This window comes from Panicum virgatum, chromosome 7K, assembly GCF_016808335.1.
Source record: "Panicum virgatum strain AP13 chromosome 7K, P.virgatum_v5, whole genome shotgun sequence".
Lineage (NCBI taxonomy): Eukaryota > Viridiplantae > Streptophyta > Magnoliopsida > Poales > Poaceae > Panicum > Panicum virgatum.
Genome location: NC_053142.1, coordinates 39,853,668 through 39,991,982, shown reverse-complemented (window position 1 = coordinate 39,991,982; position 138,315 = coordinate 39,853,668). Strand labels below are relative to the sequence as shown.

Genomic DNA, 138,315 nt, shown 5'->3' with positions numbered 1-138,315 from the left:
ATGCATGCATGCATATTCTCTCCTTAGCTCAAAATATTTCAGTGATATTTATTTCTCTACATGTAAGATTTATTTTCTAGTTCGTTGACATCCATTTGAAAGTTCCATTCCATAATTGAAAAAATTTACGAGCTGATGGGGAAGTTATAAAATACTAATTGCGCAAATCCTTAAGCTACCAAACTGGAGGAGCATGTATAAGTCTAGTTGAATTTGCCCCTCGAAAGAGAAAAATCTATTCACACAAGAAATTAACTACACAGTAAGAGAACATGATTTTTGATGGAATAAACGTCCTCTTGCAAATTGTCTTCGACAAAATCCTGGAGTTACAGAGCTGGAGGGGGCTTGTTTAATTATAGTTGAAATTTCTCTAAAAGAGGAATTTAGATTCACACAAGCTACCAACTCGGAGGAGTACTAATACGGATAGCATGATCATCAATTAAATAAGTACTTCCTCGCAACTTTTCCTTTTTTAAGAAAAGCAGTACAAATGTGCTGACCAACAACCACATTACATCGAAAGGATTTGGCAGCCCAGTGAGAACAAAAGTTTTTTTAGGAGAAGAAAAGATTTTTATCAGGAGAAGAAAATGGAAGTCTAATTAGCAAAAAAGTGTATATTGCCCTTGTGTTATCAGTAATTTAATTTACTTTTAGTTCGTGCATTCCTTGCTCTAGTCCAAGGTTTGGAGCGCCTCTTTGCAATTGGACTACTCTTTCTCTCTTAATACAAAGATACACAGTTCTTTTGCGTATTCGAGAAAAAATGTATATTATTGCTTCTTAGTTTACTTTTGCCTTCACCTAATATGTTTTTTTTAAAGAATTCACCTTTTATGCTCTTGGTTGGACGTAACAAGGATTATGAAAACGAACACACAAAAACCGCAATGTCAGGCTGAGCCGGAAAGTCCAAAACTGAGAAAAAAAAAGTTTGGATTTTTTAAATAGCATGGGCGTGTTGCTTTCCTGGCATGAGAGCTGCTGGAAGGGAACTAACCGAGAGAGGAAAGGGGAAGACGAGGGGCAGCCTAGGCTGGAGACCAATAGTGGCAATTATTGTTCGGCGGCCACTGCCGCTGCCGCCGGTGGCTTCCCCTCCCCCCGCCCGTATCAGCAGCAGAGCACCAGGCAGCTGCTCCAGGCTCTGGTGAATTCCATTCCAACAGAGACGGCCTCCTTCCCTCGATCTCAGATTCTTTTTGCGTGTGCAAGTTGTTAAATCGGCACACGACCTCTGCTTTTGGAGAGGCCAGAGTGAGGGAAGGGCATATACGGCTCACTGCTGCGGCGGGGCCGCCGCTTTTTCGGCTGGCCTCTCCCCGGCCCTCCCATTGGAGCGCGCAAAGCTGCGCGGCACCATTTAAAGAAGCAAACTGCACTCCACCACCACCACCACCACCACCGTCGCCACCAAGCACACCGCCGCACCACACGATCCAACGCGCACCCCGGGGGAGGAGGAGGCAGGCGAGGATCGAACCGGCTGGGGCTTTGGCTTCTCCGGTGAGGGTTCCTGCGTGCTGCCGCGCGAGAGCAGAAAGTAGATCGGATTTGGGCCGGGTAAGTTTGCTGAGCAGGATTCTTGTTTCGCCCGTGCTTCTTGTTTGATCTGGTTCCCGTAGGATCGGGGCCGCCCGCCGTCCCTTTCAAAGTGTTTTTCTTGGATTGGTACTCTCTCGCGGTTAAAAGTTTTGGGTTTGGCATGAACTCCCAGCGTGAAAATTCAGTTCCTTGACAGGGTTTTGCATGGCTATCGTACGGCCGCGTTTGATTGGAGGGTGTCCGACTTTTATGTACAACTAATGATTATCGCTTCTAGATTTGGATTTTCTAGGTCATTTTCTAGTACTTACGAACTGCAGGGGTAGGTTGGCCAGGTCCCTGTCCACAATTACCTTTTCATTATCAGTTTTTTTGATGGGCTTACCTTTGTTGTTTCGAGGATTTTGCATGCAGACTACTCAGTTATGCCGGATTTTGCATACCGATTTGATCATGTAATGTTCTCCAGTGTTGTGTTCCTCGTGCGTCTATGGAAATTCCGTTAGTCACAGAATTGACAGAACTTTGAAGTCCAATCTATTTGTTTCGAAGGCTAACTTTCTGTCAACATATTTAATATCATCTGCAGGTTCTTGGAGCACTGGGCACCAAACTCGTCCAGGTTGTGCGAAAATGCAGTGGAACCTGTAGCTAGTTTTTGAAAGACCATCCTGTAGCTAGTTGATCGGACCTCCTCACCTGATACTGGCATTTCTTTAATTGTTTGGAGCTTGGGGAGCTTCCTTTAGGCTGGAAATTTCTGAAGCTGTTCTGGAAAATCTGTTGTGCCTGCAAATGGCAGACGATCCTAATATGAATTTTGGGGCATTTTCCCAGTCACTCTGCAACCAGCATGTAGTTTCATTTCAGACAAGTGCAACCACTAGTGGGTCTGGAGGCATGCCAACGTACCTGGGTTGTTCCACTGGGATGGATGCCAGTGTGGGGATGTTGAGCACCACACCTTCAGTGGTTGTTTCCACTGGTTCATCTAATATGCCAGCTGATCCAGGGCAGAACCTCAAATACGGAGGGCCGCTGGCTGCAGATTGGACACATCTTGAGCTTCAAATTCTGAGAGATGGCCTGGATAAGTAAGCTTTCTCACCTATCATATGCATACCTACTGTTTTATAATTCTGTTCCTTTCGGAACGTGTGGCCTCTGTTGTTGCTTTGTTGAATTTTGTCTCAATTCTGTGTCCAATGGATTCTGATTACGCGAACAACGTGCCACATAATTTTCTATCACTCATTGAAGTTTGAAACCATTGATTAATTCATTGCTAACGTGTTTCCCTTTGTTTTCTTTGGTGTACAATCATGAAAAACTATAAGATATGTTCATGAACAAGGCATCATGAAGTATATAAAGATAGCAGCATCATTACCGAACAAGACGGTAAGAGACGTCGCCATGAGGTGCCAGTGGGTAGGGGTAAGCAGCCTGCTGTAATCTCTACAGATATTTGTACAGTGATATTCCTTATTTTTCTTTCTGATTATAAGGATGCTATCCGCTAAGGTACGCAATGCCCGGGTCAGCAGGCAGCTGCTTTGCATGAACACTTTTTTTTTGAGGGCCTTTGCATGAACACTTAATATATGCAACCTGTGCAAAATGTTCGTTAATAATCAATCACTTCCGTGGGTATAAGCATACGTGGTTCCTTCCTTCCTTGATCTGTTTTTTTGACTTATCATTCCAAAACTTAGACTACATCTGAAGATTGATCTAAGTAGAATTCCAATTACCATGTGTGTGTGTCTACTAGTATGAATGATAGACAAACTTATTCTCAATCTATATAAACAATAGAATTTTGCATTTTGGACCATGATCATAGTGAGACATGAGTTGGCAATCAGTATCATTTTAGTCTATTATTCTATTGCAGTTGATTTTTTATTTTTGAAGAAAAAAAAGGATGGGTTATCAAGAGACAGGATGACAAAGCATGCATCTCTTAGTTGGCAGTATTCCACCTTTTTGGTTCCATATGTTTGTTAGTTGCAATAGTTCTATTCCTAACATAAACAGACCCCTACTTACATATTCATTTTGATTGATAATGGGTATTGTACTATTCAGATCTCAAAACTAAGGTAGGATAACTTGTTCTTTCGATATATATTTTATCAAGAAGTAAGTTTATATTTTTTTTAAGTTTCATCAGGAACATAGGTAGTTAAATAACAAAGACAGATGCATTTATGCACCAATATTTATTTTCTTAAATGTGCACTTTATATCTGACTTAACTGTTTTCCTCATTTTATTTAATATCAGTAATACCAATAATTTGTAAATCTTGTAGAAGAAAGTAAATACAAGACGAAGGAAGCCCCAAGAACACCATACTGGCAGAAATATAAAAGAAAGAAAGGTATCACTACCCTTTTCTGTTTGATGGACTTGGTTCCTTATTGTTCTCCTTTTATTTTCTTCCAATGATTAGACAAAAAAACATACAATGATTCACTTTGAAAAGCTAGGGTGCTTTTCAAAAACCAATTTTGAAGGGGATGAAAAGTATAGCAAATGTCAATATATGCCATTTCAGTTATTTATCTGCTCTATTCATATGCCACTTATGTTCACACATTTTTTACTGGTGCCGGTTATGGTTGTTTCTCAGGATAAATTTGTAGAGCCTGCACTATGGGGAGCAAATCATCCTCTTCAAACTGGCATGAGAACCAATTCATTTGTGCCACATAATGTTCAAAACAATCTATTTCTATCTGGAGGTTGGTAGGTCACTTGTGTATCAGGTCTAATTGATTGCTTCCATTTATCTACTCTGTTTCTTGTTATCTGCTGTTAACTGCTGTCACGTGCCATTATCAATATTATACTCTGGCATTTAAAATTTTCACTTTCAGAGGGTAAATACTGCTAAATACTTGAGTGACTGAACTATTTGACTTATTATTGACTCCATTGCTAAGTTTATCGCAGGTAGGAACTCCATTGGAGCTTGATATTTAATATATTGTTGAATGCATATATTTTTAACTGTAAGTCTTGGATGCATATTGCCGTATATATTTGTCACAGTTTCTTGTGTCAAGTAACAGAAAGAGATAAAAAGGACGTTAGACACTTTGGATGTTTACTGTTCAAGAACATGCATGGGAGTTGCTTTGGGTAACGTGGAACTTGTTAGAGCAAATTTGGGATTACACTGCCTTGTAGTATTTTCTAGTATTACCTGGAAAAGAGGCCAAAGACTTAGAAGCAAAATTCTATTAAACTGCAAAGATAACTGTATATATTGATCCTGTCAAAATGTTCAGTAGACTTCCCAGGATTCACTTGAAACTACATTCCAACATGTAGCCTGCCATTTCGCCCTTGGTTAACTACATACTGTAAATCAATTGATTTTGTGACCTGCGGAGTTTTGTCAAATAAATTGCGCTTGAGATCCTCATAGATTTCAGTAGTACAGTATAGCAGATTCATGTCCTAAATTTCGGCAAGATTTAGCCAATGCTTCTGTAATATAACATGACCATGCTTTCCCATCATGTAGCCTCTGAGATAGATCGTCCAGTACATCATCTACTGGAGGAAAATAATCAGCTTCTTATTCAAATAGAAACAAATATTCGGACATTTCAGGTTTGTATAGCACTCCTTCGCTACTTTACTCTGTTTACAGTTCGTTTATTCATCATTTATATTCTTCTATATTGGGAGGAAATGCATGACTGATTAGAAAAGCTTAATTTTTTTAGTATAGCATAATCCCCATTCCCCACAATTTTAGTTAAACTGCATCTGAAGCATTACCTTTTCCTCCATAATATGCCCCCTAGCATTATTTTGTAGTTATCTTTATTCTCCCTTGCAGGCTCAGAACAACATTGATCTCTTCTGTCAGGCAAGAAGGAACATTAATGATATTCTACATATGTAAGCATTATCTTATCTCAAATGCCTTTGCAGTTCACGTGTAAGAAGATTAGAGTTGTGCTTGAAAAGTTTTGCTTTTGTGGATACTGCCACGTCTCCTGCTGCTAATGATGCTTTTTTCTATAAACAGCACGACTCAACTGCCTGGAATGAGTACCAAAATGCCTCCGCTTCGCGTCTCAGTGAATGAAGGTCTTGCTAGCTTCGTGCTTCCTGGCATTTCAATGGTAAGAATTTGAAGCGCCTTTCGCCAATTGACACTATACCAGAAACCATTCAGAAGACAGTGTTTTAGCTTGTATGTCAGGTTCTTTCATTAATTTTCTTGAACTTCATAATACACTTGTGTGGTTCTTGACACCCAATTTATGGTTCCCTCTTAGGATCAAATTCTTGGAAGCAGCAATTTGAAGGAGGAACCAAGAGGATGGTAGGCCACTGCCAGCAGGTTTCAGTATAAGCAGACTTTCAGACTTTTATCCGTAGATCCATGGAACGTATGGAGAACTACTACTTCATTTTGCTCACATCCATGGAACGGTGCCTTGAACATTGGTGGCTGAACAGCGAGGGTTTCAGGACCTGCAGTTTTTCTGGACTTGCTGCACCTGTAAATAACTATGATTCTTCTGTGTTCCTCCTTAAGATGCTAGGGTAAATAGATGTAGCAGAGGAAGTTCACAAGAACTAGTAGCTAAATAGTACCTTAAAAACAAAACTAGCTACATTGCAAGAATGAAAGCCTTTTTGCCGGTCGCCATTTGTTGCTCCCTGCATGCGAATGTGAGTTCCTAATTTTTCTTCTTCTTTTTGAAGAGGGTAAAAAATCCATTCTCCGTCTATCCTAGATAAACGCATGAGCAACTACATGATCTTGGCGAAAATTTCCTCGAGGGCAGAGGCCATCTTGCTGTAGTATTCCTGCACGTGGACCTCGTCCTTGTCTCTGGCCGCGTAGTCCATCTGCACGCAACAACATCTGAACTGGATGAGCAATCAAACTCTCGGTGGCGAGGCGAGGCGAGGCGAGCACTGACGCTGGTGACGCTGTTGAAGAGGTCGGAGTAGAGCCTGCGGAGGTCGGGGCGCTGCCCCGCGGGCCTCGCCTGGATGATGGCGTAGAGGTCCTGCTTGAGGTTGGACGCGCTGGCGCGCAGCGCCGCCTGCAGCTCCCGCCACGCCCCGGCGTCGGCGAGCGGCTTCACCCGCAGCAGGTTCCGCGCGTGGACCCGCACCACCGCCTCGGCCTCCTCGCTGGACTGCTCCGGCAGCGTGATGCGCAGGTCGAACGCGCCGGCGCCGGCGGCGGCGCTGCTCGCCGCGGGCGCCAGCAGCCGGGACGCCACGAGCGCAGCCGCCGACGCCGCCGCTAGCCTGCGGCTGGTGGCGGCTGGCTTCTGCTGCACGCTGTTGCTCGGCGGCGGCTTGGGGCCAGGGGACGTGTTCCCGGCCCGTGGCAGGCTCGCGGACGGAGCCTGGACGGCGAGGCGCGCTGCCATTGGTGCGGTGTAGTTCTGCTTCGGGTTCTCGACGGAGTGAGGTGTGTGCTTCGCCAGGTATTTCGGATAACGCGGGAGGCAAGGCAAAGGGGGCAAATGGATTTTTTTTTTGAGGGATGGGGGGAAATGGAATGGAATGGTCGATATGGTGAAATTCCAATTGGAGAATTTTTTAATTTTTATATTATTTTTTTTCGAATTTTCAAAAATATATGCTGAATTTTTTTTTACAAATTTGTCATCCTGACGCCGGTTGATCTGGCGGAATGAAGTTACCGTCGGATGAACCGGCGGTAGGTGCTTGGGCCCACTGCCTAAAGCCGTATCGCCGGCGGTAAATGGGCCGACGTGGGCCTGCGACTTACCGCCGAATGAAACGGTGGTAGGTGAGGCCTACCGTCAAATGGTCCGGCGGTAAGCGCCCCGCCGGTTCAAACGGCGATAGCGGGTATCCGGCGGTAAGTGCCCCCCCTTAAAATCTGACCGCGGTCCGGCCTGAGCCCCCTCCCCCGTGCGCTGAGCCGCCCCGACGGCGCTCGCCCTTCCCCCGCGCGCCGCCGCTCGTCCCCACCGCCCGCGCGCCGCCGCTCGTCCCCGCACTCGACCGATGCGCGGTAGGTGTGGGCCGCTGCCCGCACGCCGCCGCTCGCCCCCCGGTACGATTATTAGTTTAAATATTAGTGAGTTGAATTATTAGTTTAGATAATACTCCGTAATAGTTTAAATATGATTATTAGTTGAAATAGGATTATTAGTTTAAATATTAGTGAGTTGAATTATTAATTTAGATATTATTAATTTAAATATGATTATTAGTTTAAATATTAATGAGTTGAACTTAGAATATTAGTTTGCTAGAACTATTAGTAAGTTATATTATTTTAGATACAAATAGTAGGACTATTAGTCCGTTACAAAAATTCAAAGGAAAAACTTAAGGTACATATTAAAAATTAATTACACACATTACTTATTTGAATGGTACATGTTTTAAAAATTAAGATACTTGTTTTAAAATTATATTGGTTTTAGATTTGAATGGTTAGCACAGTAATATCAGCTGCTCACATACATTACTTATTTAATTGAAATGTGGGTAGAAAATATTGTTAATATTTAGACAGTAGTCTGAATTTGACTTCACAAAATAATAGAAAAATTCACTGGCGCAAATTTTGGCAGGCATGTCAGATGATTTGTATTTTCAAGTATTCTACGGGTCAGGAGAAGTTAGATATGGTCCTGAAGGGGTAGATTTGACAGAGTTTAGCTCGATCACAAAAAAAATTACCCAGAGCAAGAGAAAGAACTTGGATTTCAATATCCAATTGGCTATTTAAAGCTTTCGGGCTTAATCGAGATGAACATGAGATCACGGTCATGGCAGTGGTCAGTCGAAGAGAATCAGTGTTTTGGGAGCTATTACCGCTTGAAGGGACGCAAAACTGGAGGAACTATGTTAATATAAGTACTAGCCGAGGGTTACCGCTTGCATTGTTTGTTCAAGCTTTCGAGAAGGTTAGGTTTAGTACTGAAGTGGGTGGAGAACATGGAGGCCAGGGAAATATAGTATCGGAAGATCCGGAGACGATGCATGAACCTCATGAAGAAGGTGCTGAACTTGAGATTGTTGAAGATGGTACAAATGCTTCACACGAACCTCGTCAAGCAACTGGTGAGGCTGATGTGGGGGAACATATTCCCGAGATAGTTGAAGAGTTTCAGAGAGAGGGTGAACAGCATAACCATGCAATGGATGACGACTCCTCGGATGATGATGATGATGATGATTATCATGTCCCACAGAAGTGGTCCGGGTATGATTTTTCAAAATTAAATGTAAATAAAGGTGAAGCGGTCCTTTGGGAGTAAAAAAAAATGAGGTATGCATCGGTTCAGTGTATGCCAATAGTGACAATATGAAGGAAGCTGTAAAACGGTGGTTCACCCTATCTTTGCAAAGACAGTTCAAAGTAGTAAAGAGCAGTCCGAGAGCGTATGACGTGCGTTGTGTGCGAAGCGAATGCTCATTCAGAATATATGCTTCTAAGGGAAAGTGACAGGATTTCTGAGAGGTTAGAAAAATTGTGGAGCACATATGCCTGCTTGAGCAATTAGAACCACAGCACCGCAACCTCAATGCCGGTTTCATAGCTAACTACATGTACCATTTGATCGTGGACAATCCTAGTTATGAACCGAAGTCAATTATTTATGCTGTTGAGGAGTTTAAATATAAAATTAGCTACAACAAAGCTTACAGAGCGAAGCAGAAAGCGCTGGAGATGAGGTGGGGGACGTATGAAGCTTCGTATCATAATATGCCGGCACTGCTACAGACCATATGTCTTAGAAATCCTGGAAGCTACTACGACTTGAAAACGTATCTATGTGCCCAGAAGCCCGGGAAGCAGGTACTGCAACGGTCGTTCTTGGCTTTGGGGCTTGCATTGAGACGTTTCCGCACTGCCGGCCTGTCATTTGTATAGATGTGACATTTTTGACAGGAAGGTATAAAGACACAATCCTCACATCTGTTGCAGCTGATGGTAACAGGCAATTATTGCCTTTGGCAATTGCTTTCGTGGAGAAAGAATCAAGGGATAGTAGGTATTGGTTTCTACAGAGGGTGAAGCAGATGATTGTGAAAGATGTAGAGAACGTGTGTTTGATTCATGACCGGCACAAGAGTATCTTACAAGCAATTGATGACATACAGAATGGTAGTACTGAGCGTCGTAGGCCTGCACTATGGCCGTACCTAAAGAGTAGGTGGTGCATGAGACATATGGGGGCAAACTTTCATAACCAATTCAAGAACAAAGCCCTTATGAAGCTGTTCAAGCGGTTATGCAGCCAGAATCAGGAAAGAAAATTCAACTTGCTGTGGAAAAAATTGGATGAGCTGACAAAGAAGCAGACAACAGAGCTTTCGAAGAGACCTGTCAATACAGAGGAGGACGGCCAGGTATCACTTGAAGACGTCGGCTTGGACGGTCCGAATGTCAGGCGCAAAAGGAGAAGGACAATTAAGACATTCTCGAAGTGGATTGAGCATGAGCCCAAAGAGAAATGAGCTTTACTATTTGATGAAGGAGGCGCTAGGTACGGTATAATGACTACGAACCTAGCTGAGGTGTACAATTGGGTGCTGCGTGGTGTCAGATCGCTGCCACTTGTTGGGATCGTGGAGTTCTTGTATCGCACTTGCGAGTACTTTAGGGACCGGTACGCTGTGGTAGAGAAAGATATGGCTGATAATCGGAAAGTTTACGGATACAAGATTACCGAGTACATGGAGGCGGCATTTAAAAATGCCTATTTACACAAGCTTGCAATTCAGGTTCCACATATTTTTAGTTAGCCCAAACAAATGGCTATGAGATCCTCATTCTCTCGGGCAGCTTTCCGTCGGGAAATGGAGGCTAATTTAGAACCCTCTCCTAACGATCCCAATAGATGTATTACAGATTGCAAGGTATGGCCAAAAGGTGTAGAGCCACCCGATTGCTATTGCCAGATGCGTTGTGTTCCGAACATATCTCGTGATTACGAGACTTTTGGCCAGAGGTATTGGTGTTGCAAGAATATCGAGGAAGTCCAAAAAAGAGGTGCAACATCATAGGTATAGATTAACTTTTAAATATGTTTGTCTAGTGGTTTTGTTATTTTTAATAATTTTGAATCATTTGTTGTTTGCGAAAGTACGCTGGTGATGACACGCATACTTATTGGTGTCATTTCCATGAGTGGATTGATACGTGGATCACTCATCGTGATCAGTAATATATGGAGTGTTTGAAGAAGGTGGATGAAGATGTACGCAACTGCAAGCGTGCGAAAGCAGACAGGGCGTGACGTGATAAGGGTACTGACTGTGAATGATTGATGTTGTACTACTCCATATGAATAAGTAATGTAGCTGTCCGGCCAATATGTATGAAGGGTAATTGTATTGTTTGTTCTTATTGTGTGTAGTGGCCGACATATGGCTCATGGAGTTGTCATATTTCGCTGAAAAGCTGAGTACGCTACAGTATCCAGGATTATCACGTCGGTCTGAAAAGTTTACTTGTAGACTAATACTTATGAAAAGTCTAGTTGTAGCTCATGTTTTATGAAACAGGTACTTGTAGTAGAAAGTACACAATGCAGATTAATTAGACATTGAAATTACAAAAACAATTGTACCGCCATGTGCATGGAACACGCTAACGTCGTGTTCAAACTAGACATAACATGCCTTAGGAAATATGAAATTCGGACATTAAATGATAGTGATCTACTGAGTGCACCGAGGATACTTCCCCTTTCTAATAGCCTCGGGCCCCGCCTCCTTCGCACGGCGGGCCCTCTCTCGCTTCCTCTCCCTATCAGCTTCACGCTCCTCCGCCTGCCGACGTTCCACATCTGAGAAACTCTTCTGGATCTCTTCTTTATCTTTCTTGCGCTTCTCCTCTGTTTTTTCCTCTTGTAGCATTCGTTGCCACCTTTACACAGTCCACCTTGCTTCGTGCTTAACGTGTTCCTTAGCTTCGGTCGATTGCTCCGTTTAGCTTCGGTCGATTGCTCCGTGTCCAGCCACTGTATGAAATCACAAAGAGGTGGTGGACTCTATTTGCAAGCCGAGTTAGATTTAACTTACTGTACTCCGAAGGCGCAAATTAGATAGTGCGAGGTGGTATCTTCGATTTGTCCTTGCCGTAACGCTTTGGCGGGTCGTACTCGTAGTTGTCACACATGAAGAACCTCATGCCGAAGTCATCGCCCAAAACTTTAGACTCTATCAACTTGCACAACGAACCGCAGAAGTACATTGGAACCTGCACTCCTTGAGGCACAGGTTCTCTAACCTTGTTCCACGGAATGTAGGTAGAACCAGATGAAGACATGGTGGTAGTGCAGGGATGTCTAGTGATTTCGTATGAGATGGGGTGATGTCCCTATTTATAGATGGTGGTATTTGGTCTATAGGCATGGTTCACGCAACCTGAAAAGCGTACAGCTGTCAATTGACGTACCATCACATCCACACACAGTGAATGAGTGGGGGTGCAGAAAAATTCGATGCAAGCTGACAGTACATCGAAATCGTAATTGGAACTCATGAAAATATCTCATGAAAATATATTTTCACATTCTATTAGAGTTAAATCTAATTTGTAGTAGTTTACAAAAAGTATTTTCATAATCTCTGCTTGCTTTACTATCTTTTTGAAATATATCTAAGCGTACATCATCCGGCAATGAGAACTTATCATACTAGTACTTTGAAAAATGCATTAAATTCGGTCAACTACCTGCACAATCGGTCACAATAACCAATAAAATTTTTGGACAATTTTTAGTTACACCGACGAACCGTCCGTCCCATAGGATCCGACAATCCGCGTGTTAAGATGTTCGGACATCGAAATCGTAATTGGAGCTCATGACAATATCTTATGAAAACATATTTTCACATTCTCCTAGAGTTAAATCTAATTTGTATTAGTTTTCAAAAAAGTATTTTCATAACCTCTGCTATCTCTATTTTTTTGTAATATCTCTAAGCGTAAAGAAAATAATTACAGCACGGAGAGCCTATAAAATAATTAAATAAATATTTACAGCACGGAGAGCCTACAAAATAATTAAAAAAATGTGGGAGGACCAAACGGCGATAGCGCACTGTATACTACAGTTCGGCTATATAGTGCGGCTACAGCGCGGCTATAGCCGGCTGTAGCTCGGCGGTAGCGCCTTCCCCCAGTTCATCCGGCGGTACCTACCTTCCGCCGGATGAACTGGTGGGAGGATGACATTTTTGCAAAAAAAAATTCAGCATATATTTTTGACAAATCGGGAAAAAAATATAAAAATTAAAAAAAATCCCAATTGGAATGCGTTGCCACGGCCCGGATCGGAGTTACTGGGCCCATTACTGGGCCAGGTGCCCCTGAAATCCTAGGCCCAGGGCCCTCGGCCCGTGCTTTTTGGCGGCCCAGCGATGCAGAGCGGTTCGCTTTCGGCGTGGGCTGGACGCGTGAGATCCACTCAGAAGTCAGAACAGGGGCACACGCACATGACACCGAACAGTGGCGATCACATCATCGTCGCTACAGGGTTTTCGTGGCTTGCACGCAGAACAAGCGCGCATCCGGATGCAGGGGCGGATCCAAGGGGGGGGGGCTAGGGGGGATCAAGCCCCCCTACCTCCCCAACATCAATGGATACCCCTTAAGCCCCCCTTTCATTTTTAGGAAGAAATTATGAAGAAGGGGAGAAGAAGAAGAAAAGAATGGGAGGAAGAAGATGAGAAGGGAGATGAGCCCGCTCTAGATGTGTTTGCTAGATTCGCCACTCCGGATGAGGCTGCTGCTCAGTTCTCAACTCTGAACTGATCACGGAACCGGGTTCGTCTCCTCCCTACACGCGGCCACGCTCGTGGGTCCGAGCTTAAACATCAGCCCAGGTTTGAGGCTACCACACACACCGCCTCCTGCTGCGCGTCCGGTGACGAGACGGCTCACTCGACCTCTGCGAGAGCTGGACGACGGCGCGTCGGGTGCCGACCGCCGATAGCTAGCTCCCGGTTCGGCAAAGCTAAGCCTAAAGCCATGGCCTACGACCAACCACTTCAAAGGAACACCAGAGCTGCTGGCGATGGGTGCCGAACGAAAGGGTGGCATGGCCTCGTTAAGCCCTGTCAAATCCATGTGGCGCTTCCGACGGAGACGCCGCCGAACAACTAGATCCTAGACCAGCCTTCTGATGATCTGCACTAGAGCCTGAACACACATCAGCTAACGGCACGGCTGCCTTGTCGAGCTCGGACAGACAGGAACAGAGTTTTTTTTTTGATAGGGGGCAGGATCAGAGTTGAGAGAGCATCTCAGCGGCGAGCGAAACCGGAGGCGAAAGAAAGACGCTAACGGCCCCAATTCGAAGACAATATGTACACATCCACACCACACAGGCGATCCTCCTGGCTGCATCTTTCTCCACCTCCCTCTCACTCTCTTTCGTTCTAGAGATGCCAAGCTTATCCTGTCAGATCCACCGGTCCAATGATCCAGCACCTGGCCCACCCCCACCCGGTGCTTTCTTTCCTATTCCTCCGGGTCGCAGGGCGGGCCGAGGTGCAGGGACGGGGCGAGGACGGCGACCACCTCGCGGAGCGCGCCGGCCGTGTCGCTGTAGCGCACCTGCGTCAGGGGGAGGCTCCGGCTCTCCACCGCGTCGCCCAGCTGCCAGTTCGCGCAAAGGGCACCTCGTTAATTAATCAGAGAGGCATACACAGATCAAACAGTAGTATCAACAAGCCAAGTAGGAGACTCCGTAGGCCCGCCGTAGCTGTCACAAAGCTTATTGTACACGTACAAAGAGCGCCAGGCACCGATTTGATAAGGTTGACTGACCGAAAGCTAACTTAGCATGGAGTAGCTGCATTCCAAAAGAGAACCTGATGCGCCGGAATTCTACTGGCCAAGTCCTAGTCACCACTAAAACTTCCGCCGGAACAAAAGAAATGGAAAGGAAAAGGGAAAGACACTGACAACTTGTTTAAGTGGGGGCAAAGGTGTTAAAATATCCGTCCGGATAACCTCTGCAAAAAAACTTTGCCTTGCAGTATCATGACACTTGAAATTCAAGAAATCGAGGCACCCATGAACTCAAGTACCAAAACGTACTGTATTTGTAAAGCCAGTAAATATGAATTTGCAATGTATCAAGACATGCTTTATGCCAAAAGGGGGGAGATGGAGAAGGATCCTCACCTCATCCATGGAGTAGAAGAACCGGTTGGTGAGGACGGTAAGCGCCTTCTTGTGCTCTTCACCCTCGCAGGAGGCGATCAAGCGGCTGAGGTCAATGTACAGGAAGGTGGCCTTCAGCCGGATGTCCCTCCCAACAAGGTCCCACGAGTCCTCGTCGTCCATTTCCAGGTCCTCCTCCATTGTCGAGAAGAGTTCGACCGCGCAGTTCTTGATCCGGCGGAAACACCCCTTCAGCTCCATCTCATGATCCATGGCGGTATCTGACTCTGTCTATGGGGAAGATCGAGACCTGTCACACGTAATTATAGGATGAGGGCACAGGGGAAAAAGCAAAGTGAAATAAACAAAACACGATGCTTGGACCATGTTTGGAAGCAACAGATATCACCAAGTGCATGAGGAAAAAGAAGCCACGTAACAAGGGGTAAAGTGGTCAGTGAGAAGGCAACGATGGGTCAGCCATGACGCTCTTCAAACACAGAAAAATGAAAAAGGGGGACACGTTTGGTCTTTGGGGATCAAGAAAGAAATCGATGGATTAAACCATAAGAAACTGCTCTTTCAAAAAAAAACAAGGAAGAAAAAAAGAAACTGGCAAACTGCGCAGAGGATAATTTTTTGAGGTGGTCCTATACTATAAACTGGCAACCATAAGAATTCAGAGGTCACGATCTCAGGAGTGGAGGGATTATCTCATCTCAGAACCCCACAAACAATACATAAGAATTTACCAATACCCAAACCAGTTCATTATATACAGACAGTTTTTATTCTCAAAAGCTTCAGTTATCGACAATTTCAAAATTAAAATAAATATGCTACTTAGACTTGCTTTCCTAACTATAAACGAAATGCAGTACTTCTTCCATATCCCTTAAAAAAAATTCTCTACTTTAGATTTGACATAGATTTAGAGGACTAAAGTTTAAAATTAGCATGAGATAAACCCTCCTAATCGCCATGCTATGTAAAGGCTTCTGAAATAAACTAAAGCCCTCTCTCTCTCTCTCGAAATGCTTCTAACAAGCTCCAAATATGAAACTTCTACAAGAAATTATCTAAAAGGCCTAACAGTAGCTCGTATGCAGCTACTCCAAGGCAGCACACACGATGCACATGAGACAGGCTCTGGCACTAGGGCCCTGTTTGGTTTTAGTAGTACTACTAGTACTACAAAAAGAATCTTTCATGCATGGAGGCCTAAACGAAATCTATTTGCAAAACCTTTTCACAGATAGGTGTAACTTTGCGCGATGAATCTAATGACGGTAATTAACCCGTGACTGGCTACAGTAATGCCACAGTAACCATTCTCTAATCGTGCGGTCAAAGGCCTCATTAGATTCGTCTCGCGGAGTAGCGCAGGGCTGTGGAATTAGTTTTGCAAACTGCCTTCATTTAATACCAGTAATTAATGATCAAAGTTTCCTAGTACAACTAGTACTGGAGAACCAAACAGGGCCTAGGATATCCAGCATAGGCAAGGACATTCTGGATAGGCTCTCTATCGCTATTCCTACAAGGTGACATGTCCAAGTTTTCAGTTTCCTCAGTTGAAAACCGTGTTTGGATTTAATTTTTTTTAAAACCGTGCTTGGATTTTATTTTTAAAAAACCGTGTTTGGATTTCTCAAAGCCACGAAATCATGCCAATCAAAACCCTAGTGATGTCTGCCTCTATCTGATTTTTCAAAAGAAAAATGTATGCCTCTACTTTGACCTCAAAATTGGCTCACGCCATCGATGATCAACTCAAGGCTGATTTGCTCTCCGATCCACTTCCTCGTGCCTTTCAAGAAAATTCTAAGACATGCAAGTTCATTGAGCAGCTGAAATGTGGGGCCTACTTTCCATTTTAATTCCATTTTCCTGGGTCGCTGTTCCAGTTTGGAGAATAGTGGAGGATGGGGACAGACAAGGATAGCAGCTGATTGCAACAACTTCCGGAACCAAGGACTAAACAAGAGGAGGCCGAGGGCCCAATCCCAAATGTGGTCTTCTTCTCTCTTTCCCCTTTGCCTACAGCCTTACACACACATGGACTTCGCACATCACACCTACAAAGATTTCACCGGCGAATCTCTAAACCGAAAGAGAGGAAGCTTTGTGAGGCAGTTGTGTACAGACTACAGAACTAAGATCACTGAATGCCCTCAAAAAAAAAAACTAAGATCACTGAATCTACAGGAAGTTGAGTGTATCATGTTCAGTAGAGGTTGCAGAAAAGTGGCGGCATTAGGGCATGTACAGCGCGTCTGTATACCCCGTTGATTTGTCGCCAATTTTGCAAAAAAAAACCCCGCGTGCCCAGCGACGACCCGTGCGTCGTCTCACCAGACGACGGGGAGGTCCCGTTCTCCCAGGCCCAATCGACGCGAGTCGCTGCCGCTGTACAGTTCGTCGTCCCGAATCGCCGCCGCCGCCGGATCCCGCGCGGAGAGCGCGCGCGGGAGATTTGCCCGCCAAATCCAGGTTCCTCCACCATATAGCCTCTGCTCTCTTCCCCAATCTCCCACTCCTCCAGTCTCCAACTTCCCTCGCCGGATTTTCGCCGGAGGTTGGAGCTCAGATATGTCGACGGCGGCCGCAGGTAGGAAGAAGAATGGAGGCACACCGTCGGGCTCGGATGCAGCGGCGGCAGCCCCAGGCCGTACCCTAGGTCGCGGTGGCGGGTCAGCGGCGATGGCTGTCCCCTTCGATCGTGGTGGCGGGTTGCCACGCTCTCTCGGTCGTGCTGTCGGTTTACCACCGCCGCCTCGCTCTCTCGACCGCGGTGGCGGGCCAGCATCGCCAGCAACCCGTCCACCCACCATGGATGGTTTCAACGGAGGTGGCTTCCCCATTTTTTCAGGTGGATTCCCGTTCCCTTCACCTCTGGATGGATCTTGCGGAGGTGGCTTCTCCATATCTTCATCTTTGTTGGATGCGGCCGGCGGTGAAGCCTCTTCTCCTGGATCATGGTTAGTAGACACAGTATGTTTGTGACTACCCTGGATATCTCTGTAGTTGTTCATGGTTCTGGCATATTGGTAACTGAAAGAATGAAGTATTCTGCCCAGCTAAATATTTGTGCTGCAACTCTTAGGAGTGCAGTAAATACTTGTGATATTGCTTAATATTTTATAATCAAAAGAAAACTGTAAATTTCCAGTACAATATTTTCATATGCTGGACAAATGAACATTCCCAAGGTTAGTGTTACTTTCCATGGGATTTAGAGCACTACAACATTAGTATAAGTTTCCATACTAGAGTGCTACCACTGCTCAACTTGGTTCAACTCTTCACCCCCTCCGATTTATGCAATTTTTTTCCCAGTTCTAGTTGAAACAATATCTAGGACAATTTCCCACTGATAATCATAACAATGTCTTGATGAGTTAAAAATAGGAGTTCAATGCATAACAGCACATAAGTACACGTTTCCTCGCAAAAAAAGCATATAAGTACACGTGATCTAGGAACAATTCACTAGCATAACAGCACATAAGTACACGTTTCGTCGCAAAAAAAAGCATATAAGTACACGTGATCTAGGAACAATTCACTAAAAATGTTCCTGCATTATATTATCATCTTAGAATATTGCAGTTCGAAATGTATAGGCAAGTAGTATTTATCTCTGTACTTATCTTATTTATCATCAGTGGAACATATGGATCAGAATGCTAAGCTGTCTATTAACTAGCACCTTTGTTCTCTAATTTAGGGTGTATGTTATAATATTGTCACTTGTGTAACAGATTGTGGTTTTCTACAGGAACAATGGTGGTTTCATGAGCTACTTCAGTAATCAGCCACATAATTCTCATTTGGTTGGGGCAATAAATCAGGCACACAACAATGATGGTAGTTCACCACCCGAAGTGGAAGTCTTATTGGGGAATGAGAATGAGAATCGGAATGTAATAGCCGAGAAGAGGACTGAGAAGAGGATCATGTGGAATGTGGATGAGGATGTTAGACTGATGAGCGCTTGGATAGAACATTCAACCGACTCAACCTGTGGAGCGGATAAGGGTGGTGGCCAATATTGGGGTGAGGTTGTCGAAACGTACAACAAGACTACCCCTCCACTTCGAAGAAGTGCAAAGCAATGCAAGGATAGATAGCACAAGATTAACAAGTTGACAGACCTCTTTGAATGTGCTTACGTAAAGGCTCGTAGAGTACTTACAACTGGATATTCAAATGAACAGTGGATTGATGCAGCACACAAGTTCTATTTGAATGACAACAAAGATAACAAAGATGTTGTTGGGCCCTTTATGCTGACGGAGGTTTGGAAAATTTGTCGAGATGTGCCAAAGTGGAAAACATACAATGAAAACCTGAAGAATGCACGCAAAAGGAAATCATTTCACCTGGATGGAGACTCTGAGGAAAATGAGGACACTTGTGATGAGACGCCAAAGCGACCAATGGGTCAGAAGGCAGCTAAAATGGCAGCTCTAGTAGCTAAAAATGGCAAGGGCTCCAGCAGTAGACAAAAAGCAGTGTAACTATATATAATATAATTATTATTTTTATGATTCCTAAAAATTATTGTAATCATGTTTCTATTATTTATGCTTAATAATATTCAATCAAATAGCCACACAATGGTATACACAATTGCATTTGTAGTTGATCTTAAGCTCCATGCAAAGCATTAAACGGCTTACATACGGACTCTCTGTCTGTGGGTTGTATAATCTGTTTGTATATCTGTCTCTGTCTGTATGCTGAGTTCAAGATTCTGCAGAAGGCTAGGCTAGCCGTCTGTGGGCTGTACATGCCCTTATGGACTGAGGGCTTTTAAGCTAGGAACGGAACAAGAGAAACCAGCGACAGGTGGAAGGGGAGGACAGGTGCCCCCCCCACCACCACTTGCAGAGACGAAAAGAAACCCGCTGATCCGAATTTAAGAGCAGTATAAGGAGCCTGTTCGGCCACGGCCAACCAAATCTCGGTTTGTGTCGATTTATTTCCTCTCACATAATACTATTCATTCTACCAGCCGAATACTATTTATTTGATCAGCCGAACAGCCAAACAACCTCAAGATCGGATATTTATTTCTAGTCTAGAGAAAAGAACATGTTCGTCCCCAAAAAAAAAAGAACCCATCTGGGGCCCTCCTTTCTTCCTCGTGAAGAACATTTCAATCCAGAACAGTTCGGGTCTCAGAATAAAGAGACAGGTCTTTTTTCAGCGATGGGGTTTCTCTCCTTCTTCAGGACAGAAAAGAACAGAGGAAGATGCAGCAGCAGAGCAGCAGTCTAGCCTCAACCGCAGCGCAGCGCATTGTGCTTTCCACGGAATCAAAAAATCGGAGCAAGATTTTGCGAGCCAAACTGGAGAGAAATGAGGGCGAGCAACATTTTCGACGATGTAACGTCGATCAACTCCAAAGGCGCGCGATCTGAACCGGAACCACCGCTCCCACATCAAGAATCAAGAAGAGATAGAAATGGGGTTGGGGGCAAGAAAACAGAGCAATCTCAGATTCCCCTCTGGCATTACCAGTCCCAGCTGGCTCCGCCTCGACTCCTCAAATCCGATGCTCCCTCTTGTCTCCCCCCTCCCCTGAACAGAACGAGGGGAAAGGAATTCGACCGCCGACGACGGCGATGAGATGAGATGAGCTAACCCCACTCTTGTTCTTCTCCCCAGAGACGACGACACGCTCCAGGCCTCCGCAAGCCCCCACAAGAAAGAAAGAAAAAAAAAATCTTTTTTTTGTTGATTCGAAGCTGAAAACCCGATCGATGCATCCGAAGCAGCTCACTAGTTTACGAACCCGAGGAAACGAACAGTGCCTCGTTCTGTTCCTGCCCACGCTTCTCGGCGGCCTTTTTTTTACCCTATTCACCCTAACGATCTCCCAGCCCAGCTCGGCTGCAGTCGCGATTGCGGCCGCTGTTTATTACCGAGAAAGATCCAAACCGACGCAAAACTACTACCACTCCTAGTAATAAGCTACTACTCCAGTAGTAAACCGCGGAGGACAAAAGAGAAGTAGACCTAGAGGGAGGGAGGGAGGAACAGAGCAGTGCTGGTGTCCGTACCTCTCGCCAAGTCGCCACCACTTCGCCTCCTGTGCCGTGGTGTGCGTGACAGCGCCGCGGATTCTTTTTTTTTTCACTCGCTCTACTCTACACGGAACAGAGAAAGAGAGGGGATACGATTCGCAGAAAAGAACCCCCAGGCGTCCATGTCCGTGGTTACTTATATAGACGGGAGGGAGAGGGGATCGGACGATCACCGCGCCCGACGCTGATCGTGCGTGTGCCGCTGCAGGTGGGGCCCACCTCGCCGGTGATGCGGGCAGAGTCGGAGTCGGGGTCGGCGTAGGAGTCGTCGCGGGCGAGGATTTCGCTGAGCCGCGGGTTTGGTTTTAATTTTAAACGGGCTGCTCTTGGTTGACCGCTTGACTCCCAGTGTTAACTGGGCTCGATCCGCATACTAATAAAGGCGTCTCTGCGTCCGCGCGGGATCGGGCCACGTCGGATGGAACGAACTAGGGCTGTTTAGGCCTTGTTTGGTTGGTGCTAGATTTCTCGCACCAATGAATAGTAAATAATTTTGACTGTTAATTATGGTATTAAATAAAGTCAGTTTACAAAATCAACTTCAGAATCCCGCGTTAGTGATCCTGAATAACCTAATGAGTCCTTTGACCGTGCGATTAGAGGATGGTTACTGTAGCATCACTATAGCAAATCATCGATTAATTACCGTCATTAGATTCGTCGCGAAAAATTACACTCATCCCTAAAAAGATTAATTTGACTTCATTTAGTGCTTCATGCATGCGAGATTTTTTTTCGGGATGTGTGCGTGCTAGAAAACTAGCATTGGCAAACAAGATCTTAGTTGCCATGAAGAAAACACTGTAGCACTGGAAAAACATTGTAGCACTTTTTATTTGTTTGTGGTAAATATTGTCCTACCATGACCTAACTAGGCTCAAAAGATTCGTCTCGCAACGTACATCAAAACTATACAATTAATTTTTTTTATTTACCTACATTTAGTACTTCATGCATGAATCACTTGCTATATTTAATGTTTCGATGTGATGGAAAGTTTGAAAAATTTGGAGAAATTTGAGATCTAAACACACCCTATGAAACATGCGTGGCGAGTGGGCATGACAGTTTCTTCTTCCCTCTCCGGATGCTTTGTGGCTGGAGCTTCTGTGTCCCCTCTATGTGTCCCCATCCGTGTCTCCGCCCACGTGGAGATCACCGGTTCGCTCATCTCTAAGATCTGGACCCATTAATATTTCCGTCCATAGCCTAACAATAAGGTCAACTAATCCAATTTGGTTTTCGATGAATTATATATTCTAACACATTAGAAGTACGAAAGTGCATATTCTAGAGAGAAAAAAGAGCACAGAACCGGAATACATTTGATGGGGAAGAAAATCCCTTGTTGATGCCATGCGCTGTGACGAAGAGGTTCGATCATGAAGGCCCCGCGCTCGATTTGCCGTGGCCGTGTGGATGGAAAAAAAAAAAAGAGGGCCCAGATTCTGCAGGGGAGCAACCGCGTGTTCGGGGACACGGATAGAGACACAATAGCGGAGACAAAGCCATGGTTTGTTTATCGAATCTGTCTCCTTGTCAATTGATTGATATTTAGCTATCTATCAACCACCTATTTGCACCGTCCAGCTTAGCTAGCATTAATATACCTGCTGCATTCGGACCCACAGCCCCTTATTGCCTCCCCGAAAACCTAAATGGACGTAGCTGTTCAAGCTGGGCCGGCTGTTTGTGTCCGTGGGCCTTGTTTCTGTCCATGGACCTTGTTTCTATCTGTTGGACTTGTCTTTTGTTGGCAAGATAAGTTACAACTTTTTTCTGTTAGTGTCATTTAAAATTGTTTCAAGGCTCATTAGCACAAAAAATAGACGAGGCCCAGAAATTTGTGTATAAAATAAAAAAGAACAAAAACAAGTCTGGCGGGGATTTTTCCTAAGCAGCCCGCCAAGAAAGACTTGAAGCCCCCAATCCCGTCTATATAAAGTCACAAGCCTGATCATTTTTCTGTAAAAAAATACACAAGGAAAAAAAGAAAAGACAAGATCTGTTCATGGCCACCCCCCTCCTCTCCTCACCCAAACCTTTTTTTTCTTCTTCTCACATGTGGGCACGGAGGATCCCCTCCCAAAAAGCAAAATAAGGCAACGGATGGAGAGAATTTGGGCACAAAAGAACAGCAGCATTGCCCAGGCTGCAATGGTACGGTGGCGGTAAACCCTTGTTCTCCCCCTAAAAGATCCATTGATTTTCTGTTGTCTTTGACTTTCAGATCCAATCCTGTTACACACAGATGAAAAAGATCCATTAAGATTGGTGGGGAAAAAAGCTTGCAGATCTTAAATACCTAGAGAAAAATGCTTCATAAAAATTCACAGTGTAATTTGTTGTAAGAAACATCTAATTGTAGAAAATAGACAGTGTAGTTTCGAACAAAAAGATTTGAATGCTTGATAAAAACTCAATGTTGGCTTTCAGATCCATTCCTTCATATAAAATTCACAGTGTACTTTATTGTAAGAAACATCTGATTGTAGAAAAATAGACAGTGTAATTTCAGATAAAACAAAAACTCAGTGTTTTGCCTTTCAGATCTGTTCCTAGGGCACACACATAAGGCACGATGTGAATTTAGAACTCTGAATAAACTATTGTGTTTTCATGGTAATGAATAAATACATTTGTTAAATATGTCCTGAGTGCATGTTGGCTGTATGAGGAACATGCATGTTTGCTGTTGAATGAACATAAAAACATTTCATAGATCGGTGGCGACCAGTTGAAAAGAAGCAAGTTAGAAATGCAACAACATTTATACCAGCTGAGCTGACAGGGAGCAACTGAACTCTCAGATATAACTTACTTTCAAAATGTTTTGTTGATGTTGCCTCGGAAGTATGTCTGGCTCTTGAAAGGACAAATTACATACTAGCTGAACTTCGGAGGATCCAATCTGAATTGAGAAAGATACTAGTCAGAGAAGAAAATGATCACATCAGAAATTGGGTGCATCATGAAATGACTACAAATCAATATGCAAGTGAGATGGACGGTTGCACAAACAATGAAGATTTGCAGCAAAGAAATAACAGACACGAATCAACATCAATGATCCATGATGGTCAACAAATAATTAATGGTACTAGAGCAATTGCAGATCATGAAGTGCCAGGGTCTACAGTACAACAAAAGGATCTCCCAGACTCTAGCAACAAAAGGATCTCCCAGACTCTAGCAAAGACAAAAATTTATTGAAGAATCCAGATATTGTAACTAGAAAAGGCAGACCAAAAAATATGCAAAAAAGTAGAAGGATGGTTTCGTATGGAGAGATGGTACGGACTAAGAAACAAATAACATGTAGCACTTGTGGATCTCATGAACATAACAAAGCAACATGCAGTAAGCAACCAGGAGAAGGAGAGGCTGTAAAGAAGAAAACAACAGCAAAAAAAACAGCCAACAAACACAACAACTGCAATAATACAGGTGCAAAAAAATTACTATATAATGCATCATTTTTATAGTGTAGAAAATGTGCCTTGAAACAGGGATGCGTATAAATTTTTAAAATTATGTTGCTTGTTCTATGTGTAGGTGACAGGCAGCAAGGGCGATCGAGATTACTCATGCTGAAAAAGACAATCTAGAAACAAAAAGTGATGTTTGAATAATATGACTAGCATTATCAGATGTATAATGTATTTGAGTTAAAATATTTACTAAAGACATTTGAGAAATGTAATTTTGAGAAAAAGCAGCAAGAAGACATTACTTGCAAGCTGTTATCTTTTCTAGATTGTGTGTACTGAAAAAGACAATTACAACTATAATATTTGTGCTACATGGGCCAGTTGACATTATTATTGTGTTTTGATACATATAATTATCTGTAAATGATAAAACTTGTTGCAAAAATCTAGGAGCTATGGATTACTACTATTGCAAAGTTGAATCACAAACAAGTGTTGTAGTAAAAAAGTGGTAAGGAAAGTGGCTCGGAAAAAAATGACAGCAAGCAAACTTTAAATACCACAAAGTTCCAGTGTTAAAATTTGAGCATTGGCTTGAGTAGGACATACCTCTGTTAGCATATGCGCCGACTCCCTAGCAGTACGTTGTAGGCTGAAGCAGAAATTCCCTTTCACAACTAACAGCAGAAAATATTTTATTATATATAAATAACATCAAATAACAAATTTACATGTAAATTTTTTTGGACTAACAGCAAAGTTACATCGAAGTAAACTATGCAATTTGGGGATCAAATAAATAACATCAGAATTAATTTTTCTGAGTGGGGATTCTATGTAATCAAAGCAAAATAAAAGGAAATCCTGGAAGAACACACAATCCCATTAACCCTAGAACAACTCAAATTGAGAGACACGACACAACTATCAACCCACATCCATCGTGGGGACATTCATGAAAAAAAGAATGTGAAAAGCTGATAAATAGTTTAAATAACTCGCCAGGTACCATAATTACCTAGTCAGTAGTTTCTGGTTCCTTAAATCCCAAACAACTGCAGGGCAAAAAGAAAAATAAAGTCAGCTATAACAATTACACAGTTCATGTGACAGTAACTTAAGGTAAACTTAAAGCAGAAAGTTCTAGGCCCAGGCGAGCGGTTGATATGAAAAAATAAAGTCAGCTATAACAATTACAAAGTTCAAGTGACAGTAACTTAATTGAAAAAATGGAAGAAAAGTGCACTGGGAAACAAAAACCACATATCCAGGCGAGCAGCTGATATGAAAAAAAGGAACTATTGCTAATGTCTTGCTTAGTGAAGAAATGGATCATAGTTTTAACAGAACATTTTAGGCATGAGACTAGATGATATGCAGAAATGACAGCCTTGTAAAACTGGAATCCCCTATCTGAATCTAAACCAAACAACAAATCGAATACATCCATGTCATGGATCCACGAGCATAAGCCAAATACATCAATGAAGATGCTAGTCTGCATTGCAAGCCACTAACACTAAAACTACAATTAAAGTTGCAAAAATATTACACTGGATGAAATTGTACTAAAAGAAAAGAAACAAACTAAAATCACAAATCAACTGGTCAGAAATATCCATCTCTACCTTGCTCTAACTTTATTACAAGAATTGCATGTGTCCAAATACTAGATACACCATGAAAGTTGATATACAGATGCAGTAACACTATAAAAATTTGCAGTAAAAAGTACCATAACTGAAGTTATGGAGTAACTGATTTTATTTTTGAAACTAAATCAAATTGAATACTGCTACTCATGCCTTCAACCTAGCAAAATTATCTTTTATCCAATCATTTGAATGTAAATTTATCTTGTCAAAATCTTATGGAAAAGGTAGAAAAAATGAGTCAAAACTCTCAAAAAAAGTGTTTGACAGAGTTCAAACAAACCCACATTGCACAATAAATTTCTCTAGTTACAAATCTTGTGGAAAGGTAGATAAATTATAGTCAAAGCTCTCAAAAAGTGCTTGACGAGCTCTGCTCGGGTAAACCAAAAAAGCAAATAGCACAACCACATCTACATGTAATGAGTTATGATAAGGTACTAAAAAGCTCCAACAGATGAGTTGCAGAAATTTATTCAGGTGCGAACATATTCTTGCTAGACATAAGAGGATAACGCCACCCATGAGGTAACAAAACACAAAAATTAAATGTCCATCTTATGATAAGGTACTAAAGCTAGAACATAACAGAAATCATAAAATTATTTAGAATCCCCCAACACCCTCCCCCCACAGACACACCACACCATCAATTCGTATGAAAATGATGTTGTATTTCATACCATATACCAACAAGACACACCCAAGATAAAAAAAATAAATTGGAGAGAAAAGACAAAATAAGTGCTAATTCAAGTTACATAACAAATTCAGAGCAGCTGCCCAAAAGTCATAAAAAGAAAAATCAGAAAAGGAATACATGCTACCACTAGGTGGCAAGCGGGAAGCAAAACTAGAAGCAGTTCAAAGGGGTCAGGCTGGTGGGGACAAGTCGAACAAAGCTGCTGGCTTCAGAAATCCTTCTTCAACATGAACATAAGCGGAAACATGTACATACAACAAAAATGAATAATAACGGGTAAGAGAGCATCAAACTATACTAGAAGCAAGAATAAACCATAAGAAAAAAAGTAAGCAAAATGAAGTTTAAAAATATAATTACATACAGATTACGTTTGAGCTATATCAAATTTTATAATGTAAACTTATATAATTATAAACTGTAACTAAAAGAAAATCATTAATTGAAAAAGGAAACCCAAGTTATAATTGACAAATGGTTTAAAGAGGTAAGGCAAAAAAAAAGTCTACTAAAACACTAGAGCATGGTAACCCATAAACCCATGGGCTGAAATCAAAATGACCCAACTTTAGTAATACCTATTGGATATCATTCATAACCTACCTAGAACCAAATCGCATTTATTAGTAACAATAAAGATGTCTACACAAACAGAAACATATAATACACAACAATATCATGTGTGATTAGAAAAAGTCCTAAACACCAAGAAAAATAGTGAGTATAGACAGATCGAACCTGTCAACAACAATAATGAGCCAGAATATTTTTCTTCTTTTAGTACCTATAAGCACCTAGATTGCCATTTGTCCTTGACTTAAATATGCTGAGTTCATGATCTGTGGCCTGTATTCCATTCGAACAACCAAAACATGGGAAAAGTAGTTTTTTCATGCTAGAAATGCATCTGATTTCTGCAAAAATGGAGCAAGAAAAATGAACTAAAAACCTAGCACCTGGAGAGTAGATTCGCGCGCGCACACCAGCAAACCTAAACTGTGTGCCAAAACATGGGATCGACCCTACCTGGTCTCACCATAAAAAAAGCAAAAAACTACCAACCCCCTCCCTCACGCATGCATAATCCCATTCCAGAAACATGCACACCTGATTGACTCATCTCCAGCGTCGGATCGGCACTTGCCTAGTGCACACAGGCATAATCCCCTTCTAGATAGAGACCTTCCCCCAATCCCGAAACAGAAACATGAAAATCCATCCCGAAAATGTCTGAAACCTACACAAAGCACCATGCTGACCCCTGCTAACATTCGTCCCTCACACAGACACTGTCGTGTGCTCCTCCAAATCCCTCACCTCCATCCATGAAATGGAGTACAAATAAAAAACCAACAGAAATCTCAGTGGGATCAAGGGGAAACCCTAACGAAGTCGCAGAGGGCACGCAAATTTGCCTGCTCTCTTCCCCACGACGCAGAATGGGTCTCCCCTTTGCCTATTCTGTTGGAGAGCATTTTTTGACTGTAGAGCACCCATTTTGGGTATGGGTAGCCTGATGCCTCTCCTGTTGGAGATAGCCTGACCAAGAAGAAGTCGAAGGGTGGGGTGGGTGAGGGAAATGATGACAGCACCAACCACAGAGTAACCAGCACGAGGTAACCTGTGTTGTGGACTGAAAACAAAAGAATCACAAAAATGGGATGGACATCCATTAGAGATCGAATGAACCACATGGTCGATTGACGAGTAACAAAATTTCAATCGGCTGACGCCGAGTAAATCTGTTGTTTATCCACGCTTTCGTTCGTCGATTCCTGCCGTCGGTGTAAAACCGTAAACACCGTGCAATTTAATGAGATTTTGTTGGGAGGAGATGCCGGCTCGAGGCTCGACAAACAATCGTTGCTATCCAACGAGTATTGCTAAACAACATCTCAAACTTCTCAAAAAAAAAAGACAAAAGTTGATTTTTACCTCTCGAAACTTGTAATTGAATATGGGTAACTCCTAAACTAAAAAAACTAAACAATTACGTTATCCAACTTTAAAACACCGGACAAATGCGCGAACTCGGTCCGGTCCATGGCGTGCCAACCCGAGAGCGGCAGCGAGATAGACAGCGCCAGGACGTAGAGGGGAAGAGCGCTGACGAGGTGGCCGTGGAGAAGGGAGAGGGAGAGAGAAGACAAGAGTAGGTGATGACAGGTGGAGACCACATGTAAGTGAGGGAGGGAAGAGTTCGGATGATACTGGATCCTGCATGCCAGTAAAAAAAACCACCTCATAAACCACTTTTAATTATTCGAGGGCAGATTTATCCGGTTTGTTAAAATTAGAGGGTGTAGTTGCATGTCTTTTGAGTTCAGAGGAGGGTTATTCTAACTTGGCGATAGGTTCAGAGAGGCAAAACGTACTTTTTTCTTTAAAAAAAGCAATCTTACGAGCAAGTGGAAGGGTAGAAAAAAATTGTACTCATTTTTTACTTTTTAGAAACGAGGTGGTAGACGCATCTACTGGCCGTAGAGTGTACTCCCAGAACTAAAGATAGCGCTGGGTTGCTGGCTCCGGATACACTGCTGACATCTGGCGACTAGTTCACATGGCCACGATGTGCCCGGACGTATTGGCTGCACCCAAGATGACGTTGACGGCGACCTGTCTCGCTCTTTGGATAAGCAGAAGGCCAGAGACGATCTCCCTGGGGCATGGACACAGCAAACTCGTCCTCTCCGGTTCTCCGTCAGGCTGCATTTGCTGCTGCCAACCTGCCACAGGAGTGAAGTGTTCACCGTCAGCCACCAGCTCCACCACACCGTCGATCCGCAACTCAGCATGTTCCCTTCTTGACTAGCAAAGCAATGATGGTGGACGACCTGACGATCGACGCGCTACTCGCAGGCACCATCTACCTGGTAATTACTCGACGCGCCAACCAAGTACATCATCTACCTGATGCTGGCGATGGCCATGGTCTTCAGCCGCCGAGCGCAGGCCATTCGAGCGAAAAAAAAACGGGCGAGGTCTCTACAATGCAGAGTACTCCATATACACAGAATGCTGCACCAAATACCTGCACAGTGCCATCAACGTTTCCGATGGCCGCCAGACCATTCTGTACGACCTTCCATCTTGCGGTCCCATGCATCCGAAACCGCAGCAGAAATTTCTCTATACTGCACACTGTACACTAGCCAGTCAGCCACAGTGCAACGCCATAAAAATACGACCAGTACATGCTCAAACGAAAATATTTGCAGTTTCGCAGGGGCGCTACACCACAGCCCTATGAACAAGTAGGTGCGTCCGTGCAGGATATACACACGCCTAAAACATGTATTTTTTTACTTCACGCATGCAGTTGTATCGACCAGTTTGTACAGCAGGAAACGATCATACTTCGGCCCCGTTCGCTTGTCTTGTCTCGGCTTGATTCGGCTTGTTTTCTCTCACAGAATACTATTAAATCAGCCGGCTTTCAGATCAGCCGAACACCCCCTTCCTCAGGTGTAATTGTAAAGAACGACGTACGCTCGTGAGCGATCAGCCTCAGTTTGCCGGCTCCACTTGCTTCCACGCATTTGCCGCCTCCGATAGCTCTTGCACTTCAATCGTGCTCCTCAGTTCAGTCTCCGTGATAGGATGTGTAGTGGAAACCTCATCAGCAGGAGCAACTGGGCTCAACTGACCCGAGTCTGAGCTGTGACCTATGGACTGACTGGACATGTTGAGTGCGTGGCAGTGTGGGTAGTAGTAGGTTACATGAGGAAAATCTTCTTTCCTTGCCAATCCTGCAAGTTCACGTATCATGCAATGTATCCAATTCTGTAGCTGCAACATGTGAGAGAAAAATGAAAGAGCATTTTTGGTTTCCAGGAGGACATTTGGTGATAAACATACCATTATGCATGACAGCTGCCACATATCAGTGCGTACGACTGCGATGGGTCCTCCCCCAACAAGCAAAGCAGCAATCTTTGCAATCCAGCTACCATCACTCGTTCCTGAGCCTTGATAATGCTCCACGACTTTAGATGGCCGCATAGATTCCATGCCACCACCCCCAACTTCATTTGATGTGTCCTGTTTGTGTATGAGCAGCTATGGTGCTGCTATAGCTGCTGCCTTTTGCCTTTGTTTCCTTCCTATTGCGCAGACCATTGGGGGGAATTACCTCAACCTCGCTGCTTCTAGCCTGTGCTGAATCAGACTTCGCTTCATCTCCCATATGTACCTTAAGGCCGGTTTCTGCACCCATTTTAGAGGCAAGAACTGAAGCTGCGGCTGCCTTTGCTGCAGGATCAAGGTCATATTTCTGCAAATGTTCAAGTTAGTAGATACTTCAACACTGTAAATTTGTTTTCAGTTGTCACAGTCGACAAGGAACACAACAAAAATGAAATGTCAATTACATCCACATTAGAGTTCGTGGGAACACAACGAAAAATGAAATGTCACGTACATGCACATCAGAGTTCGTGTACATAGGTATTGACTGCTGCTTACCTGAATAAGCTCCTGGGTCAGGTAATAGTTTGTTCTATCCTTTAGCTCATCAATCTTTGCTTTCCTCTCAGCTCTCAATCTTTCAAGTGTTTGCTTATCCTTCCACTCCACTGTGCATCGGGAAATAAAAAGGGTATCATTATAATTGTATTATTTGATAGGATCAAAACTAAGTTTTAGTTTATAATTTTAACTATGAATCTAAAATCTATGTGGTGGTGTTTTAGGGCATTAGTCTGGCATCATTTCAAATAGATTTTTTTTCTATCATCCTATAACAATAAAACAGAACTGCTACTGGCAGGCAAGTCTTTTGTTAGTCCATGCTCCAGAAAATAATACATGTTCACGTTAATCAATCATTAGGAAATTTGATTATCCAGACATATAATAAGATTATAAATGGAGCATAGCTAAAGGTCCTTTTGGTGGTAGAGACCAACATTCAGAACAGTTCATGAGTTTCAGCTGCAGCTAATACAAGGACATCAAACGCCACAAAATATTTAAAAAAACAAATAGGACTTGTAGGAGGGAAAATAATGGATATATTTCTCCAAACCCTATAAGGGTAGGATATATAGATCCTATACATGGGCCTTTAGATGGGCCTCACATATACACCAACACCCCCCGTAGTTTGAACTATCGGCGCAGCGGTGTTCAAGACTGGACAAGAAGAGAGTACAAAGAGAGTACAAAGGGCAAATACCCCCCAGCAGCCACAACTAGCCAACGGCTACGTTGAGGCTGGAGCGAAACTCCGAGAAAGTCGAGGAGGGCAGTCCCTTGGTGAAGATGTCAACCTATGCAGCGCGAATACGGATACGCGTATCGGTATCGGAAAGATACAGATACGCGGATACGGCAATTTTCTAAAAAACCCGATACGTGGATATGTTTTACTATTTTTTAAATAAATAAATAATGGCACATATTAAATTTGTAAAAGCAGTAAATTACCTACTATCCTAGCGTTAGCGGCCAACTAGCCCATCTAAAGACCCAATGCTGATTTTTATCCTACCGGTCAAAGTCTCTCCGTGTTCCCAGACCCAGCACATGGTGGGTCCTACCAACCTTATCGCCTCCGCAGCAGTCATCTCCTCCCTCTGTTCATTTTTCTTCCACCATTTTGGGTGTGTTTAGTTCGCGAATACTTTGCGAAAAAGTTGTTGTAGCACATTTCGATTTTATTTGGCAACTATTGTCCAACCATGGAGTAATTAGTCTCAAAAGATTCATCTCGTCATTTACAACCAAACTGTGCAATTAGTTATATTTTTAACTACATTTAATACTTCATGCATGTATCGTAAAATTCGATGTGATGTGCGTCAGTGAAAATTTTTGGGAATTTTTCGCGGAAGTAAACACAGCCTCTATCACCTTCTCTTTCTCATTTCCTCTCCTCTCTCGATCTAGATTTCGAGTCTGCGCAAGAGACATGACGGGGAGGCACGAAGCAGAGGCGGAGCTCCCTCTCCATGCGCGGAGGGTGCAAGGCGACAATGGGGGCTTGCGGGCTCCCCCTCCCCCGCTGCCTACCCTCCTCCTCTCCGCTCGGCGCGGACGGCCGCGGGCGGAGCGGCGCGGGCGGAGCGGCGGAGGCGGGAGGAGCGGCACGGGTGGCACGCGGCCATGGGAGGAGCGGAGCAACACGCGGCCGTGGGCGAGCGGATCAGCGCGAGCGGACCGAACGGCGTGCGCGGCCTGCTCGTCGCCGTTGGATACGTATCCGTTCGTGAGTTTCCAGCGTCACTGTTGCAGGGATACGCGGACACGCCGTGGATACGTATCCCGGCCATATCCCAGGCGTATCCGTGTCGGATACGTATCCGACACGGGATACGCACCCTCCCTGCCGTATCCGTGTTTCTGAGATGTCAGCAAACTGGGAGGTAGTCGGGACATGGAGTACCCGAACATCGCCGATGGAGACTCTGTCGCGCACGAAGTGTAGGTCGATCTCCACTTGCTTCGTCCGCTGATGCTGGACGGGGTTGGTGGAGAGATACACGACGCTGACGTTGTCGCAGTAGACGAGCGTACTCTTGGCGAGCGGGCTGTGGAGCTCCACCAAGAGCTGTCGGAGCCAGGACGCCTCCGCCACGCCGTTAGCGACAGCACGTTACTCCGCCTCAGCACTGGAGCGGGAGACAACCGGCTGCCGCTTGGACGACCAGGAGACCAGGTTGCCGCCCAGGAAGACGGCGTAGCCGGAAGTGGAGCGACGACTGTCCAGGAAGCCAGCCCAGACAGCGTCGGTGCAGACCACCAGCTCAGCAGAGGACGGGCGGTGAAGCACCAGGCCGAGGTCCACAGTGCCACGGACGTAGCGGAGGAGACGCTTCAGCGCAGCAAGGTGTGACTCCCGGGGATCATGCATATGGAGACAGACCTGCTGAACAACGTAGGTGAGGTCCGTCCTGGTGAAGGTGAGGTACTGCAAAGCGCCGGCCAGACTCCGGTAGGCAGTTGGATCAGCCACCGGATCACCCAGATCAGCAGGCAGCTTCACCTGAGTGTCGACAGGAGTAGAGCAGGGCTTGCAATCAGTCATCCCAGCCCGCTCCAAAATATCAAGTGCGTACTGCCGCTGGTGAAGGAGAAGACCAGACGGGCGAGGCTCAACAGTGATGCCCAAGAAGTGGTGGAGCTGACCCAGATCCTTCATAACAAACTCCTGCTGCAAAGAGGAGATGACACTCTGAAGCAACTGTTGACTGGAGGTTGTGAGCACAATGTCATCGACATAGAGCAGCAGATATGCAGTCTCATCCCCACGGCGGCAGATGAAGAGAGACATGCCAGACTTGGCCTCGGTGAACCCCAATGTCAGCAAGAACGTGGCGAACCGAGAGTACCAAGCCCGATGAGCCTGCTTCAGACCATAGAGAGACTTGTGGAGCCAGCAGACCATATCCGGACGACTCGAGTCCACAAATCCCGCTGGCTGAGAGCAATAGACAGTCTCTGATAGTGTCGTGAAGAAATATATTATTCACGTCCAGCTGGTGCACAGACCAAGAGCACGAGAGCGCAAGCGAGAGCGCAGGCTTCACCACCGGGCTGAAGGCCTCATCATAGTCCACAACAGGCCGCTGAGTGAACCCCCGGAGAACCCAGCGAGCCTTGTAGCGCTCCGGTGTGCCATCAGCCCGACGCTTATGCGTCCAGATCCACTTGCTAGTCACCACATTGCAACCAGACAGACGCGGCATGAGGTCCCACGTTTGATTGGCAAGAAGAGCCGCGTACACCTCTTCCATCGGTGGCGGAGAGAGTCGCGGCCTGAGACGCCATCCGCCGAGTCACCATGGGAAGAATATGCCGAGGATCCCGATGGATGACTGGCGTGTGGTACACCGCCGGCTCGGCTCGAGAGCGAGTCAGCGGCGGCGGCGGCGGCAACGGCTCTGGTGTAGGCGCCGCAGGAGCCTTCGGAGCAGGCGGCGGCGCCGTTGTTGGTGCCGAACGACGCCGGTACACTTGCACCGGCTCAGCGTACCACGCAGGTGCAGGGAAAAGCACCGGGGCCGCGCGTGGCACAGCAGAAGACACCGGGTCCGCTCGCGGCATGACCGGAGGTCCGGGGGCCGCGCGTAGCGCGACCGCGGGCACCGGGGCCGCGCGCGGCGCAGTAGGGATCACCGGAAGCGGTGCTGATGCGCCGAGAAAACCTGCAGGGAAAGGACAAACAGGTAACGATGGCTGAACCACCGGGTCAATCGGAAATAGAGACTCCAGCTCGGGGTCAGAAGAAGGTGTGAAGGAGGTGGAGTAGGGGAAATCCGACTCGTCAAAGACGACGTGTCGGGAGATCAGAACGCGACGAGAGGTGAGGTCAAAGCATCGGTACCCCTTGTGGTCAGGGAAGTACCCAAGAAACACACAATGAGTCAAGCGGGGCGCCAGCTTGTGAGAAGCGGTGGCGGAGGTGTTAGGGTAACACGCACACCCGAAGACCCGAAGGTGGTCGTAGCGAGGAGGGGTACCGAAAAGAGCGTGGTGTGGAGTGTGAGCAGGAGAAGCAGAAGACGGAAGACGGTTAAGCAAGTAGGTGGCGGTGTGGAGGCTCTCAGCTCAGAAGCACTGGGGCAGAGAGGCCTGGATCAGAAGGGTGCGGACGACATCGTTTGTTGTGCAAATCATCCGCTCAGTCTTGCCGTTCTGAGGAGAGGTATACGGACAAGACATACGCAGCCGAACACCCCGAGAGAGGAAGAAGGAACGGGAGGTGGAGTTATCAAACTCACGCCTGTTGTCGCATTGGACGGCCTTAACGGTGAAGCAGAACTGAGTGGACACACAGACAAAAAAAATGGAGGAGGGTGGGAAAAGTCTCAGACTTGGCGCGCAAAGGGAAAGTCCAAGAGTAATGAGAGAAATCATCCACCACGACCAGATAATATTTATAGCCAGACATACTGAGTACAAGAGATGTTCACAGGTCAGAGCGAATAAGATCAAAAGCATGCGCAGCATGCGAAGAAGAAGAAGAAAAAGGAAGTCGAACATGACGACCTAACTGGCACGCATGACAGAGGTGCTCAGCAGGAGCCCTAGTACTTGGAACATTGGTACTACGACTGAGCTGAGCCAAAACGTCGCGGCCGGGCTGTCCAAGCCGGCGGTGCCAGGTGGTAGAAGAAGGCGTCACGACAAAAGCAACAGACGAAGAAGAAGAAGCCGAAGGCGTAGCAGCGGAAGCAGAAAGCCGAAGAGTGTAAAGGGGCCCCAGACTGTCACATCAGAGGAGCGGACGCCGGGAAGCCGAATCCTTCACAGTAAGACCAGAAGAGTCAAATTCGATAGAATAGGAGTTGTCAACAGTAAACTGGCGAATGAAAAGAAGGTTGTGAACCATCTGAGGAGCAACAAGAACATTAGGAAGACGAGGAGCAGAACCCACGACGGTGACAGGAAGACAAGACACATCACCAACCATGATGGAAGAAGGACAAGAGGGGTGTGGGGGTCGGACGGAAGAGAGGATACCGGCATCAGGAGTAGTGTGGAACGATACACCCGAGTCGGCGATCCACTCGGTGCTGACCGGCGGCGTCAGTCCTATGGTGCTGAAGGACTGCGCCAGAGCGGCCTGGTCCCACCCCCCAGGCCAGGTCGGCTGCTGGCTGGGCTGAGCGGGCGGGGTCCAGGACGGCGCGAAGAGTGGAGCAGCGCCGGTGAACATGGCCGCCGACTGGAGCTGAGGATGAGGCCCCCCTCCCGGACCCTGGAACGGCTCGCCCTGGGCACAAAAAATCGAGAACCGAGGACCGAACCGAAAAAACCGAGAACCGGAGCCGAAACCGAACCGAAACCGAGAATTTCGGTTCTTCTTCGGTTCCTGATTCAGGAACCGAAATACTCGGCTCGGTTCGGTTCCTGGGCTCGGTTAACCGAAGAACCGGCCTCATCCACATTGAGCCCATCAACTATATCTGGCCCAAGGCCCAACAAGCAAACAAAACCCTAATCCCCAACCCCAGCCCAGTCCCGCACCCCTCCTCCTGCCTCCCGACCCACGCGGCCACGCCCCGTCCACCCTCCGCCCCTCCGCCCGCCCCGCAGCCGCCACCCGGCGCCCTCCTCGGCCGCCCGTCGCTGGCCCCCGCCGGCCCCGTCCCCGCCGGCTCCGCGGCCGCAGCTGCCCGCCGCCTGCCACTACCCGCCCCGGCGCCCCGTCCCCGCCCCCGTCTCCCTACCTCCCCCCTCTCGGCGCGGCGCCGCCCCCGCCCCCGCCCCATCTCCCTCCCGGCGCGGCAGCCGGCAGCGCCCCGCCCCGCCCCAGTCTAGCCGTCTCCCTCCCTCCCTCTCGGAGTCCCGGCGCAGCGGCGCCCTGCCCCGCCGTCTGGCCGTCTCCCTCCCTCTCGGAGTCCCGGCACAGCGTGCGGCCGTGGGCGCGCACGCCCCGGCCAGCGCCAGCCGCCGCCGCTTCGCTCCCGCTCCATCCAACCCGCCGGCCGCTGCCGACGCCGGCACGCCGCCCCCGGAGCAGCTCACGGCAGCAGTGCTCGCGGTGGACGAGGCAGAGGACGGCGCACCTCCTCCCGTCCTCTGTCGACCTCCTCTTCTCGGAGCGCGCGGATCCGCTTATGCGTGGCTGCGGCGGCCACCCCAGGCCCTAGCAGGCGCGCGGCCAGCGCGTGCACGGGCTCGCCAGCGCCGCGAGTCCGCGGCGGCCGGCGGCTCCATCCAATTTTTTTTATTTCATGAACATTCGGTTCTTTCGGTTAGAACCGGAACCGAACCGAAGGAACCGAAACTGAAATTTGTCGGTTCCTATATCTGAAAAGAACGGATTGGTTCCTATTTTCTTGGAACCGAATTTTACAAAAAACCGAGGAACCGAACCGATCGGTTCGGTTAGAACCGGACGCCCAGCCCTAGGAACGGCCACATCGAGAGGCGCCCTGACCATGGGTTGCTGAAGGATGGCCAGGGCATACCTACAGGGGCAGGGGCAGGAGCGGGAGCCGGAGTCGGAGGCGGCGCGCCCCAACGGCCCCCACCGGTACCGGTACCCCCAGAAGCAGGGCCACCAGTGCCACCACCACCCCATACCCCGCCCCCCCCCCCCCCCCGCTGGCGATGTCCACGCCCTCCCCCTCCCACCTCCGGTCTGCCCGGCGAGAGCAGCACCAAGGAGGGGGGTGGCAGGAGCCGGAGCGGCGGAGGAGGCCGGTGGAGCAGCAACGAGCGTGGCGGGGGTGGGCAAGGACGATCCGGGCGCGAGACCCCTGGTGATCTCCTCGAGGGCGAGGTCATCCCGGACCTGCAGGAAGGAGGGGAAGGGCCTCTGGCGGGCGATCCAGCTCTTCAGGTGGTCGTAGGTGCTGCTCAGGCCCCGCAGGACATTGAGCACCACGACCCGATCGGAGACGGGACACCCGAGGTTGTGAAGAGCATCGGCCATGCCCTTCATCCTCCGGCAAAACTCACCAACGGAGAGGTCCCCCTGCTTGAAGGTGCGGAATGTGGCGTCGAGCTGGAGGGCACGGTACTCGGTGTTGCCGAGGAACTGCCCCTCGAGCGCCACCCAGGCCTGTCGAGCAGTGCCACCGTGGGTCCTGACGAGGTTCTGAAGATCCAGAGAGTTGGTCCCGAAGATCCAGGACATGGCGACGCTGTCGAGGCACAGCCACACCGCGTCCCACGCCGCGATCGGCGTGTCGAGGAGGACGTGGTCGTCGAGGGCGTAGCAGCAGAGGGCGAGCAGAACCTAGTCCCGCCAGCGTCCGTAGGAGGAGGACGTCGGGTCGAGGAGGACGGTGACTAGGGCACTGATGTTCTGGACGCTGGCAGCCTGGAGGTGGAGCTGGGCGACCATGGGGTCGGTCGGGTCGAGCCGGGCTCCAGATCCAGCGGGCGGGGCCTGGTGGGAGGAAGGGGCGCCGGGCTCGGGGTCGACGGGCAGCTGGCAGAAGGAGACGCGGAGGAAGTGCCCCGCCTCGGCGACCCGGAGAGCGGAGGCGTCGGCCGCGGCTTGCTCGCGCTCCAAGGCGAGGGCAGCCATGCGGACCCGCTCCTGGGCCGCCGAAGCCTCCGACTTGGCGGCGAAGAGGGCCGCGGCGAGAGCGGCGTCGGCCTGCTGCCCGCGGAGGGCGGCAGCGGAGAGCGGCGCATCCGCGGGCGACATTCAGAGCCTGGTCCACGCGGCATCAGGCGCGGCGTCGGCGGCGGGCCGCTTGCCCGCAGCGACAGCGGCGCGGTGGGCCGCAGCGGCGGCGGCGGGATCCTGCAGCAGCTGCGCCACGGCCTGCAGGACTGCCGGATCGATGCCCGCGGCCTGCAGCAGCTGTGCCACGGCCCGCAGGGCGGCCGGGTCGACGGCGGCGGCGGGCAGCAGGGGGCCCTGGTGGGCTGCGACGGCGGCGTCGGCGCACTGCATGGCGGCAACAGCGGCCGGATCCGCGGCGGCGGCCTACTGCAGGGCAGCAGCTGCGGCCGGATCCACGGCGGCGGCCTGCTGCAGGGCGGCGGGCACGGCTGAATCGGCGGCGGCGGCCTGCACGACCAGGGCGGCGGCAGCTGGGCGCCAGGCGGCGGCGCCAGCAGAGGAAGCAGCAGAGGAAGGGGAGGAAGAGGGAAGGGGAGAGAAGGAGGAGAGAGGAGGGGGCGCCGGCGCCGCCATGGCTGCCGGCGGAGGCGGCGGCTGGGAGAGAGGAGAGAGAGAGGCTAACCATAGGTTAATGATATCATGTAGGACGGAAAATAATGGATGTATTACTCCAAACTCTAGAATGGTGGGATATATAGATCATATACATGGGTCTCTATATGAGCCTCTATACATTGGCTCACATATACACCAACAGGACTAATTATTAAAGACAGTAACTGAAAAGGCCTTGGTGTTCTCTTCTCTATTCCTATAACTTTATATAAATGGAAGTCATCAAATGCATTAAAGCTCAAAGACTGAGGATAGCAAATCTGAAAAAAAAACAATTGGTAATCAAAATAGCATGTACTTGATAAATATGAAAAGTTCTGACAAGAGTTCTGAGATATTTACACATGCTTGTGAAGTTTACGAGTATTGAATACATCATTGAGGATAGAGCTGGCAAAAGAAACATAGGCAGCACTCGAATAGCCCTCATCTGCCAATCTAGATCCTCTGATTTCGTCATGATGATTGCGTAAACTACAGCTCCAACCTGAGAAACCATCAATTACGGAACAATCAGAAGATGTTGCTGCGATGCTTAAAACAAACAAAGAAACTGTCTCTGTTTAAGAAAATATCACAACAGAGTCAGTCTATTACAATGGAATGAAATGAACCAAGACAGACAAACCCATAGAAAGACATGAGTAGTTAGTGTATCAAGACTGGACACAGATAGGCATGAGCAGCCAGTAAGAGATAGCTAAAACCATTGACAGGACACAGATTGGGTAGCCTGTTTCATGACAATGGCCAAATGCTCCATACTTAAACTAAGTAATCCATCAAATGCAAATGTGATCACAGGCAATGACATATTTTAGCTGAAACTCCTGTTTATAGATGTTCATGCTTCTGAGTTCTGATGCAATAAATAATCCATTGAAATGCTTTCTGTTCTCCATAATTAGTAGCAAGTCACGAACATCGTATAAAATACAAAGGAAGTGAGGGACCGAAACTGGCGACCAGAGGGGGGGTGAATGGGAGCCGATCAAAATTTCTTCCGAAATCTGAAACGTCGGCCTATGTCCCAAAATCACCGCACGCCCTCGGACCTAGGTCAGCGAGAATAGCTATGGACAAGCTATCTCGAAGCAGAAGACCCAGGTCGCAGCGCGGAAGCAAAAGAGCCAACACGATGCAAATCGCAGAACTGAACTGCAGAGACCGGTCAGACCGGTTGCACAGACCGGTCAGACCGGTCGGGCTGGGAAATTCAAACTGCAGACCACCCAGACCGGTTGCACAGACCGGTCAGACCGGTCGCTCCCAAACAGCCCGCCAACAAAGCTCCAAATGTCAAATCTCGAGCAAACGAAGTCCAAATCCAACGAAACTTGGTGGAAAGCTTCGCATCTACCCCATGAACATATTCCCAAAAGATCTTTTCCAAAAGATTCACGGATCGAGAGAAATCGAGGAAAGATCAAAGAGAATTGGGGTTTTCTCAAGAACACAAAATCTCCAATTCGTGAGAACTCTCGATTCTAGTAGGTTTAGCACTCGGCTAGAAGGATTAGAATCGTCACAAAGAGTCCATCAAACCACGAATTCAAGGGTTGGTCTCCTCCAAACAAGAAACACACCAAAAGAGGAGAATTAAACCCAAAACGCAAGAGAGAAGGGGAGGACGAGATGCTCAGCACACACAAGTGAATCTCAAACAAATTTCATCCATTAATTTCAGAGGAATTCACCTATATAAAGGCTAGAGCCATCCACCCGTCATCCACCCACTAGATTGAAGAGAATAGCTATAATCTAAACTCTCTTTGCGTTGGAGTCCTTGGCCCTAACCTAGAGCAGAGGCTGGGAGAAGGAAAAACCCAGAGAAAACAAAAGACTCAAGAGACTCACAGCCACGGGCTGGTGGGGGTATTTATATCCGGTTGCTGCGGCCAGACCGATCCAGGGGACCGGTCAGACCGGTCGGGTCAGCAGCACCCTGCTGTACAGCTTCGATCGACGGCGGAGCTTCTTTCTTCGACTCGAAGTCTTTGCTGCGATGCCGCCACGTCGACGAAGTCTTTCTGCGGTTTTGGAGGGTCCGTGAAACCCGGGTAGGTGGCCGGTTTTGAGAAAACCGCCAAAACCTCACGCGCGGGAAGATTCCCACCTGCACGCCGTGGCCCTAGACGCCGTTCCCGCCTCGGCCTTCTGACGGTCCTAGACGCCACCCGACGCCCGTCACCTCCTCGCCCGCAGCGAGGCCCTAGACGCCGTCGACGCCCGTCACCTCCACGACTTGGCGTCTTCAACCGCCGTCCGCCTCCTTGGTTTTGTGGCGCAAACCAAGAAACCCGCCTTCCGTCGCCACTTGCGCCCTCGATCCAGGAGTGGACGCCGCAGCTGTCACCCGGTCCGAGCTCCGGTCCCGGCTGCCCTTCACCGCCGTCCACCGCACGGTCCATCGGCCACAGCACCTCCACGGCAGCTCCCCGTCGACACTCGACGCCCGTGTACCTGCAATCCAAAGACCAAGCACACGATCACACCGCACGGTTGACAATTCACTCATCACAAGCAGGATAGAGTACTCTCGTTCCTCAGGAAGAACACCATGCCCTTATTCTCAATCAAACTACCTTATAAGTTGAAATTAAAGAACAGAGAACAAAGATGTTGCCCCATTTCATTGGTTTTGAGCTTCCGAAACATTATCAATTTAAAAGCCTTGGGATACAATATCCTGCAATACCAAAAAAAACCACAACAAAACTACATACACTTTGTCACCCAACTGAGGAGAACAGAATACCCCAAGCAGCTGATCCTAACTTAAAACTGATTTTAAGCATGCCAAAAAGTCAAGAGCTACAGGCCACCGTATTTTGAACATGAACTGCTATTTGATGAACAAACTGGCACCGATTATTGAGTTGAGGACTCTATAGAGCCACCAGTCCACCACCACCATCAATGCTGAGTTGAGGACTCTATAATGTGATTATATCCCGTTATTATTTGTCACAATCCTACAATTTTTACTTTACATGGATCCAGCAACTAGTAAACGACAAAACAAATTCAAATTTCAAAATGAACAATATTCAGTTCATCATACCAGTAATATGATTTAACCAAGATGCATGGGCATTGGCTCCAACCAAACTTCTCGATCAGTCTAGAAATGAATCTAGCTATGTTTTCCCCAGTAGCAGCACCTGTGTTGATAATTTAATCCCCAAAATGCTACCATGGTATTTACTATTCGACCAGGTATAAGTTCAGACATCATAAACAATCTTCAGGTCATGATCTCAGTCTGATCCTTAGATTCGTTACTACCGAATACAGATAGACCAAAATTGAGCACCCACAAAAGGAAACATAACCCAAGGCGCATGCAAATCGAAACATAGGCCACAAACGCGCGGCACCAGTAAGCAAGCCGAAGCAACGTATCCCAGGCAGACGCATCCGAGCATCAGATTTTACAGAAGTAACGCGAAGAGAAGCAAACCGCGGCGAGACCTCGCCGAGGACGGAGAGGGCGATGAGGTTCCGGACGCCGCGGCGGGAGAAGTGCGCCCGGCGGCCCATGCGGGCGAGCACGGCGGCCTCCTCCTTGGACAGGTTCCGCAGCCGCTTCTCGTAGTCCTCGCCCCGCCCGCCGAACAGCGCCCGCCAGATCCTCCCCAATACCCCGGGCCCCTCCCTCCTCTCCTTCTCCTCCTTCCCCTTCGCCTCCGACGCGGCCGCCGCCGCCGCGGATGACACCATCTCCGCTGCCTCTCCCGGAGAAACCATTGCGCGGGTTCGATCTGCTGATCGTTGCCGGATCCGACGAGGGGCAAGGAGGAATTTGGCTTCAGCGGCGCGCGCTGTCGAGCAGGGGTTTGCCTTTCGAAATCGAGACAGTTTATCTGGACGAAATGGACAGAACAACAGGACACGTGTTCTGGCTTTTTTTTTTAAGAAAACACGTGTACGAGTAGTGGAGGGTTAGATTGGAACATGTGATCTCGTTTCGAAACTCGTAGGCTGAACCGCTGAAGCCATTCCCGCGCTAGGATGTTGGTAAGGCCATTTCACCTCGAGTTTGCATCAAGAGAACACCTCCAGCTCCAGTTACCCCGTCAATGCATTTTCCTTTCTTTGTACAGCTTGTTTTTTGGCATACCTTCTAAACTTTGGCCGTAGATGGTAAAAACACTATAAAGATAGATAATATAAAAATGATATTAGTTTATTCATAAAGAAACCAACTATTATAACATGTAACTTTTTTCTATTTAAAAGCTATTATTTTCAGAGATATTTTTGGTCAACGATGAAAATATTTGACTTTGATCAAATCTAAAAGTATTTTAGAATGGTGGTAGTACTGTTTTTAGTGTTACTAACTCCATTCTAATACGCCAATGACTCCAGTGGCCGTAATTTCTAGCTTTCGCCCCTATATCACGTCACACGTGTGGTAGAGATGGTGTGTGCATCAAACATTTTGTTGTTGGGAAACAGCTTCCGGTTAGTGTCTTTAATACACCTTTCCTCTCCTGTACAGAAAGGAACATTTCCCTAGCCATGCTGCTTTCTGTTTCTGTCCTGGCCTCCTGGGCTTCCAGCGAATACAAACCTTCTCGAAGGAGGATGAGTAATGAGTTTGCCAATGTTAATTCAGGCAGGGGCTGGTCGACGTGTTGTCGGGTACAAGTCTAACTGTGGAGTAGTTTGAATGTTGAAGGTTCAAACTTGAAACTATTTTTTTAGCAAAACCCACTAGACTTTATTAAGGGCAGAGTATTATGAGTTACAAACATCCATTGGCGGACTAATGAACCACACATGGTGGCCTAAACCTTTATCAAACAGCTTCTAGCAAGAACATCAACTTGAAACTCATTTGGTCTCAACAAAAAAAAATGGAACATATTTGACGTCTCACACAATCACACTGCAGAAGAAGACGGACGGATCGGACAAACAAGAAAAGAGGCAGATACAGGGGGCCTAGGCCTAGCTGTATCATGATCCATAGTTGGGAACTTGGGTTGGGCTCGTAGTTCTCAGTGGGCCAACCTTGTTGGGCGCGCTAATTGGATCAGAAAGCCAGGGTGAGTGGGACATATGTATATGTAGGCCCAGTACTGAAGAGGTGCTCGAGATTATTTGAACCAAAGCCCTGGCCCATCTAAACCGGCCTGTAGGCTGTAGCAGTAGCGTCATTGAGGCTGAAGGCTGAACCCGTCAGCGTCACTCTGCGAGCGAGCCGGATGAAGGCTGGCTGAATCTTGTTCACGTCTTTATCTGGGGCTCCCGCATGCCGGTGCCAACAAGAATAAGCAAGCACGCACCTTGCCTTGCCCCCACCACGACGACGGGGCCGCGTCGCCGGCCGCCGGGACGACGCGCGCGGCGCGCTGCCGTGCCGCCGACAGGACAAACGCGTACAAGAGGAGAAAACGAGCTCCGAGCAGCCATGGCCCCGCGTGTTCTCTGGCCTGCCGGCGAACGGGCCCACGCCCCACCAGGTGACTGGTGTGCTGGTCGTACTAAGCTCGTGTTGCGGAGAGGCACCGCGCCCGCGCCCGCGCCCGCGCGCGGTTGCAGCCCCGCGGGGAAGCAGCAGGACCCGACCCTGTGGAACTCTCTTCGCTCCGGCGCCTCCGCTCAAGGACACGCGATGCGACGCGTGCAGGGAAAGGGAACGGGAGCGCGGCACACCGATGCCGTGCGCTTAGTCTTGTCTCCGAGGCCGGAGCCCCGACGCGCGGTTGGTAACATCTGCCCTCAGGCCTTGAACGAGGACGCGCAATAGGACAAGCTTGTGCAGTTGTGCTGTTGTGCTTGTTGCCCACTGATAGAAACGCAGGACGACGGCAGTTCGTGCCATGCACGGACGTAGGAGAAAAATTCAGGCAAGCACACATGCAGCACCATGCCTTGCCGCCTGTCGCTCAACAGCAGCGTGACCACTACTGGGAGAGAATCCGTACGTGCTACAGGAGCTTTATTTAGTACCTGAGTACCGACTCCGACTATTCCCCAGTTCAACACGGGTACAGTAGCAGTTGTTGACTGGCAGGCGATCAGGTACTAGCACCAGCAGCAAAGCGCCTGCCGCGTGGTCCGGTCCGGCGTCCTACGAGGCCAAGCGAGGCATCAGACAGCACGTACAAGCAAGACAGCGCCCCCGCTCCGCTTGGTCCAAAGCTGCAACGCCGTCACGCCGACAAGGGGACAGAGGGGCCACTAACAGGCCCGCACTCCAGCTCCTCTCCTGCGGCTGCTCGTCACGAAACGCGCGAGACAAATCTTCATCCCGGGAAAATTCCACGGCCATTGGCACTGCCAGTCACATCTCTAAACCCTCTGTTTTCACTGGCAATCAGCTGGTGGACTGGATCTTCCTGCACTTTCTCCCTGGGTGGGTGAATCCTTGCCGACCGATGTGTGTGCCCGTGTGAGGTTTCAGACTTTCAGCTGATGGGCTAAAGGCAAATCGAGATGATTTTGATGGAATGACGCAGGTGTTTTTTTTTTTCAACGCCGATGGACAGCGATCCCGAATCCGCGGGTGCGATTTGCAGAGAATTCTCCGGCAATATCGTGGGAGAAGAGCCGGGGAAGCACTCAAAAGTCAAAACGACTCGTGGTCACTGCTGTCTGTCGAAAGCCATCGGTGAGCTTCAGACCGTCCACAGCGATAGGACGAAATGGAGGAGTAAATCTACTGTTTGGCACTGTAGATGTACTGTTTGGCACTGTAGACAGAGAGGGCGTGGGAAACGAGGCAAGAGCAAATTTGCTCTTGCTCTTGCCATTGTGGACAGCCTCAGTGAGCTGAGGATCCATACTGCCGACAAAAAAATTCTCCCCACTGTGGGCACGAAATGGCGTTTCGGGATCCAACGAGATGCACGAATTGCCGCCAAAAATGCTTGTGGGCAGCAAGGTTCCTGCTGTCGATCTTTATCATCTTCAACTTTTCATCATCATAGATACGAAATTCGAATGAGGATCAAGATTGTAGAGCAGAATTATTTATAGATGTTATTCTTCACTTTGTTTAACGTTTAAGGCAAAGGACCGAAAAAAAGAAACGATCTTTGTCCTGAAAGGATCGAGATTCCCAGGACCTGATCCGGACCATAAGATCCTAATAGAATTCCACCAAATCGGAACGAGGAACCAAGCTGGATCCTATTAATTTCATAAGAGTCATATATAAGATTTTCTAGGCATTCGTTGATTTGTTCGAATAATTTGCTCTTTTAGAATGAAAGTATACGTGTGGCTTTACCGGTTCGACCGTGGTAGCATCGCACGTGCCGTTTTCTTGTTGGAGGGTTGTCTTTAGGGAGTCTTTCTTTCTATGCATGCGTTTTAATGGTGGTGAACGGAACTAAAGATAAAGTTGTGTTGTAGTTTGCTACAACTTGATAAATTTTGTCACGTCGTCTGTTTCTTTCAAACTGTATAGGATGTGTGTGGTCTATCCTAACCGTTGAGATCAAGGGGGGAAATATGAGATTATATACATACAGTCCTATGAAATTGGCTGGAACGCAGTATATTTTACTAATATCTACAATCCAATGATATATAGATATATAACAATTAAGTTTATAATTTAAGATATGTTATTTTACTCTTTTGCGTACGTGTTGTGCTATGTTGAGTAATATAATAATTAATATATTAGATCTTTCAGATGATAGATCTATGATGAAATATTCTCGAATGCATCTGCGAGTGCTCGAAAGTCAACCATTTATTTGAAAGCAATATGCTCCTTTTTTAGAAAGAGAAGGGGCCATGTAAAGCTCGCTTTATAATTTTATTAGTCCACTTATCATTCGTAGGATTATCTGTTCGTCGCGGAGAGTAGCACAGCAAAGCCTTTAATGTGTCCGACCCGTCCTATAACTTGACCTTATCGTTGTGCTTCCAATAACTGGCAGCATCTGCGAGTGGTAGGCAGTATTTTTTTCGGCTGCGAGACGTCTGTAATGATTTCGTCAATCTCGAGGATTTACAAACTTAGTCTTTGAAGTTGCTCATAGGGGTAGAATTTACGTACAAAAGTTCATAAGGGCAAGTGTGTGTTGTGAGTTTCTGAGTTGTAATATCATATCAAATCTAAAAGAACAAGACTCTATGTTTTCTTGTAAAAATAGAAAGAAATAAATGTTGACTATCTATCCACCAAAAAGGAGCCATCTTTTCAATCACTGTCGCCGAACATTTGAGTATCACTTGTCCCCTGATAAACTTCACATAGGATAACTGTTATATACCATGTCCATGCTGTTAGATGAGTTTTTTAGTTCATAGATAATCCATATTATTATTTTATATCTATCAATTTGCCTAGTAACTGTGGCGGGCAAAAGCAAAGTGCTCACGGGGAAAGTTGGCAAAGTAGATGTTTTTTGTTTTCTGCGAAGGAGTTAGAGGCGAATAGGTTCCTTCCGATTCCCTTCTCCTTGACTTTGCAGCTCGCCGCTTAACACTAATCCGCACCGGCCCGTTAAAGTAATCATGGCGGCGAGCATTGATGCTGCAAGTGCTCCCAAATTTTTCAGGGTGAATGGAAGGAGGAAGACACACGAACCAAATCGTGACGAACCCGGGTGAACCTTCGGGCGCTCGGCCGGTCCTCCTGTCTCCCGCTTTAGCGAGCACGAGGTAGAACTAGATTTCCATAGGAACACCACTGCATGACAATAGGAATTGGGAGTGGGATGCCACCTTTCTTGCACAATTGGAGTAAAGCAACCAGTTGCATTTCCATGCAAGCTGTTTGGCAAAGATTAAGGGGATTGCTTCAACGAAAGAATAAGGGAGAACACAGACAGTGGTATAATTCAAGTGTTCCATACAGACGGACTCAGAAAAAAATTTAGAAATATGGTACATCAAAGTAACGGTTAACTTTATATATTCAGAGTATACCCACATAGAAGTGAGAATTAAATCTGTTTTCTCTAGAATTAGTGACTGTTCGTCTACAGGAAGCTGAAGTTGTATTGATCAGGGCCAATTTTCCTGGGTAATCTTCCATTAGAAAACACGGATGTAGATGATTTTGGAATGTTCTCTGGACCAAATGATTTGAAAACACATACAAATTGTTGAGTACCTGATCATCCAAGTCACCAAGTGTGATAGAACTGACATAAGGAGGCTGTCAGACCGCAATAATGAAGTTTAAATAGGCAGAACTTTGGAGGCATTTCTTAGCTTCATGATTTGTAGGTATGGTTGCTGATAAATAAGCGAAGAAGAAAATAGCATTAGACTATTGCATAAATCTTTGCAAGACAACAATGACATCGAGGAAATCAGGGAATGGATGTATATGCCAGTTACATAAGAGATAACAGAAGGGAAGGTTGGTCAATAAATGAATAAATGATGTCAAGATTTCATATTACAGCATTCTGATTTACTTGAAAGGTTTCTGAAGAAAAGTGATGTCTTCACAGTTCCCACAGTACTGGTCCGGTCCATATGTAGTAGATCTTGTCTTAATTGAGGTAGAAAAGGAACTATGGTGCTCTGATTTACTGCAAAAAGTAATGTCAAAATCCTTTGGATTTAGGTTGAGTGCCTGATTTGCTCAAAGAGTATTCTGCCGGATGAAAGGGTGCAATGTTCAGTTAATCACTGTGATGTCACCTTGCACAAGTCTTGTTCTGAAAAAACAGACGGATGCTGCCCTCGGCATGTGAGTTATCTGAAACCAAGCTGTAGATCTAACATTTCATTTCATGCATAGCCTTGCAGGTTTCACTTTTTAATTTTACTGGTTGCAGTCAGGATATATAATTGAGTAGTGTCGATCTTGTGATCAAACAGCAACATCTTTTGTAGACGTTTTGCTGATTTTCAAATATGAAAGTTGTAGTAGTGTTTAGGGTTTAGGGGACTCTTGATTGATTCAACCTTAGTATTCTTGTCAGAAAATGATACTAGGTTGACAAAAACCATGATGTACTAGGGATGTTTATTTGCGCATTTGATTGGTAAAGTTCTATTTACTTTTAGAAAAATTTCATATAACTGACTGTGGTGTATCTTCTTTTCTTGTTAACTGCATAGATATGTTTTTACTGTAAAACGAGGACATCAAGACACCATGTGCAACGCACAGTGCCTATGTGTACTGTATGTTTACTGAAGCCGAATAGGATGATCGATTCTGAAGATCTTTCAAGCTCAATGATTTGTTGGAGTATTTGGCCATCAACAAGTGAGGTTGATGCCATGCTTCATGCACGTTATTTTCTGCTTTGTTTTCATTTACACATATATATTGTTAGCATCTTCAATGCATGCAAAATACTATAGAAGATCACATCTGCTTTTATTGAAACTAGTCAGGTTGGCGCGCTACGCGCGCCTATAGCAAAAACGTGGACCTAAAATATTAATAGAAAGATATTATCCGTTACTATGTTCGAAGCAACGTCGTATCGATGTATTGAGTTAGATCTAAAAATTACAGTAAAGCGGCATAGTAGTTTTGTGTCTGAGAGCGCGTCAATCTCAAGCATTGTAGTATAGAGGTACAGATAATTTTTTCTTAGAAATTTTTTTTTGTGTCAGTAGGTATAGTTTAATTACTTTAGTAGGAAAAAAATAAGATTAGAAATGAATGAACATTTTAATTATATTTTGTGGATTTACGGAGGGAAATCAAAACCCAAGAAGTAGTATAACTACCACATGTAAATGTAGTATACAAAATTTAGTTATTATTTTTATATGTAGGAAGTAGTTAAATATATTTTGTATTGTCAAATAATAGAAGAAAAATATTTTTTTAAGATAAAGAGACTAACTTAATAGAATCGTGGGCCCCACGTGGGTCCCGCCTGAAGAGTACATGGGTCCACGTGGGTCCCGCCTGAATAATACGTGGGCCCCACGTGAATAGTATGTGGGACCCGCATGAACAGTGCTCGGGTCCCACGTGGGCCACGACTCATGAGGAGGCCCCAAATCTTGGCCCTTTAGTATATGTAATTAATTTGTGGATTTACGGAGGGAAATCAAAACCCAAGAAGTAGTACAACTACCACATGTAAATGTAGTATACAAAATTTAGTTATTATTTATGTATGTAGGAAGTAGTTAAATATATTTTGTATTGTCAAATAATGGAAGAACAATATTTTTTTAAGATAAAAAGACTAACTTAATAGAATCGTGGGCCCCACGTGAGTCCCGCCTGAATAGTATATGGGTCCACGTGGGCCCCGCCTGAATAGTACGTGAGCCCCACGTGAGTCCCGCCTGAATAGTACGTGGGCCCCACGTGAATAGTATGTGGGACTTGTATGAACAGTGCTCGGGCCCCGCATGGGGCCACGACTCATGAGGAGGCCCTAAATCTTGGCCCTTTAGTATATGTACTTAATGAGAGCTGATCATGGCCGGTAGGCTCTAGCTAGCTGCCCACCACGTGCCCGCCGGTTGGCGAACGGTTCCTGCGCCGCTGCTGGCTGCCGCTGAGGGACCAAGCGCGTGTGTCAGCGGGCGGCCCAGGCCCATCCCGACGGCCGGCGCCTGAGTCCGAGTATGAATGTTTGATTGCATTCGAATTCGATTTAGTAAAATTTAATATTATTTATATTTAATTTCGTGTTCAAATAAAAATATAAAAATAAATATGATGTCAATAATGTCTGTTGGCATTCCATGCGTTTACGTGCTCTAACCGCGAACCCTGAGACATCGCCCACTGTGCCGCCTCGGGCGGATGCGGCAGCGGCAGCGGCAGCGGCACAGTGTTTTGACGAGGAATTCGGGCAGGAGCAGCAGAAGGCCGCCTTCCGCGTCGGGAGTCTGCCGCCGCGGCGGCCGGCCGGGAAAAGAAGTGCCCGGCCGGCAGCAGTGTGCCCCCGGCGCAGGTGGACGTGAGGGATTTCTTTCTCCTTTTCTTTTCCCCGTTTTGTTTCGGAGCTCAGGAAAGCGTCCCATCGGAGGCCATTTCCGTTGCATTTTCGCTAAGAAAAGTCGGACAAGAGACAGGGACGGGTAGATTAGACGGGAACCAAGAACGGGAGCTTCGTGGTTTGTTTAGCGCCACGCCGCTGCCGCCGCGCGAGCTGCAAATTGCAGGAGAGGCGGTGGAAAGATCGGAATAAACCTACTCCGAGTAGGACCGGTAAACGACTCCGGAGAGCCTGCTGCTGTCTCGGCAGTCGGCAGGTACTGAGCCTTTGCCGGCCGATGAAAGTTTCTTTTTCGATTTCTTATTACATACTAGTAGTATGATTCTATTAAATTTTTGAAATTTCCGCATGCTGCCTACTAGTACTATCTAGTAGGAGGGAATCACTGAAACGAGTGACTTGCGCGCGCCTTGGCGCGCGTAATTTATTTTGTTGTTTCCGTTTGGCAATATAAGTTTATATAGAGGTTTGTAGTAGATGTATAGACAAATAGATATACATAGATAGAAATAGGATATTTATTTTCAAAGCAAAAAAAGGCAAAAAATAGTAGCTGAAATCCGACGTCTCAATCTCGCCGTCGAAGGCGGTCGGCAGCGGTCCTCGGGCATCTCCTCACCCTGCAATGCGCGGCTATCACGCCCGACCTGCGGCACCGCGGCGTACCGGAGCTAGGCCGGGTCGCCCGCCAGTGACGGCATGAACTTGCCGCACCCGTCGAGGACGTGCCCGGCGGCCCGCCCAAACTCGACGCGTGGCTCTCCGGCCTAGCTTCACTGCCGTCATTGCAGTACAGCACACACCCATTCGGAGGCCATCAAAATTACCGGTCGAGAGTTCTAAATTCAGATATTTTGCAGTGACCTAACGGAGAGCTGACGCGTGGACTATTCGTGTCTCAAGGCCTCAAAGGTATGGCACGGCCAATCTCATGCACCGTCAATTTAGGATCGAATGTTGGAAATCTTTTTACCGATGTGGCCGGTCTGCTCTTGCGCCGACCTTCGGGGCATTCACATATAGAAACTTGGGTCGTGATTAGATTCAAAAAATTTACCACAAAAAACGTCACATCGAGTATTTGAACACATGCATGAAATATTAAATAAATTATTTACAAAACTTTTTACACAGATAGGTTGTAAATCGCGAGACGAATTTAATGAGTCTACTTAATTCATGATTTGCAACAGTGATACTACAGTAACCATTCAATATTTTTGAGTTAATCATGGAGTAAGTATGCTCATTAGATTCGTCTCGTGATTTACAACCCATCCGTGCAAAAGATTTGTAAATAGATTTTATTTAATACTCCGAAATAGAAACTTGGGCCGCGGTTAGATTCAAAAATTTTACCCAAAAAAATATCACATCGAATATTTGAACACATACATGGAATACTAAATAAAATCTGTTTACAAAACTTTTTATACGGATAGGTTGTAAATCGTGAGATGAATCTAATGAACCTACTTAATCTATGATTTGTAACAGTGATACTACAATAACCGTTCACTAATTATGAGTTAATTATGAAGTAAGTATGCTCATTAGATTCGTCTCATGATTTACAACACATCCGTGTAAAAGATTTTGTAAATAGATTTTATTTAGTACTCCGAAATAGTAAGATTCTCTTCCATCCGTAGCCATCGGATCGCGATCGGACGGCCGAAATAATTTTGGCCGACGTGGCCTGCCTGGCCGGCGGCGTAGCCTCGTGGGTTTAACATGTAGTACAAAATTTTTTATACGGATAGGTTGTAAATCGCGAGACGAATCTAATGAGTCTACTTAATCTATGATTTGTAACAGTGATAATATAGTAATCGTTTACTAATTATGAGTTAATTATGAAATAAGTATGCTCATTAGATTCGTCTCATGATTTACAACACATCCGTGTAAAAGGTTTTGTAAATAGATTTTATTTAGTACTCCGAAATAGTAAAATTCTCTTCCATCCGTAGCCATCGGATCGCGATTGGATGGCCGAAATAATTTTGGCCGACGTGGCCTGCCTAATTTTGGCCGACGTGGCCTGTCTGGCCGGCGGCGTAGCCTCGGGGCTTTTAACATATAGAAATGCTAGAATCGTAGGCAAGAGTAGTTGAGCAAGCTAGGGCAAATAAAGAACAGGCAAGGCGGCATATGTACACGATCGAGCTCGCCCTGCTCCATCACAAGCGATGCGCATCCGGCTCCTTGTGCTGCATATACAATGGACCCCTACGCGTGATCCCCACACCGAATCTGTGGCCGAATGCACAGAATGTATGGCATATTTGTTTAGTTCCCAAAAATTTTCTATAGTATCCGTCACATAAAATTTTTGGACACATGCATGGAGTACTAAATGTAATTGAAAAAAATAACTAATGACACAGTCCAATTAATTAGCACGAGACGAATCTTTTAAACCTAATTAGTCTATAATTAAATATTAATTGTCAAATAACAACGAAAGTGCTACAGTATCAAAATCTGAAAATTTTCGCAAACTAAACAAAATCCACGACTTTTTTTTACTAGAAAGAATATTTAATCGTTGCTGTGTTTGACGCTTGGAACTTTGTCGGGCCTTCGGACTGCTGGTGGAACATGCAGGCTTCAAGCTCTGCCAATACTCTGGTCACGCACTCGTGTTTCTCTGTGTCGGATACTGCTTCAAGAGTCTGCTTTTGATCCTTTGACCTGACCCACCACCAACTGCTTCTACACCCACGTAGGTACTACCCGTATAAAATACTCGCGCATCTTGACGCTCGACGCACCAGACCGAATAGATTCCGGCTCCTGTTGGTGCTGGCCTGTCGCTCTGTGCGTCCAACGGGCTGTGAGTGATCAACACCAGTAGGGTGTAGGCCGTCCGGAACTCCGGATTGTCAATGCGATGAGCGACGGTCAATGCAACCATGTTACCATCTCACCCTGCGCGGTACGCCGGCTTCTTGTTTTCGCCATGTGCAGGCGTGTGCAGCTGTGGAGTGACATGCTCTATCTCACGCATAAAGGTTGAGCAGAACAACCCGTTGTCGGCCTGTCCCACGGCCCCCACCCGTCAGGCGACAGCCCTACACCAAGTACCACCAATGAACTCTGAAGGGCAGAGGAAGCAAGAACTCATGGTCTACCTTGTCCCTGCCCAACCAAAGTTTTCCCTCGACGACGACGAAGAACCTGCTTCTTTTCGTTACTGTAGCTGTCTCTGTCGTCTGTCCAAAACAAAATATCTGGCTGTACAGTAAAACCGTAAAAAAGAAATGAGCTCTTTTCGCAGCCGTGCAGCTAGTCCGCCGGTGATTTTGACTTTTGAGTACTACTAGTACTACCGTCTGCTGCCAGTGCCAGGTACTGATTCACCAAGTAATGGTTAAGCATGAGAGTCATGACTAATGAGACGGCCAGGGTCTCAGTGTCAGCTCTCACATGGAGATAGTACTTGCACACGACACTACGACAGTGTCGTATGCCTACAATTGTGTCTCAACTACGCATTATTTCAAGTCTCTACGTCGCCCGCGTAGCTTTCGCCCCACATTCAATCCACCGGCCGGCCCCTTGCACTTTTCGGTTTCAATGAATCCCTCCGGTCAAATTAAAGGCGCGGCCCCCCGTAACTTATTGCTCCCGGCCCCGCAAGCGCAAGTGTCGATCGTTGGCGTGCCTATCTTCTTCCCACGAATCATGGCTCTCCGTCGCACACGGCTCGCGCCACTGTGAAGGACTCGACTGTCAACTCTAGGTGCTCAGCTCGCGCGCGGCAGTAGGCAGCGGCGCAGCGCTCCCCATGCAAGCCAAGAATGTGAGACCGAGTGCATGTCCACCGCGCCCATTTCAGCCTTTCACCCGCGCCAGCACGCGGACGCTGCCCCCGCCTATATATATAGGCGCGGTGGGCGCCCGTTTCTCTATGAGCCAGTCCACGCAGCAGCAGCAGCAAAGCTAGTAGAGTGAACGCGCACGACGTGTGCGAACAGCGTACGTGACACGACTTGAGAGAGAGAGAGAGCGAGCGAGTCTGTCTTCGCACACACGAACGACGTAGCGGCCTCTCGGACCGATCGACAACCATCGCCATGCCGGCCTTCGCGGAGAGCGGCGGCGGCGGAGGCGCCGAGCCGCCCCTGGCCGAGAGCTACCTCGACCTGCTCCGCCGCGGCGGCGGCATTGCGGCGGGCGAGGGCCGCGCGGCGGCCGCCGTGCAGGAGCGCGAGCTGCCCCTGATCGACATCGGGTGCCTGCTGGCGGGCGGCGGCGGCGACGAGGCGAGGAGGGCGGCGTGCGCGGACGCCATGGCGCGGGCGGCCTCCGAGTGGGGCTTCTTCCAGGTGACCAACCACGGCGTGGGCGGCGCGCTCCTGGAGCGGCTGCGGGCGGAGCAGGCGCGGCTGTTCCGGCTGCCGTTCGAGACCAAGGCCCGGGCCGGCCTCCTCAACGGCTCCTACCGGTGGGGCGCCCCCACGGCCACGTCGCTCCGCCACCTCTCGTGGTCGGAGGCCTTCCACGTCCCGCTCGCCAGCATCTCCGGGAGCGCCTGCGACTTCGGCGAGCTCGGCTCCCTGAGGTACGTACGCGCCCGAGGCCCCTATAGCATGCCCCGCCCGCCGTCTCTACGCGGCCAAAGGACTATCTGGCATAGCTACCGCTTTGGTCTTGCATGCACTCCAACTTGTGCTACACTGTTACTGTAGCGTAAGTTTCAGGCTATAGCTGCTGCTTACTATAGGCCGTGTTCGGATGTTTTGCAAAAAAAATTTGCGATGGAATCTTGCGAATTTGAAGTACTAAATGCAGTCTATTTACAAAACTTTTTGCATAGATGGGTTGTAAATCGCGAGACGAATATAATGATACTAATTAATCCATAATTAATTAATAATTAGCAGATGGTTACTGTAGCATCACTGTTGCAAATCATGGGTTAAGTAGGCTCATTAGATTCGTCTCGCGATTTACAGCCCATCTATGCAAAAAGTTTTATAAATAGACTTCATTTAGTACTCCATGCATGTATCGAAATATTTGATGTGATGTTTTTTTCGTTTACAGGATTTATGGGGGTGGGAACTAAGCAGGGCCATACTATATGGGGGTATAATACATAGTAACAGCAGCCTTTTTCCGTTTCTTATCCAGGACGGCCATGAAAGCAAGGCCTGCCGGCAGCAGAGACGTATGTACGTCCTTTATTGGCGAGTGAAAAAAAAGCTAGCTAGCGAGACGTGCCACGCATCACACACATGTGTGCATCTCGCAGCTCGTACGTAGCTGCAAGCACGTCGGCACATGTGTGCCCCCGTGCTCCACCCACGGAGATCGTAGCATCTTTTTAGCCCGCCCGGGCCACACCCACAAAGGTGCTCTCTATCTAGTCCCATTCGATCCATGGTATGCCAGTATGGTAGGGTAGGGTAGGACCTGGATCCCGTGCAGCTCTATCTAGTCCCATTCGATCCATGGTATGGTAGGGTAGGGTAGGACCTAGATCCCGTGCAGTCGCTATAGCGACCGCAACTTAAGCAGTTGTACGATCCGGAGCGTCGGCAGTGAATCGAAGGGACACAACATGCAGGGGCCCCTTCAGCTGCTGCACTGCCGCCCGCGCGCTTCCCGCCGGCGTCGTCCTCGTTGTCGTCCTCCGCCGCGGCCGCGCCGCTGTCCTGGGTGCGCCCTCCTCGTCGCCATAGTAGTCGTCGTCGTCCCGTTGTTGCTCAGGGCGTCGTCGCTGTCGTCGTCGTCGTTCGCGGAGAAGGGAGGGGGCCGCCGCTTGGTGCTGCTGCTGCTGGTGCGCCTAGCTCGCGGCGGCCGGCGCCTGGCCGCGGAGAAGAGGTGGTTGGAGCTGAGCAGCTTGCGCGCCTCGTCCTTGGCCTTGGCCGAGAGGTCGTCGATGGCGTCTTTCCCAATTTCTCCCAAATCCCAGGCCTCTCCCTCTACCTCTCGCTTGCTCTCGGCTCTTGACCGCTGCGCCGACAAAGGCGAAGGGACCTGAGCCCCTGTGTCCCTTCGATTCGCTGCCGACGGTCCGGATCGTGCAACTGCTTAAGTTGCAGTCGCTATAGCGATTGCACGGGATCCAGGTCCGGTAGGGTAGTACCCGGATATGACGACCCAGGATATTTCTCTCGTCCAGGTATGCATGCACCCCGCCGGCTCGCAAATAATTTAATTATTTTTTTTTGAAAAGAGAGTTCATCCTGCTTATAAAGAAATCAAATATTTGATATTTACAACGCACACAAACTCTGGGGATACCAGTTTAGACTGAAACGCACAAGAGGTCGCAGCCTCCATGAACTCATCCTCTCCCGAAGGACATCAAAAGATTCCCTCTCCCACGCTCGCAGTAGAATCCCCCACCTCTGCATTTTGGAAAGGATAGAGAAAAGAACATAACAAGGTTGATTAGGATACTTATGTTCAATAATTTAATTAATTTTCCTCCGGATAAATAATAATAAAGAATAATTAATTCTAGTAGCAGAGGACTGGAGAAGTTCGACGGTGCACAGGGCCGCGGACTTGGCTATCGGCCTTTTATGTTCCGGTGCGTACGAGTCCAATGGGCGGCGATATCGTGTGTGCGGTGGTGTACGCGACCACGAGACACGGGAGCTTTCAGTACACCAACCCAATTCGACGCCCTCGTGTCCATCCACCCACCCTAACAACGCCATCTCCCACATCATCACATAATATTATATTATTATTAAAGTCCTTTATGCCGCACGTGCTGTATCCCTCCGCGTACGTACGGTGGAGGAACCAGGCCAGCGGAAATATCTGACGACACGTACGTACGTACGTACGTACTACTCAGATAGATGTTGATCGAGCAGTAATTATTTAGCTACTAGGCAGGAATTATTACCATATATGATAATAAGTAAGGTAAACGACCGCCAGCGATCGTGCGTGCAGGGGCGTGAATCGCGTGATGCAGGAGGTGGCGGACGCGATGTCGCGGGTGGCCAAGGCCGTGGCGGTGGCGCTGGCGGGGAGCCTACTGATGCAGGGCGGTCCTCACCACGCAGCGGCAGCGGCGGCGGCGGCGGCGGCGGCGTTCCCGGCGGGGTGCGACGAGACGACGTGCTTCCTGCGGCTGAACCGGTACCCGGCGTGCCCCTTCGCGGCGGACACCTTCGGGCTGGTGCCCCACACGGACAGCGACTTCCTCACCGTGCTGTGGCAGGACCAGGTCGGGGGCCTGCAGCTCATGAAGGACGCCCGCTGGGTGGCCGTCAAGCCCCACCCGGACGCGCTCATCGTCAACATCGGCGATCTGTTTCAGGTAACAGTGCGACGATTGCCTCCGGTACAACCGGTAACAGTGAGATACTATCTGATATCTATGTATACGTGTGCAGGCGTGGAGCAACAACCGGTACAAGAGCGTGGAGCACAAGGTGGTGGCCAACGCCAAGGCGGAGCGCTTCTCCGCCGCCTACTTCCTCTGCCCGTCCTACGACGCGCCCGTCGGCACGTGCGGCGAGCCGTCGCCCTACAGGACCTTCACCTTCGGGGAGTACAGGAGGAAGGTGCAGGAGGACGTCAAGAGGACCGGCAGAAAGATTGGGCTCCCAAACTTCCTCAAGCAGCAGCCGCAGTGATGGCCCGGAACCAGATCGAGAGCGAGCGCATCATTCTGTTACTTGGGCTCACCGTACAAGAATATGTGGCCTCGGAAGCCTTTGCTGCTGCTGCTGTTGCTTCTTCTTCTTCATTTTCCGCCCACCTTTATTCGCTTAGGTGATATAGATCACTATAACGACGACGACGACATGTGCGCTTATCAAACATACACATCGATTAACTAGTGCTTCGTGGCGCATTTCTTGCCTTGCTTTATTTTCATTTGCACGTATATATATATATATATATATATATATATATATATATATATATATATATATATATATATATATATATATATATATTCATGTTTTTTTTGCACGTATATATATATATATATATTCATGCTTTTTTTAGAATGTTCTGCCTAGCTACTTCAAGGCGCGTAATCAAACTGTGCGACCATATATCAGTGAATAAAGTCGTCTCTGTCTCTCTCTCTTTCTCTCCCTCCCTCCCTCCCTCCCAAGGTAATAATCTCTTTGTCTGAACACATTGGGTGCCCCCACGCAGAACAAGTATATATTTACGTAGTTTAGCAATAATGAAAAATGTCACTTTACAATTTATAATTCATGCCAGTTAATAACTAATGCGCAGTGACCTAGTACTCATTTTTTTAATAAAATGCAAAGCAGAGCTTTGAATAACAGGTAAATAAACACTAAAGTCACTAACGTTGCAAACTTAAAATGTGGACAAAAGATGCAGTAACAAATAAGATCCAAATTAGAAAGCCCAGTATATATCACACATTGGTCGCAACAAAGACCTGATATAACTCAAGCTAAGATTTCAACTAAATGTATACGGAAGACACACGAGGTGTGAATGTGTGATGCAAGAGGGAAAATTATATATATATATATAATCACTAAGTAAAGTTTACCATAACTCCGATAGAGGTTATGAGTATGTACACATGTTTATGTTAACGTCAGAAAAATAAAGAAATACACAACCCGGCGTTCTCGCTTGCATTCCAGTTGCAGGCGTTGCGATGTACTCTGACAGCCCCTGCACCGATGGCAAATCCGCAACTGATGTTTGCCAGCAATGCCCGGATGAAATCCTTACCAACCAAACCCCAAAACGGGTTTCCCACGGTCATCAGATGAAATCCTTACCAACCAATCATTTGAAGGGTGCCTACTGATAGGTCCGCTTGAGACAATAATTGAAACACCAGCAGAGCACAGCACTGCTTTCATTCTGAGGCTGCAGATACTACTAGTTGCGTGACAGGCAGGGGTGGTAATGGGCCATGGCCCTAGTGGCTTCTTCACAGTCCAATAAAGTCTTTAAATTTTTTAACTCAAAATTGTATAAAATTAGAGCCCGATTTTTTTAAGACTTGACTCTTAGATTTTCTAATTCAAAATATTAGACCCTTTACCACCCCTAGTTGCGTCAGCTCTGATCGGTCACTACTCACCACCTTATGTGCTGTCCATTTCTGTCCCATGCTAGCAAGCAACAAAAGCCTTAAAGAAAAGTCGCAGGAAAGCAGAAAGTAGAAACCTCGGCCATCACACATATCACATCTCTGATATCTGTACTCTGTTTCAGCGTTTCATGGTCGTGCGAATGGAATGGGAGGAGCCGTGCGCGCGCGAGAGCGAACCCGGCGGCAGCAGAAACGCCACAGATCCGCCCCCCTTGCTTTCGCGGCCGTCGCGCTCGGCACGCGCGCACGCACATCGGACCCCGACGTGCTCGCGCGAGCTTCCTCCGTTTGTGGTGCCGACAATGCGGGGATAGATTCCGGCGAGCAGCCGCCGCGGGAACCTGAGGCGCAGGCGTGGCCAAACAGGCAGGAAAGACAGAGGCTGCCCGCGAGCCCCTGTCTAGGCAACTGTGAGACGACGACGATTTGGGTGAGATGCCTGAAGCCCCTGATGATGCGGGTTCTCCCCGTCTCTGCTAAAGACTCTTTAGTCTCTAGCAAGGGAACTGTGGATGTGCAGTGGGTGGGGAAGCTAGGATCGGGTCTCTCGCAGCTAGCACCTAATCATGGTGTCTCGCAATTATTTGAGAGAGAGCCTGACGGAAACCAGAAATGAGGCATTTTCCTCTAACAGATCACGGAGGCGCGCGAGATGCGCGGTCGATCTGGACGGCCGGCGCCTTTTGGGTGGACGCGCCCGTCCCGCGCGCGATCGACCTCTCCGGCGATAGATCGACGTCTCCGTCGACGCTAGCTGACTGCAAAAGGGATGGAATCGAGCCTCCGAGAACTAGCTAGCTTTTGGCCATAGATCGGCGTCGTACCGGCACCCCCACCAGCCCGGGGGGCCGGGCGCGACGTGTTACCGGCCGCACCCACTCCAGCACCGGGCAGGGCATTGCATGTGCCTATCGCCCTAGCCAGCGGCACCAAAGAACGTTGGACGGAATCGAATCTCCCACGGTGCTGCTACCAGGCCTTTTGTGGTTGAAAGCGGATGGCGGGCCTCTGCGGCAGCCCGGCGAGGCTGTGCGCCAGTGACTACTGGCGTGGCGCGTCCAGACACACCGATCGACAGAGTTTATTAATTATTCCGTTTCGATCAAGGTAGCCAATAAAACATCGATCGACAGAGTTTATTAATTATTCCGTTTCGATCAAGGTAGCCAATAAAACATGTTACAAAAGTAAACCACAAGGTACCCCGGGACGGGCACGTAACTGAAAGCACGACTCGACGGCGGTGACCGCGACAGCAGCGGGAACGCGAACGCGACGGGATAACAGCAACCGGGCCGGGGCCGGCCGGTCCAAGCTAGCTAGCCCTCCTCGGGCCGGCTACCAGGATCTCCTTTGCAGTAGCCCCTAATCTATACTATAAATAACCTAAACAATTAAAACACTTTTTACCAAGCAAAGTCTACCTATCCATCTCACAACCTACCCCTTTAAGACTCACATGTAAGCGCAAAGTGGTTGACAGGATGCCTGGTGAACTAAAAATCACCCTCCCACCAGTGCAATCAGGAGGCCGCGCCCCTCCCTCCGTCGTTTTTTTTTCACCGTGGGGGACTCTACCCGCCCCTGCGTACCCGCGTTCCTATTGGTCCGGCAGCTCAATTCCTGCCTCCCAATCCGCCCGTGAATCCCGCCCGAGCATCACGGCCCCGGCATGATCCCATCCCAACCCCGGGGACCGAGCACAACACCGTCGCCCTCTCCGCCTCTCCTCGCCTCCTCGCCTCACCGGCGCCCCTCCTCCCAAGCACTCCCTCGCCGGCGCCCTTCCCTCCCTCCTCCCTCCGGCGCATCCGGCCTCGAGCACCGCCGCGGCCTCCTCCGCGCGGGGCCGGGCGCGGAGGGCTCCCATCGCCGGAGCCCTCCACCCGGCTGCCCTGCTCCGGCCACGGTGCGCGCCGGCGGCAGAGGAGCGCGGTGTCCGGGCTAGGTGGGTGGCGGCGGACGGCTGGGCCCGCGCGTGGCGGGATGGCCGGGCGACGGCAGCGGCGAGCAGAGACGGGGGCCATCCCTCCCCATGCGGCGGCGTGCGCGAGGCCTCACCCGGCGCAGCGACCTCCGTTCCCAACCCCGACGCATGGAGGCATCACTGGGGCTGGAGCCCATGGCGCTGGACGTGCCCCCTGCCCCGTCGAGGACGCGGCGGGGCCGCGGTGGCGGTTCCTCCTGCCGGCAGCGAGAAGGTGAACGGGTGGCCCAGATCTGGGGCTAGGGTCGGATCCGCAGTGGGTGTGGGGGTCGGGGCTAGGCACGACTCGGCTTCCTCGATCTTCATGGAATGTTGTTCCACTTGTTTGATCAGATCGACGGGGTGGTGAAGGAGTCGTTCCTGGAGACCCTACGGAAGGACGCTGTGTCCCACGCGTTCGTACGCGCGCACGCGCGCTGGATCCAGTGGCGGTTTCCAGCCGGAGTTGCTGACCATGGGTGGGGTTTGTTTCCGGGCGCATGATAAGGTCGAGGCGGCGGCGGACGAGGACGGCGGCGTGGACAAGGGCGAGGAGATTCGGGAGATGGCGCACGTGGACCCGCTGCTGGAGCCCCAACTCAGGCAACCCCATGGGCGTCTAGCCCCCCTGCTGCACGAAAGGTCTCCTCCGCGATTTACATTGTCATCTCCCTCTTCCTTCCAGTATGTCAGACTCACCCAGATCTAGGTTTTGAGGATGGAGTATTGTTTATATTTCCATGGATCTAAGCGGAATTTTCCCAAAACCGGTAAAATCAAGATATACACGGATTAATCCCATCATTTTATATTTCGATCTATTAGCTTTTGAAGTGAATTTGATTAGCAAAAACAAGAGAATGCCATGTGCTCATGTCTGTTCTTGTACAGAGGCATTTCTACATTTTATAAATATTAGCTTTGTCATTTTTGCAAGCTTTTACTGCTTTCTCATTTGTGTTTGGTTTTAACAAGCAGTTATATACTCGATCTATTTAATTATGCATGTCCAATTCAACCAAAATTGTAGTTCCAGGTGGCGTGACTCAAATGGACTAATTCCTGAGCGATTTCTTCCCGGAGGCGGTGGAGGGGATGAAGAACACCAAGGTCGATGCCTACTGCAAGTACGACAACCAGTGGCATAAACATAGCATCCAATTTTTTCCCTGACCATTAGAAATACAAAGAACTACAACATGATAAGCAATAACTTATAGACAACTTATATGAATTCAACTGGCAAATTATCTATCTTAGGTTAGCATTTTTATGTTCTACCATTTCATTTTTCCGTATTTGCTTGATCTTGTTCCAAGGATTTTTCTGCTCCCAGATTAAAGATTCTAGAGGGAGACAAATATGAATAGTGCAGCCTAGTTCCACACACCTGGTTTGACCTCCTTATCTATGGCTTTCAACCTATAGGCAAAATCGATGAGTAATTTATGTATCATAGTTTAGCATGATTTTTGTGGTGATGTGAAATATTGGGGGATGCAAATCTTTTTGTTCGTTTCACCTGAACTACAGCATGTACTTGATTTTGTATCAATTTTTCATCTTCAATTAGTCTTAACATTTTGGTTTTACTTACCAAATTTTGAAGGAAAGTTTCATTTCAGTTTAGTATGTTTTGTCATATAGTTTAGCATTTTATACTCTTATTATCTATCCTCTTCATTTACACTGATTCAATTATTTTTGTTTGCTGCTTTGTGTTTCGTTCTATAGCAGCTCACAAATTTGAAGGAGCCAAGCCATGCTTTTTATTCTGGTGCTAGAGGATGAGGTCTGAAGAATTTGTTTTTGTGAATGTTTAGAATTTAATTAGAAGGGTGAAAATACTTTTGTATATATTCTAGTTTGCTTACATCTTTTCAAAGTTTTGCTTACGAGGTTTCAAGAAATTGCTTTATGTTGTAGTAGCTCCAATCTTTTTATGGTCATTACAACTGTTTAAGGCAACCATGATTTGTATGCTGGTAGTTTTGAAACTTTGTGAATGTTTTGGAATTTTAGTTGGGGCGAAACTTTGTAAATGTTCTAAATTGCTTACAATTTTTTTTATAAATTTGCTTATGAGGTTTCAAAAGTTGCTTTTTGTTTTTGCACCTGTTCAAACATCTAGAAGCAAGCAAATTAGGAGGAGGTGGTTCCACTGTGGCGCGTGTCTGTTTTTGGTGGAAAAAATAGTTGTAACCAGTGCCAATTTTTTTGCTTCACTGGTTTTTTGTCATACAAGGAAAGCTACTAATCGTGACTTCCAAAAAGGGACGGGCTATACGGCCGGCCTAAATTACGGCTGGCCGTACATTAGTCGAGTCTAATTTTAAAATTAATTACAGAACTCGTATGTAAATTACGAGACAAATTTAGTAAGACTAATTAATTCGTCATTAGCACATGTGTAATGTAGCAATTTAGTGTCTAATCATGACCTAATTAGACTCATTAGATTCGTTTTGTAATTTGCAAGCAAACTATGCAATTAGTTTTTTATTTTATTTAGATTTAGTACTTCATGCATGTGCTAGTTTTGAAATTTGAAAATTTGAACTTTGCATCTAAACGAGGCCGAGTAAAATACCTCGTCCAGATCGAGGCAGATAGAGATCTGGAGGAGCGTGGATGTCCATGTCCTTGGAACGTCGTGCGCACCGTCGAGGCAGGGGAGCGTGGATGTGTGACAGTTTGAGTGCTGGGCAGGCTACGGTTTCAGGAGCAGGCGAGCTGCAAGCAGAGCACGGGTGGCTACATGCACTGATTGATCATCGTTCCACACAACGCCCACCCATCATGTGCTTGCGCTATTTGTTTGCATCGTTGCTACCGACCTGACACATGGTTGAGCGGGTACCCGTGATCTGCCAAGTGGAGCGATGCGAGCTCAGCTCCGGGTCGAGCAGCCGCTAGTAGTAGTAGCCAATCGAGCTGCGCATCACAGCGCTACAACTGTGGTCGGTGGCTGACTGGCTGGTCGGGCGATGGAGCATCTCATTCTCAGCGCCGGCAAACGGGACGCGGACGGCGTGGTGCTCTGTTAACAGAATAACAGTAGTAGCCGTTGGAGCCGCGGCCATCGCAGTGGGGTCCGTATGTCGATGGCATCGAGTCCAGTATAGGAACCGGTTCCCTTCCTAGGCGGCTGCCGGTTAGGTTAGGCAATGCGCCAATGCCGCCGCAATGGACTTTTTAGGAGTGAGATTGCTCGCACTTGTGGTTTGGACCTAGAGGAACAGTAGTGCTGGCAATCAGTGGTGGAGGTGGATTATGGTGGTGGCAAGGTAGGGGTGTCGCGTATCATGCATCGCGGATGACGACGTTCTTGACTTTTATTTATTTATTTATTTGCATAAATTTTTTTCAAAAATAAAATTTTCACAACAATTTCTATGGAGAGCTTTCTTCCACAATAATCCAAACATGTTTTGTTTGCAGACTCTTAGTTATTAATACAATCTATCTAGAAAATTTCTAAGACGACAAAGATTGCTACTAAAACGTGTGCAAATAAGCCTTTTCTTCCAAGGACACGGATACAATAATTTGGCGACGACATAGCTTATATATTATTCGATAGCAGGTAGCTAGAACATCTTACACGGTAAAGCACGCGACATGGAATGGTACAGACGCGCACGCGAATAACGGCAAACGGGCCGGGGCAACCGGTTCAAGCTATGCAATGCAATGCGGTGAAGTAAACAGAAAACGGGCCGGGCCGGCCGGTCAAGCTAGCTAATTCATTGCAGGGCCATGGGAGCAAACGGGGCCTGGCCCGCCTAGCAGAGCCTCTTGCAGTAGCACTTGCGCTCGATGCCGTGCCACCTGCAGACGCCCCACGGGAAGCCCTCCGTCCTGCACACGCCCTCGCAGTTCCGGTAGCTCATGCAGGCGCCCACGAACCTGTGGCTCTGCGACAGGCAGTGCCGCGCCTCCGCCACCCGCGCCGGCCCCGTCTCTGCACGCGCGGCCCGGCCGGGCCAAAGAGAAAACACGTCACGTGCCGTCATCGGCAAGCAAGTCCGTGCATGCGCTTGGCTTGGCTACGCTGATGACTTACCTGAGGCTGCGAGGAGCAGCAGGACGACGAAGAGGGCGGAGGCGACCGCGCGGCGGGAGGAGGTCGTCCAAGCCATCTCTTCGCTGCTGATGACTTGTAGTACTAGATCGTCCTACCACACACGGGGGTGGCTGCGTGCGTGTGTAGCGGTGACTGATGGCTAGTACTACTGTTCGAACTGGAGGGGTTGGCACGGAGGCGACGGGGACGGGAGGGGTTTATATAGTGGCGCCTGTTTAATTAGGGGGCGCCTGTTTAAATAAATCCAGACTTGGCAATTGGTTGCGCATCCCCAGGGCGGTGCGGCGTTCGAGCTTTGCTTGTCGTGTCCCGACACTCACGCCTCGGTGCAAGTAAAATATAAGTATACGCAGGGAATTTTTTTTGGGGGGAAATGTACTGTAGAAAGAAAGAATTATTGATACAGTATTTTTTTAAGAAAAAAGTATAGGAAGACTTGGTACTATTGTGCACCGTTCTTGAGGAGAGGCGCGTGGATGTCTTTGGAGTGTGGTGCGTGCGTCGATGCAGGCAGCAGGCAGGCAGGGGGGCGTGCGTGGATATGGTGGCGCTCGGTAGGCGCTACACGGCGTTTTCAGGAGGTGCGTGCAGAGCACGGGGGGTGGCTACGCGCGCCGATCCGTTGGACCGTTTCTTTTTTTTTTTTGCCTTTTTTTTTAATTCTCGCATCGCTTCGATCAGCGCTGTGCAGGATCGTCGCGAGCTACCGCCGACCTGACATGGTGTTGTGTGTTGAGCGAGATGCATGAGCGGTACGCGTGGCCCGCCAAGTGGATCGACGCGAGCTCCGGATGGAGCACAGCGCTAGCTAGCTAGCTTCAGGTCCGCACAGTACGACAACTGGTCGGTGGCTGACTGGCTGGCTGATCGGGCCATGCCATGGACAATCACCTCGGCGCCGGCAGACGGTACGTGGACGGCGTGGTGCTCGCTCAGGCTGTGTGTTTAGATCTGCAAAAAGTGGTAAAAAGAGTCACATCGGATATTATAGTATAATGTAGCACTTTTCATTTATTTGTGGTAAATATTGTCCTACTATAGGCTAACTAGGTTCAAAAGATTCGTCTCGCAACGTACATCAAAACTATGCAATTAGTTTTTTTATTTACCTACATTTAGTACTCCATGCATGAGGCAAAAAATTTGATGTGATAGGTAAATAGTGAAGTTTGGAGAGAAAAATTTTGCAACTAAACACAGCCTCATTCGCTCTGTAATGGTAGACGTTGGAGCTGCAGTCGTCGGGAAAATTAAAATGCATTTGCGGGAGACAATGGGTCGGTCGCCGCCTCGGGATTCTGTACGCTGCTGGAGGAGATCGATCACGTACCTGTCACACTCACACCGCTTGCTCGTCACTGCCAGCTGGCGTGGGCGCACAGCGCTTCCTCCTCCTCTTGCATCCTGGCGCTGCTCGCCACCACCACCGGTTAGGGTCACGGATTTGAGTTGTCACGAGTGCATGCCCTCTAGTGAGGATTGGGCTTATTAGTGGGGAAGACGCGCGATAATGCTGATCATCAGTGGTGGAGGCAGATTGTGGGTGAGCTTCGTGCTAGAGCTGGTTTGCGTGGCAGTGCTAGATAATGGTAGCTGCCTGCTGGAGACGTAGATGGAGGATGGGAAGGGAGCAATAATCCTTCAGGCAGGAAGATGCGGATCGAGGTCACGCACACGTCAGATAAGAAGACGAGCAACAGTAAGCAAATAAACTTTTGTCGCATATACATATTATATTCATGGCAAACGCGGAAGCTTTATCTTCAAAATTAAACAACTTACTCAAACAATTATTTTGTAACAAAACTTGTTTTCAATAGTTTCAAAAGGCTAAGTAAAAACTACATCTTCAATCAAGTTTCCTAGAAAAAGAATCTTAGAATAACATGCAAATTCCTTCCAATAGAATTTCTTTATTTGGAATTTTTTTTCCATACGAATTCTATAAGACCGATGTAGATTATAAGTAACAAAGGGGATGGAGATCGGGCATACCAGGCCTGTTTTTTTTTTCTGTGTGTGTTGTAGGCTTGTAAGTGATGGAGATCGGGAAATCTAAGGCACACACTGCTGCTATCATTTCGTGTATTATTTTTTCTTATTCTAAATGAAACCTAGATGTTTTCAAAACCTAGCAAAAACTTATTTAGTGTATATAGCTTCCAGTTGATAGGGCACAATGCCCTGACTCGGGGGGGGGGGGGGGGGGGGGGGGGGTGGGGGGGGGGGGTAGGAACTCCATTGGAGGCAAAGGGGAAAAAAGGAGGAAGAGGAAGGAGCCCCCTTGATGCTGGGGCTGCCTCTGCCACTGCCCTTACTCGAACGAAGATGCTCACAAGTCGATCGTGTGAATATTTTTTAAGAAGGATTAGGCCTGATAATACCCTCTCTCAAGCTAAGGGAAAGCCGGGCAGGCATATCCTCTCTGTTATCAACTTCTTTATGGTAACTCCAATTCATAAATTAAATTGATATACAATATTTTGGTCAAGCTATTTAAATTAAAAATGATCTGGGTTGTCCTAAACGTCATATATCTAAGACGGAGGAAGTACTAAATTTCACACCTCTTAGTCTACCGGAAAGTTGATGCATGGTAGACAGATCCATCAGCCTCCACAAAACCAAGATGCATTCAAGGATAGCACAACATGTAATGAATTAATGATCATACAACTTCTTTGACGCCACAAAGCCAACAAGTTCTTTTATTATTATTCCGGCGACAGAATAATTCCAGCTAACCGAAATAACTCACTACAAATGAGAAACGTACACTTTAAGTCGGTACACGACAAGGAAACTAAAGACGCGACTTCGGCGACCGTGATTACGACGACTGAGTACGTGGACGCTGCAGCAAATCAAATGCACCAGCGCATGGCTGCGGCGCGCGGTGCACTGCTTAACTCCGGGGCGCTGCTGCACCCTGCTGTCGCCTCGCCTCGCCGGCTAGCAGGCCTTGGTGCAGAAGCACTTGCGCAGGATGCCGCCGTGGTGCCTGCACTCGCCGGAGGGGAAGCCCTCCGTCTGGCACACGTGCGCGCAGTTGCTCTTCCTCATGCAGGCGCCCACGAACTTGTGGCTCTGCGACACGCAGTGCCGCGCCTCCGCCACCCGCGTCGTCCCCATCTCTGCACATCATATAATGTCCCCGTCTCGAGCAATCAGAAAACATGCAAACTAACAATGGGCGCGCGTGAGGAGAAGACGAGCGTGGAGAAAGCATGCGTGCGCGCACCTGAGGCGACGAGGAGCAGCAGGAAGAAGAAGAGCACGGGCGCGCCCGCGCGGCGGGAGGTCATCGACGCCATCTCGCTGCCTGCTCTACTTGATCTACTACTCTCAGACCGGGTCACGGCGGGTTCGGCACGGATACGCGTGCTCGTATTGCAACTCGCAAGCAGACTGGTGCTGGTGCTGAACGGGACGGCGACTGGGGTTTATATAGGCGGATTCAGAACGCCGGCCCGTTCTCATGCATGCCATTGAGAAAGGATTCAAATCCGCCGCCGGTTTTGTTTTGGTTTGTCCTGGTACGGTGCGAGGTCTGGAGCTTTGCCAGCTCCCCTCGTGTCGCGACATCGCACCCGGCAATCCTGCCGGCCGGCACCGGTGAAATTCGCGCGCGCCCTGACGCCGGCGCGAAAAAAGAATCTCACCGTGCACCGTTCCCGAGGCGTTACTGCAGGGGGGTGCGCGCGCGGATGTCTCCGGAATGTAGCGTGAGAGCGTGGCCGGCGGTCATGCACGCGTTGATCGATGCTGGGCAGGGTGCACCGACCTGACTGACAGTGGGATGGCCGACGGCACACGTGATCAGTCACGTGTGGGCGCAGCTGGCGCCGGCCTTCTGCCGTGCCGGAACAGGAGGCCACGCAGCGCAGCGCGAGCCGCCGGGCTCGACAACGAGAGCGCGGCGCGCCGAGAGGGTCTCCCTCCCCGCCGCTTTGAATGTCACAACCCAAAAAAAAAAGAAGGAAAAAGAAAATGAAAATCCCCGCCGGGCCCACCTGTCAGCCCCTCCTTCCCTCCCTCTCTGTTTTCTCCCGCGCGCCGCGGCACGCGTCGCCCGCCGGTGTCCATCCTCGGCTTCCGCGCCACGTGCCGTTCATCGTCGTGTGCCGTGCCGCCCCTTCACTCTCTCCTCGCCCCTCCCCTTATCCACGCCCGACCTGCCCCGTTCCCCGCCTTAAACCCTAACCCTCTCCACCATTGCCGCCGCCGCCGAGCTCCGTCCTCGCCGCCGATTCACCGGCTCCGGTGAGCGCCGCCGCGATTCCTCGCTTGGGGAGCTCCCTTGCGCCGTCATCCTCCGATTTTGGCACTCACCCGGCCCTCTCTCCCTTCCTGCAGGGCCGGCGACGAGCGCCTCGGTCCGCCGCCGCCTAGCACCGTCGTGCCGCTCCTCCGCCGCCGCTCCTCATCCGCGCCGCCGCTGGTGAGCCGCACCGCCACCTCCGCATCGCCGTGCACACCCCTCCTTTCCCGCTCTGGCCCCGCCCCGTTGCGCCGCTTTGCGCCGCCGCCGCTCGCCGTCGCCGCGCACGCGCGTGCGCGCGCGCCGCGCGACGCGCGCGACGCGGTGGCCGCGCCCACGCCGCGGTCAAGGCCGGCCTCGCCTTGACCCGGCTGGGTGGCCCGCTGGCCCGTGGGCCCCGCTTGTCGGCGCCTGGGCCGGCCGGCTGGGGGTGCACCTAGCGATTTAGCTAGGGTTTTATTAGGTTTAGTTTTTCTGTAAACTTGCAAAATCCATAGAAAATCTTGTGTAGCTCCAAAAATTGTGAAACTTGTTTTGTTGGATTCCTCTAGCTGAGATCTACTTAGGAAAAATATTGTTTTGCATGTTACTTTGTTGTAGATTTATTTATAGTTTTATCTTGCAAAAGTGAGTTTAATGCTTATTTATTTGTATACTGCTTGAAAAATCTCAAACTAAATTTTTTTAGACTCCTTGTGAGGTTTAGTTTTCAGTGGTGCAGCTTGTTCACATGCTTTCTTGCTGTTTATCAAAGTTTTAGTTTGTTTTCCTATACTTTGTCTGAAAATGGTTTATTCTATAACTTCTTGCTGGAAAGTGATAAAATGACAAAACCAGTTTTGTTAGCCTTGTGTTCCTGCCTAGTTCCCATGATAATTTTCTTGGATTTGTTTAGTTCAGTTTGTATGCCTTTCCCGATTTATCTTGCTTAGAGTAGCTGAAATTTGATCTATTTATGATTAAGTATAGGAAAATGCTTTTGCTGCAAAACCAGTTTTCATGAGTTCTTTGCAATGTTCTCTGCATGCTCAACTTATTTCATGATTTATGCTTGCTGTTTAGTTCATTCCTTGATTCGTGCAACGCATTCATGCATTTTAGTGACCAAGTTGTCGGAGAACGAACCCGTGGAACCCGCCGAGTCCGTGGAGCCTGAACCCGGAGCCCCGTTCGTGGTCGAGTCGGAAGTTAACCCAGGCAAGTAGCTAAGCATATTCCTTGCACCTATTTAATCTGATTTAGCTTAGCTATCTCACCGGGTAATGTTGGGTTATATATATATTATCTGTGTATTGCATTCTTGTACCTACTTTGATGCACTAGCCTTCCTTGAATTGTTTAACCATGTCCTTGCCACATGTTAGTCAGATATTAACTTAATTTGACTAGTTGCTTAGCTCTGCTTAGAATACTTATATTGCTTGCTAGAAAGGAATGGTTTGGAGTATTACACTTACCTGTTTATCCTTGATCGCACTTGAGCTGGGGCAAGTAGAAGTTGGTAGTATCGAGTTTCGAGCGGAATGTTAGGGCCTAGAGAATGAAGTCACATGGGCATAGTCCGCTTGGATCGATTAAGGACCGAGTGGACGACGTCGGTTTTGAGCACCTTTCCGTGCTACCACATATCCAATATAATGGAACGGATAAGCCAATTACCTCCTTTGACTTGATCATTGGGGCCCGGTCCCAGATGCGTGGCCAAGGGCTATGCAGGGAGGTTTAGTGTGTCCCCGGGTGGAACTATGTGTAGGAAAATTTAGAGAAGTCTCCGGTGGAACTAAATCTCCACGCGCAAGCTGGGCGTACCCTCAATGGTTGAGCCTTGTTGGGAACGGCTGACGTGAGTACCCCTTGCCCGGCGTGATCGGTTGGGTGAGTCGCATGGTCCTCGTGTCGTGTGGGTAAAGTAGTACACCCTTGCAAGGTTAAATCAATTCGAATTGCCGCGCTCTCGGTTATGAGCACGCTCTTTAACCCATAAACTCCTCATAGATTATCGTTTATGCTGAGAATGGTTCGTGTTACAGCTATGAACAGTTATAGTTGTATTACTCTCTTAATCAACTAAAATTGTTTGGGTTTGGGCAAGATTAATTCTGCTAGGTGATAGTGTAGAGAGCTAATGCTTATGCAATAATTACTTAACCCTAAAGCTTTTACTTGAGCCTTACATGATCCTTGTTTATTTAATCGCGTAAGTCTTGCGGAGTACCTTTTGTACTCAGGGTGCTTTCTAAACCTAGTTGCAGGTGAGCCGGAAGTGGTGTTCGGCCACTTCTACCCCGCTGACCCGAACGTGGGGGAAGAGTAGGTCGTGGTGGCTGTAGTGATGTCCTTGAGCAAGGCGTCATTACTTTAGTAAGTCTTTATCGTAATCGAGCTTCGTGAGAGCATGTATTTTCAATAAGCTCTAAGTCTCTGTTTAATATGACTCGCGTGAGCCCAAGGCTTGTAAAGTGAAGCTGGAAACCCACCTATATTGAACTTGTAATATTACGCTGTGAACTCTGATAGTATAAAATTGCTCTTTGTGGATTTTTGGCGATGTATTCGATTGTAAACGGTATGTGCATATGCTGATTCTGGGCGTATGTTGGAGCGCATACCGGGACTACCGGATTTGATATTATTTTGGATGAATGACGTGTCGGTTATTCGTGTCTCTAGATGTGGGATAACACGTGGCACGCTCTCCGGCCAGTACGTGTTAACTCTCATCTGGATGATAATGACCGGCGGTTCGTTTAAAATAGTATCAAATTGGGCGGTTCTCACATTGAACAAGGCGGGCTCCGCCTCCACGCCATGAAGCAGCAGCTGGAGACTAGAGTAGCTACCAAGGTAGCAAGTGGGGCCGTGGGTGTAATGCTGCCGTTGGCCGCGGTAGTAAAGGATCTTGAAATTTATTCTAGATAATCTAAAAATTGAGCTCTAATTTTATATAATTTTGAACTAAGAGTAAGTTGGATTGTGAAGAAATCACTAGGAACATAATGGCACGAGTACAAAAGAATCGCAGGAAGATCAAATTCAATGGCACGGGGTCGGGCGATGAACCCTGAACTGAACCCCAACTCAACTCTGTTTCAGTTTTCTGAATAACATGTTCGACGGTTCAATTTACTCAACTCAGGATCAGCCACGCGGATGCAGGTCTCCTTGGTTGACAGCGGAGCCCTCGGCGAGGTACTGTTCTGCAAGCGCAGTATGCAACGCAGCCCCGACGGGCACGACATCCTCGTCCACGAAGAAATGCGGGTTGTGAAGTGGGTGGACGGAGCCAGCTTCCTCGCTCCAGATGCCGATGCCGAACAGCACCCCGGGAGCCAGCTGCTGGTAGAACGCGAAGTCTTCGCCCGCCATGATCCTCTCACCCGGCCTCACCCTGTCCGGGCCGAGCAGGCGCCTGCCGACGTCCTCCACGTGGCGATGCAGCTTCTCGTCGTTCACGACAGCAGGGTACATCGGGTAGCCGTCAACCTCCATCTTCACAGCTCCCTGGCATCTATGCACGGCGGCCTGCCCTTCTACTACCTGCAGAAAGTGGTGACGGCCGGTTACAGTCTGAAATCTGAATCACATTGTTGCACGATTCTTCGGCAGAAGCGTATGGGGGCAAACGTTGTTTGAATCCAACTGCAGAGAAAATGCACCAGGTGTGGTCAATGCTATCTTTGGGTACTTGTATATTTTCAACCCATCTGTTGGACTAGATATCATCAATGCGACTGCAAGTCCCCTCCGTTCAGAGTAGATGCCTCAGAGAGATACAGTTCCGCTATGGCAGTATGCAGAGCTGCCCCAATTGGAATGACATCCTCATCAACGAAGAAATGAGAGTTGTGAGCTGGGTGGATGGAGCCAGCTTCCTCGTTTCTAATTCCGATGCCAAACATAACACCAGGAGCTAGCTGCTGGTAGAAAGCGAAGTCTTCGCCCGCCATGATCTTCTCTCCGGGCTTCACCTTGTCCGGGCCAAGCAGGCGCCTGCCGACATCCTCTACGTGGCGATGCAGCTCCTCGTCGTTCACAACAGCAGGGTACATCGGGTAGTCCTCACTCTTTATCTCGACAGCTCCCTTGCATCTATGCACCGCAGCCTGCCCTTCTACCACCTGAAAAGGGGTGAATTTCCATTTCCTTCTGAATATGTGAATCCCACTATGCAGAATTGTTTATCAGAAGCACCTGCTATTCTGAGAATTAGGTACACGGTGGTGCTTATTTTTGGGAGGGAAACACTAATGCAGCTTTGTCAAGACAAAACAACATTGCCATGTATCACTCAGATAAAGAAACATGGCTTGCCAACTTTTGTGTGTTTATGCATGAGTATGGGCCAGTTACAAGTCTATAATATTAATACCATTCATCACATATGTAGTTCGAAAGTAATTATCATGGAAAATGCATCAGTGCAAGTGCAATCAGTGTTCTGAAGGTCCTAGTGCATTCAGAATACAGCCATATTACGATAAAATAGGAATGATTAATAAATAAAGTCATGCATGATGCATGATCCTACTAACCTCTTTAACCCTTTTCTGCAGACGGTAAAGGCCTTCAGTAGTGATGCTCCTCAAAGTACCTCCAAAATTAACAATTGCAGGGGTAGCATCAAGGGCATTTCCAGCTTTGACATAAGTAACCGAGACCACCTGAACAGAATAAACACACATATTCCTCTCAGGTTTATATTACAAGAAGATTTTCGCCAATAGCGTTCTTGACAGTACAAAAATTGATATTCCCCTCAGGTTGATCACACTTGGAATAAACCGAGTATGGAGTTCATTGGTAATGAAGGAAAGAAACATCCTCTTAACTAGAGTGAGTTCAAGTGTAAACATGATAGCATGACCATAATTGAGGTTTTCTTGACATAATTCAGTACAGTCAACAAAAAGAGTTTCCATGTCCCCTTAAGATACTCCACGTGAAAATCAGCAATAATGGTGCATCGTGGGTGCCCAAAATCCACATTTGAACAAATGCAGAATCAAGTGATCAGTACTAGGTGAAAGGTGATCCGTGTTAGGTATTAGGCGGTACTTGCTGAGAATGACCCTTATGTCTGAAAAGAAGTGTTCGGTAGTTGCTGAGAATGACCCATTGATCCTTATGTCTTAAAAAGGGAGACTAGCAGCTTGCAAGTCAACATTATTACATAAATGGTGAATGCAGAAACTTTAACACCAGTGTGTACTGCTAGTCTACTCTAAAGGTACTACTATTGACCTCCAGTTGAGAGGGACACACCCCGGGAAGCCGAGTGCTCATAGGCAATGTGAGTACCTCACTAAAGGGTTTGATATTCCCCTCTTAAGATAAAACAAGGGCCAGGACGACGTCTTTGCCCAATTCAACTTTTTTTTTTGAGGGAGTAACCAAGCCCCAGCTAATTGTGTAAAAGGAAATCCTGATTTGTACTTTCTGATCTAGGTTTATGTGTAACACCTCCCTGTAGTGTCATATAGCAAAATAGTATTACCAAGAAAAGTATCATACTTGGCTGTGAAGAGGATCATCTTCTCTGGAAATGAGCTGCTGTAGGGACAGGATGGTGAATGATGCAGCAACGATAGGGTCCACATTTAAGTGTGGGGTTTCAGCCAACCCAGTTTTACCTTCTATTTTGGCTTCAAAGAAACACACAGCGGCTTGCGTAGGTCCTGGATGAGCTGCTATTACTCCAGTTGGTATCCGATAATCGACATGCATGGCAAAAATGGCTCCGACGCCATCAAGAGCGCCTTCTTTTATCATATGAGATGCACCAGCACCACCTTCTTCAGCAGGCTGAAAAAGGAGTCTCACTGTTCCCTTCATCACAAATGAATATCTACTAATTAATCCATGCAAGTGTACATTATGCAAACCACACAACTTATGGGAATTTGAAACATATGTAGTCAAACAAAGTTTTTTTAATCTAGTTTCTTGTTAATGGAAATTTTCTGGTCTTAATATTGCGTGCTCTACAGCATTAACTTCAGTTTATGCGATCTTCTGTCAGAAATATCCAATCCACTAGATTATATTTAGGACGAGATCAAATTAAAAATATTAGGACATTGAAACAAATTCTAGGAGCTGTTCCTACAGTCAGTAATAACATTGCAACTGAAATAAGGATGTCCATTGAAAATCAGGAATTTACCTGAGAAATAAAATTCAATGCGGGCACAAAAATCTGAACTAGAGAGCATATGTTATACGATGACTGCAGTGCTAGAGGATCAGGTAGTTTCTTTTTCTGCCTCTACTCTAAGGTATAAACAAAACTTAAATTCCTGAATGATTGAATTCGAGCTGAACTATAAAACTGTACTTTACCTTGAGCTGATCCTTACGCTGACTGAGCAACTTTGCTGCCCCCAGGAGCATCGCGGTGTGCACATCATGCCCGCAGGCGTGCATCACCCCGTCCACTTTGCTCTTGTGCTCCCACTCCACTAATTCCTGTCGTCCGCAACCAACAGAATGAAATCAATCCAGGCTCCAGCCAAGCATCTGCCGTAGTCGTAAGGCATCTTAATCCCCCTAGACGCAGCATCGCATCATCTACTTCATTTCAATGTCCACACCCGAAGCCCCAGGACCCATGAGCGGCATCAGAGAGGGGAGGGAGAGGGTATAGGGCAAAAGGACCTGGAGCGGGAGCGCGTCCATGTCGGCGCGGAGCGCGACGAAGGGGGGCGCGCCCGAGCCAACATCAGCGACCACGCCCGTCCCCGCGACGGCGCGGTTGCGGATTCCGAGGCGCTCGAGCTCCTCGCGGACGAGGGCGCTGGTGCGGTGCTCCCGGAACGCGAGCTCCGGGTGCGCGTGGATGCGGCGCCGCGCGCTCACCATCCACTCCCGCTCCCCCCACGCGCGCCGCAGCAGCTCCTCCCCGTACTCTGCCGCCGAGGCGTGGGTGAGAAACAGGAAGACGAGCAGCAGGAGAGGACTCGCCATGGTTTCGCAGCAGGGACTCCGGGTAGGTGAGGTGAGAGAACTTGGACTCTGCTAGCTCGCCGGTGAAAACGGACGCTAACAGCTGTCAGTGGAGCACCGTCATTTTTTTAGTCTTGAACCGGATCCCTACCTAATTGAATTTATACCATTATAATTATTCAACTTCAGACATACTACAAACACGTCATTACAATTTCACAATTCTTAAAAAAATTAAAAAATTCTTAAAAACACGCTACTATGTACCTCTTCAACATACTCCCCCCATTCACTTTTAATAGATATATTTTAAAAACTCAAATGTTCACAAATGATAGCTATATTTGCTAATGGCATGGGCTGTGGCAATAAATAGCACTGGTAACGAGAAGTTTCCAGTTAAAGCATTGGAGGACCAACAAAAAAGTCCGTGTTGTATTTATTATATGATAAGTAAAATTGTTTTCCTTGGTCATTGTGTCAAGATGAAATATAGTTATCAAAAGTGAACGGAGGGAGTATTTATGAAAAATTTTGGACCAAAATACACCGTTATCTTCCTCCTCCCACTCCTGTACTCTTATCTCGTTTCTCCCCGTTCCGCTGGGATCCCTCTCTACCACTAGGCACTAGCCTCACCTCGCTAGCTCGCATTACCTTGCCTCGCCCGTTCACCTAGGAGGGCGAGGGGGGTTTTGTTCCTTGCCGCCACTCGCCTCTCGCGCACCTTGCTGGCACTTGAATCGGCGGTGGAGCAGCTCAATCTGGCGGCGAAGCGACTCATTTGACGGTGAAGTAGCGTGATTCGGCTACGTCGTAGTCCGGTTCAGCCACGGCAGGCACCGATTTGGCGGCAGCACAAGCCAATTCGACGGCGGAAGACTCGATTCGACAGCTACAGACCTTGATATGGTGGCGGTGAGTTCGTATCTGTGCTCGTCCAGCGTATCTCGCGAGCAAGCTATCCTCCGACACGGCATGTTTTGGTGCTCGATTTGGCCCCACGCTTCCACCGCTCGCCCACCTCCCGGCGTGTCGCGTGCGAGCGGCGCTGCGCTGGTGCTGGAGTTGTTGTTGTTGTTGGTGGGTGGGTGGTGTGAAAGAAAAATAATGTTGGTTGATTGGTGGCTGGAGGTTGCTGCTGGAGTAGTACGATAGGAAAATATTATTAGCTGGTGCTGGAGCAGGGTGACAGTCCGGCTCGGCTACCCGTCAGTCGCGCCTTGGCGCTGCCGGCCTCTCGCGAGGGCGGTGTTCTGGCTCGGCCCCGCACGGACATGCGTCTCGGTCCAGCTAGGCCGCCGGCCTGTCGTGTGGGCGGCGCTCCGGCTCGGACGCCGTCGTGGTCGAGCTCGGCGCCCCAGGCCCCCAGCTTAACCACGTGTGGAGGTGGAGGGCAGGCCCCGTGTGGGTAGAGGCGGCCAGCATGTTAGAGGAGCCATGGAAGAGAACAGAGGAGACAAGATAGGGGTATTTTGGTCCACAAATTTTAGGAGTAAGCAAGATAGGGGTATTTTGGTCCACAAATTTTAGGAGTAAGCAGTGGTGCAAGTTAAAGAATTGTGCAAGATAGGGGTATTTTGGTCCACAAATTTTAGGAGTAAGCAGTGGTGCAAGTTAAAGAATTGTGAAATCGCAATGATATATTTGCAATATGACGAATAGTAATAGTAGATCTCTGAACTTGAATAATTGTAGTGCCATAAATCCAATTAACCCTACCTAATTCCCTATGCGAATCAGCTCTTTTTCACCCGACTTTAGAATCAATTCTGTGGTGGACAACTGGATCATTGTGCAAAACCAATTGCAATGACATAACAAGTTGAGCAAGCAACTGTCACTCTATTCAGAAGTGTTATACTGCTGCTGCTGAATAAACAGTTTTTTTTTTTGAAAAGCCTACTGAATAAACAGTGCAGGTATAGCTGAACTGAGAGCAAGGAGGAAAGATGGTCAGGCCCATTATTGGTTAAAACTTCCTAAAATCTCTAGTCTCACTATGAAAACGATTCGGTTGAAATGGCATCTCGCTTTCTTCAGCCCAATCCCCAACCGCCCGTACTGTGTACTCTGTGTGATTGCCTGCATCTCTGAAGAACAGGATGACCCACAAACATTGTCGAAAACCATTGCTCCTGGCAGCAAGCAACGATTGGCAGGCGCTTGTAAACCCATTCCTGAAAATCACTAGAGTGAATTAGCAGGAGAAGCGATCCTCGGAGAAGTAATAAATGATATTCAGATGAAAAAGAATAGGAAAATATTACTCGTGCAAGGATCACATCCAAGACTCCCAAGTAGCAGCAGATGAGCATAGAGCCTCGGCCAAAAAAAATAGTAACACTTCAACAGAAGAGCTCTCGAATGGGAAATTAGGTTTATTCAGTGCTAAGCATTCAAAGGAAATATATCTAGTGTATGGAATGTCGATACTCATGGATAGGGAAATTTAAAATCAAGAATCCGTAGTATCAAGTCAAACGAATATTAGTTAAAACACAGGCCAATACTTGTGTGCTTGTACTCCCAGTGTTTACTATGATCTTCAGGAATTTCACTGTCAACACTCTAGATTACTGGCCTGCCAAGGAGCACCAAATAAAATACCTACTGAGGCCACTAACTCCGTGTCTCGTTATTCCAGACAAACCTCAGCCACTTTCAAAACAACTGCACATGATCTTCTGATTTTAGTTCTTTGCTGTACGAAAACTGTGGACAAAGTTGTCTAAATTTCGTTGATACACTAAATTACATATCCTCCCCAAAAAGGCAGAGATGCAAGCAGCCTAGCAGAGTAGCAGTTCTTAGATGTCACAGCTCAGTTTCCATTAGTGCTTCTATATGTTTAGTAGCATCACAAAACACGCTTTTTAATCAACCATCAATTTCTTTCCACAACCTACCTAAAGCTGTATCTAGAATTAGCCGTTGGCCAAATCTGAAATTCCGAATACATTTGGTCGTTTTCTCGTTATAGTTCATTCCAATCTCATCATCGTATTTGACACCAACTCCAACTTGCCCTTGATGATTTCTGGATAAAAATACCCAGAATGGCAATTCTCACGATTTTACCATCAAATCGTTAATTTAGACAATAAAGTATTGCGTCGAAACACGAAAGTAACTCAACTCCTACGCATCAAGCATGGAACTGTAGCAGTAGATCCATGGCCGCGCGCCGCCGCCCCTCGACGTCCAGCTCCGGCGCGGCGGCGGCCTCTGCGGCCTCGCAACCGCCGCTCTTGCGGCGTCCTAGGGGCCACGACGGCGGCACGGGCCGCTTCCGCCTCTTGCTCCCCTGCAGGACGAAGTCCCGGAGCTCCTCCTCCACTTCCCCGACCATGTGCTCCCCATCACCGTCTTCCGCCGGCACCTGGCCGCCCTCCGCCATGGGCTGATCGTCGCAGGACAACGCGGCGGCCGCGTCGAGTCTGGAGAGGAAGGAACCGATGGCGGCGTGGGCGTCGCGGAGGGCGGCCACCGCGGCGCCGGCGTGGGAGGACGGAGAGGGCGTGGAGAGCACGGTAGCGGCCGCCGCTGCGCGGTGGATGGCGGCGGCGAGGTCTGTGAGCTGCAGGACCTGTTGCGGCGGGAGATCAAGCTCCAGGGCGACCCTTGGAGATGGAGCTGAGAAGCTATGATGGCGGCGGAGACGAGGGGCGGTAAAATCCGCGCCGTTTTCTGTGGTGGCGGCAGCTGTAACGGCTGGAAGCTTCCAGAAGTATCCGGGAGAACGGCACGTGTATCCAAGCTGGAAATGTGCAGAATGCTCTTACAAATGGCATAATTTAGTTTTCAGATACCTCTTGTACTGTACCTCTAAATATATTTAGTTTTACACGTGGAAATTAAGTGGCAACATGCATAATCCTATTTATATTAATGAACCTGATGGCAAGCATGCTCAGCGTCTCTCTTATAAAAGAAGTGAATGGAATGAGAGAAAAAAATGTTTATACATCTGTGGAAATGTATTGAGTAAAACTTAGCTATCAAGCTGCCATGCAGGGAACGTTTCCAAAAAAGGGCAAATTCAGTAACTACATTAGCTTCAACAAAATTTTGTTTCACGATGCCATAACACTGCACCTGTTAAATTTACAGAGGCCTAGTATTTAAGGGGCAAAGAAATTACATAAATCTATAGTTATGTCCTCTGGCGATTTAACTTGGTGAAACTAGAAAATTTACCATATCACCAGGCAATTGGACCACAACACAAATAGAGAGACATTTTTTTTAGATTAAGAAAATTACCTGGTTTTGAACATTCACATGCGAATGTCTACAATCATAAAGGAACTAATCCGGCCACATAGCCAGAAGGTCAGGGCCGTCTCCAGGAATTCGAGGCCCCAGGGCGAAATGTAAAATGAGGCCCTAAAATATATAAAAATAATATATTGGATATAACTAATATATTTTTTCAAGCAATTGTGTAACTTTAGAGTGTATTATTTCAAACACTATTTTGAAATATATCAAACGATAATGGTAAAACAATAAAGATACAAACAAATGCTTCCTGAATTCTTGTTTTTAATAAACATAAATAAAAGTAAATCAACTTTAAAGTTTAAAACCACACTTCATAACTAATCAACAAAGAAAAATCAACAAAGAAAAAGAGATTGAAAAATAAAAACATTAAACCTGCCTACCATGGAGTGGAGCGTGATGTCCGCCAGCGCCAGGCACTGGTCGGTCCCCACGGGGCCAATGGTTGCCGTCACGGCCGGCACGGTTGCCGTCCCAGCATCCGCCGCGGTTGCCGTCGCGGACGACGGCAGATTCACGCGCAGCGCCTAGCTAGCAGGGAGCGATCGCCGATCGGTTTCGCAATTTGTGTGGCCGCGACGTTCCGACTTTGAATGCTTCGACGGTTCGTATTCTGTGCTGATTCGCTCGCGACCTCGCGTAGTCCTCGTGCGGCCAGAGCTGGGCGCCTTGGGCCTTGCCCTAACTCCGTTTGGGGGGCCCTGTGCAGTTGCCCAGGTCGCCCGGGGCCTTCGACGGGGCTGCAGAAGGTACAAGAGTATTTAGACTCTACACCTCAATACGAGGAACAAAGAGAACAAAAAAGAAAGAGACTAAGGAAAAAAAAAAGCTAGGAAAGACTAAGCTTCTTCAAGCTTCTTCCATGCTCTTGCTTCAATCTTGCCTTGAGCCTTATGCAGCAACTAATCCCCACATCTGCTGTCTTCTTAAAAACTTTAGATAGATGTTAGAATTATCCTACTTGTCAGTCACCTGCTTTCTAGTGATCTTTTGTCGCATAAACTGCACTAAGTCAATCTCTATCACACACACTCTAGCAATCCATTCAAATGCATTGAAACAACCCATGCACCGTCATCCCTCCAAGCAAATCATGTCGACAAGCGATGAAACATTCCACATGAACCAACAACCACCATAGTGGTGTGAAAACTCCGAAGCGACGCCTCCAGCGATGAAACGATGCAGTACGCCGCCATCGCTTGCCTAGAGAGATCCAGGCAAGGTTTCCCCCTGAGAAATCCACATGGTGAAGAGATAGTGCCATCGACAACACTTCCAACGAAGGCCACGACGCCCAGAAGCGTCGTTGTCGTCGGCTCCGGCAAAAGCCGGCCATCCACTTCACCCCACAAAAGGACGGCAGCACACCATCCCACAGCAGTCATCGGTCCACCACAATTGTCTCACGCCGAAGCCAAGTAGAATGACGGCGTCTCGCCGTCCCTCAGACACGTCACCCGTCGCTGCAGCGCGCGCCAAGGCTGCCGCCTTGCGCAGGCACCTCGTCCCGCGCCGAGGCCGCCACCATGCGGTCCCCTCGCCCCGCGTCGCGGTCGCCAGCGATGCGGCCTCACGACTCGCACCGAGGCCACCACCACGGCCATCGTCAGCGCCAGCGCCGCGTGCGTCATGCCGAGGCTGCCGCCGCGCGTCGCGCCGGGGCTGCCGTCGAGCAATGTGACGGGTTCAGCGACATAGTTTAACATATGCTGAAAATAGCAATGTGTTCTTGTGAGAAACTTAAGATTAGAGAGCATGTGACGGGTTCCAAGACCCATGGTCTCCTGGGACCGCTTCTCGCTAACATTCCGACTAGCCCGAAATAACACCCGAAACGAACGCCCATCTTCTTGGGCTGCGACTATGTTCGGATCGCTCAGTCCCATGATCCTGAGTTCTCGACTGACCGGCTGGCCGATCAGCAAAAGTATAACTTGTGTGCTCAACCAATGAGACAAATCGGGGATTGGATCCATACCATGATTCTGATTGAGGATGCTGATCGAGCTCTTTCATACATGTGCCGCTATCCCTGATCGGCAAGGCCGAGGCCACCCAGACCCTGGGCACTAATGGGCCTCGGGAGCGAGGTGTTCTAGATAAGAGTGCACACGGGAGTCAACTTGACGTATGGGTTAACCACTCCATCCACTCGCTGCTGCAGCAGGGGGCACTGTTTCACGTGACCGTTCTTGTGAGTAGACTTAACATAACATCATCATCTTGACGCGGCGGACACGGCTCCATCGTGACACTGTGAACGGAGCGTGACTGCCGTACCATACCTATCGGCGCACATCTACCATTCCGACGGGCGCAGCACATCGTACACAAAACAGGATGGCCACTCCGCGACGCAGGACATGAGCAGCGGATGCCCGAGACCCCCACAGATAGAGTTGGCGGTCCGATCAACGGGGTAAGGAACCTCTCTCTCTCTCACTACTTTTATTCCCCCGTAAGGAGGCCCCTTTAGACTACAAAAAGGAGGCTCAGCCATCTAGGACCGGATCGAAGACATTCATCATCCACTCTACACTCGCGAGCTTGTAACCCTCAAAACCTCACGACCACCTAGCTCGAGCAAAACATCCGACCTACCCCCAACTGGACGTAGGGTTTGATTGTATGAACTAGTATAAATCTTGAGTCATTGTATGTTAGACCATCTCCGATCGCAACGCATGAATTACCAGTCAAGTGACCAGTCAAGTGATCAGAAGAGTTAGATCTTAACTTTATCCTCAAAATTTTACACATCATGAAGATGATGGCTCCTACCTTCTACTTGGCCTTTTCTTCACTGCCACCGCCCTCCGTGTGAACATAGCTGAACAGAAAACACACTGCTTCAAATACAAAATCTAGGTCATTTGCGATTTTCTAAAGTTCATCTTCAAGGTCATCGTTATCCTCGCATCCAAACAAAGAGTTGTACTTGACGTTCCAATCCACTAGCACACACTTGTAATCCAGTGGAAGCATTACCGAACGCACGGGTACACTGGTACCTTTGGTAAGTGCTGGTTCTGTGATCTCATAGACCTTGTGCTGATTGGCAAAGCCTCAACATTGACATTGTCGTTCCTAATTAAGAGCCTTATTTAATTATTATTTCCTTCAGCCCGAATTGAGCAGTGTACCCATCTTAATGACGCTTTTTCATTGGTTTGCAACTCAAGCAAAGGATGCGGACTCAATGCTTTCAATTGGACAAAGTTTGCAAGCTTGACTGCAAGGCTCTCCTGCAAGAAGTTTTCTTCGTGCGGGTGTTGTGCAAAGATATCCCTAGCTTGTTTCTCTATGTGGCTAAAAGGTTAAAGGGACCTCCCCACAGTGATTGCGATATCCGGGGGATCACGAAATTCAGTCATTCTCCTACACATATAGACCTTCCCACAGTGATTGCGATATCCGAGGGATCATGAAATTCAGTCATTCTCGTACACATATAACATATATCTGTTAGTCCTGAGGATCCAAACAGACGAACAGTATCATTGTGATCATTAAAACACCAAAAAGTTTCCTTATTCAAAACAGTTTACACAAATTCATTCTAATGTGAGGAGATACTAGTAGACATCAATGTTATAGCGAGAAATATGTATCTCTAACTTGACACCAACTTTCGAGAAGTGATACCAAAGTAGTGTGATACCACTTCTTTCGCGGACCCTATACTCACACTATACCAAGAAGACCTTCACCTAGATACCAGTATGGGAGACCGACTCTATTTTTGTTTACTATAATTTAGTACAACACAAGATTTTTAAACTATTTATGTGGCTACCCCACCATAACACTAATACTCTACATGACAATATTGCCATCTTCTACTGACCTCTTATGCCATAGTATGACAAGAGGGGAGGGGAGCACCTCTATTTATAGGACTCCATGGCTCATAGGGTTTTGCCATGTGTCCATCTTCTACACACTTTCTACAAAATATCTAACTCATATGGTTCCCGCGGTGGATGGATGACGTCGAGGTGGGGTTCCGGCGTCCCTGTGTAAAGAGCAAGGTTAGGAACTTGTCACTGTGCTTGGACGAAGATAAAGGGAAACAGGAGGTTGAAGGCGATGAAGCTCACCGAGAAGACGACAGCGGTGGGAATTTGACAGTGGTCGAAATCTTGACGGCGGCGAAAACCCTCCTCCCTGTTCTCACGACAAGATCCACAGGTTCACAGATCTCGTCGCGCACCAGCGTGGTCATCGGCAGCGGCTAGGGTTTAGAATTGAAGCGGAGAGAGGGGATGGGGGCAGGAGAAGCTGGGTGTTGGGTTTTTTGTAGCAGAAGCACGACGCGCATCGGTTATTTAGCGTTGCAGTGGTAGGAGAAGGAATGAGGGCGCGGGAGCTGGGCGTTGGGTTTCTGTAGCAGCAGTGCGACGCGCACGCGGGCCAACCTGGGCTATCAGAGAAGAAACAACCCATCACTTTTCAACCTTGTAGTAGATGCTCTGGCAACAATGATGGAAAAAAAGGAAAGAATAAGTTTGATAAAAGGATTTCCCTGTTAATAATGTAAGTGTTGGCCCAGTCAGTTTTGTTAAGAAATATCATCGCTGAATGCTCAGAGAATTGACTTCAGAGTGAAAAAGTTCAATTACTAATATTATGCCAGCTTCCTCTATTAGCTTAGGACTGATTATCAAATTATCAAATTGCATTGTCCATTATCAAGTATTGATTTTATACCCCCTGCTTCCTCCATTAGCTTAGGACTGACCATTTGCTATCAAACTTTTAGGACCTCATATTTTCAATACAATATGGTACTACACGCAGTGCAGGCTGGGGATGCAGCTGCATTGCACCCACACAATTGCATTGCCACCACCATCAGGCAACATCATGCAGTGCAAGGCATAATTTGAGTAAGGGCACAAGATCGAGCAACCAGCGAGCCTTAGCCGGTTAGCCCTAAATGCGATACTGCAATTTTTTTTGAGGGACGATACTGCAATTTTGGTCAGACGAATAAAGAGTTCAGGCCGATGGGATAGGTCAGGGTGTGTTTAGTTGGTGAAAAAGTTTGAGTTTTGATATTGTAGCATATTTTGTTGTTATTTGACAAATAATATCTAATCATAGACTAATTAGGCTTAAAAGATTCATCTCGTGCTAATCAGTTAGACTGTGTAATTAGTTATTTTTTTCAACTGCATTTAATGCTCCATGTATGTGTTTAAAGATTCGATGTGACGGGTACTTTATGGATTTTTTTTGGAAACTAAATAGGGGCTGATGCTTCTCTCTGTTTGGTTTAGAGCGAAAAAATTACGCGAAAACTTTTCACAACTTTGACCACTAATTAGAGGTATTAAATGAAGTCTAATTACAGAAGCACCTTCATAACCATGGTTACTATATCAATACTGTAACTAATGAGGCTTTTGACCGCATGATCGGAAGATGATTAGAGTATTGTTACTGTAGCATTACTGTATCTAATTATGGATTAATTAGACTCATTAGATTCGGCTCGCAAAGTTGCACTTATCTGTGAAATTTTTTTGCAAATAGACTTCATTTAATACTTCATGCATGCAAGATTCTCTTTTTGCCAATTTTTTTTCGTGGAAACCAAACATGGCGATGAGTCGGTGTTCTTGTGTAAGGCCGCATCAACGTCAAGCGGAATAACGTCATTGATGGTACTAAATCTAGCCAGCGAGTAGATTTAGCTGCCGGCTATTTACGAATCGACAGTATACATGAACCATGATTACCATGCTTCATGGTAAAATGCGAAATACTCTAAAAACTAGATATTTGTATGGTTAGATAAATACGAGAAAATTTTATAGCTAGATATGTGTAGAATATAGACACATGGCAAAACCATTATAAGCCATGGAGTCCTAAAAATAGAGGTTCCCCTCCCCTGTTGCCATACCATGACATAAGAGGTCTCAAGTAGGAAATTACAAAATTGTCATATAGTGTACTAGTGTCATGGTATGGTAGCCACATAAAAAATGCAAGAATCTTGTGTTGTACTAAGTTATGGCGAATAGAGAGTTGAGTCCCCATCTAGATCCACAACCAGAAGGATATCCTGACTCCAATTCACCTAACTCCAATTCATCATTCGTTGCCGAACAAAGAAACAAAGAAGAACAAACTTAGAACAGTGATAGGCATATGTCTTTTAAGCTAGAGAATTGTAAAAGGAAAAAATCCACCTAGCTAGAGAAATAGAAATAAGATTTCATGAATCCAGGAAGCATATATATACTGAACAATTCAATCAAACAAAGCAGTGTAGTGGTAAAATTTGTAACAAGCAGATGGCGCAAGACTTTACTTCTAGTTGGTCACTACTAGGTGAAGATGCCCCTCAAATTTCTTTGGGGTAGAGTGAGCGGATTGAGCAGCTTAAAGAAATCAAGAGGCAAAATGACAGGATGCTCAGAGGCATGATATTGGCTTAGGCGTCCCCACCAACAGACTTTTAAGTTGGGAAACTCAATGTTACAGATGTAATCTTATGGAGGATCCTTCCTTCTCTTAGGCTTGTTGCGGATCAGAAGGCAGAGACTACAATCTGCCATCAGAATGGGAAACCTAGGCTACATCTCTGGCAAGTTATCTGCCTTGAAGCTCCACAACCTCCGAAGCTCCTTGGTTAATAAGGTCTTGTAATTCGTCTACAGTTTTGTAGCAAGACCAAGGTCCCACGCAGAGATGTTGACATTGCGAGTGCACAAAAATGATCAATTCACATGAACTTAATGGAGCCATTGACGTATACCATCATCCTGTCTCTTGTCATGGAAAACATGTCAGATATCTCAAACTTGTGTTTCATCCACCTCTCGTCAGACGAGCACCGCGGCAGTAGGCTAATGAAGCTAAAATCTACAACCGCAGCTTGTCGGCTAGGTGCCAGTCGCAGTGCATGGGGCCCTGCTCGAGATCCACCAAGAATGCCTTGCGCCCGTAGGGAAACATGACATCAGCATTGAACAAATTCTGGTTCGACTGTTTCGGGAAGTTTAGCCTCAGCACCTTCCATGCAGCTGCAGCCTGTGGCCACACGGAGAACATCCTCTTACACCGCTCCATTTGCCGCTCCATTTGATCCCGTGTTTGGGGCACCGGCCTGCAAGCCCAGATGACTATCTCGCTCGCAGATGCCACCACGGATCATCTGGAGGGGCGTCACCGTGTAAGCGACGGAACACTCGGGTGGTAGGTAAGGATCATGGAGGTCCCCACGCTCCCTGAGGCCAAAAACTAGGGATAAGAAGATGAAGCGCTTGTCCGTGGTCAGCACATAAGCCGAGGCAACGAACCCGCAGAACTCGTCAATCTGGATGAGGTGGTCGCTGGAGGGGGGGATACAGAGATGGGCGTAGAGGGTAAGTCCCTGCACCACCTCCTAGCTATGCATCCCACAGCCGAAGGTCGTCTTGATCAGGCAATTGATGATCGCCCACTCCTGCTATAGCCGCGCGGGAGGCCTTTCCAGATCCACGAAGCACTCCACCTCGAATGCGGAAGGCACAGGGTCTTGTCTGCGCAATCCACCGGACCGTGGCCGTGGCGATGGTTTTCGCTCACGCGGTGTAACTTCCCGCGTCTTCGAGGTCGGGCCCGCTTACATCTGATGTTTTTCAAGACATAGACTACCCTCACAGATCAATACAAGTCTTTTCTGCACACCTTGTTCTTACTCGTGCACTCATGCGCACCTAGGAAGAACTTCCCGGTTGGTTACACATCCCTAAATTTCTCTGGGCCAAGCATGCTTAACCTCGGAGTTCTTTGGAGATCGGCTTCCGGAACAAAAGTTGCAACTTGTTGGTATGAGTATCCTATTAATCCTATTAAGCCCTGAGTCGGAATGTCACATACTCACCCCTTTTAGGGACCGACATTCTCGTCGGTCAATCCCAAACCAGAAACGTCCTCTCTTGGCCACGTCCCGTACGTCTAGTGCCAACGGCCCATGTGCCACGTCCGTGCGTCCAGAGCCAACAGTCCCTGTGCCACGTCCGTGCGTCCAGTGCCAACGGCGCATCCCAGATGCCCGTGCACTGACCGCCACGCGCCCGTCCACATGCCGGTGGCATTTGCGCCCCCACGCGCACGTGCTCATGTCCGCGCACTTACGCCCGTATGTGCCAGTAAAACTACGAGAGTCGGCTCTGATACCATTCTATAACGTCCCGCCTCCCCGAGGCCGGGCCCACTTACATCTGGCAGCTTTCTAAGACATAGACTGCCCGCCTCCCTGAGGTCGGGCCCGTTTACATCTGGCAGCTTTCTAAGACATAGACTGCCCTCACAGACCAACACAAATCTTTTCTGCATATTTTGTCCTCACTCGTGCGCACCTGAGAAGAACTTCTCGGTTGGTCACCCATCCCTAAATTTCTCCGGGCCAAGAACGCTTAACCTCAGAATTCTTTGGAGATCGGCTTTCGGAAAAGAAGTTGCAACTTGTCGGTATGAGTATCCTATTAATCCTATTAAGCCCTGGATCGAGATGTCACACGCGGTGTATGGGCTAGGAGGGAGAGTGGAAGGGGATTTAGCCCTGCTCTACGTGACACTGGATGGAAGAAGATGCGCAGGGGAAAGAGAGGAAGATTAGGGGAACACGGTACAGATTAGGAGATGGGCGTAGAAAGAAAACTCTATCCTTACATAAGTATGTACTTAGTGGCGGAGCTTCAACAACTAATCAAGGGGGCCAGTTGTGTTAATTTTCTCTTAAAATCGATGAATAGTAACAGATTTACTATTCCTATAGTGGAGATTTGCAATAGCCAGGGGGGCCATGCCCCCTTTGCATTACACTGGCCCCCCTTTGCATTACACTAAGCAAAGGGAGGGTGGAAGGGGATTTAGCCCTGCTCTACGTGACACTGGATGGAATAAGATGCGCAAGGGAAAGAGAGGAAGATTAGGGGAACGCGGTACAGATTAGGAGATGGGCGTAGAAAGAAAACTCTATCCTTACATAAGTATGTACTCAGTGGCGGAGCTTCAACAACTAATCAGGGGGGCCAGCTGTGTTAATTTTCTCTTAAAATCGATGAACAGTAACATATTTACTATTCCTATAGTGGAGATTTGCAATAGCCAGGGGGGGCATGGCCCCCTTTGCATTACACTGGCCCCCCTTTGCATTACACTAAGCTCCGCCAGTGTATGTACTCCATAAAGGTTGTACCTTTTTAGCACGTATGGCTGTACAAGAAAGATTCGCCCATTGAACTGATCCTAATATGTCTGAAATAAACTCTGGGACAGAGCAATCCTCAATTCAGGGGCTCCCCCTTCCGGTCTTCCTCTGGCTCTTGGCCGCCCTCCGCCATGGGTTGGATCGTCATAGGATAACGCGGTGCTGCATCGAGTCTGGAGAGGAAGGAATCGATGGCGGCGTGGGCGTCGCGGAGGGCAGCCACTGCGACGGCGGCGTGGGAGGACGGAGAGGGTGTGGAGAGCACGGTAGCGGCCGCCGCTGCATGGGAGGGCGACAACGAGGTCTGTGAACTGTGAGACCTATTGCAGCGAGATATCGAGCTCCATGGCGACCCTTGGAGATGGAGCTGATAAGCTACGATGGTGGCGGAGACAAAGGCGGTAAGAATCCGCAACGTTTTCTGCAGTGGCGGTCCGGGAGAATGGCACATATATCTAAGCAGGAAATGTGCAGAATGCTACCTTGAAAATGGCATAATTTAGTTTTCTGATACCCTCTCTTCCCTTTCTTTCTTTTTTGCGAAATGATACCTCTTGTACTGTACCTCCAAATATATTTCTTTCAATCATTATAAACATTCTCTTCTTTTCATATTTATAAAGGGAAAAATATTGACTCTGTTCAGTTTTAGACGTCAAAAATAAGAGGTAACATGCACTGAATCCTATTTATATGGAATTTTTTCCATTTATATTAATGAACCTGATGCCTTAGGGCAAGTTCCTTCCCAAGAAGGCTCAGCGTCTCCCTGATCTGAAACACCAAACCAATGTCAATTCAGCCTCACTTCTAGCGAATCAAAAGGAATGAAATGAGAAAAAAGTATTTATACATCCATGGAAATGTATTTATGACATGTTTGGATGTGTTAAAGTTGAGTACTAAATTTTAGCATCGTAACACTTCAACTGAAGTCTTGGCTAAAATTTAGCTCACCCTATTAGCACTCTTATTTAGATGGGCTAATGCTAGAGTTTAGCATTTTGAGTATTAGTATTTGGATTCAAACACCCTCTTAGTAAAACTTAGCTATGAAGCTGCCAGGCAAGGAACGTAAAAAAATGGCAGATTCAGTTACTATATTAGCTTCAACAAAATTTTGTTTCACGATGGCATAACACTGCACCTGTTAAATTTACATGGACATGGTATTCATGGGACAAAAAATTACATAAAGCTACAGTCTAGTTATGTCCTCTGGCGATTTAACTTGGTGAAACTAGAAAATTACCCCAATATAGTGTTGAAGAATTGGCGAGTAGTGATCCAGAGCTTTGTATGTCTTGCTGAGAAGTCCCAGAAGTAGCTCCACCTCATCGCCAAGAAGATCCACCTAAGGTTCGTGCCAGGCAAATTTAATTTAAGTATCTTTGGCCATGGAGCAATCGGCAGCAAGATGTTTTCTTATAGTTTCTAACCTCTGCTTCTGCTGTTTGGAGGTCGCAACATCTCCTGGCGAAAGCCGTCCGGTAAATGAGTTCACTTTTTTTAAGAGAACTCACTTGTTCAACCAGATTCGCCAATTGGTTATCCAAGTCTCTCAATCTGAACAAGGATCAGATATCATTCTCCGATTGCCCCATGTCATGAAAATAAGGGAATGGAGACTCACGAACCTTAGAACAGCTGTTCCTAATTTTCCACAGGTAACAGCTTCAAAATCCATGGACATTGCCTGAAATTTTGTTGATCGAATGAACATTTCCTTAATTGTGCTTTCAGGGGTCCCGCTGAAACCTATATCTATCTCCCCTCTTTGTGGCTTCCTTTGATATTCCAATCCGTCCTTAACATTGTTCTTAACTGAATAAGAGACATCATCTCTGACTGTTGACATTTCAGCCTGCTGCTCACCCCCTTTTGAATTTCGTCTGTCTTTGTTGGCACCGAAACTTAAAATCTCTCGCTTCACAGGTACTACATGTTGATCGGAATCTGGGGCTTCATCTTCAGTGGTTACATTGTTTCGCATCATCTCTTCCTTGATGTGTCTCTCACTATGAACCATTTCAGTTGTGCTCTTCCAAGCATTTAAAGTCTTGGCAAGAAAAACCGCATGCACTTCATCTTTTATTAAGGTCTTGATAAAATGATCAGCAGAATCAACAGCCAGTTCCTTCAGCAAGTCTTTGACTAGGATGCTATACATTTCATTCTGCAGTTCACTTCTCATGTCCACCTCGTCTCTTTCTTCAGTTGCCTTCTGTACATCAGCCCAAACAGCCAGTTTATTCAGCGAGTCTTTGAACATAGAACCATATATCTCACACTGCAGTTTACTTGCGATGTCCATTTCATCCTTCTCTTCTTTTAGTTTCTGTACATCATATGCCTGAACAGCCAAATTACTCACCAAGTCTCTGAATACTGCTGTATATAACACACATTGCAGTTCAGATCTGACCTCTGAGTCAATTTTTTCTTCTGCTAGCCTTTCAGCTTCCTCACGGTGGATACAATGCTCTACTGAATGAAAGCTCTGTTGTCTGCTGTCTGACTTCTCATGCCTTGCTGACTGCAGCTGCCTAGTTTCATCCTCTGAAGATTGGAATTCTTCCAGGCTATTCTCAGTAGCGTCACTGTCATGATGCAACGTAGGTGGACGAGATCCTTGAGATCCTTCACCTGGAGAAGACGAGCGATCGGATCCCACGTTGATCTCCCGGACAAAACCCTCCACAACGGCTCTGTACATCTCCCTCTCTGCATCCATGAGCCACTGCTGCTCATCCATGGCCGCCCCCAGCGCGGAGACCGACCTCTCCATGGCGTCGAACGAAGACGCGACGCTGTCTCTGACGACGCCGGCGTCCAGGACCATCTCCTGGAACTCCATGAGCAGCTGCGCCATGCCGTAGAATCCCGAGAGCCCCTTGACCCCTTCGCCCTCGTGGCCGGCCTCCTGCAGCCTCGCCATGGGCGACGCCTCGCCGCTCACCTTCTCCATGAGCGCCGCCAGCGTGGAGCTCGCGTCCTCCAGCCTGGCCCTCATCCTCGACATCTTCCGGATCACCGACACCCTAAGCTCGCCGAACGCACGGCCGCACTCCTCCTCGGCGCCCTGGGGCCCGGCCGCGGGCGGCGTCTCGCGGCCGCGCGCCGGGGCGAGCTCCGCGCGCTTCCGGCATCGCATGTAGTCGCCGTCCGCCTCGGCGACGGCGAGCTCGGCCTCGACGAGGCGCGCCTGGATCTGGTCCCGCGTCTCGAGGAGGTCGTCGAGCAGCTGCTCCTGGCCGTCGTCGGCCTCCATCTCGCCGCGCACGAAGCGGAGGCACCACTCGAGCTGCATGATGGCGAGCTCGGCGAACCGGAGCTTGTGGAAGAGGCGGTCCAGGTCGCCGTCCTTCCAGAGGCTCTTCCTGTAGGCGTCCTCCATGGCGGCGTTCACCAGCCCCACCATGATGGAGTCCGCCGCCTTCACCGACACTCGCAGCCGGGAGTCGAGGCCGCTGAAGAAGGCGTCCATCGCGCGCCACCGACGCAGAGCCCGGGCCGCCTAGTCCAGCCTCCAGCGACGAAGCTGCGTGCTCGGCAATGGATGGCGAGACTCTTGCGCGCGCGCTCGGGAACGCTCGGAATTCTGCGGGCGCGACGCGACGCCGCCATGACGTGTTCGTGGAGAGGACGCGCGCGGGCTGCTGGTCTTCCGAGACCGAGACGTTTGCTTGGCGCGCGGACATGTGTTCGCGGTGGCCTGGCCGCGCGGAACGGAGCACCAGCAAACGGCGCGAGACGCGCTCCGCTACGCTAAATATGAAATATGATCTGCCATGGGTGGGTGCTGGACTGCGGGCACGCAGCATCTCACCTTCGCCGATCGAGGAACGGAGCCGCCATTGTTGGCTCCCCGCGCGCTGCGAGACGACGTCTGAGGATGATGACCGAGTCACGGCCCGTGCGAATCTCGCTCGATCTGGACCGCAGGTGGTCAATCTGACGGCTGCCAGGGACCCAGGGGTGGACGGTATCTCAAATACCGTCCACCCCCGGTCCGCCTTGATGTGGACGCGGCCGCCGGCCGCTCGCGCCGTCGCGGCGGACGGAAGCAGGATGTTGGTTTTCCGCGACGCGGTCGCCGGCGGAGGTCCGGCCGCCTGCCGGATGCACGGCCGCCGCGCTGCTGCCTCCACCCATCGTCCGGACACGCGCGCGCGAGATGGAAGAGCCGCGTGGGCATGGCGGAGCTTCAGCGGGCAGTCAGAAACGCCGCCCGGACGGCGGAGGCGCGGGGCAGCCGACCTCAAGACGCTGCCGCTCGCGCTGTCTCAGGACAGCGGCGGTGCGTCGAGATCGTTGCTTGGGAAGACCGACGACGATGTCTCTTCGCCATCGGCTGCGGCGGCATGCCCTCGACCCGTTCCGTCGAACGAGAAGCTCAAGCCCGAGCACCACCGCCGCGCCGCCATCGAGGTCGTTGTCGATCGGCGGACATTTGCCATCGATCCTGAGCACCGCCGCCGCGTCGTTCGGCCTCCCCGCGTGGCACCACCAGCTCCCGTGCCTGCCGAGTGACCAAGGACGACGACCGAGTCCCTGGGCGTGCGAACCTTGCCCCCGTATCTGGACCGCACGCGCTTGATCCAATGGCTATCTGGGACCCAAGGGTGGACGGTATTTCGAATACCGTCCACCCCCGATGCCGTTTTGTTTACCTTCCACCCTTGGTCCTGTCCGCGGCGCCGCGCTCCGCCGCATGCCGTGGCTCGCCGGAGCGCCGCCGCGCCGGAGCGCCGCCGCGCCGGTTTGCCTATCTGGGACGACTTCCTGTATCCTGTTCGCTCTTCGCCGCGAGCGCCGAGCGACGAGAGCCACCTGGGGGCGTGCGTGGTCACCACGAGCTTCCTGCTCGACTGGAGCGACACGACGTCGTCGGCGCTGATCCGGTTCTTCTGGCGGGTCTCCACCGTCCGCGACGTGGAGGATTAGCTCTTGCAGCGCAGGCAGCCGGAGAGCTGACCACCGGCAGGTGATGAAACGGTGAGGACAAAAGAGATTCTCGATGGATAGATGCCATCTCGGCGGTCGATCGATCGTCGGACTTCCGTGCCAGCGGCACCGCGTCCCCTCTGTATGCAAGGCTTGTACAACAAGTTCAAGAACTTGATTGACACTCCGGAGTTACGTATTCATATCCTGTCTCTCCTTTTCGGCAGAAGCTACTCCAATCCAATGTGCTCTAGGGCCAAAATCCCTAAACTCTGGATTCACCAATAAAATTTCTAATGAAAATGGGAGTGTCTTCTGTCTTGGCTGGAATGCATAGCCAATTTGAATTCTGAACTAGAATGGACATGCAAAACAGTGAAACACTCAAGCCTGTCACGCTCTGGATCCATCGCTCATCGGGTCCTGCGTTCCAAACTCGGAGCAGGAGGCAGCTGGGCGCCGGCGAAGGCGGCGACGTGGTTCGAGCCGGCGACCGCGCGCATCTGCGGTCTGCCGAGTGCCGAAGCCGGCCGGTCATCCCCTTGCCCGGGCCCACGGACGCTTTGCCGAGAGCTAATCGGTCGAGGTCTCTCGCGCCGTCGACCGGTGGACACTCGCCACGGAGCTCGAGCGATGCCGCCGCGCCGTCCGGCCTGCGCCACCCAGCTCCGGCGCGCTGCCAGACGACTGAGGACGACGACCAAGTCCCTACCGATGCGTATCTCGCCCGATCTGGACCGAACGTGCACGATCCAACGACTGGCAAGGACCCAGAGGTGGACGGTATTTCAACTACCGTCCACCCCCGGTCGCCGTTTCGGTTCCCGTCCCACCCCTGGTCGTGGCCGCGCCGCCGCTTTCGCTGCATGCCGTGGCTCCGCCGCCGGGCCGGCCTGCCAGTCCGGGACAACTCCCCATGTCCCGATGTGCTGTCGCGCTTCGCACCGACCGCAACTGACGAGAGCCTCTGGGTTTCCGGGGGCGTAGTAGTCACCGCGAGCTTCCTGCTCGCTGGGCGCGAAATGTCATGACATCGTCGACGCCGCTGACGGCTCTTCTGGAGGGTCTCCAGTCCGGCGGCCTCGACGTGGAGGATTAGTTCGTGCGCGACACCCTTGGAGTGCGCGCGTCCAGCCACGGGGCACAGAGGCATCGTCTCCATTCAGCTTCAACGACCTGCATCGTATACGCCTGGGATCACGTTCGCCTTCGTCTTCGCCACGCTCTCGCCTCCATGGCCGCAACGCGTCCGCACGGGCTACTCTGCAAGGTACACACGCCCGACCCCGATGCTATCGTTCCCGCTTGTCTGCCAGCGTAGGTGTTCGCTGCTTTGCCTGCGAGGGACCAATGCTCAGGAATGTGCAGACCATGGCTGCCAGCGGCCAGCTCCGATCCCCAGGCGAGCGCAGCAGCCTATTCCCGCGACGAAGCTTGCGTGCTGGGTAACGGATGGCGGGACGAGAGCTCTTGCGCGCGTGCACGGAGACGGTTGGAATTCTGCGGGCACGACGTCGCCATGTTGTGTTCGTGGAGAGAACGCGCGCGCGCTGCTAGAGCTGGTCTTTCCGAGATGTTTGCTTAGCTCGCGGACATGTGTTGGTGTGTGGTCTGGCCGAACGGGGAAAAAATTGGGTGCGGACCGTCCGCACGCAGCCTCCCGTGAGGACCCGCTCCCGACGATCAACACGTGGCCGCAGATTTGATCCGATGCTCTCGTGACCTTGAGGCTCGTTCGTGACCTTGAGGCTCGTTTCGCAGACGCTCGCCTACTGACTCGGCTCGCGGCTCAGTTGTTGGTTCCCAGCCTCGGCTTGCGTCTCCATCAGATCAAGAACGCCCACTACGCCGGGAGCCCTAACGTTTGGCAGCCTCCACAAGCAAGGGCGTCTCCGTCTTTGATCGCAGCGAGCAAGGGCAGCCGCCAGGCACCATGGCAGGAGAAGCTGATCTAGACATCCCAACCACTGCAGTCGCCATGCCAGTAGTAGGACAGGTGAAACAAAGCGGTTTCCAATTGTCGCCAATGGTGTCGTTTGTGCCTGCCCTAGCAAACGACAGGGAGCAGACAACACAGGTAGGATGCATCTATCTTTTATCATCATATATAGTTTTTCACATGCATCTCTCGTTGAATATGCGTTATGTACCCTTCACTGATTTGTGGCCATATGCTAGAGTCCACAAAATTCCAGTGAGGACAACACAGTTGTGCATGAAGCAATATCAGAGAAAGCACAAGATGAGGTAACTAAATTTAAAAAGTAGCACATTATGAATTCAGAGTTACGTAACTTTAATTTACATCGCATTGTACAATAGGTGGTTCATGAAATTGGCCAAGCTTTGATCGTTCCTGAAGTTGGTATGGCTTTTGATTCGGAGGATAAAGCTTGGGAGATGTACAACACCTATGCCGGTAAGGTTGGGTTCAGTGTTAGAAAGAGTCATTCAAAGCTCCGAGAAGACAAAACTATATATCAGAAATATATAGTTTGCAGTAATGAAGGATATCGACGAAACAAGTCATCACAGAAAGACATTACAAGGACAGGTTGTGAAGCTCGTGTTCAGTTCAGTGTTAGCAAAGAGGGAATTTGGACAGTGCAGAAGGTTGTACTTGATCACAATCATTATCTTGCTAGTCCAAATAAGTTGCACAAGCTGAAGAGCCAGCGGCGTGTTACAGAAGCAGACAGGATGCTAATTATTCAAATAAGGGAAGCCGGGACGAAGCCAGCCCAGGTGTATGAGTTCATGAAGAAGTTTTATGGAGGAGTTGACAAAGTCCCATTATCAAGGATGGACTGCAATAATGCAATTGTCCGCGAGCGCAAAAAGTACTTAGAATCCAATGATGCGTAAACATTGTTGGAATACTTGAAGAACAATCAAATAGAGGATCCTACATTTTTTTATGCAATTGAAATAGATGAAGAAGATGGTCGGATAGCTAATTTCTTTTGGGCAGATGGTCAATCTATCATGAATTATGCATGTTTCGGTGATGCCGTGTCATTTGACACCATGTTTCAGACTAATAAGTTTGAAATGACTTTTGCTCCAATCCTTGGAACTAACCATCACAAGCAAACAATAATTTTTGGGGTTGCACTGATATTTAATGAGACTATTGAATCATTTGTCTAGCTCTTTGAAACCTTCCTAACAGCAATGTCGAGTAAGCATCCAAGCACAATTTTTACTGATCAAGATGCAGCCATGGCAGGAGCAGTTGCTTATGTATTTCCAAATACAAGCCATCGTCTTTGTTTGTTCACATATATGTTAATGCCGCTACGCATTTGGGGCATGTAATTCATAAGCATCCTGATAAGTTTCTACCAGCTTTTAAGAGATGTGTCTATGAAGACAGATCAGAAGCTATTTTTATCCAGAAATGGAATGAATTATTATCTGAGTATAAGCTTGAGGACAATAAATGGATGAAAAATTTATATGATTTGAGGAAAAAGTGGGCTGTTGTCTATCGTGACTCTTTCACATCTGACATGAACTCAACTCAAAGGAGCGAAGGTATGAATAATGTATTCAAGAAAAGAATGATAGCTAGGTGCTTGTTTAATTCATCACGTCCATGCTAGTCATATCTCCAGATTCTAGATAGCGCAGATGAAGATATATATGCCTCGTTAATTCCACTGAGAATCCAGCAAATAAAGCTTATCAAATAACAAACACCGGGGTCTGGTTTAACTCAAGAATGAGCACTAAGTTCAGACAATCATGGTCTGCTCAGATTAATCCAGAAGATGTAGTATACTGCAGATACCACCTAGAAACAGTTGCAGGAAATTGTTGCCCACAAAGGCAAAAGCAAAATGCAACACCTGGTAGTAGCATTCCAGCAGATTTGGAACTTGTAATTAGTGAAACTTCTTGTAGACCATTAAGCGAGATCAGTAAGAGTTATAATACATTGATGAATATATTTCAAACATGACAGTAGTGCACAACTTCAAGGGAACTTCCAATTTTCCAATAATGTAAACAAGAAAAGTTGAAAAATTCATAAAACTTACATTTCTGGATATAATAGTGCGCATAAACCTAACAGCTGCTACAACCAAAAACTTCTTCCGTCGAGTCAGTGCAAGGATTTTCTCAATAGCATTGTTCACGAGAGGTTGGAGCATTGTCTTCGTTCTCCTCTCTGGTCTCTGCTCGCGTCTCGCGGAGGGGCGGCGGTCGGGCTCCATCGGCGGCGGCGGCGGACGAGCTCCATCGGCGGCGGCGGCGGCGAACGGTGAGGAGGCTGGTGGTGGACGACCTCAGGGCGGCGTCGGCGGCGGCGGGCGACCTCGGGGCCGGCGGAGGCGGTGGGAGAGCTCGGGCAACGGTGACGGCGGGCGAACTCGCGGCCCTAAGAGCGAGCACGGGCGGCGGACGGGTGCCGTGCGAGATGCGGTGGGGAAGAATTGAATCCGGAGAGTGTGCGTGCCGGCGTAGGGTGCGTGAAGATGGAAACGCGAGCCGAGCACCGCGAGGGAGCAGCGCTGCGCGAGCCGAGCCAGCAACACCGGGAGCGGGCGAGCTGGTTCAAGACCTATACACGCGTCATAATCTGATTGGGCGTCCGCACAATGCCGGGTGAGGACCATCCGCACCCAATTTTTTTCCGCGCGGAACGGACGGAGCACCAGCAGACGGCGCGATAAGCGCTCCGCTCCGCTGAATATGAGCCGTCGTGGGTGCTGGCACACAGCCTCTCACCTTCTCCGATCGAGGAAGGATCAGCGGAGCAACCGTGGCTCCTCAGGACCTCAGCTCTGGGCTCCCGGCAAAAAAAAAACACTGAAACCAGAAACCACGGCTAAAGCAATACGTAGTCAGCAAACTATGAGGTACTAGTAAAACAAGATAGAGATAAGGGGATGCAAAAAAATGCCCTCTCACAAATCAGGAGGGTGAAGGCGATCATGTATAGATAAGCTAAGAACAGCAATTGCAAACATACCGAACACAGATACAACTGGTTACATGACGAACAAGCCTACAGAACGGGTTCTACTAGAGGAAGAAATCAAAGGATATTTCTCCCCCGTTTTTCTGCGACAACTATTGGCCGCATCAAGGAGCAACAGGAAACCATATGTACACAGCTGCCACAAAATATTTGGCTGCAATTCACTACAGTTCCCTAAGTTATCTGGTTTTATCCCCGGATCTGATGAATTCGCAGGTTCCTGAAGGTGCTTCTCAGCGGGCAGTTGGGTAATCCTCCTCATCGCTACAAGCTGGTACATGAATTGATGAAAGACGAAGTTAGAACCAGACAACCAGTCAAAGATAACATTGGCATGGGGATCAAAGAGAAAGAACATGGTGATATGGCACAACATGGAGTCTGTAAAATATTATTACTTGAATGACGACAAAGACGAACATGGTGATATGGCACAACGCATAGTCTGTAAAATCTTATTACTTAACCACAAAGACAAACAGCGAGTTTCAAGGAAGAAACAGGGAGTGTGTCTATTGCTCCTATCTAATTGTGTGGAGAAGAATACAAAATCATGAAATGCCAATTTAATAATCATGCGTTGGTGTGTGGTCTGGCCGCTGGATCCACGTCAAGGACTCAAGGTACACCGTACCTTCTTTAGAAAGATGAGATACAATTTCTACAAGCAGCACAAGGGAAGACTTGATATTTCATTGCTAGCCTGGGTTTAGGAAGCCTAAGTGAATTCTTGATCGTATACCCAGTATAACAAATAATCAAGATATGCTATGTTCAGTAGAGCTGATTCTTTCAATGATCTAGGTGCATTTTGAAGGGGCTTTCCCCTAGGGAGATGGAAAGTTTGAAACAGCCAAATGAGTCAAAATGAATTCAAAACTTTCCCTCAGAGGTTCATAATGAGTTTGTTGATGTCCTCGAAATAGGGTAACAACATCACCGGTGGGCCATAAAAATGGAAACTAATTCATGAGTTTCAAATCTTCAAATCATGACCCTTTCTGTCACCTAAAATGTGATACTGTTGACACAAAAATCAATACACTGGAATTCGAGGGCAAGTGTTCGCCAAGCACGAAAAGTGAACCAAGCGTGCCAGTCAATTTGACCTGAAATTAACAAGAGAGAAAACAAAGTCAAATTCGAGAGCGTATCGGCTAGGATTCCGAATATCTCTCAGATTGGCGTATCGGCAAGCTTTACCGATACTATAGACGACAAAAAGATATTAAATGCATGCGCGTAGTAAAAGAGCGCATCGGCAGGATCAGCCGATACACTAAACGACAAAACCGGTTTTGAATAGCCGATCGTGTGTGTATGACAAGATCTAAGCTACGAATGTATAACTCAGATGATGTGAAGCTAAAAACAGATCTAAACCGACTCTTGAGATAATAAAAGTGTTACTCCAAAACCTAAAGCCGATCTAGTATGTTTTTAGATATGATAATGGCCAAAAAGCATAAAAAACCTACAAATCTAGCCGATATCGATAATTGGTGAATAGATCTAGACGAGACGACAGCGATGCGCCTGGAAGTCAAAGCCTAGATAAACTCGATAACTTTTGAATAGATTTGAACGAAGCCACAACAATGCGCCCGATAGCTAAAGCTCAAATATACTTGGTAAAACGAAAACTCACCAGCAAATCAAGTCGCTCGAATGTGAGGCGTCCTTGATCAACTTGAAAGAACTCATCGAAAAAAGAAGAGAAAAGGCGAAGTCGCCGAAAAAAAGTGCAAAGGAATTGTAAAGTTTGTTGTATTAGATGTGTATCAAGTTTTTCCGGTCCCTTACAACTGATATATATAGCCCAGCGCTATCAAGTCCTAGCCGATTACGGCGAATATTACTTGACTTAAAAGAAAAGACTATCTAAAGATAAACTACTTTAAATATTATAACCGAATCATCAAGATTCTCATAGAGTCCGATCCTCTCCTCCTTCCTTGACTTCATCGGCAACTATCCATCGGCCGAACACCAGAACGGACAAATCAGCATCTTCACGGCATATTCCTCTGGTCTATCGGACGGGCTCCATCGGCCGATTCCAACACTGTACATCTTTTGGTTTCTTTCAAATCGGACACCTTCTCTTCACCAAAATCACCTTCTCTGACACGTGTCAAAAAAACGATGTCAACACATGTCCCCCAGCTTTGGAATAATTTATTTTGTTTCGAAACTACTCTAACCATCATTTAAAGCCATTCCTCGTACCCCGTGCATACGATTATCCCATACGATCGGGTAAAACTCTTCTTTGCCCCTGGCCTTTCACCTTTCGTCCGCACAAACCCAACGCGCCGATTCACCTTTCGTCTTTTCACTTACCCAGACCGGGCCATAAATATCACCTTCCGTCCCTGTATCGTCAACAAGTTTCCATTAGCTACAGAGCCTCCTCTCTTCCTTCTTCAACAAAAACCCTAGGTCTTCCTGTAGCAATGGCGGGCTCCAAGCACCCCGATGAGGGTCCCTCCAATGCTCCGCCGGCGATCCGTCGCCGCGTGGAGTAAGCCCCTCTTTCTTCCGTCTTCGGATTGCCATGCTTTTGTTTAACTTCAATCTCGAATTTCTTTGCCTTTTTTCCTGTAAAGTGACGATGCCTCTTCCGGTTCCTCCAACTCGGAGGGACCCCCTTTTCCTGGTGTTGCCTAGAGCACCAAGGAGTACCTTCGCTAGCTCCTTCGCGAGAAGGACGAAGCTCAGCAGAATTATTCCCAGGAGACTATCTGGTCACAATTTCTTGCCGCCGAACTGGAGGCGGCGCAATCAGATCGGGCAATCCTCCAGGCCCAGCTCACCGCCGCCGACTCCAGGGTCGCTTGTAAGTTGCCCCTTCCGAAGCATTGCTCTCTTCTGTTTTTTCTGACCCTTTTTTCTGATATCTTGCTTCGGTCCTGGAGTCGCAGGTACAAACCCTCCATGCTGCAGCCGCCACCGCGACCGAGTCGGTAAACACTCGCGGTGACACCATCGCTGCCCGTCTGCATGACATCCCCAACCGCGTCCAGGAGGTCGCCGGTCATGGGGTCCACCGCGGCGCCGCTGTAGCCCTCGCCACTGCCCAGTTTCAGACTATTCACGACCTCCTGCAGATCGAACCAGTCCACCTTCCGCTGGGCAGCGAGGACTGGTGGGTCTTCGAAGAGCTCGCTGACGACATGGAGATGGCAGCCGCCGCCATCTCCGAAGATGTCAGTATAGAGGCAGTCAACGGCAACGTCTTTGCCGATGATTAGATTTCTAGGAGTAGCATCTTTCTAGAAATAATCTTTTGCTGTATCGGCTAGATCCTCAGATCGACCCCTTTGTAAATAATATTAGTAATGAAATAATTCCCTTTCTTGTCGTCTTCCATTGCAACTTCTCACTGGATAACGCAAAAAATCAACCCCGACCTGAATCTGAACAGCTTGGATTGTGTTGATTTTTTTGCACTAAGGGTGACACATATCGTATCGGCCATAATAACTCAACCGATAACTCAATTAATCGGCTATGCATCAACCCAAATACTAAGTTAATATTTCTTCAAATATTTTCCATTAAGAGCTCTTGAGTATTCCTCCCCTTCGAGCGTTTCTAGAATGTAAGCATTACCAGGAACACACCTATATATTCTGAATGGTCCCTCCCACGTTGGCGACCATTTGCCGAATTTTGAACTCTTTGTTCCTATCGGCAGTATCAATTTCCAAACCAATTTGCCTTGCTCAAAAGTTTTGGCTTTTACCTTCTTATCATACCATCGGCTAACCCTAGCTTTATTTGCCTCAACGTTTATGAGAGCCTTCAGCCGATGGCCAGCCAAATCTTCCAGTTCGTCCTTCATCAGAGCAGAATATTCATTAGCCGTTAACTGATCCTAAAAACTCGGCCGGGTGGGGAAAGACCGCCCCACCGGTATTGACTTTCTAGAAGAAGCCTCGGCTTCCCCGACCGAGAAAATCCCCGAACCCTGGCCCCGCCCTGACACTGGGGGCCGTAGCCCATGGGAACCCTGCCTAGGACATGTAAGGGTCCTCAGGCCGACCTGGTGGGCCGTCCACACCAGTGCATTGGCACCGGGGCCAGCGAGGGGATTTTTTTAACCTCAGCCTGAAATTCGCTATCACGGGGAGTCGAACCCAGGACCTGAGGAGTGCCGCTGGATTCCTCTAACCAACTCAGTTAGAGGCCCTTTGGCGCCGTTAACTGATCCTGGAATGTGACACGTCGTGAATCAACCTTTAACTCCCATGGCAGAACAGCTTTATGCCCGTACACCAACTAATATGGAGACAATTTAGTAGCACCATGACAAGCCATCCTGTATGCCCACAAAGCTTCATGAAGCACAGTATGCCATTTTTTAAGATATTCATCAATCTTTTTTTTTGATCAATTTGATGACCCCTTTATTAGATGCTTCTGCCTGACCGTTAGCTTGGGCATGATATGGAGAAGAATTCAGCAATTTAATCTCCATTCTAGCAACAAATTCATCTGACGTAAACATAGTACCCTGATCGGTCGTAATGGTCTGCGGAATACCAAACCGATAGATAATATGTTCTTTGACGAATTCAATCATCTCTTTCGACGTAACATTTTTAAGAGGAATTGCTTCAACCCACTTGGTGAAATAATCAGTAGCTACCAAGATAAACTTATGATTTTTACTGGACGGAGGATATACCTGGCCGATCAAATCAATTCCCCATCCTCTAAACGGCTACGGCTTGATTATGGGAATCATGGCTGACGCAGGAACTCTTTGCACGCTCCCAAACTTCTGACATTCTTGGCAACCTCTGTAATGTGTGAAGCAATCTTCCAACATCGTTGGCCAAAAATACCCGTTCCTCCTGATCACCCATTTCATCTTATAGGCCGATTGATGGGATCCACAAACACCTTCGTGAATTTCACCCATTAACACCTTTGCTTCTTCTTTATCAATGCATTTGAGCAAAACCCCATCAATTGTCCGATAATATAAATCTTCCACCAACAATACATATTTGATTGCCTGGAATCAGATTTTTCTGTTCACTTTCTTGGATGGATTTTTTAAATAATCAATAATCTCTTTCCTCCAATCATCGGCTGTTAACTCCAAGGCCATTATTCCTCCCATCGGCCGATATCCTGAAGCATGCTGAGCCAGCCGATTCGCATCACTGTTATGAAATTTGGGAACATGCTCGATGGTTACCTTCTTGAATTCTTTCAGCAGTCGGAGACATTCTTCATGATATAATTGTAAAATATCATCTTTGCATTCATACTCTCCAACTAACTGATTGATCACCAGCATAGAATCTCCAAAAATCTCAACAGCATCGGCTTTGATTTTTCGAAGTAATTGAATTTCTTTTAGAATAGCACGATACTCAGCTTGATTATTGGTTGCAGAGGCTTCAATCGGAAATGAGAACTCAAAATTTGCCCCCCGAGGGGAAATCAGCACCACACCAATTGCAGAACGGTTCCCACACGAAGATCCATCAAAGAATAAAGTACAAATAACAAGATCTACCATGCTTAGCTCTTGTCCACAATATTGCACAACAAAATCGGCTACGGCTTGACCCTTAACTGCTTTAGCCGATTCATATCTCAAATCAAATTCTGATAATGCCAAAATCCACTTCCCTATTCTCCCTTTTAAAATCGGCAATGAGAGCATATATCTAACAACATCATCTTTGCTCATAACAACACATTCAGCCGATAATAAATAATGTCTAAACTTGGTACGGGAGAAGTATAAGTAAAGACATAATCTCTCGATAGGAGAATACCTGGTTTCAGCATCCAGCAACTTTCTGCTCACAAAATAGATAGCTCTTTTTTTTCCTTCAAATTCTTGAATAAGGGCCGATCCGATAGCACGCTCATCGGCCGATAAATACAATTTAAACGACTTGTGCTTTTGGGGAGGAACCAACACCGGAGGATTTACCAGATAATATTTGATTTCATCCAATGCCTTCTGATGTTCCTCTCTCCATACAAATTCCTGATCGGCCTTCAACTTCAGTAAAGAACTGAACGACTGAATTTTTCCCGACAGATTAGATATAAATCTTCGAATAAAATTGATCTTGCCGATCAATGACTGAAGTTCAACCTTCATCATAGGGGCTTCAACTTTGTCGATGGCTGATATAGTCTTCTGACTAACTTCAATCCCTCGCTCATGTACCATAAAACTCAAAAATTGGCCAGCTGATACACCAAAAGCGTACTTGTTTGGATTCATCTTTAAACCATGTCTTCTGGTGCATTCCAAAGCTCTACGCAGATCGGCCAAATATTCTTGGTGCCCCTTTGACTTCACAACCACGTCATCAATGTATATCTCCACAATTTTACCGATGAGTTCATGAAAGATATAATTCATGGCTCTCTGGCACATAGCACCGGCATTTTTTAATCTGAAGGTCATGACTACCCACTCGAATAAACCGAGATGTCCTGGACATCTGAACGCAGTTTTGTGGATGTCTTCCTCTGCCATAAAAATCTGATTGTATCCAGCATTGCCATCCATAAAACTGATCACTTTGTGCCCAGCAGCAGCATCTACCAACATATCAGCTATCGGCATAGAGTAACCATCCATCGGCGTAGCTTTGTTGAGATCCCTGAAATCAATGCACACTCGTAGTTTGCCATTCTTCTTGTAAACATGAACCACATTAGAAATCCATTCGGCATAACGACACTGCCGAATAAAATTAGCTTCAATTAACCGTGTAATCTCGGCCTTTATATCTGGCAAAATCTTAGGATTACATCGCCTCGCTCCTTATTGATATGGCCGATATCCCGGTTTTATAGGCAAACGATGTTCCACAATAGATCTATCCAAGCCAGGTATCTCATAATACTCCCAAGCAAAGCAATCTTTGTACTCTCTTAATAAACTTTTCAGTTCCTGCTTGTATTTGGGATCTAAGTTGGCGCTAATAAACGTCGGCCTCGGTCTATCACCATCTCCGATGTCAATTTCTTCTAGTAAATCGGCCGACGTAAACCCATACCCCAACTTCCCTTCTTCCTCTAGGAACTCATCTATCAGGAACTTTCCGAAGAACCGACTGCTTGGATCGGTGTGGAACTGTTACTGGCCAATTCACCATCGGCCTTAGTCTTGACACGCTAGACTTGTGATTTGACTTCTTTCTTGTTCAGAGTATGTTCTTGTTCTTCCTCAATGATTTCCAGCTAGCGCAACCTCTGAACACATCGCTTTTGAGACCTGGTCAAAACTCCTGGGCACCATTGAGATTGATCCGTGTGATCAGGCTCACGTTCTGGATCTCTCCGCATCGGCTGATCATCTTGCACTCTGTCATCGGCCACCTGTTCTAGCCGATCGTGTACAGGTACTCTTCTCCCAGTAGGATCACGTAGCATTGTCCTGCCCCCCAGTCGATCATGCACTGATACCCTTTTTCCTAGCCGATCATGCACAGAAGTGTGCTCACGCCGATAGGGCTCATGACGTGACCTTTCATATGATTGGCTGCCTTGACCATTGCATTCGGGACAATCATATGACGATGGCATTTGAGACGTTACACGTCTACATGGTGCCAATGAACGTTCAGCATCCTTCACTGGACCCTTTCCTTTGACATCATCGGCCGCTATCTGTGCTTTAGGATCAACAGCTCTAGATTTCTTGGCCGATGATGATGTCTGAATCTTGGCTTGAGGAGAACCTTCATCTCTGGCCATATCAATTATGTTCGTGGCGAAAGGATGTCCGTCGATCTTCATCGTCTTCTTAGGAGCCTCAAATTTCAATCTCCCTTATTCAAAAGCCATCTGAATCTGCTGTCGGAAGACCTTGCACTCATTTGTATTATGCGATGTGGCGTTGTGCCACTTGCAGTACTTCATATTCTTGAGCTCGTCCTCCGATGGAATCTTGTGATATGGCTTCAACTTGATCAACCCTTCCGACAATAACAAGTCAAAGATCTTGTCAGCTTTGGTGATGTCAAACCCATACGACTCAGGCTCTTTCTTTCCAAACAGACACGTCACCGGATTCGTCACCGGATTCTTGCTGTTCTGTATCCACTCAGCCGATGCGACTGTTTCTTGCTTTTCTTCAGACTCATCATTAGCAGAATATTCCACATAGTTGATCTTCTTCTGAAAAGGCTTCTTGGACTCGTAGGATCGAGTCTCTCCTGTCATCCGGCTCGCGATCTGGCTAATACTTTCAAACTCCTGCGATGCATATTTATCTTTAATGTGCGGCAAGAGCCCCATTAAATGCTGCATCGGCCAACTGTTGATCGGATAGAACCAAACTGTAACATCGGTATTTGACATCTCTGAACCTTTGGATAAAAGCAGTAACCGATTCATCATTTTTTCTTTGTCTCAAGCGGTCAAATCGATCAACTTTAACTCAGTAATCCCAGAGAAGAAGAACTGATGAAATTGTCTCTCTAGATCGGCCCAATATAATATGGAGTTTGCCGGCAAAGTGGTGAACCAAGCAAAGGCCGATCCAGACAAAGACAAGGAGAACAAACGAACTCCGAGTGCATCATGGTTGCCCGCCTCTCCCAACTGTAGAAGGAACCTATTAACATGCTCCATCGTAGAAACTTCTCCCTACCCTGAGAACTTTGTGAAGTCAGGCATCTTATACTTGTATGGGAGAAGAATCTGATCATAAGCCGGAGGATAGGGAGTCTTGTACATAATGGATTGTTGCTTTGGCCTCAAACCAAACTGTTCCCTCATCACTTCAGCTATCTTTGTGCTCCAATCAACTTGTGGCTCAACTATTGGCATTTGCTGAGGGGAAACCGTACTCGCTACATTGGTCATCATCGCAAGTTGTTGAGCTACATGGTTCATCGGCTGTTGAGCCGACTGCATCTGTTGTGCTTGCCGGGACATCTGATTGGGTATCTGCTGAGTCATCGTCGGCTGTGTAGCTGATGGGTTAGCCGATTGTTGACCAGCAATATCCATGTACGGCACATTGACTATCTGTCCGGTTGCTTGATTGTGGAATACCCAGTTGACTCCCTTCTGATGCGGAGATTGCGACAATAACACTTCTGAAGGAGACTGGGTTAGAGCAGGATAGCAAGACGCTGCTGCGGGGTCATCGGCGATGGCCCCGATGTATTAGTTTGTGCCATCTGTTGTGGACTCCATCCGCCTTGTGCATTCAGCTGTGTTGCCGATGCATCCTGCTGTGCACCTATCGGCTGAACGGCCGATGGATCAGGCTGAGAGGCTATCGGCTGAGAAGCCGACACATTAAACTGCATCTTGGGTGGCGTAGAAAAGAAATCCGGATGCATACCATACCCAGTAGCAGGATTCCACCCTTCAGGAAATACAGACGCATATCCATCTTGCACAGTTGTAGCAATCGGTGGCGTGGTTGAGTAGATAGGATCTGTTGTACCCGCCGATGCTGCAGTAGTCATCTGGGGTGGAGTTTGACTGTTACTTGTTCCTGCCTGGCTATCTTGAGCCGATAGGGCTGCTGCCATAAACACCTCCAAGGGAGTATATTGCATCTAATCTGGTTGTCTATAGCAAGGACCCATACACCCTGGAAATGTGCCTTCGGCAAAAGTCTTGACCACTGCATTGTGCACCGTGTTACCCATGACTGTTGCACTCTTGATGAAGACTTGTGCCACAGCTTGGCCAACTGCGTCTATCATCTTGCTTTCACATTGAGCCTCTGTCAATGGCTGGAAAGATGAAAGATTAAACTTCTTGATCACCTCACCAGATCTGTTGACACTGTACGACTTGAGGCATTTACGTTTGAATTTCTCCACCAGCTCTTCATATTCCTTCTTTTGTTCTTCTTTGAGCTTGTCTTCAGGAACAGGAATCTGGTTTTCTTCATTGACCGCAGATTTATCAGTAATGCCCACCATGTTGAAGCTTTCGGTCCCACTGGGCGTGCCAAAAGATGTGTTGACACAAAAATCAACGCACTGGAATCCGAGGGCAAGTGTTCGCCAAGCACAGAAAGTGAATCAAGCGTGACAGTCAATTTGATCTGAAATTGACAAGGGAGAAAACAAAGTCAAATTCGAGAGCGTATCGGCTGGGATTCCGAATATCTCTCAGATGGACGTATCGGCAAGCTTTGCCGATACTATGGACGACAAAAAGATATTAAATGCATGCGTGTAATAAAAAGCGTATCGGCAGGATCAGCCGATGCACTAAACGACAAAATCGGCTTTGAATAGCCGATCGTGTGTGTATGACAAGATCTAAACTACGAATGTGTAACTCAGATGATGTGAAGCTAAAAACAGATCTAAACCGGCTCTTAAGATAACAAAAGTGTTACTCCAAAATCTAAAGACGGTCTAGTATGTTTTTAGATATGATAATGGCTAAAAAGCATAAGAAAACCTACAAATCTAGCCGATATCGATAATTGGTGAATAGATTTAGACGAGACGACAGCGATGCGCCCGGAAGTCAAAGCCTAGATAAACTCGATAATTTTTTAATAGATTTGATCGAAGCCACAGCGATGCGCCCGATAGCTAAAGCTCAAATATACTCGGTAAAACGAAAACTCACCAGCAAATCAAGTCGCTCGAATGTGAGGCGTCTTTAATCAGCTTGAAAGAACTCGTCGAAAAAAGAAGAGAAAAAGCGAAGTCGCCGAAAAAAGTGCAAAGGAATTGTAAAGTTTGTTGTATTGGATGTGTATCAAGTTTTGCCGGTCTCTTACAACTGATATATATAGCCTAGCGCTATCAAGTCCTAGCCGATTACGGCGAATATTACTTGACTTAAAAGAAAAGACTATCTAAAGATAAACTATTTTAAATATTACAACCGAATCATCAAGATTCTCGTAGAGTCCGGATCCTCTCCTCCTTCCTTGACTTCATCGACAACTATCCATCGGCCGGACACCAGAACGGACAAATCAGCATCTTCACGGCATATTCCTCTGGTCCATCGGACGGACTCCATTGGCCGATTCCAACACTGTGCATATTTTGGTTTCTTTCAAAGCGGCCACCTTCTCTTCACTAAAATCACCTTCTCTGACACGTGTAAAAAAAACGATGTCAACAGATACACATGTTGAACTAATTCCTGTTGGTCAAAAATATTGTGCTACTTCTCTACTGTGAATTGGTTCCACAAGGATTCAGGAGTCCCAGCAGCTAGCAAATACTTGCAAGAACTTTAGTGATTTGAACAAATGAATATAAGTGAGAATAATCTACCAGCTGCAACGGAAGCAACAGCGACTACCAATTAAGAGTGTCAAATATTTAGCTTATTATTGCATTGGAAGCTAATGTCTGTGAGACATAGAATCATATCCTGAAACCTGTATAGGAGGGGCGTGGCTTATCCTCAATATTGCCGGTAAATGTAATCACAACCAACCCAGGGACCAGGGTTCGTATAGAAATAAGTATCAAATATACCCCATTGTCATCCTCATGACAGACCAAGCCTGTACCTGACACATGAGCTGCAAGGCAGGCCACCCCAAAGCATGGCCCCAATTTCTACCTGTTTATCAACTACATTAAGTCAGAAATCCCTAGTGCTCACTTTTCAGGAGCAATCACTTATTCAAACCCATTTCCCCAACTTCTCTCCTCTGTCCCTCTCCTCTTCTCTTCATTTTCTTTTGTTAGAACATTTGTTTTGAGAATATAAGAATACCAACCCGATGTCATTTTGAAGTTTCTGCTAGGTCTAAACAACATGAATGATATAAATAAAAAATCCAGGTCACTGAAGCTGTACTTGCATTTTAAATAAGGATTATTAAATTGGGATGCTAAATTTATAATTTGGGGAAGATCAATTGTAAAGATAATTGGACATTTATTTTCGAGGAATACTAGAAGAACCATGAATCCAATGTGAATTTCTTGAGGACTAATCAATGTTTTATTTTGCAGGTGTAACTATTATTACTAAGTGCAAAGTTTAATCAGAAAACGCCAGGTTGCAAGCCTAACTGATTCCAGGAGAAATGGCTAGCGCCCTTGGCAATAAAATAAGAAACGGTAAGCGAAACAGAATCCCTATAAAATAGTGGCCTTTAATCGAGCATCTAGGAACATGGGCGCCCGTGTCCCGTACCTCCACAGCAGAAGCAGCAGCAGCAGCAGCAGCAAGTGAAGTCTGAAGAGCAAGACGGCGTCCCAGGCGAGCTCGAGCGCGCCGGCCAGAACGGACCCCGACCCCGACGGCGAGCGGTCCTGGAGCAGCGGCGCCTTCCCGTCGCTGGCCTGGTCTTCCTGGCCCCCACCCTGCTGCCCCTGGCCCTGCCGCTGCGCGCGCTTCATGTGGCCGAGGTTGAGCTCCAGCTTCTGCAGGTAGCCGTGCTTGAACGAGTCCCGGATCCGGAGAGACGGCCACAGGTGCATCTTCTTCGCCCGGCGCGAGAGGGGGCCCGGTCGGGCTCGGTGCGGTCGCGGGATCGGGGAGGGGAGCCGCGGAGGCGGGGCGAGGCGAGGCGAGGTCGACGGCGAGGAGAAGCGTGCGCTCTTGGGATCGTGACGTTGATTTGGGGATTTGGGGATCGTTTGGACTTTTGGAGCATTGGAGGAATCGAATCGGGGCGTCACAGCAACGACGGGTCCGCAGGCCCACAGCCCAGATTGAGGTGGGCCGGGACGGTGGCGCTTTGCCACTGCAGGCCGCGGTTTTGCCACTCCAGCTGCTCTCTCCAAGAGCTTGTGATTCTAATGTAAATGGGTCCGTAGCCTAGTGGTTATAAGAGCCTCGGTAATAAATGCGGTCCTGGATTAATGGTATTGTGCATTCAGCGGTAGGCGACGTTCTCGTCAACAGCGAGACGCCTGTGTTGACTTCCTCAATCTCACTCAAAATACAATAGCTCTTGGAGATGCTTTGTCGATTGGTTATTTTATTGAGATCACTGGCGGTGGCATTATCATTTATGAGACATACAGATGGGTTAGCCATTAACACCAATGTTAGTAGGAGTATTATAGAAGTATCATGACCACTAAGGAGTGTCATAGCCATAACACTCTTCCGGAGCTTTTGGAGATGCTTTGTCGATTGGTTATTTCTTGGTTATTTTATTGGGATCATTGGCGGTGGCATTATCATTTATGAGACGTACAGATGGGTTAGCCACTAACACCAATGTTAGTAGGAGTATTATAGAAGTATCATGACCACTGAGGAGTGTCATAACCATAACACTCTTCCGGTACAGTTATCAAATTCCTAGTTTTAGTAACTGTGCATTGACACTCGCCACTGAGATAGACGCTCGCAGTGCTTTTGCGTGGTGCGCATCGGAGGGGGATTGAAATCGAAACCAGCTAGGGAACTTCAATTTTGAAAAATCAAGTTGAATTTAAGTCCAACTAAAAGATGTTCTCATGCAATCCAAATTCATGTGGTCCCAATCCAGTAATGATCAGTATTCAGTAACGTTGCCTTTTGAGAAGAAACGGGAATTCTTGTGTGAGCAAGTAGCTAGTTGCACTTGCACGTACCTCGCTCATAGTTGACAAAACCTCGATTCTGTTGGCCGATTTTATGTCTTTACAATCAGAACGAGATTCATCGCCGTGCTTTGCTGAGCCCGCGCATAGATGCCCCCCCAGAAAGGCACACTTCAATATGAGATTCGACCGTGCTCCTAGCAGCTGCTCCAAGGGCCAATGTTCCAAGCTCTGCAGCTCCCTGACTTTGCGCTCGCCACGGCGCTGCATGCAATCGGCATGACGCACACGCACCCCGCCGCCAGCGGGCCGCCACCCCCGTTACTTTGCACACTTTGCGGCCCAGAGGCCCAGCAGCAACGGGCCCCATGGCAAAGGTCTCGCTGGAAGCCTTAAAACTGGCCCAGTGACAAGGGCGGCCTCGCCGTCGCCGTCGCCGTCGCCGGCGCCGGCAACCACAGAACTTTTGAGGTCGCCGTCACGTGCTGGCTCGGGCAAGGCTCTGCACCCAGAGAAGTACTGCCCAGTTCTAAATTATAAATTATTTGCCTTTTTAATTTCAAATTTAACCACCTATCTTATTTAAAAAAACTTGTATAAATATAGTTAAATTTAAGTCATTTTTAAAGAACTTGTATTGATAAAGCAAGCTCCAACAAAAAAAGTGATATTTTATATAAATTTTTAAATAAGATAAATGTTCAAATTTAGGGTCAAAAAATCAAGACCTATAATTTGGAATGGACGGAGCACTTGTTTTGGAGGATACGGGCAACCCGGCAGCCGGCAACGCGCTACTTGGGCAAGGTGATGCTCTGCACCATCTTGAACAGGGACAGGGGCGGTTGAGGAAGTGAAGAACTGAAGATAAGCAAAAACATTCAAGTAGCAGCACTTCATAAAACTTACATGCAAACACATTTTCTTTTCTTTTCCTTTTCACTTTGCAAAGTTCTCGTACACTGGTACATAGTTATGTAGAACAGCACAATCACACTAGCTTGGAATAAAAAGCGCATCAAGCAGAGATGCAGACGCACGCGGATCATAATAAAAGCATGCATGATCACTAGCGGAGAAGCAACCACCGACGACGCACGCAGGGATTCAGGAGATGATGTGCGGCGGAGGCGGCCGGCCGCTGACGTATCTACAGGTCACGCCTCCGGTTGTCCACCACCGGGACGGCGAGGCCGCCGATCTAGCGGCTGAAGGAGGCGGAGGAGCCGAGCTTGGCGGCGCTGGCCCGGAGGACGTACTGGTGGTACGCGGCGGCGATGGCGGCGCCGATGAATGGGCCCACCCAGAAGATCCACTGCAATCACGTACATACGGCAGCGTAAGCCATAGGTGTAAAGACACTCCAACTGACTCATCAGACTTCTTTTTTATCCAGTGTTTGTGATTTCAGATATACCCAAATGATATGCGACAGTAAGATGGGACAAGCCAGCATTAGGTACATAGGCTAAAGTTCTTATAGTCAGGTCGGAGGGTTGTTGGGAACAGATTAGGCTGCGTGTTTGGTTTTGATAGGTTTTTAATCGAGTGGCTGAAAATGTCATTGTAGCTCTGTGACTAGTGCCACAACAGGCTATAGGGTACTAAAAAACCCTGCAAACAGCATACTAATCAATTGGGGGTGACATCTGCTGATCAGTTTAACTAAGTGATCATTCATATCTAAAACAAATATAAAAGTTTAACTAAGTGATCATCATTGAGCCTTATCCTGACTTCCTGAGCCTTATGCATATATGTTATAATAATCCTTCGTCGGGTTCTATCTGCCACTAGTGAGCTTACGGCTGAGAAGCGTCGCAACAGCAGTTTTGTTTGGTTTGTTAGGCTTGGGGCTGTGTAGGTGACAGTGACCGGCCACGCTGTAAGCCATTAGCACTTTCAGTTTCTTTGACACGAAGCCATTAGCGCTTTTACCTATGAATCACCGATACTTCAAAATGGGTGCCGTACCCGTATCCGATACGGCCCGATACGCCGATACGCCCCGATACGGCCCGATACGCGTATCGGGAAGTATCGAGAAATTATGATTTAAAAATAAAAGATTTAATTCTCGATACTCCGTCCGATACTTCCCGATACTCCCGATACTTTTGGACCAATAACACATCATTTGAAAGAGCATCGGGAGCCCATCAACGTAGGCCCATCCAGGTTGAACTAATCATTTAGCTATTTTTGGTTGAACTTGAACATTTGCTATGTGTATTGGCCCTTTGGAAATGTAATGTTTATTATCTATTTCGTTCTCAAAAATTATTTGGCAATTTATGTTTTTAAAAATATATATACTTGCCGTATCGGCGTATCCTTATTTTTTGAAAATCGCCGTATCGCCGTACCCGTACCCGTATCGGCATATCGCGTATCGCGTATCGGTGATACTTAGGCTTTTACTATTAGCGGGGGGAAGGGCGAAGTGTTGTCATCAGTTGTCTAGGACGTACTTGGTCATCCCAGGCCTTGTCCTCGTTGTAGATCACGGCGGCGCCGAAGCTCCTGGCCGGGTTGATGCCGGTGCCGGTGATGGGGATCGTGGCCAGGTGGACCATGAACACGGCGAACCCGATGGGAAGAGGAGCAAGCACCTGATCAACAAATTAAGCAGACAGTGCAGCAGGTTATATATATGATGGTTAAACACACGGAGTTCTGAAACACGCCTGTTAATGGCTCAAGTTTAATTTAAAACCAGGAGTATATGTATGCTTTCATGAATGCTAGTAGTACTCCAAGAGAATTTCGTATGGACAATTATGTTTGGAGGATAAACAGTTTTAATTTCTACTAGTAGGTATGAGCCTATGACTGGTGTTACATTTTAATGTTCTTTTACAATTGTTATTTTTAAATCTCAAGCAGGCAACAAACTTAGGGGAGGTGATCACCTATATATCCAATAATTATATTTTCATTTGCTGGTCCCTTAAAGCGATGGTTCACCAAATCTAAGAGAAGACAAACATGCATGAACCTATCGCATCACTGGAAACTTCTTTTGGTCTTGATAGTGCCATTACATGTCCTACCCAGAAAAATAATACATAGCAAATGCTAATCGCTTCCGAATTGCTACCTCACAATTGCTGTACTCTAGTCGCTAGCTACCTAGTGACATCTGACGACAAACTACTCCACTAGTGATCTAACGGATATTCCTACCTGCCCGTTTCCATGCGGCAAAAAGAAGCCAATTCATATTTCAAATTAAGCATCGTTATCCACTATACTGCGCGCCAGAAATTAGTCGTCTGCAAGTACTAATCGACAGCATGGATGTACGTGATCTAGCTGGAGGGGCGGATACTTACTGGGACGTGTGAGTCGCGGGCGTTGCGCTTGGGGTCGGTGGCGGAGAAGACGGTGTAGACGAGCACGAAGGTGCCGATGATCTCGGCGGCGAGCCCCGTGCCCTTGGAGTAGCCGTCGCTGAGCTCGTTGGCGCCGCCGCCGTAGCGCACGAAGTAGGCGCTCTGGAATCCCTTGACGAGCCCGACGCCGCAGATGGCGCCCAGGCACTGCGCGACCATGTAGAGCAGCGCGCGCACCAGCGACACCTTGCGCGCTAGGAACAGGCCCAGCGTGACGGCCGGGTTGATGTGGCCCCCCGACACCCCAGCGGTGCAGTAGACGAGGATGAAGATCATGCCGCCGAAGGCCCAGGCGATGCCGAGGACGCCCACGCCGCCGCACGCCGCGTCGGGGCCCGACGCCGCCGCGTCCGTCTGGTGCTTGTACCCGATCACCGTGGCCACCGTGATGTAGAGGAAGAGCAGCGTCGCCACGAACTCGGCGATCACCGCGCGGTACAGCGACCACTTGGTCAGCTCCTCCGCGTCGATCAGCGGCGCCGGCGGCGGGTCGGAGTAGTCCTTGGCCGTGTACTCCCCGCCCGCCGCCGCGGCCTCGATGTCCTTCGCCATCCTCACGCACCAATGCAAAGCTTGCTCAGACCAAGAGCGAGAGCGAGCTCAAGCACGCGGTGTGTCTGCTTGCTGCTGCTGCTGATCAGCTAGCTCTGTGTGACGAGCTGCCGAGGCGAGGCGAGGTATTTAAGGGGAGTGAGAGTGAGGCGGTGGTGGTTCGTGACAGGAACAGGCGGCTGCTGCTTCATGATTGGATTGTTTAGTGATTTTCTTCGTCAGGGATAAGGCACCTCCGGGAGCAGAGCGTCTGGCTGTGGAAGCTTCTGGGTTATAATTTTGCCGACCGCGACCGACTAAAGCGCTCATCATCGTTAGATAATTCTAGAGCCTAACCGGTGGTTCTGCCTAATACGGGGAGGCTGGCTAATTTTAATCAGTGGCTAAGCTTCATTCAGCAGCGATCGATGTTTGTCAGCATCTGCGTCTGAGAATGGGTTGATGAACGATGAAACGAACGGTGGACATGCGTGCGCTTGCTGTGCTTGCAGCAGAGACCAGCGACTTCTGTGCTCAAGGGCCTTGCAAATTTTCAGAGTTCTGGGGTTTCTTCATCTCTGTTTTTCAACTGCTGGATGGATGTTGTACCTAGTTGCTGGATAAAAGATAATCACAATCGATACAAATTTTTTTTGTGAGATCGATACAATTTTTTTTGTGAGATTTGTTTAGAATTATCGCTCGCCTGGCAACGCAGTGTGCTTCTCCACCAACGGAGAGCTGCTCAATCAGCAGCGTGGTTGCCAAACGATAGCACGGACAGCCGAGCACCACGCATAGGCACATCGCGAGAACCATTCGGTGGTTGCTACTCCTAATTAAGATCGTTATCAGGCGCCTGATTAGGTGCAACCTAAATGTCGCATCGTGCGCCAGCTTTGGCTGTACCCCTCATTTCTTTTGAAACGGGAAAGGTGCGCAAATTTGCTGCAGCGCACAGCTTACTGCGCCCTGTCATGAGGTCATGCCATGGCACTTTTTCCTGAACCATCCGAACTGCAAGTCTGGCCGTCTGGGGCAAGTTGCAACGAGCACTGTATTTGGAGGCCCTTTCCCCTAGCTTTTCATCAGGCCGCAGCAAGCTCTGTCCAGAAAATGAACACAGCTCGAGCTCAAAATCACGGGGCTGAAATGAGTCTCCACATCTGCAGAGCTAGAACCGTCCGCAGAGCTCATCAGTCGCCTTTATTCAAAAAAAAAAAAAAAGCTCATCAGTCGCTGCCGTTGTTGTGCTGCTCGTGAACAGAACAGCTGGAGATGCTTTTCGTAGAAGAAGACAGCCACAGCACGAGCCAGAAAAGGGGAGCGCCAAATCATCTCCTCCCATCTTCCACAAGATTCCAATCACAGGAATTGGAGCTCGAGCTTCACTCATTTTTCCTTTAGCCATCCTGTTCAGTGTTCACCTGACGTGGCTCCCTGGAACGAGAGACACACATCGAGTCGTGAGGCTCGTGCCAGGCCGACACCTGGGCGCACTACGGCCATCAGATTACAATAAGCGAAAGGAAACAAGGGTGGAGCAATCACGCGGTGACGCTGGCACCCTGCATAATTTATGAGCCTCCATGGTCGAAACGAGCTGGACGGCTCGGGGTCCTACTCACGCCGATTTGTTTGAGGGATTTCCGCGACTGCGCTCCGTTGTCAATGCCGCTCGTTTTGATCACACGACGTGAGAATTTCGCTGTCCATACAGACAACCAGATCCAGATGACATTGCAGCATCTTACGCTACCCATACAGCGTCTACAGTTAACCATCCCAGAAGAAATCATACACTCGAGGGGAGAAGAACTCAATTTTAGCAATGATGCATTTAGTATAGGATTGGACAGTAAAAGAATTGTGCGCCAACTGGGCAGCTCTCGGATACACAAAATATGCAGAATTTCTAACAGAGGCGTCCAATGAGTTGCCACATTTTTTGATGAATGAGTGATCTGCTTAAAAAAAGAAGAGCTCGAGTTCAAAACTTGGGGGTACTGGTATCAATTTTTCAGGAAAAAAGAGAGATCTAAAATCATCCTCCGTAAAAGTAGTAGTATGAAAGTTCAGTACAAGAACATGGCTAATAGGATACTGCCATACTGGCAGTTCAGAACAGGTGCCTGATAGCCAAGAATATTCTGACATTACAGAACTTGAATCAGAAAGCCTGCATCAATAGGCGAATTTTGATCTTAATAACAGAAAATTTGAAGGAAACATGATTTCGCAGGCTCGCTAGCCCTTACACCAGAACCAGCAACCAGACAACATCTAGCAAGAATGGGCTGGGGCAATCAACAGAAACTACAATAACATCCCATGCCCTGCTTGCCGTTTCCCAGGCTAGTCCAGAAGGTAGGTAGTCGGCAAATTGCAGCAGTCTCAGGCATTAAACCTCTACCCCGTGAGCCCCCGACTTTCTGCACATGTTAATGTGAAACATAATGCAATACATAAAGGAATTGCTGAATGTAATAGTTGACACACACACACACACACACACACACACACACACAAAGGTTTGGAGATTTCTCCTCGTTCACTTGGAAAAATAGTGCAACCAAATGTTTTATTCACTTTTATAAAACAACCAATATTGCATATTTACTTAGGAAATTGAGGGGAATAAAATAGAGTTCAAGGATAACAAAGGTTTATATGACCTTTGGCAGCATGTCCAAGAATACAGACTACCCATTTTTTCATAAGTAGCAGGATGGCACTAAGATTCAATAATTAGAAAGAACTGTTGTTGCACCTTTGCTTAGGAAATTCAAACAAATAGTTAGGCACTATGAAAGGTTTTTTTATGACCTGTAACAGTATGGCATTGAAAATTGGCAACACATCTAATTCCCCTTTCCTCCAGAATCTGACAGTCAAATGTCTAAACTTGTCACTAATAATCAAATGTGTAAACTCGTCACTAACAACAAGAGCATGGCAATAAAAAAAACGGCAGAATAATGGCTTATTGACAACAGTGCGAACTTTAATGCTCCTTATGTCCTCTTGCTTATTCCTGAGAAAGAATTATTTTTAAGGGAGATTTTTACAAATCTTACTGGGGCCTAAAACTGCTTGGCATAAGCAGTAGAGAGGACAAAATATAAAATTTCAAAAAAGAAAATGAATAAGGTACTCTTGATGATATAATTTTTGGGGTTAAACTTACAACTCCACTTAACTATAGCCTATATAACATAAGCCGGACCATCCAGCATATAAAATACCTAAAATGCCAGAGTCAATTGTATTTCAAATCATTGGCTGCAAGCTGCAGCTAGATGCATTCATGAGGGCTACAGACCAAGAGGCTAGATGATCCAAGGATTTCCTATGCACCATTGGGTGCTTGTTATCAAAGGAGACAGGTGAGTACAAGCAGGCATGCACCCATTGCATAATAGTAGTTCTTCGTAAAGAAAAGCCAATGGTACCCCTTTAACCAATGCCCTTTCCTTTTTTTTTTTGTTGGAGAAAGAAAAAGGCTAAAAAAAGACAGAAAGACATTCTTGCTTTCTTTTCTAAAGTTCGAACAAAGTTCAGAAAACATTCAGTAAGGTTTTCAACCAATTACGATTTTACGAATTCACAAATTCATTAACAGAAATAGAATAATGACTATAGAAATAATAAATTAGGTCACTGCTCTATTTCTATGAGTACTGTGACCCTTCCAACCAACTTCTTGGAGAAGAAAAGGCCCAGAGTGATTAGAGAAAGTGAAGTCGTTTTGAAGTCACTTTTCAATCTTACAAGTGCCAAACTGGACCAAGGTTGCTCAAACATGTCACTCCACTTCTTCACAAGCTACAATACAACAAGAAGCATAATGTTGCCAGACAGCCAGGTAGGCAGGTTGCCAAACCCAGTGCATTGCCTAATTTGGGTAAGGTAAATGAATCTTTCAAGTATTTTGGCCAAACATGAATTTCAACCCAAACACAATGAGGCCAAGTTTGATAAAAATGGTTGCGGTCAGAACCATGCCATATTCAGCAAACCAGATAATGGACAACAAAATTGGTTATAAACTGAATTAGGATTTGTCACACATAAATATGGAGTCATATATGCTAGAGGTAGATAGTAATTTGGATATAAAGAAAGTGTTAGTGTTTGATGGTTGATATTAATAACAACCAACTACATATGGCAATGGGCCATACCTCGATGACGAATTGACGAGACCCTAAAGGGCTAAAGGTCCTCGCCCATCCAGAGGAGCCCTCCCCACATACCCATCCCCATCGGCGTGTGGAGCGGGTACCCAATGAGTCCCTTACGCGATGAATATGACTCAGCAACAATTAAAATTCTAAAATAAGAATATGGCACAAGGCCCTCATACATAGGCATAATCACAATTCATAGATACACAAAAGTAACCCCATAGGGCCGAAGTTAAGCCCCATACTCATTTGCCTAACAGGCAATGAGGCATAAACATGCCTACAAGCAACTTTAATTGTGGGTTCGTGTTGAGGAAGGGGAGCTTTGATGCATTAAAGATCCTTCTCGATAGTATGTGATAATGGTGTCAGAGCATACTCACCATAAAACTAGCTTGATCAAGGCAAAGGACGAGGGTTGCAGGTGGCTTAAAACATAGGCAAAAGAGGGTTAGGGCATCTTTGATTTGTGTCCACATTGCCAAATAAAAGCAGAAGCAGACAAGTTTGCCCATGCCTAGGAAGCCAATCCTATCCTGTCATTTTGCCTACATATGGGCAAAAGAAAAGAAAAAAAACCCACAAACATGGTAATATGGATGTCAAACCAAGCAACTGCTAAGCATGCATTAGTAAGTGAACGATTGCAGGAGTGAAGCCAGCCACAAATGTCATCGGGATCGCCACGTTTATGCAATGGGGTCAACAATACTAATAGTAATAAACATTAGATTCTATAGGATTTATGAAATTTTTATTTTGCGGGGTCTTGTCACCCCAATGCCAATGAGCAGCTCCGCCCTGAACAATTGGAGCACTCAACTGAACGTGCATGTAGTGTTCTTTAGGGCATTAGTTAAAGACTAACGTGACTGAAATCGTCCATTTGGCCTGTGGTGGTAAAATGATGAAGCATGACTAAGTTAACAACTACATGCTGGGGACGCCACCTTCGGACGCGAACCGAAGGGATCGTGGCGAAGCTGATGCAGAGGATCGCCGCGAAGGAAGAGCGTGGCACCCCTGCTTCGTCAGTAAATAGCGACGAAGCGCGTGCGGCCAATAGTGACGTCATCCGGAGAAGTAGGGGTGTCAGGTTGGCACTCCCAATGTGTATTTACCATGTACCCCTAGAATATTCTGGGGATCGAGTTGTTAAGGGTCCTAAAAGTGTAATAACAGGATGGGAAGTCCAACCATTGGCTATAAATACGGGTGTAAATGTTCCTTGGTGGGACATTGAATAGTGAGTAAATGCAAGCCGAACTACTGTCCGAAGACATTTGCCACTTGCGGTGTTCTTACATCACGACTCGATAGCCTTGTTAGCGTCTCCCGAAGCTGTTGTGGTGCTCGTCCAATCTGGAGGCACTATCCACCAACACTACATAATTAAATTTTAATGCATAATGCATGAGAAAACCACAAATCGAAAGAAGGAAACGGAAAATGCAACCATTGGAAGATGGGAAGTGAGCTCAAGCAACTTTAATCAGCCTAGTCATCCCTTCTTCATGCCCTCTCCTATCCACTCCTCTCTTGGTTGAGCATGTCTCTCCTCACTATACCCTAGTATCGTTGTCGCCTCTTTCAACCCTAATGTTGCCTCCCTTGCCTCACCCTCCTATTGCCTACTCCCTTTGCCTTCCATCATTTCTCTTGCATTTATCTCTTACTCGTGTCCCTACCCGCTTCCTTCATAGTGATGGGTGACAGTCATGCAAGCTTCATTTATCAATAACCATCGTGGCCACAACTACAGATGATCCCATATCAGAGGAACCTGTGACTTATTCTCTAATCATGTGCAAACATGGTAGTAGCACGTCCAGGTGCGCACTCCCCACCAGGGATCAAGCCCTAGCGGTACATATTGTGTGTCCATCTCCTTGGTCACATATGAATCTATGGCGCCAATGAAGCAAGCGCATATGAGGTTCCTGCCAGCCTACTTTTCGATGTTTTGTGAGCCCCCATCTCAAGACAAAGTCAACGTGACGTATATCCCTTGATCGAGTTTTTCTTTTTTTGAAAAAGTTCTCAAATCACGATCATGGATTGGGGCTTCAACCTTGCCCTAATGACTATGTGGTACAGTGGTAGGGATGTCTGCCACCTACTATGCCTTGCATCGAATATGGTATGATGCTTGTTGCGCGTCAAATTCTCCATCTTCAGCTCCTATCTTTGTCAAGATCCTCCGAATATCCTTTTGAAAATAATCCTCTAAATATCCTTTTATAAAAAATCCAAATATGCAACATTTCATGCACTATGGATGCCATGGTGGCCTTTACGATCATGGTGAGTGGCTTTGAATGCTCCACACCAAGTAATTGTGTGTATAACTTCACAGAGATTAACTACCTGCAACGGATCACTAAAAATTAAAAAAGCATGGCCTAGAGGAGATTTAAGTATGGCGGGAGAGGGGGGATAAGTCAAGAGGTTTAGGTAGGAATGGAGTAAACATTTAGAAGAGAGACTAATTTTGCATCCTAGTTAAACCATCTTAACCATTAATAGACAAAACCTAGTGAACACAAAGAATGGTTAATTGGTTATGTTTGTCAAACACAAGAGCCAAGTTAGTGATAGGGAGGCATCTCAGATTTTTTTTTCCTGCTTCAGCTCCCAGCATTTAAAACTAAGATGTAAAGGTATGAAAGGTATCAAGAAAAGCGTACCAGAATTAATAGGCAGACCACAGGACCTCTCAAGGACCACACCCCCTCGAGAGCTGGATGCATGCACAGGCAGACCACTGGACAAACATACCCAAGCAAGTAGAGCCATGCATGCACAGGCAGACCACATGACAAACATATGCAAGCAAGTAGAGCCATGCATGCACATCCATAAAATTGCTACAACCACATGCATGGTGGTTGTACTGAACTACTGAACACACACAAGGTGATATGGCATACGCAAGGTACCACACAATGCCATACTACCTTAAGAGAAATGCAGGAAACAAGCAAGCTTCTATTCAAATGGTAACTATTATTGATGGCTTATATATATTTATTTTCTGTTTTCTTTTCCTGTTTTGTTTGTGGCACATGTTAGGTTTCAACTTTAGCCTGCCCAACTCAAAGAAATCTCATTTTTCATATTGCAATGAAATCTGCAACATGACTAACAGAAGCATTTAAGTAGGGTACAAGGAAAGAAGAAGAATATTGCAATAGAACACTGCCTCTCGGCTTTAGGTATGACAAGGAAAGAAAGAAATTCATAAAAGCTTTAGGGTTAAGAATCTAATATTTGAGTGCCAAGCCATGTTAGTTTTATTAAAGCTGATATGTATAACTTGGCTCAGCTATGCCCAAACAGCAAAATAAGGAGTTGATTGAAGAGAATTGAATGGAATAATGAATTGTTTTCCTTTTGCCCTAATCAGACTATCAAAAGCACTTGGCTTGTAAGGAATTTTGACTAGACCAGGACAACTAGTGATGGAAGTTACTGAGAAAATGGCTAATAAGCACAAAACAAGGACATATTGAAAGTGGGGAAACAAGCTAGATTCAGCGAATAATGTGTGTGAGCTCTTTCTCCATTCAAGTTCCTCAAAAGGTTTGGGTGCAAGCTCAATGATTCCATATTCCTCGAACAATGGGAAGAGGAACAAAACATTCAGTGTCTTGGCAAGGAAAGAGGTGAAAGGCAATCAAAGGAAGAGATAAACGTATTGCGGCCCTACCTATAGGCCTTACATTGTGTAAAAGGACCATATATTTACCAAAAAAAAATGGAGAGTAACACCAGTCAAGACAACATAGCAGACACATACAAGAACTGGGTGTACTTAATAATACCACTTGGCAGTTCAATAAAAAATGCAATAATGCCAAATTATGAAGTTGAAAGTGGAAACACAAGATCATATGATGATCGGCAATCACACACAAACAATGGCATTCAGTGACACAGTCAATTACACCCATATGGAAGAAGGCAACATACCAGCTGACTAAACCATCCATGTGCATCTACCGTCGCTTCAGCCTTCTTGCAATGTGATCATAGGATTGACGCATGTCAGCCTTCACAAAAGCGCGCTTCATATTCTCAATGGTGGACTGCGACAACTCAACTCTCATGTCAATCATCTCATCAGCATGCTTCGTCACCTCAGTTAACCGGTCAAAGTTAAGCAGCCCAGCTATTAGCTCTCTAGCAGAGTCCTCGGCAGGGGTAATTTTATGTTCCACTACACAACGCCACACGTTGATCGCTGCGGATGGGTTAAACTCCTTAGAAAACAAGCTGATAGCAGCAGCACAGTTGGATGCAGTAGGCAGTTGCTCATTCTTGCTCATCTCCTTCAGGAAACTTTCAGCCTCCCGAGCCTTGCGATGCTTGATGAATCCCTCCAGGATGGCATTGTATGTGACAGAATTTGCAAAGACACCATTAAAGGGCATTTCATCAAGCATCCCAAGGGCATAGTCGAGGTTACCAACATTGCAGCAGAGGCCGATCATGGCGTTGTACATTGAGAAATTGGGTTGGACCCGAGCTTCAGAGACCATGTGCCAGATGGCTATGGCATTGACGTAGTCGCCCTTGCGGGTGGCGATATCCACGGCATTGGTGAAAAATTTGTTCCCCGGGAAGCAGCCGTTGATCCGCATCTCCTGCAGAAAGTTGAGCGCCTCGCTGAACTCGCCAGCGCGTACGAGCGTGGAGAGCAAGGAGTCGTAAGCGGGCTTGTTGTCAGGGTCCCAGCCCACGCGGACGACCATCTCGCCGAAGACGCTCTTGGCGCGCTCCGCGTTCCCCTCCTTCTCCCACGCCTCGAGCAGTATCGCGAAGGTGTCGGCGTCGAGCGGGACGGTGGCCTTGGTGCGCTCGAACGATTTCTGTGCGGCCTCTGCGCGGCCCTCGGCACGGCATATCGCCGAAAGCAGCGAGTTGAGCGCGACGGCATCGGGCTTGAGGCCGTAGCAGCCCATGACGTTGAAGGCCGCATCTGCCTCCTCGAATTTGCCGCGGGCGCAGTAGGAGGTGAAGACGGAGGCGAAGGTGGCGACGGAGACGAGCCCCCCGCCGCCGCCGCCCTCCTGGTTCATGGAGCGGATGGCGTCCCACATGGGCTCGAACATGCCGGCCTTGCCGAGGATGTCGACGAGGAGGTTCCACGCGTAGGCGGTGTGCGCGACGGACCTCGCCGCCCAGCGGAAGAAGCGAACGGCGCACTTGGCGCGGGAGGAGCAGACGGGAGACTTGAGCACCTGCTCCGCGACCTCCGCCGTGGGGACGATGCCGCAGGTGGACAGCGCCGCCTCCACCTCCCCCGGCGGGACGCTGCCGATGATCTTCAGGAACGCCTCCGCGCGAGGGTTCGCCTGCTCCTCCCCATCCCCTTCGGGGCTCTTCTCCGCCGCCGCGCTCATGGTCGGCGAAGGCGGAGGCTGCTTGCTTCGATCTGCTGCGGCTCTTATCCCCTGCTGCTGATTTGAATCCTCCTGTTTACCGATTCGCGTATGGATTTGAATCCGAAGAATTGGGGATGTGGATTAGATGGAACGGTAGAGAACGGGGGTTGGGAAATTTGGGGGGAATCCGAAGAATCCTCCTGTTTGCGAGACCAAGGAGTACGGAGTAGTAGCGCCGTTGCGGCCCTGCGGCGTGGTTGCCGCCGTTTGGTCAAGAAAAGAAGAGCACTGAAAGACCATCGAGGCAGCAGGCAACGCGAGAGATGTTTGGGCCAAAACTTAAAAGAAATAGTCATTTCCGCCTCCCTCAATTTTGGATCGAATCTGTTTTTCCTCACTAGATCACAAAACAGTTTATTTAGACTCCTCGAACTTCCGAAACCTTTCGCGCGACCTCCTTTGAGCGGTTTCAGAGTGGCGTGACAGCAGTTTTCTCTTTTTCTTTTATATTTATTTTGATTGAATTTTTGAAAAATCATATTAAATCAAAAAATATTATAAAATAAAAAATCCAATTTTTTTAGATTCCACATGAATAGATCTATGCAGTGAACATATTATATAGTATACTTTAGTATAAATTTTTTGTTGTAATTTTATATATATACTTTACTGTAATTAATTTATAGATACAGTTTACGTTGTCTAATTATGGTGAAATTTTTATGGTGGGCTAATCATTATATGGTGGAGCTGTAGTAAAAATTTTATGATTATAGGATCATGTATGACTGAGATATAGATTTATCTAAGTTTATCTATAGATTCGTCTAAATTTATCTAAGTTTATATAGATAAATCTATATCTTAGTCATACATGATCCCATAATTATAACATTTTTACTACAGCTCTACTATATAATGATTAGCCCAACATAAAATTTTTACCATAATTAGACTACTAAAATTGTATCTATAAATTAATTACAGAAAAGTATATATATAAAATTATAGCAAAAAATTTATACTAAAGTATACCATATAATATGTTCACTGCGTAGATCAACTCATGTGGAGTCTAACAAAATTGGATTTTCTATTTTATGATTTTTTTGATTTAATATGATTTTTCAAAGATTTAGTCAAAATAAATATAAAAGAAAAAGAGAAAACCGCTGCCACGTCACCCTGAAACCGCTCAAAGGAGGTCACACGAACGGTTTCGGAAGTTCGAGGAGTCTAAATAATCAGTTTTGTGGTCTAGAGAAGAAAAATGGATTCGGTCCAAAGTTAAGGAGACATAAATACTTTTTACAAACTTAAACCGTTGTGGCGCCTCCTACCAACACACACAGCCCAGCGAGAGAGATTTGTACCTCGCATTATGGGCCTCAGGGCACTATGGGCCACAAGTTTCACGCTCGCTGTACCTCGCTGCTGGCGAGCCGAGCCATAATCAGCTCCCAGCCGGCCGGCCCCAAGCCGGACAGAGTTCCTGCGTGAGTGCTGCTTCCGTGGCGTCCTCCCACCAATAATCCTCTCATCCCCTCTCAAAAAAAAAAACAATAATCCTCTCATTGGGCTCGCTGATCTCCTCTTGCTTCCTCGATCCCTGCGTCTTGGGGTGGCAACGCTTCCGGCGAGGCAGGCGCCACTCGTCCGCACCCTGTCCAGGCCTGGCCGCCCAACCTACCTAGAATGTGCAGGATGTGACTATATATGGAGGCTTCTCGTTCACGCACCACTGCCCTGAAGCTCTGGAGAAGAAGCAAGTGTTTGATCTCAGAATCTCTAAATACAATTCCTGCAACAAAAGAAGGTCAACCAATGTGGCCACGTCGTCCTTTTTTTCCCGACCGTTGGATCAGACGCGAGCACGGTTCAGATCGGGCGAATCCCGGCCATTTTGCAAAAAAGTCCTCGGACTTCACAGAAATCAACCCGCGGTCCTTCTCTCTTCCTCTTTCCCCTTCTCCTCAACATCGCCGCCACCGCCGCCGTCTCGCGAGCCCGCCGCCGTGCCCTCCACCTGCCGGTCCGCCCGCCGGCTTCCGCCCTTCGCCTCCCTCCTCGAACTACGCCCCACCGCTCGAGCCTTCGACTAGCCGCGACGTCCCGGCGCCTCGCGAGCCCGTCGTCGCGCCCTCCGCCTGCCGCTCCCGGCTCGCCCAGCGGACTGCTGGCTCGCTCTGCTCCTCTTCCGCGCGGCGCCCCAGTGCGCAGAGGCAGAAATCGGGGCGTGCGCAGCTAGCCAGGCGTTGGCCCCAGGCCCGCGCGTGGCCAGGCCGAGGCCACGGCGCGGTGGCTCCCGCGAGCCGGCGGAGGCCGACCACCGAACAGCCGCGCCGATCCGACGGGCCTCCATCGGCCGCGCGGCCCGGCGTTGCTCCTCAGCCTGGCATCGCCTGGGCCGTGCTCTTGCGCCGCCGGCAGCTGCCGTGTCTGGACGCGGCTCGCCCTCCACTTGGCCGCCGCCCTTCCTCCTCTCTGCCGCGCTCTGCTCTATGCCTGCCGTACGGTCCGCTGCCCTCTGCCTGCTGCTGCAGTTCACCGACAAGCGCTTCCAGTCTGTCCACGACCTCAGTCCTCACCATCGGCGTCGAGTTCGGGGCGCGGATGACCACCATCGAACTCCAGATTTGGGACACGGTGCATATGCCTCCCTTTCTCTCCGCCCTCTGTTGCTACTTTCCTTCGTTCGTTGGTAGCAGCAGCCGCCTCCTCACGCCATGTCTTCACTGCCGTGGGGAAGAAATTGAGCATCGCTGCCACCATAAAGAAGGCAAGCACTCAGCGCCCACCACATGCTCGACCAAATGCTTACAAGGTTCAGCTCTGTTAAGTATAAAACCAAGTTCAAATAGAACAAGTAGTTATGTCAAATATAGAAATACATGTGGTACGAAGACTATAACAAAACGGTTATCGTGTGATTTGTTAATAAACTGCAGGACCATCAATGAGGGGAACCCAGCACAAGTCACGAGATAAAAGGAATGATCTAACAAAATGGGGCATTCATCTGCTGCATGATTTTCAGGGATGAATAATGATTAGTGGCAAAAACAGTGTGTGAGAAAAGGAGAGAATGAAACCTGCTGCATCTCTTCATCTGGATCACTCATTGGTTCAACCCATGCAACTATTACATTTAGACATCTGCCAAAAATACCTTGACTTGAAAGCTTTCTGTATGACTATATCTAGCTCCTTCAACTGGTTGTGCATCACGTTTGAATACTCCTTGATGTGGATCTGTAGCAGTTTGGTCCTTCCTTCTCTCTGTGTTTGCTGCGTTTGACAAAGGATCATACTCTGATCTACAACTCATTTGTATATCAAAGTGGATTGGTCTAGCAACTGTAGAAGTAGGACCTAGGTAGCAGGATTAACTTCTAGCTTACCTCCTGGAAATTTGCTTTCCTGTCAGTTGATGCTAACTTGTATTTCCTTTACTGTAGACTGCATCTAAAAACTGATTGCTTCTTGGTGTGATAATATGTGAATGATTATTTTTACCTATGCCATTTTGTATTTCAGGCTATCATCCCATCGTCATGACAGGCCAAACAAGGATGATGATGAATTGGAGAGTATGAAGAAGGACAAGGACACTAAAGCTCACCTGGACAACTCTTGTCTTTGCACCTACAGCCTTGCTGGCAGCCAAGTCTATGATCTGGTACTGCTGGTACCTTCCTGAGCTCATGATATGAGTTGTTTTCAACAATACACATATCACATATTTGATAGTTAATATTTCACATTTCTGCTAGAGATTGTTTTACTACTCCTAGGATATATCCTACCATTTCTGCTTGCCTGGTTAATCATGTACTTGACCGGTCGAGTATGATCGCAAACTGGTATTTAGGATGTCCAATTGCTGTGGCATAATTTTCTTCCATGATGAAAACCTTGCGGCTTGCTGAGCTCTAAAGTTGCAATATAATGGATATTCCTTGTTCTTTGTCAGTCGCCCCCACGCTGGTGAAATTCGTGTTAGCTAAACATTCTCACATTAGGCCAATTTTCAGTTCGAGCTACTGTTATATGAAATGGCCACGTGACCACATGGATCATCGATCCGATCTGATGCGATTATCTTTTAACATTACAAGCAGGCCAAGAATCATTCAGATCCATAACTAGATCATACTACAGAGGGCGGCGTTGGTGCTCTTTTGGTCTACGATATCACCAGGTAATTACATCCCAAAGTTTGCTTGGACAGTCTTTTTATGCTCACCTGAATCATGCTGATAGTACCATTGGAATCCATGTTGGATTCATTCCACAAGGAAGACTTTCAATCACCTCGTGAGCTGTCCGGAGGATGTGAGGCAGCACGCCAACGCCAACATGACGATAATGCTGATTGGGAACAAATGTGATCTGTCTCACAGGCGTGCAGTTTGCAAACGAACATGGCCTGATCTTCATGGAGGCATCTGCAAAAAGCACACAGAACATCGAGGAGGTCATGCTTGGTTCTGGTGTGTTGGACATATGTGCAGTTAAGAACATTCAAAATTTTCTCATCTGGATATTTAAACGAAGGCATTTGTTAAGACTGCTGCAGCATTCTACAAGAAAATTTCATTACTTTTCCTCTGCTTAGGAAAAAACATAATAAGCCCCTTCGATGTTACTTTAAGCATCATTTACGCATATACTCATGTACCTTCTGACTTCTGTTCCATGTTTACTACATACGGATTGAAATCTTACGAGGTCCATTGAAGCATAAGTCTCTACTTCCCATCTTGTACAAAGCTCATCATCTTTTCCTAAGAGCCTTTATATATGGAAAGGTTGGAGTAATGATAACCAAACATAGAAGCTGGAACCTAAAGACCTTACACTCATTTAGTTTCTATAATTAATGCCACCAACATATATATTGCACATATTTGTCAAGATACAAGCATTCATGAGATATTTCTACAATTGGAATTACTTTACAAAGCTTTATTTGTCTCATGTTCGTATATGATATCAGTAAATTTTTCATGCAATGAATCCTATCACAAATATAATATTTCTCTATTTCAATCATTTGATCTATTCCATCATACATATGGTTAAGATTTCTGAATCACTCTGCTTGAAGTCAGATGTTGTGGTCTACTCTGAATGATGACACCGTGGAGAATCATGCTTGTTGTTCAATACTCTTAAATATACCAAGCATGGTTGTAACACCTGAAATTGCCCTATTAGAAATCATGCAATCAGTAAAGATAAAAGATTAGAAATGATGAGAGCAGTCTGAAAATCTGAAACAATAAATATTCTATGCACGAACTAAAGCCCGCATCAACTATAAACATATGATGCGAAATACAGCCTACACACTGGCCATACGCGACAACGCCGCGACCATTTCTAGTTGGAAATGATTAGTGCCGTAGTGCGTGGTAACCCACTCGATCTTTCTTCTCCCTCTCCAGTCTGTCAATTACATCTGTCACTAGCTTATCTGAAAGCTACAGGTGACTGCAATCGATTTGTTGCTAGTTTACTGAAGACGCAGCAGCAGATAAACCACAGGCGCGTCGATCCGCAAAACCGTCAAGAAGTGAGCAGTACGTGCCGTTATGTTTCATGTACGGCTACTGCGCCCAAGTGGTTTACGTACGAGCTAGAGCAACCCTTCAGATTGGCTCAAGGTTTGACCTGCCAAGAAAAAAAAAGCCACATGTACGCCTACACGTCCGTGTCTTTCACACTGAAGAGGCCACGAGGTTTTCAGACGGATAAGGTTTATCTGATGAACTGGTCTGCAAGTGGCGAGCTTTCATCGAATTGAATTATACGCGTGTGTGTGTGTGTGCTGTGTGCTGTGTGCACGGGCCGCTGGAGCGAGCGACTGTCGTCTGTCGAGCAGTCCGACACGCATACGGTATTGACCTGCGCGCGCCGAGACCTGCCCATACACAATCCTCTGACGATGTAGCCAGCTTTTTATCCGGAAGCAGAGCGGCGGCGATTGATGGCGAGGAGGCCCGGCGCCGCAAGCAACGCGAGGAGAACCGGTAGGCCAACACCGTACCTCACACCTCCCGGTCACCCGTCGGTCGATCGCCGCTGCGTACAAAGGCGACCCGGTGCACGGAACCGGTCGACGGCGCCGATCAAGACGGCGGTGGGATATGGTGGATCCGAGCGCCTGTCGCAACTGGCCGGGCGACGCTGGCACTTGTCTTCAATCGATCGACGGACGCAACTGCGCAAGCAAGAGCTGTCCTCCCGTCGCTCGATCGACATGCAATGGCGTTGCTCGTCTGTGCACGGCCGAGGGTGCGCGGCGCCGATGCATGTCGACATCTTCTCTTTTGCACGAATCTCCTGCCCTCTATGAATGAAAACGTATAAATGAGGAGTTTGGATTAATTTTTATAAAAAAAATCACGCTCATGCTAAAAAAAATTCCGACTGCGACCTCAAAAGATCGTCCGGGACCTTAAAGTCCTAAAAATATAAGATTCCCAAATCCATCTTCTTGCCATAAATCAGTACTGTCTTAACAATATTCTCACCAACAATAGATGCAACAGGGCGACAGATGCAGCAAACCTCAAGACTTACTATGAGAACGGCCATAACTTGGTCCAGCGGACTTGAATCAAGGGCTATCAGTCTTAATGGAAAGATGACTCCAAATCCTACACCCAGGAATGAAAACGCATAAATAAGGGGTTTGGATTAATTTTTATCCAAAAAATCACGCCCATGTTGAAAAGTAAAGGTGTTCAGGTTTTGGGTTGGACTTAAAGCACAGTCACGGTAATTTTGTTGCCCCCGACCTCACGTTCTTGTCTTGACTGTTTGACAGAGCTTGAAGCACTCTGAAGTAGGCACTACCAGTTCTTGCTCTGTTCAAGCATGGGCGAAGGGTTAGACAGGCAGAAATATTGAGTTCAGCATCCCTAGCATTAAGCAAGCATACCAATGAAACCATGAGCGAAAATGCAGTCCATTGCCTGGATGACACCTCCACCATTTGGTGCAAGAAAAGCTCCACACTCTTGTCTCTCATTTATGTGTTCCATGCTTTGATCTCTCCAGTTACATGATAGCCACCATCACCTCCTCCAAGTAAGAGCTCAATCCCAGCTCTTGCTTCCACAGTGTAAGGGATGAGCATGTAACAAATGCTTATCTTTTCATGTTCGCAGAATCCATTAACTTCCTTGAAATGAACGGTAGGTTCCTCATCATTATAGTTATCAACCTTCCAGAACTCTACTATGACACCCCTCTAATTGGTTACCCTCAGGTTGGCTCTTCTCCTTTCTTTTCCTCTTGTGGTAGTCTTGGTAGGACAGACTTCAACTCCAAGACTAGCATACACTCCAATAGGTCTTCTAGCAACCAGTGCGGCAGTGCAAGATTAGCATAGGATCCAATTGGTCTTCTGGGTGCACCAAGTGCAAGTTGAGCCATTTGCATCTACATGTCAAAATATAATGAAAACTGAGGTAATTCAAAATAATATGGTAGATATTTGTGAAAACTATCAAGTTTGAAATCAATAAGTTGTCTCCAACTTGACATCGACTTTCGAGAAGTGGTACCAAAGTAGCTTCTCACAAGTATGCATTGTTATTTTAAACAGTATTGAACTCCATCATTTACAAAACTTAGTATTTCATCAGTGATGTAATGAGGGAATGAATCTTTAGACGTACTTCAGTGTATGATGTACTGAACTTTGTGGCCTATATCTATTTGATTTGATGTTCTGAACATATAAATTCTGAACTTAATTACTAAACTTGCAAAACCGCTAAATGAGGTTAGCATGAGCTATATACCACTATAGTATTCTCTTAGCCTCTGGAAAACTGACCGCTAAACGTCTTAGCCCGCTAGTTTTAACATTGGTAAACATGCAGGGTAACAACATAAGAAGACCTATGGGTTAAGTGGAACACAAGATTTGATATATCATATGAATGCATCTAGCAAGTGATATTGTTGGCATGCAACATATTAAGTATGATCGAGCAATCACAGCGATTGGGTTCCATTTGTTAAGCATAAAGTGAGGGGAACATAACGTAAATATAAAGGACATGTGAATTCGAGTGCTAGATCGGAGAATTTGATTGGATAAAAAGGAACAAAATGATTTTACAGAATTATTGGAATAAGAATCACACTAATTGGAGTTCTAGATAATTAGATATGAATTTTTAAAGAAATTCTAGATAAAAAAGGATTAAGAAAAGGAAAATGAATAAACTGATATTAGCTCGCAGAGTTGTCCCCGGCAGTGGAGCGCGACGACGTCCACATTACCTAGGTAAAGCTCTGGGCTTAAGCACAAGGTAGCGCAGGGTGACCCAATGTACGCTCGTTGGCGACGAGATTCACGGTGTGGCGGCTAGCTCACCACACAAGGGAGAAAACCCCTATGGCGGCGCCACGGCTAAGTGGCAGCGGTGGCGTAAGCAGGCCTGGTCCTATGGGAAGGGAGCATGGAAAAATGGGGAGCCTTACCAGCAGCTTGTCAGCGATGATCTCGACAGGAGGCTACCGGAGAGTGAGGGAATGCGGTGGACGGACAGCGTCGAGGTGGGGTTCTGACGTCCGTGTGTAAAGAGCAAGGTTAGGACCTTGTCACCGCGCTTGGACGAGGATAGGGAAATGGGAGGTTGAAGGCGGTGAAGCTCACCGAGAAGACGACGGTGGTGGGAATTTGACAGCGGTCGGAATCTTGACAGCGGCGAAAACCCTTCTCCCTGTTCTCGCGACAAGATCCACAGGTTCACGGATCTCGCGCGCGCACCGGCATGGTCATCGGCGGTGGCTAGGGTTTAGAATTGAAGCGGCAAGAGAGGGAATGGGGCCGGGAGGAGTTGGGCGTTGGGTTTCTGTAGCAGAAGCGTGGCGCGCATTGGCTATTTAGCACTGCAATGGTCAGAGAAGGAATGGGGGCGCGAGGAGCTGGGCGTTGGGTTTCTGTAGCAGCAACGCGACGTGCAAGCAGGCCGACTTGGGTTGTCAAAGAAGAAACGGCCCATTGCTTTTCAACCTTGCAGTTGGAAAAAGGAAAGAATAAGTTAGTTAAAAGGATTTCCTTGTTAATAATGTAAGTGTTAGCCCAGTCGGTTTTGTTAGGAAACATCGTCTCTGAATGCTCAAAGAATCTCAGAATGAACAAGTTCAATTACTAATATTATGCCATTACCAAATTATTGATTTTATACCCCTGCTTCCTCTATTAGCTTAGGACTGAACATTTGCTATAAAACTTTCACGATCTCATATTTTCAATACTATATGGTACTACACGCAGTGCAAGCCGGGGATGCAACTGCATTGTGCCCATACAATTGCATTGCCACCACCATCAGGCAACATCATGCAGTGCCCAGGGCATAATCTGAGTAAGGGCACAAGATCGAGCAACCAGCTAGCCTTAGCCCTAAATGCGATACTGCAATTTTTTTTAGGGGCGATACTGCAATTTGGGTAAGTCGAATAGGGCCTTGTTTAGATGCATAATTTTTTGGGTGTAAAGTATTGTAGCATTTTCGTTTGTATTTGGTAATTATTGTTCCGTCATGAATTAACTAGACTCAAAATATTCGTATCGCAAATTATAGACAAACTATATAATTAATTATTTTATTCAGCCATATTTAATATTTCATATATATGTTAAAAATTTGATGTTATGAAAAATTTTGTAAAGTTTTGGAATTTTGAAGGTAACTAAACAAGGACCAGATTTGCATTGCTTCTCTCTTTGACCGATGAGTACAGACGCGCCCTGTCTTGAGTAACCGCGCCTGCGTGGCGGCGCCCACGTGGACTCCGCCAGTGCGCGCGCGGCGCCCTCGTGGGCCGTGGCCGCTCTGGGCATGTCGGGCGCGCCCGCCACCGTTGCCTGCGGTGCATGCACCGCGAAGGCAGCCGCTAGCGCGAGTCGCAGTCTCGCCGCTTTGTGCAGTGCAGGCGACGATACTGCTACCCTACGGTAATCGCCGGAAGAGGACGAGCAGATGGGACGACAGCCACCCCTGTGATCGGGGAACACCGTGTGCACGTACTGTGCGGTGGTCACAAGGGCCACCGAGCGCATTAGCGACCCTGCGCTGTCGTCGCAGCTGTCTGGCTGGCGGTGCGCCGTACCCTCCGCTGGACACGCGTGACACGGCATCTGCTGCATTGCTTGCATCGGGACCTCTCCGAAACGTTGAAGAGTGTGGATCGGCTTGCTCCAACAACTTCAGCTGGTCGCGCGTCTCTCGTACTGCTGCATGCTCCCAAAGGGGATTGGCTACCCAGTACAGTACATGCATGATTCCTTTTAGCGGCGGCAGTGTTCGTGTCACGCTCGCGAAAAAAGGGAGAGCACGTACAGCGTTCTTGGTCGTGGCTAGGTGGCTAGGGCTAAA

The 138,315-nt window shown here is 47.6% G+C and overlaps 13 protein-coding genes, 3 long non-coding RNA genes and 1 pseudogene across 30 annotated transcripts; 4 read left to right on the top strand and 13 right to left on the bottom strand.

Annotated features, from left to right (window-relative positions):
- Positions 1-1,277: 1,277 nt before the first annotated feature.
- Positions 1,278-6,232, top strand: LOC120642518. 3 transcript variants are annotated; one of them, XR_005662608.1, is made up of 9 exons: positions 1,278-1,569; positions 2,141-2,645; positions 2,889-2,988; positions 3,869-3,937; positions 4,190-4,571; positions 5,090-5,178; positions 5,411-5,472; positions 5,603-5,699; positions 5,856-6,232. XR_005662608.1 is itself a non-coding variant. In XM_039919081.1 (9 exons), exons 2-9 carry the CDS (start codon positions 2,347-2,349, stop codon positions 5,904-5,906), a joined length of 876 nt encoding a protein of 291 aa, XP_039775015.1. In that variant the 5' UTR covers positions 1,281-1,569; positions 2,141-2,346; the 3' UTR covers positions 5,907-6,232. The 3 variants fall into 3 exon arrangements, 2 of the variants coding, with proteins under 2 accessions (XP_039775015.1, XP_039775014.1); XM_039919081.1 differs by having other exon boundaries at positions 1,281-1,569; positions 3,872-3,937; positions 4,190-4,301; XM_039919080.1 differs by having other exon boundaries at positions 1,291-1,569; positions 4,190-4,301.
- On the bottom strand, positions 5,762-7,195 carry LOC120642557 (psbQ-like protein 3, chloroplastic). Its single transcript, XM_039919138.1, has 2 exons — positions 6,510-7,195; positions 5,762-6,435 (listed from the first exon to the last, which is right to left on the bottom strand). The coding sequence occupies exons 1-2, from the start codon at positions 6,969-6,971 to the stop codon at positions 6,337-6,339; spliced, it is 561 nt and encodes a 186-aa protein (XP_039775072.1). The 5' UTR covers positions 6,972-7,195; the 3' UTR covers positions 5,762-6,336.
- A 6,594-nt stretch (positions 7,196-13,789) lies between these two features.
- On the bottom strand, positions 13,790-20,928 carry LOC120642586. 4 transcript variants are annotated; one of them, XM_039919177.1, is made up of 3 exons: positions 20,782-20,928; positions 14,732-15,020; positions 13,790-14,200 (listed from the first exon to the last, which is right to left on the bottom strand). In XM_039919177.1, the coding sequence occupies exons 2-3, from the start codon at positions 14,981-14,983 to the stop codon at positions 14,063-14,065; spliced, it is 390 nt and encodes a 129-aa protein (XP_039775111.1). In that variant the 5' UTR covers positions 14,984-15,020; positions 20,782-20,928; the 3' UTR covers positions 13,790-14,062. The 4 variants fall into 4 exon arrangements, with proteins under 4 accessions (XP_039775111.1, XP_039775114.1, XP_039775113.1 ...); XM_039919180.1 differs by lacking the exon at positions 20,782-20,928 and adding an exon at positions 15,151-15,343; XM_039919179.1 differs by lacking the exon at positions 20,782-20,928 and adding an exon at positions 15,095-15,342.
- A 1,690-nt stretch (positions 20,929-22,618) lies between these two features.
- LOC120642609 lies at positions 22,619-27,992 on the bottom strand. Of its 3 annotated transcripts, none has more exons than XR_005662638.1 (5): positions 26,716-27,992; positions 25,255-25,291; positions 24,846-24,913; positions 23,627-23,716; positions 22,619-23,043 (listed from the first exon to the last, which is right to left on the bottom strand). It is a non-coding gene; the product is annotated as an uncharacterized LOC120642609 (long non-coding RNA). The 3 variants fall into 3 exon arrangements; XR_005662639.1 differs by having other exon boundaries at positions 27,376-27,992; XR_005662636.1 differs by having other exon boundaries at positions 25,255-27,992.
- On the top strand, positions 23,979-24,626 carry LOC120642618. Its single transcript, XR_005662654.1, has 2 exons — positions 23,979-24,252; positions 24,361-24,626. It is a non-coding gene; the product is annotated as an uncharacterized LOC120642618 (long non-coding RNA).
- A 2,061-nt stretch (positions 27,993-30,053) lies between the features above and the next one.
- On the bottom strand, positions 30,054-43,180 carry LOC120642461 (annotated as a pseudogene).
- Positions 43,181-54,874: 11,694 nt separating this feature from the next.
- LOC120642478 (gibberellin 2-beta-dioxygenase 6-like) lies at positions 54,875-58,997 on the top strand. Of its 2 annotated transcripts, none has more exons than XM_039919030.1 (3): positions 54,875-55,716; positions 58,056-58,440; positions 58,517-58,997. In XM_039919030.1, exons 1-3 carry the CDS (start codon positions 55,229-55,231, stop codon positions 58,757-58,759), a joined length of 1,116 nt encoding a protein of 371 aa, XP_039774964.1. In that variant the 5' UTR covers positions 54,875-55,228; the 3' UTR covers positions 58,760-58,997. The 2 variants fall into 2 exon arrangements, with proteins under 2 accessions (XP_039774964.1, XP_039774965.1); XM_039919031.1 differs by having other exon boundaries at positions 54,876-55,716; positions 58,071-58,440.
- A 6,740-nt stretch (positions 58,998-65,737) lies between these two features.
- Positions 65,738-66,443, bottom strand: LOC120642595 (defensin-like protein CAL1). Its single transcript, XM_039919189.1, has 2 exons — positions 66,261-66,443; positions 65,738-66,158 (listed from the first exon to the last, which is right to left on the bottom strand). Exons 1-2 carry the CDS (start codon positions 66,334-66,336, stop codon positions 65,980-65,982), a joined length of 255 nt encoding a protein of 84 aa, XP_039775123.1. The 5' UTR covers positions 66,337-66,443; the 3' UTR covers positions 65,738-65,979.
- A 2,515-nt stretch (positions 66,444-68,958) lies between these two features.
- LOC120642594 (defensin-like protein CAL1) lies at positions 68,959-69,694 on the bottom strand. The gene is made up of 2 exons (XM_039919188.1): positions 69,523-69,694; positions 68,959-69,415 (listed from the first exon to the last, which is right to left on the bottom strand). Exons 1-2 carry the CDS (start codon positions 69,593-69,595, stop codon positions 69,234-69,236), a joined length of 255 nt encoding a protein of 84 aa, XP_039775122.1. The 5' UTR covers positions 69,596-69,694; the 3' UTR covers positions 68,959-69,233.
- Positions 69,695-73,508: 3,814 nt separating this feature from the next.
- Positions 73,509-74,066, bottom strand: LOC120642589 (IAA-amino acid hydrolase ILR1-like 5). Its single transcript, XM_039919182.1, has one exon. It carries the CDS (start codon positions 74,029-74,031, stop codon positions 73,681-73,683), a length of 351 nt encoding a protein of 116 aa, XP_039775116.1. The 5' UTR covers positions 74,032-74,066; the 3' UTR covers positions 73,509-73,680.
- A 136-nt stretch (positions 74,067-74,202) lies between these two features.
- On the bottom strand, positions 74,203-77,601 carry LOC120642452 (IAA-amino acid hydrolase ILR1-like 5). The gene is made up of 5 exons (XM_039918976.1): positions 77,197-77,601; positions 76,882-77,007; positions 76,054-76,368; positions 75,075-75,203; positions 74,203-74,660 (listed from the first exon to the last, which is right to left on the bottom strand). The coding sequence occupies exons 1-5, from the start codon at positions 77,503-77,505 to the stop codon at positions 74,265-74,267; spliced, it is 1,275 nt and encodes a 424-aa protein (XP_039774910.1). The 5' UTR covers positions 77,506-77,601; the 3' UTR covers positions 74,203-74,264.
- Positions 77,602-79,535: 1,934 nt separating this feature from the next.
- Positions 79,536-85,999, bottom strand: LOC120640246. The gene is made up of 5 exons (XM_039916101.1): positions 85,952-85,999; positions 83,358-83,483; positions 82,155-82,298; positions 80,623-81,244; positions 79,536-79,664 (listed from the first exon to the last, which is right to left on the bottom strand). Exons 1-4 carry the CDS (start codon positions 85,997-85,999, stop codon positions 80,633-80,635), a joined length of 930 nt encoding a protein of 309 aa, XP_039772035.1. The 3' UTR covers positions 79,536-79,664; positions 80,623-80,632.
- A 2,651-nt stretch (positions 86,000-88,650) lies between these two features.
- Positions 88,651-94,472, bottom strand: LOC120640245. Its single transcript, XM_039916100.1, has 6 exons — positions 93,228-94,472; positions 92,623-93,122; positions 92,425-92,551; positions 92,238-92,339; positions 91,709-91,759; positions 88,651-88,818 (listed from the first exon to the last, which is right to left on the bottom strand). The coding sequence occupies exons 1-6, from the start codon at positions 94,470-94,472 to the stop codon at positions 88,651-88,653; spliced, it is 2,193 nt and encodes a 730-aa protein (XP_039772034.1).
- An 8,391-nt stretch (positions 94,473-102,863) lies between these two features.
- On the bottom strand, positions 102,864-113,524 carry LOC120642584. Of its 2 annotated transcripts, none has more exons than XM_039919175.1 (2): positions 113,061-113,524; positions 102,864-103,043 (listed from the first exon to the last, which is right to left on the bottom strand). In XM_039919175.1, exons 1-2 carry the CDS (start codon positions 113,345-113,347, stop codon positions 102,932-102,934), a joined length of 399 nt encoding a protein of 132 aa, XP_039775109.1. In that variant the 5' UTR covers positions 113,348-113,524; the 3' UTR covers positions 102,864-102,931. The 2 variants fall into 2 exon arrangements, with proteins under 2 accessions (XP_039775109.1, XP_039775108.1); XM_039919174.1 differs by lacking the exon at positions 102,864-103,043 and adding an exon at positions 111,625-111,997 and having other exon boundaries at positions 113,061-113,517.
- A 1,778-nt stretch (positions 113,525-115,302) lies between these two features.
- LOC120642521 (aquaporin PIP2-5-like) lies at positions 115,303-118,461 on the bottom strand. Of its 2 annotated transcripts, none has more exons than XM_039919085.1 (3): positions 117,739-118,460; positions 116,875-117,015; positions 115,303-115,718 (listed from the first exon to the last, which is right to left on the bottom strand). In XM_039919085.1, the coding sequence occupies exons 1-3, from the start codon at positions 118,348-118,350 to the stop codon at positions 115,605-115,607; spliced, it is 867 nt and encodes a 288-aa protein (XP_039775019.1). In that variant the 5' UTR covers positions 118,351-118,460; the 3' UTR covers positions 115,303-115,604. The 2 variants fall into 2 exon arrangements, with proteins under 2 accessions (XP_039775019.1, XP_039775020.1); XM_039919086.1 differs by lacking the exon at positions 115,303-115,718 and adding an exon at positions 115,768-116,341 and having other exon boundaries at positions 116,825-117,015; positions 117,739-118,461.
- Positions 118,462-120,345: 1,884 nt separating this feature from the next.
- Positions 120,346-128,220, bottom strand: LOC120642440 (pentatricopeptide repeat-containing protein At1g77360, mitochondrial-like). 2 transcript variants are annotated; one of them, XM_039918956.1, is made up of 2 exons: positions 126,489-128,219; positions 120,346-120,761 (listed from the first exon to the last, which is right to left on the bottom strand). In XM_039918956.1, the coding sequence occupies exon 1, from the start codon at positions 127,919-127,921 to the stop codon at positions 126,515-126,517; it is 1,407 nt and encodes a 468-aa protein (XP_039774890.1). In that variant the 5' UTR covers positions 127,922-128,219; the 3' UTR covers positions 120,346-120,761; positions 126,489-126,514. The 2 variants fall into 2 exon arrangements, with proteins under 2 accessions (XP_039774890.1, XP_039774891.1); XM_039918957.1 differs by lacking the exon at positions 120,346-120,761 and adding an exon at positions 120,870-125,280 and having other exon boundaries at positions 126,489-128,220.
- A 2,313-nt stretch (positions 128,221-130,533) lies between these two features.
- LOC120642610 lies at positions 130,534-132,653 on the top strand. Of its 4 annotated transcripts, none has more exons than XR_005662641.1 (5): positions 130,534-130,552; positions 130,656-130,730; positions 130,855-131,585; positions 132,028-132,107; positions 132,209-132,653. It is a non-coding gene; the product is annotated as an uncharacterized LOC120642610 (long non-coding RNA). The 4 variants fall into 4 exon arrangements; XR_005662643.1 differs by having other exon boundaries at positions 130,536-130,552; positions 130,656-130,740; XR_005662640.1 differs by lacking the exon at positions 130,534-130,552 and having other exon boundaries at positions 130,564-130,730; positions 132,209-132,536.
- Positions 132,654-138,315: the final 5,662 nt, after the last annotated feature.

Excerpts from the sequence above, each read along its gene's own strand:
- LOC120642518 (XM_039919080.1), top strand. The coding sequence starts at position 2,347 with ATGGCAGACGATCCTAATATGAATTTTGGGGCATTTTCCCAGTCACTC. Across the intron at positions 4,302-5,089 it reads CAATCTATTTCTATCTGGAG|CCTCTGAGATAGATCGTCCA; the intron begins GTTGGTAGGTCA and ends CCCATCATGTAG. Across the intron at positions 5,473-5,602 it reads ATTAATGATATTCTACATAT|CACGACTCAACTGCCTGGAA; the intron begins GTAAGCATTATC and ends TTCTATAAACAG.
- LOC120642557 (XM_039919138.1), bottom strand. The coding sequence starts at position 6,971 with ATGGCAGCGCGCCTCGCCGTCCAGGCTCCGTCCGCGAGCCTGCCACGG. Across the intron at positions 6,436-6,509 it reads TCTTCAACAGCGTCACCAGC|ATGGACTACGCGGCCAGAGA; the intron begins GTCAGTGCTCGC and ends TGTTGCGTGCAG.
- LOC120642586 (XM_039919177.1), bottom strand. The coding sequence starts at position 14,983 with ATGGATCATGAGATGGAGCTGAAGGGGTGTTTCCGCCGGATCAAGAAC. Across the intron at positions 14,201-14,731 it reads TCTTCTACTCCATGGATGAG|CTGGGCGACGCGGTGGAGAG; the intron begins GTGAGGATCCTT and ends GCGAACTGGCAG.
- LOC120642478 (XM_039919030.1), top strand. The coding sequence starts at position 55,229 with ATGCCGGCCTTCGCGGAGAGCGGCGGCGGCGGAGGCGCCGAGCCGCCC. Across the intron at positions 55,717-58,055 it reads GGCGAGCTCGGCTCCCTGAG|CGATCGTGCGTGCAGGGGCG; the intron begins GTACGTACGCGC and ends AACGACCGCCAG. Across the intron at positions 58,441-58,516 it reads ACATCGGCGATCTGTTTCAG|GCGTGGAGCAACAACCGGTA; the intron begins GTAACAGTGCGA and ends ATACGTGTGCAG.
- LOC120642595 (XM_039919189.1), bottom strand. The coding sequence starts at position 66,336 with ATGGCTTGGACGACCTCCTCCCGCCGCGCGGTCGCCTCCGCCCTCTTC. Across the intron at positions 66,159-66,260 it reads GCTGCTCCTCGCAGCCTCAG|AGACGGGGCCGGCGCGGGTG; the intron begins GTAAGTCATCAG and ends CCGCGCGTGCAG.
- LOC120642594 (XM_039919188.1), bottom strand. The coding sequence starts at position 69,595 with ATGGCGTCGATGACCTCCCGCCGCGCGGGCGCGCCCGTGCTCTTCTTC. Across the intron at positions 69,416-69,522 it reads GCTGCTCCTCGTCGCCTCAG|AGATGGGGACGACGCGGGTG; the intron begins GTGCGCGCACGC and ends TATGATGTGCAG.
- LOC120642589 (XM_039919182.1), bottom strand. The coding sequence starts at position 74,031 with ATGGAGGTTGACGGCTACCCGATGTACCCTGCTGTCGTGAACGACGAG.
- LOC120642452 (XM_039918976.1), bottom strand. The coding sequence starts at position 77,505 with ATGGCGAGTCCTCTCCTGCTGCTCGTCTTCCTGTTTCTCACCCACGCC. Across the intron at positions 77,008-77,196 it reads TGGACGCGCTCCCGCTCCAG|GAATTAGTGGAGTGGGAGCA; the intron begins GTCCTTTTGCCC and ends TGCGGACGACAG. Across the intron at positions 75,204-76,053 it reads ATGATCCTCTTCACAGCCAA|GTGGTCTCGGTTACTTATGT; the intron begins GTATGATACTTT and ends TATTCTGTTCAG.
- LOC120640246 (XM_039916101.1), bottom strand. The coding sequence starts at position 85,999 with ATGACCACGCTGGTGCGCGACGAGATCTGTGAACCTGTGGATCTTGTC. Across the intron at positions 82,299-83,357 it reads TGGCCGTGGTGGTGGCCTCG|GCGCTGCGCGTGAATCTGCC; the intron begins GTGCGAGTCGTG and ends CCTGCTAGCTAG. Across the intron at positions 81,245-82,154 it reads ACATCACGCTCCACTCCATG|CTTGGATACACGTGCCGTTC; the intron begins GTAGGCAGGTTT and ends GCACATTTCCAG.
- LOC120640245 (XM_039916100.1), bottom strand. The coding sequence starts at position 94,472 with ATGGACGCCTTCTTCAGCGGCCTCGACTCCCGGCTGCGAGTGTCGGTG. Across the intron at positions 93,123-93,227 it reads ACTCGCTGAATAAACTGGCT|GAACTGGCTGTTGATTCTGC; the intron begins GTTTGGGCTGAT and ends GACTTGCTGAAG. Across the intron at positions 91,760-92,237 it reads TTCTTCAACACTATATTGGG|ATCAGGGAGACGCTGAGCCT; the intron begins GTAATTTTCTAG and ends TTGGTGTTTCAG.
- LOC120642584 (XM_039919175.1), bottom strand. The coding sequence starts at position 113,347 with ATGCACCTGTGGCCGTCTCTCCGGATCCGGGACTCGTTCAAGCACGGC. Across the intron at positions 103,044-113,060 it reads CTGCTGCTTCTGCTGTGGAG|AGAAGGTGATTTTGGTGAAG; the intron begins GTACGGGACACG and ends GACACGTGTCAG.
- LOC120642521 (XM_039919085.1), bottom strand. The coding sequence starts at position 118,350 with ATGGCGAAGGACATCGAGGCCGCGGCGGCGGGCGGGGAGTACACGGCC. Across the intron at positions 117,016-117,738 it reads CCCGCGACTCACACGTCCCA|GTGCTTGCTCCTCTTCCCAT; the intron begins GTAAGTATCCGC and ends TTTGTTGATCAG. Across the intron at positions 115,719-116,874 it reads ACAAGGCCTGGGATGACCAA|TGGATCTTCTGGGTGGGCCC; the intron begins GTACGTCCTAGA and ends ACGTGATTGCAG.
- LOC120642440 (XM_039918957.1), bottom strand. The coding sequence starts at position 127,921 with ATGAGCGCGGCGGCGGAGAAGAGCCCCGAAGGGGATGGGGAGGAGCAG.